At 39.0% G+C, this 144,179-nt stretch overlaps 1 protein-coding gene across 2 annotated transcripts; it reads right to left on the minus strand.

Annotated features, from left to right (window-relative positions):
• Positions 1-29,621: 29,621 nt before the first annotated feature.
• On the minus strand, positions 29,622-108,422 carry LOC135708437 (uncharacterized). 2 transcript variants are annotated; one of them, XM_065230549.1, is made up of 4 exons: positions 107,551-108,422; positions 107,322-107,490; positions 30,778-31,250; positions 29,622-30,714 (listed from the first exon to the last, which is right to left on the minus strand). In XM_065230549.1, the coding sequence occupies exons 1-4, from the start codon at positions 107,618-107,620 to the stop codon at positions 30,401-30,403; spliced, it is 1,026 nt and encodes a 341-aa protein (XP_065086621.1). In that variant the 5' UTR covers positions 107,621-108,422; the 3' UTR covers positions 29,622-30,400. The 2 variants fall into 2 exon arrangements, with proteins under 2 accessions (XP_065086621.1, XP_065086620.1); XM_065230548.1 differs by having other exon boundaries at positions 107,322-108,422.
• Positions 108,423-144,179: the final 35,757 nt, after the last annotated feature.

Raw genomic sequence — 144,179 nt, forward strand, 5'->3', positions numbered from 1 at the left:
TTCGGGAAATTTCTATAACTTCCTCCGAAAGATTCTTTTAATTTATTCCCTTGGAAGTGTCTTCACTAGCGTGCACAGAAATCTTGTGAAGGAGGGGCAATTGTTTTTGCTATGATGCATTTAATCTGAGGATGGAGAGTGCTCCAAAGTGCGTGGGAGATGGTGATGTCCACCCACCACTGATACCCTACTGTTCAATTTAGCTAATTTTATTTATTTTTTAGGTTCATCTTCTTCAATGGAAACTGCTAGGCCAATGGAATTGGCAATTTATTCCCATCGACAATGTCGATGATGATGAGTCAAATGGTTGCAATAGTAGGGCTTTAACCGAAATGATACATTTCCTGCAATGTTTTTGCCTTGGTGGTCGGATTCAGCTGAAGTCAGTTCAGATGGTGGTGATAGCACCGACAAACCGACATGAATGACCAATAAGAATCGCATCTTCCTTTCGCATGCACACTGCGTTGACAAGTACAAGGTTCAAACAGTTCGCATAGCAGTGAAAAAACAGTATATTGCTCTTGATCAATCCAATCTTGATCAGTGGTGTTGAGTACTTGGCACTGATGAAGTCTGCAAATAGTAGACGAAATACGCGTATCTGTAAAAAGAAAATAAACCAACACACTCAAAGCTCTTCATAAAAGTATATTGCTGTTTTCGTCCTTGCACTTGGCTTGTACTGCAGCAGTGCTGCCAGCCATTGGGCTGGCACCATCGAAATATACTGCCAACACCTGCTCCCAAGAAATCTGCATCGGTGTCAGGACCTCAGCAATAGCATCGAAGATGGTCGTCGCGTCTGTTTTCAACACCCGTCTCACACCCACAAATGTTTCCGTCGGCCGATCATTATCAATACACCTGATGACAATCGCCAACTGCTCTTGGTGCCCACAATCGCTCGTCTCATCTGCAATGATTACCACTGGTTTTCCTCGCAAGGATTTCGCAATGTTCCGCAACATTACATTGTGGAACGATGTAATCATGTCATTTTGAATACGGTTACTTGTGTACTGGCAATTTTTGGCACCTCCCACCAAGTGTTTTCCAGCACAGGATCTTAGTTAGCCACCAACTGGGTGGCACACTTTCCGCTCCTTCCGAATGTTCACGAAGAAGTCGGCCACCTTTGTAAAGTATGCGCTTAATATCGATGAAACGTTCCATTATATAGCGATTTTGTAGCCGCTTTGCCTAGTAAGGCAGCAATCATACTTCTTTTTTTGGTGGTCCAGTTCTTCGTCGATACCCTTCCTGATTTTGAAATTTTTCCGCGCGTCCATACTACCAACATGGGTATCACTGCAATTGTGTTTGCCCAGCATCTCGGTCGCTTTCTTCCAATTTCTGAACCCTGTAGGAATCGTTGTAATAATGTTTTGCGGCATGATTTTCCCAGTTTTGACCTTAATACCAAGGCTAATACGATCATTAAAGAGGTTTAACAAATATTTAACTACTGGAACAAAGGCGCTCAAAACTATTTTGACAAGCGAGTACATGATTATCAACGGAATGACAACATTTAGGGAATCCAAAAGCTGTCTTTAGACTTAGAGTCTATCCTCAGAATTCCTTGAGGTTCTTTTCGAAATTTTTAGAACTCTATGAGCTTTTTTGAAATTCTTCTCAGAAGTCCTCTGGAATTATTTTTAGAACTCTTCTTGACTTTTACTCAGAACACCTTGGAACTAAAATTTCCTTGGAGTTTCAGAAGAATTTCCTCAGTATTATCCGAAGATTATTCTCGGAATAAGCTAGAAATTATCGGTACTCTATTGAAATTTTCCTCAAAATCTCCTAAGATTTTCACCCAAAGTTCAATTTTCGCGGTATTCTTTTCGGAATTATGTTGGAACTATCTGCAGGATTCACTAGAAATTATTCGCAGAGTTTTCTTGGAATACTCCCCAGAAATCCTTTGAAACTGTCCTCAGAATTCAATATCCTTGAGGTTCTTCGCGGATTTTTTTAGAACTCTCCTAAGAGCTCTTTTGATATTCTTCTCAGAAGTCCACTGGAATTAGCTTGAAATTTTCACTCAATATTTGATTTTCTCGGTATTCTTTTCGAAATTAGCTTGGAACTATCTGCAGGGTTCACTAGAAATTATCCGTAGATTTTCTCTTGGAATTCTCCCAGACATATTTTGGAACTGTCCTAAGAATTCAATATATTTGAGGTTCTTCTCGGAATATTTTAGAACTTTTTTTTCTCAGAACACTTTGGAACTGAAATTCTTCTAAAGTTTCAAAAGAATTTCCTCTGCATTCTCCACAAATTCTTCCCAGATTATTAGCTTGAAATTATCCTCGGAATTCCCTTGAAATTTTCCTCAACATCCCTTTGGAATTTCATTCAAAATTTGATTCTCTCGGTATTCTTTTCGAAATTTTCTTGGAACTATCTGCAGGATTAACTAAAAATTATTTGGAGAATTGTAATGAAATCAGCCCCAGAATTTTTTTTTCTTTTGGAACTGTCCTCAGAATTCAATACCCTTTAGGTTCTTCTCGGAAATCAAGTTTAATTTGTCCATCCATTCACCAAAACGTTGTAGTTTTTCTACCAGAAATGCTCAATAAAGCTTGTCTAGTCCCAAGCATCGTCTATTGGTTCTCTGTGTAATTACAGCTGATCTGGCAATAACAGAGTAGCAACCGTGGGCGGTCAATCATGCTCATGCTCATGCTCAGAAATGCTCAATAAAGCTTGCCCCTCCATTTACCAGAACTGTCCATTTTTTAGATCAGGAATTTTAAATTCAGCTTGCCCCTCCATGCAGCAGAATGTTGCAAATCATACACCAGAAATGTTCAATACAAACTTGCCCCCATAAAATTTTACACCAGAAAATTTGAATTGACCGGAACGTTGCAAATTTTCCACCGTTAATGTGCAATTAAAATTGCTTCTCTTATCTTTTGATTGGTGCCGATTTCCTTTTTTCCATTTTCCACCAGACATTTTCAAATAAAGCTTGCCCCTATTTCCATATTTTTCATAATAAATTTTCAGTAAAGCAGCTTCCCTCCAATCATCAGAATGGTGCAAATTTTACACCAGAAATTATTATTAAAATTTGTTTCTCTATTCATCAAATTTAAGACCAAAAATTTTCCGAAAAGCTTGCCCATCCGTTTATCAGACCAGTGCAGATTTTCCCCCATACATTTTAAATTTAGTTTAATTTTAAATAAAGCTTGTGCCTTCATTTACCAGACTAGTGCAAGTTTTCCACTAGATATTTTCTATTCATTTCATTTATCAGAGCGATGCAAATTTTGCACCAGAAATTTTCAATAGAACATGCTCCTCCATCCACCAGAATGGTGCACCAAAAATTGTCAGTGAAGTTTGTTTCACCATGCAATTTTCAGGCTTCATGCAAAATGGTGCAAATTTTCCACCATAAATTTTCAATGAAGCTTGCATTCAACAGAACGATGCAAATTATGCACCAGAAAAATCAATAAACCTTGCTTTTACATTCACCACAGTGTTGCGAACTTTCCATCATAAATTTTCAGTTAAATGTGCATCTCCAAATTTTTAGCGCGATTCAATTTTAGGACCAGAGTTATTCATTTTGATTAGTCCCTCCATGCACCACCTTGATGATATTGTTACACCAGAAATATTCAATAAAAAGCTTTTTTCTTCGATTTACCACCACGAAGGTGAATTTTTTTTAACCTTTAATTTACCCTTTTCTTTTAACCCTCCATGATCAACCTTGAAAAAAAATACACCAGAATTTTTTTGTATTCACCAACGTGGTGCAATTTTTGACCAAAAAATGTCATTGAAGTTTGTCCCTTCATGCACCTTTGTGTTGCAAGTTTCAAGCACCATCTCAAAAGAATTGATGCAATAAAAGGGTTTCAATTTTACCTTCAAATCAAATTATCAAGAAATTTAGATATTTTTTATCATAACTTTGTAAATGTGGTAATAACAATCTTATTTATAAAAGGTCCCATCTTGCCCCACCCTGTGCACGCCAATGAGTGTCTTCAGACTTTGCCGGGGAAATGTTCTGACTTTTCTTGGAATTACGCCGAAGCTTGTTCCAGTTGTATGAGGACGTTTTTTATTACTTCGTATGGGTGACTCTTCTAATTTCCCCTGGTAGTTTCTTTTGGCTTCTACCGGAAGATTCCTGTAAATTCTTCTGGAAGTGTATTCCGCTTTCCCCCAAACGTGTTTCTGACTTCTTCCTGAAGTTTCTATCGACATCACCTAGGAGTTTTTTTTAAGACTTGCTCTGATAGTTTCTTCTGACTGACATCTGCACACAATTCAATACTAGTCAATGTTTATACACTTAGCTGTTAACTTGAATTCTGTTGCCCGTTAAATCTCTTCGAACGCTGTCAACTTGGCGTGCTTTAAGATGATGTACGCACCAAATACATAGACCTTCAAATTCGTGAATACAGTACCACTTCAGGATCTCGAAAATAAATTCCCAAGCAGCCCACAGCACCCAAACCAAATTCGCCCCGGGGTTCAAGGATGATGGGTAGCGATAAATTTGACTTGCCAACAAACCTTCCCTCTTCGCTGAAGTGATTTTTGATTCCCACAAGCCTCGAAATGCGACGAACCATCACCACCGACCGTAAGGATCCGATTGCCAGCGACACCTGTCGGCGTCCGTCATGAATGCCATGTTCTCGCATTGCTCGCTCTGTTGTTCGCTCGGAGTGCTTCGAGAAAATAAAATGGAAATAAATCGGAAGAAACTGGGACGGAGCCCCGTTGGAGGTAGAGTATGAAACCGCACCGAAGAAAGAAGAATAAAATTATGCTAATGATGGTAAACGACTTTTGCGTGTGGGTGGCTGCTGAAATCGATCAGGACACAGCGCGTGGGGATAGAATTCGATGCTCTGGTGGAAATTTGTGACGTTCCTTCGTGACGTCACTGAAACAGTCCCACGAAAAACCCCAAATGAGCTATACCGGTGGAGGAGGTGATGAAAACGAGAAAAGTTAGAGCTTTTTAAGTGAGTGATGGGAAGCTTCGAACTGATAATGATGATGAGCAGAAGGGTCTTGTTGAACTAATTACATTTTATTTATCGAAGGAACCATTGTGTTTGATGAAACCCGAGTTGAAATTTATTTAAAAAATTTACAGTGTGGGAATAGATTTCCACGTGATGGCTCAACGCTGTTGCCCTATATTTGTAACAAGTTCATTTACAAGCGAAACAAGGCCGTTCCACGGGTTGTTTGCAGCATGAACTCACAACAAGCTCGAAACATAGAAGGTGTCCCAAGTGTAATACCCGTTTCGCTCATCCCTCTACAGCCCATGGTGGGTCGAAAAGCATAGACAATCGAATTAGTGCTTACATAACTCATTAGTGCTTACACAGCAAGTTGAAACACTTGTCGTCCTGCTGCAATCTGGGTCCTACCGTTGCCAGCGGTGTGTGTAGGATTTTGAATTTCAATTACCAGCTGACGATAGTTTCATCAACTTGCGATACCTGTGGTATATAATTCGTTTGCTTGTAAGGTTGTTACTCTATGCGTGAAGTTGACGGTTACAAAATTGTAGGAAATGCCTTCTTTAATTTGACAACATCAACGTGTTTCTCTTGCGCTGCGTCTAATGCCCAGTTCTCACTACGCTCTATATCAAGTGATGTAGAGTGATTCGTGATATAGCAGCTATATCACGTTCTATATTACGTGATATCCCATACAAACGATCTGTCAATCTATATCATGGATAGTTCTTGATTTAGCTCATATCATGTTGTGTACTTGATAAAATCCTGAAAAGCAGTGAGTGGCAACCACGCGACGATACAGCTGGTCGCTATTTTTTGCATCAAATGTCACCTATCCTTTGAGTCAAGCAAAACATTTATTAAAACCGAACTGGCAACTAATAGAAGGTTTCACGGTGGTGATCGCCTCCGGAGGATTCCGTGGTGAAATTTGGAGTCGGTGTTGACTCGTTCGTGAGCCCGTCGAACAAATAAATGTAGCAAATCAAAGATTTTCTCGGGTACCCAACCAAAACGTCCCGTCACCAGAACGGATGCCATTTTGAGTCGACTGCCCAGGTACCGTAGGAGGAAATTAAGAAGCTCTCCCAATGGGAAGTCAACAACGTCAAGGCGAGATTTCTCGCGAGCGTGATCCAACTGTAATCAATGATGCTGAGCGCTACGCATGTTGTTTCGCCTCAGACGTTCGAGGATACTAAAAAGATCCCCGTTTAAAGAATGTCCATGTGGGCTTTCTTTACCTTGCTCTGGTTGTCCTGTGTAGCCTTCCAGATCCAGGAAGCCATTGTTTTGAACGTGAAAATGTTGCGTTGAACAACTTTCCATTTGTAAACTGGTCAGGCTGCAGCAAATATTCAGACACTCATTGGTCAAAAGTATCCGGATCTCCTCGACTGCCGTCAGGATAAGTTTCCACAGCAAGCTCAAATCCCTGATGCTGCACATGCAAACAATAACAAAGTTGTTCTTTTTTCTCACTGTCATAAATGTCAAACTATATCAAGTCACCGTAATGAGAACACTTCAACTTGATATCGATATCATCTCGTTACATCACGTGATATAGAGCGTAATGAGAACGAGGTATAAATAGAAATGGGTAAGGCTGACAGCTACCATATCTGAGAATGAATTGTTTGTTTTTCATTTTACAATCATGGAAAAAAATATCTCGTCGTTGACTAACAAAAATGATATATAATGTTGAAATTTATTATTAGTATTATTATTAATTTACATTAACTTGAAAACGGCTGGACTTAGGAAAAAAGTTCGTAGGTGAAAATTTATCGAAAATTAAGCGTAAACTCCAAGTAAATTATTAATCGATTAAAAAATATGTAATTTCATCAACTTTTAAAAATTAACAAAAATATCAAAAATCAAAGATAATTTTTGACGGAATTTGTCATGTTGCCTCTCTTCATCAAATTTTAGAGCATTGCTTCAGTTTTCTTAATGTAAAAAATATGAAGATCTAAGGGGTAATAATAAACGTTTTACGTTGTTTTAAATAATAAATTACGAAGCAATAATCAGTTTCGGCTTGGCAGTCTGGAAATCACTCAATCAGAACAAATTAATTTTGTAATTTGTCCCTACGTTTCAGCTCTGATTAGGGCCTTTTTCAGGGGGATGTATTCATAGAAGTTACCTTGTATATCGGCCATTTTGAGTGATTGCCAGACTGCCAAGCCGAAATTGATTATTGTAAAACCTCACAGTCGAACACTCCAACACAATATAACTCAAAATGGCCGATATACAAGGTAACTTCTATGAATACATCCCCCTGAAGAAGGCCCTAATCAGAGCCGAAACGTAGGGACAAATTACAAAATTAATTTGTTCTGATTGAGTGATTGCCAGACTGCCAAACCGAAACTGATTATTGTAAAACCTCACAGTCGAACACTCCAACACAATATAAATTACGAAGTTTTTTCTTTCAGTGTATTTTTTCCTCAAAGATAATTTAACTACCTATAACTTCTTTTCTGATGTCATTTTGATCAGATAATTAGTTTTCATGTTATTATTTTTTTGAAAAATAGAAACAGAAACACTAAGGCCGTTCGCAATGCTGAGTTTCAAAATTGTTTTAAACTCCTCGACAATTCTATAATTTGAAACTGTCAAAAATAAAACTGCAACACGATCAGCGCAACGCACAGTTCTAAAAGATGTTTGTAATCATCAAGTTCCATAAACTTTACTGTTTTCTATGAAGTTCATAGAGTTGTTTGTGAAGCTCTTCGAAACATCTTTAAATACATACAAAGAAATTTGAAACAGAGTTCCATTCGTGTTTCAAACTCGCTCAGAAATAAAACAGAATAGTCGAGCAGTTGCAAATCTGGTGCAAAATAGTGCTCGAATAATGAAACTGCAACTCAGCATTGCGAGAGGTGCGTTTCTGTTCTAGTTTCAAATTGAAACAATCCTTATAAAATACAACAGCATTGCGAACGGCCTAATGTCCAACCGGTTTGCGTTTTGGGCTGGAAATGCTCAGTAGGCCTTGGTTGTCAGGATAAGTTCATTTGTTTACATCGTGGCTTCACTGCAGCAAGCACGTCGCAATTCGATCTTGCACGCTCGTGACGTTCTGAAACGGTTCGGGGAAAGTCTGACTATCGCCCGAAAATCTGGAGATCCTAAAACACACGTGAAAGTGGTGGGTCTTTTCAGGCGGAACCCGAGGCTGTCATCGAGGGACTTCTGGGACCATGAACCAGCAAAGGGTACAGTGAAAATGGCGTCACATTGGTTCCCAAGGAGATGAATCCGGCCAATTCTCCGGAACTAAGACCAATTGAGGAATACTGGTCAATTGTGAAACATATTCTGAAGAAAAAGGGTGAAACTGCAATTGATCTGAAAGATTTCAAGCGGAACTGGAATTTGATAGCCAAACAAGTGGGAACAGGGCTCGTGCAAAAGATAATGCGCCGTATACGAAGAAAAGTAAGAAGGAAGATTGAAACAATGGTCTTACAATAAGCATAATATCTACTCATGTACAGCTGTTACATTGAACTATGAAAAATAAAACGCATTTGTAAACCCCAACAAGATTTACTTGTCCGGATTTTTATTCAAGTTCAACCGTCATAAGCGGTTGGTCTTGCCTTCTCGATGATGTCGACTTTGGGATCACCTACTTCATTATCGATCATGCGACGTTTTCCTCTTTTGCTCAAGTCTGAGAAAAGTTTTGAAGGTCGTCCCCCTACTGTTGCCGATGCCGAGGTTAAAGCAACGTTCTGATCCTGTTCCATGAATTCTTCGATACCAAAGTCTCCATCAAGCCAATTCCGAAAATATGACTCACATTGCTCTTTCATGCGATCAGCTGCCTGTCACTTTTTCTTGAATTTAGTGACGATTTTATGAATCTTGTCATCGAGGCGTATTTGTCTTTCCACCGGGTTGTTACAATTTTCACAAACGAATTTAGTGGCCCTTTAATCATTTTCACTATGTGTTAATTTCACGCCAAACATTTTTTTTTCTGAATAAATTATGACATCTTTCATGACAAAATTTAGGACTTTTTCAAAAGTTGGTCATGAAATATTGAAAAATGCTCTTTAACAACATATTTTGATTACTACATAAAACTCCTAAAGTCGAAAAACAATCGTTGAAAAATTGTGTCCAGCTGCGCCTGCTTGAATTACTTGAAATGTCCAATAGTGATCGAACATTTCAAGATCTACAATTGAAAATGTCCCAACTCCATTTTTGTAAACAAACCTTTAGGTCATTTTCTCGCGAACCGAAACCTACATTCGCAAACCTTAAACACAATCGGGTAGAGAATTTCCCCTACCTGTTGTTTGCGTTGGCGGACTTCGGTTGGCGACAAAATGACCTTACAAGGTTTGTTTACAAAATTGAGTTGAGGCGTTTTCAATTGTTGGTCTGGATTTTCAAATCGCGTTATTTCCAAATGGGACAAGCTGTGGCAGGATTTTCCTTCAGTACTTGTTAGAATACACTCAAAACTTGACCCAGAGCTAAACATCAGCCTGGGAATGTGCGAGAATCAAAAGTTTATGACCAACAAAATGTATTTTTTTTTTAAATTTTATGTTTTTTTATTTGTTTAATATTTTTGATGTAGGATTACGTCTTTTGGCAACATATTGGGGGTGCAATTTAAAAAAAACCAAAATCAACCGCGTCACGAAAAGTGGTTAGGTTTTGACCACTTATAACTCTGTCAATCGCGGATGGATTTAATTCTAAACAAGCCAATCGGTTGGTAATTTTTCTACAAAGCTGCTAAAATGAATACTTTATCAATTTTCAATAGGTCACTATTGAAAATTACACAAATGTCCAACTGTTGCAATGGCGATGAAAATTATCACCGATTGCCTGCAAATAGTGGTTTCCCTAACATAGTCGCCAAATATTGATACCGAGCACGTAATCCTACGTCAAATCTACGATCGAGTCTTGGAGTCTCGAGTATTACCTTTCTAACGATGTTTAACTGACATAACCCCAAGCCATCGAAACTTCCTCAAAATACCAAGGCTGCAACATGCGTGTCGATTCATGGTTGTTATGGCTGATTATCAACAATGCAATAATCAATCGTTATGATTCAGCCACCACTCGAAACGTATGGCTATCTACTTTCATTTAGAATAGATAGAAATCCGATTGGACCTGTAGTTGGCCATCCAGAACCGAAAAAACCGGAAAAGTCCCGTGAAAAAAGGCGTGTCGATTCATTGACTGGTTCTCGGCAATTTGGTTAACAAATGTTAATATTGAACTACTACTTGAAATGTATGGCTATCTTCTTGAACGGAACAGGAAAGGAGCTGATTGGACTTGTGGTTGGCCAATCGGAACGAGAAAAACCATGAAATGTGGCTCTGCGGAAATTCGGATTCACCGGGCATATGGTCAATTCCTGAAAGTAGACCTAGAGATCCACATTTTTTTTCTGAATTGCGTAAAATTATGAACATAGAGGAACTATGCCATCTCTATATAGATTCTGCAACCACATGGCCGGAAAACGGACCACTGGATATCCGGAATCACCGGGAAAATAGTAAATTCCTGAAAGTAGACCTAAAGATCTGCGATTGCATATAATCATTAGCATAGAGGAAATATGCCATCAACATATCGCTTCTGCTACCGGGTGGCCAGAAAACGGTCGTCTGGATATCCGGAATCACCGCAAGAGCCGTCTACGCGGATAACGTCCTCATTGTAACGGTGGGTCCCACCCTGCATAGGACGAAACTGGGAGCGCAAGCGGCAGTCTCCTCGGTGGTCAGATGGGCTGACTCTGTTGGTTTTCAGATTTCCGCCGGCAAGAGCGTGCGCTGCCATATATGTACCACAAGGCATCGCAACAACGGACAGCCCATCATGATTAAACAACAAGAAATACCGACCAAAAACACCATGAGGGTCTCCTCGATCGGAATTTATCCTTTGAGCCGCACTTCCAACAAGTAAAGAAGGACTGTCGCAGTCGGTCCAACCTGATTAAGACCATCTCCCGCCCCCACCGATCCAACAATCGTGAAATCCGCTTCCGCGTAGCTCGAGCCATCATCGACAGTCGCCTACTGTACACGGTGTAGAGATAACATGCCGTGCCGTCGAGAAAACAATTCAGATTCTGGAACCGGTGTACAACGGCTACGTTCGAACAGTCTCCGGTCTCCTGCCCTCTTCCCCGGCCGACGCTGCATGCGTTGAAGCAGGTATACGACCTTTTCGGCTCGTTTTCACCGCAGCTACTGCTACCAAAGCCGCTGCCTTTCTCGCTAAATCGTCGGGAAACAACAGGATCGTTCTCCTCGACGAGGCGAATCGACTCCTCCGCACGGCCGCCGACGTAGATCTCCCTTCAGTGGCCAGGGTCCACTGGCACGGAGACAAAAGTTGGCAATCGCACAAGAACAAAATTGACAGCCGAATCAAGGACCGTTTGAGGGCAGGAGACAACTCGCTGGCTTTACGCCGGACAGTTGTCGAAACTCTCGGGGCGCACTACCAAGGTTATGAAGTAAGGTACGCCGACGGCTCTCTCTCCAGGAGCGGAGTGGGATTCTCCACGCGGTTAAGTTACCGGCCAACCGGCCGATATTAGTCATAACTGACTCACACAGCGTGATATTGGTCCTAACAACAGAAACACCGAAGCATCTGTGGATCCAAGGGACGGTGAAGTACGCGTCGCCCAACACTGTATTCATGTGGGTACCCGGTCACTGCGGGATCCAAGGGAATGTAATAGCCGACCACTTCGCCGGCTCAGGCTACACTGGACCCAGGTCCACCGGCAGTGTACCGCTCCAAGATGTCAAAAAGTGGATCAAGTGGACGGTTCGGAGAGCCTGGGACACCGAGTGGAGGATCAACAATACACACCGACTTCGGAAGATCAAGGCGACCACGGGAACCTGGAAGGATCGACCAAGCCTAAGAGAACAACGGGTGATGTCAAGGCTGCGCACCGGGCACAGCAGAGTCTCCCACAACTTTGGAGGAACAACGTTCCGGAGGAACACCGTTCCGGAGGAACTGCGCAATCTGCGGAGTGCCAGCCACCGTGGAGCACATCCTCGTGAACTGCGCGGAGCTGGAGGACCTCCGGGTTGCCAAATCAGCATTCGGAACCTGTTGGGCGACGAGTCCCCGGCAGCAGCCGCACTCATCGCTTTCCTAAAGAAGGCGAACCTTTACCACAATATCTGAATGTTCCTTATTTGTATTTCCAGTTTGTTGGCCCTTTTGGCAGTCTTCTACACCTTTTCATTCTAGCAAGATAAATTTACCACAGCCAAGATTGGGAATCTTCTTCTGAGAACCCCTATTTTTTTCTCCTTTTTTACACTATCTTAAGAGATGAACTAGCCATATGGCTAAAAATCCTAGATCCCTGATTTTTTTCTAAATTACATACAATCATGAGCATAGAGGAAATATGCCATCACTATATCGATTTTGATACCGGCAATCCATAAAACGCCCTTCCGGATATCGGGATTCACCGGTTAATTGGTCAATTCCCAAAAGTGGTCCTAGAGCTCCGTGATTTTTTCTTAAATTGCATACAATCTTGAGCACAGAGGAAATTTGCGATCACCATATGTATGCTGCTTCTTGGTGTGTGTGTGTGTGTACAATCTAACCCCCACTGTCCGGCAGTGTTATTATGAAGAAAACTGCTTTTTATTACCCTTAAATTAAAGCAGGTTTAGTCCGGGAGTTAGAAGGTGTTAGCTCTATTGCAGCTCCAGTGACCCATTTCAGAATGCCTGGTAATTCACGACCACTCCGAGGTCACTTTTACTTACAATAAGCCCCGCATGTTCACTCTACCTTTATCAAATGGATAATGGTATCATAAACACACTTCCAGATTCAAAAAATATTATTTCCAAATCTAGCATGTATATAGTTTTGAAATTTGTTCAACTCTATTAAATCGATTTGAATGGACATTTCTTTTCAATTTTGTTTCGAATACCTCTTGATTCATCTGCTGGCAGAACTTACTGGCCCTTACCGGCGACCAACTCATCTGCCCGTAAATGCAACAACGACTAAATCTCAAAGCTCTCCGAACGTCCCCTCGAAAATGCAATCGAGATATGTATAAGAACAATCTTCAACTGGAACGTACTCACCAAATTAATACATTCGGGAGCAAATTCCCGATGCTTATTTTTCTCTCGCAAACCCGTCGTCGTCGAACGGCAAAAAAAAGGAAACTCAGTGAACAATTTTGTGACACGGAATTTTCACTGAACATAAACCGCGAATTCACGAATTTCACCACCCCCAACTGCGAAACACGTTCAGAAGCACTTTTGGTACAATTTCGATCAATTTCTTTGGAAAACACAACCAAAAAAGTTAGCCAACATCAACACCGAATGTGCCGAGCTCTTTCACGCACCTTGCAGCGCGTAAATAAACTGAAATTAAAAATTATCACTCGCGATGCCACTAATTTCTGGTCCGGGAGAAAATCAAACAACGCAGATCGCGACATCTCTACTGATGCTTGCAAACATGTTGAATCACGTTTTCTTTCTCTATTCTAAAACTTCCCGGAAAGCGAGAAAACTACCAATCACACACGTATAAACGTCCGGGAGGTAGAGCGCCAGCGATAATCCAGCAATTGCAGCCGAAAACTATGAGAGCGAACGCACGCACAAAACAGAGAACAAACTGTCCTGTCGCCAAAAATCCATGCAGGAGACGGATTCTTCATCGCCTTTAACTGGTTTAGCGCACAAGCGAAAGTCATGCTGACTCAGTTTCCAAAAGTGATTTAGAAACAGCGGTGGAGATGCTCTAATACGCAAAGAGGAATTGGAATCTCAAGATCGCCCAATGCTAGACAATATGTCTGATTGGATCACTTTTTCACTGTTTTCACAACACAAAATATGCTCTAATTAGATGATTATCGCAACGAACTGCACTTTCCACTAACAACCAGTACACTATTACAGGTATACCGAACGGAAAAAAACCAATAACGATAGCCCGTGTGATAAAAAATCGACAATTTTAGCAGCGCACAATCACGACGATGTGAATAACAACAACTCCATATGTATGCTGCTTCTTGGTGACCAGAAAACGGCCCTCTTGATTTCCGGAATCACAGGGATTAAGGTCAATTCCTGAAAGAAGACCTAGAGATCCACGATTTTTTAGAAAATGTAAGTTGTGGCTTACCTGCCAGCCTATAGCTGGCACGATTTACCCCGGCGGGGTGGCTACGATCAGAGTACTTCCTCCAAAGACGTTTGGATTTGGATGGATTTATAAGAAAAAGAGAAAGAAATATGAAATTTACAACGTCTATTCTACTCTGACCTTTCTCTTTTCGGTGTCACTCGGTGGGGCCCTTCGACGATAGCGGCGGCGGTTGCTGCTTGTTCACGTCACATCGGCACAGACCGAGCGTCTCCTTCTACACTTCTTGCTGCTTAGCAGCGGTCCTTGGCGTTTAGCGGGGGGATGAGCGAGGCTCCTTTATCGGAACCCCCGGCGACGATGGTGACGAATCACCGAACCAACTACTCGCCGTAGATGGCCCCAGTAGTCACCGCAGTGGACTACCCAGGCGAACACTCCTTCGGTTCGGCCTGCTTCGTCTCTCCTTGGCTCTTAACTGCGGTGGCGAGACTGGGTCTACTGGCGGAGCCACCGCAGTGAGGACGGTGGGTGTTCGGGGATCCTTGGTGGTTAACCGGGAAGCGAAAGAATCCTTTACGCTTAGCTTCCCTTGGCGGCGATCCGACACCCTTCACTTATGCAGCTCACGAACCACGGCACTTTTCGGGGAAACGACGTAACTTCCACGCGACGATGCTGGAAATTATCCCTCCAGCGGACACACGCCACGAAAACGGCACTCCATCTTCTCGTTTTCACTTTGACGGACGGGGCAAAATCTACGCGTCGTATTCCAACCGTGGTTCGTAACTTTCTCGTCCTTCGTACTAGCTGACAATCACGGACAATACAACAACCGCCATCGTTCTCCTGCAACCGCGCTCGAATGTTATGCTGCTAATGTTTTTCGCCTTCTTTTGCAACGGGAAGAGAAACGGGACCTATCTTTATTCTATACGCGAGACAATTCAAAACGATAATTTTTACGCTACATTCTAATCCTAAAAACAAGCCTACACGAATAAAATCTACTATGCAAACAACAATTTAAAATATTTAAAAATAAAGGAGTGGTGAGTATGTTGCCGAGCGTGCGACCAAAACAAAAACAAATCATAACAGACAAGGTACACGCTCATGGCAAACACGTTAAAAAGGGTGGGTTAATAATTGTCACCCTAGACGAGGGTTACACAAATGTGAACAACCCTCAGTAAGGAAGAGATATCTTAGTGCCATATTGATGATTCGCTTCCCCGGTGGTCATACAATGCCTTTCTGGTTAATTCATAAAAAGTAGTCCCAGAGATCCGCGTTTTACCTAAATTGCATACAATCTTGATTTTACCTAAATTGCATACAATCTTTGGTCATTTTTGGGAAGTGGATCTAGAGCTCTGTGAATTTTTAGAAAATATATCGATCCTTGAGTTAAGTGGAGATATTTCAGTGAAATATTGATTCGACCACCCAGTGGTCAAGAACGCCCATCTGGATATCTGGTATCACCGGGAAAAATGTCTATTCCTAAAAGTGGTCCTAGAGATCCGCGATTTTTTTTTTCTAAATTGCATTCTATCATGAGCATAGAGAAAATATGCCATCACCATATCGATTCTGCTTCAAGTGATCAGAAAACGACCCTCTGGACATCCGGAATTGACGAGATCAAGGTCAATTCCTGAAAGTAGACCTGCGATGTTTGAAAAAATGTGAAGACAAACAATTGAGAGCTCTTATAAAACACCTGAGTTGATCAAACGTTGAATAATAGCTTCCAGAGTTGAACAAGAATGTAGTTGTATTGCCATTTGATTAAAAGTTTTAAAAGCTGTTGGAGCACTCTTAAATGATTGTTTACGTTTGGTTTACCTATATGCTTTATAAGACCTACGATAACTTTTATAGCACCTTAGTTAAACTGATTCACAAGAGCTATTCAGAACGTGGAATAAACGCATCAAAACAAACCATTGGGAGCTCTTATAAAACACCTGAGTTGATCAAACGTTGAATAATAGCTTCCAGAGTTGTACAAGAATGTAGTTGTATTGCCTTTTTGGTTAAACGCTTCAAAAGCTGCTTGGAGCACTCTTAAATGATTGTTTACGTTCGACCAACCACCAACCACAATTTTGTTGCTAAAAATAGCACAAGTGATAGGCACGTTTATATGACCATAAGGCAAAGATTATTCGACGTCACTCAAGATGAGCTTCATATACTTCTCTCATATGATCAAAATATGTATTCAAGAATAGAGCAGATGGAAACAGAAGCGGCTGGCAATCCGGGATCATGAGTTCGAATATTGCTTCGAGAAACCCTCGGTGGAGTAGAGGTAAATTATATATAGGTGTTATTAATAAATGCAAACATTAATTTAAGACATATATCATATAATCAACGATAACATTTCTAGATAAATTCTCTCAATTAATGATTAGAGAGATTGATTGAAAGAATATCAATCAAAGATTAAACAGATGCTTGTTACTACTTCCTCCATGATCACAGAATGTGAATTATGGCATAATTACATATTTTTTCAATGTGCACAAATAAATTAAATTAATAAAAACTGTACAAGCAATTATTTTGGCGTACCACGACAATTGTTAAACTAATTTTAATCTGTGAATATTGTGAGTACTTACACAACGGTTATTAAGGAGTAATTAAAAAGTGCTATAAACGCTTTTCACCGCTTGCTGTACAATGATTATTTAGGAGTCATAAAAGAGTGCAACAAACGCCTCTCAGGTTTACTCTCTACTAAATTTCAAAGCAGCTGTCAAGAAGTGTCTACAAACGTTGTATAAGAGCTTTCACCAAAATGATAAAGCTTGAGTTTAAATATGTATCTATAAACGTTGTATAAAAGTTGCGTTTACTCCTATACCGCGTATACATATAATGCTGTAGTTGAACAGGTTCTCCAAACCAGTGTAAACAAGAGTTTTACAGAAGTTGTAATAAACAAATTGTACAGTTATTATTCAGCATGCAGTTGAATAAAATCACAATGGAAGCGTTTCTTCAACAAGAAATTGATTTTGGGTAAACGTTTTACTGAATACGTTAGACAACACCTTTGTGTTGCAGTTGTATAGGTTATCCAAACCAGTGTAAACAAGGGTTTTATAAAAGTTGTGGTGAACACACTGTGCAATTATTATTCAACATTCAGCTGAACAAAATCAAAACGAAAGCGTTTCTTCAACTGGAAATTGTTACTTGGGAATCCTTAGTTGAGAAGAGATATCTCAGTGCCATATTGATTTGATCCCTCGGATGCCCTTCTGGATATCCGGATACAAGGGAAAAATGGTTACTAGCTAGCTGATCGTCTTTCCACTTGTGTTACAGTACCGACAGCAACCAGGTGCCATTCTCTCGACCAGTGTTAGGAAAATATCAAAAAACTAAAATCTCACCAATGCCCAAGATCACGCTTGAGTTTTCTAGACAAAAATCAAAAAGCAAACAACTGTGGTTGATTTTACAAGCTGTTATTATTATTATCTCTATTTAGGAGATTTTCAGCCGCAGGCTGGTTCATCTCCGGAACTTTACAAGCTGTTATATCGCAGCCCGGAATATCAAGTTAACAAAACTTACCAGCTGCAAATCTCAACAAACTGTGGTGAGATTGAGTTTTATGATTTTTGCTTTGCAACCGAACGCAACCGAAACTTCCATAACGGCTGGCAGCAGTCACTTCGTGTCTACCATCTGTGAAGAGTAAAAAGAGATAGCAAGCTAAACTTTCTCTTTCTAAGAAAACGATGTGCAACGGAATCATGTTTGTGACGAAACAACTGTCAGCTTGATTTTTGCACGTTGTGAATAGTCTCGCAATATCAAAGGGGCTTGTAAAATCAATATCAAGCATGAAATTTTGTTCCAATATCACGCGTGATATTGAAACCGTATGAGAGCGGAAAAATATCATTTGATGTATGATTTTGTAATCACTGCTCTCGACACATTTCCTCCACGACATTAATGAACTTGTAGTTATTTTGGTAATAGTGGTCCAAAATTTATTTGAGTTGAAGCGTGTTTTGAGGCAGAATGCGCCCTTTTTTACCCTGTTTTTTCCGTGTTTATTTTAAAGTTCATTTTACCGGCATGCTCAAAATCCAGCCTTTTATTAGTAGTTGGTGAAAATACAGGAATTAAATTGAAAAATATTGTTTTTGATACAATGCTGTTGTTTACTGTTTAGAATATGGAAGGCAGCTGTAGTTTAGGCGATACGTCCAACATTTGATTGGTTTAAAAAAGTGAAAATGGGGAAATTTCTTAGGGTGCTAATTTTACCCCCAGTTCCCCTATAGCTATTTTCTAACAAGCCCAAGTAATTTGGGCTTGGGTAAAGACAACTCATTATGTAAATCCTGCTAAGGTAAAATTTTATTAAATTCAGGTGACCTTGGGAGCCACTTGGTTGAATAGGGAAAAGGCTCTTTGTTGACATTTCATTAACGCAATCTAATGAGAATCATGTGTGTCCTCCTGAACACACCACAGTGCTTAGTTCAGATTCGCCGTTGGGGAGTCATGTGTGGCGGGGGCATTTGTTCTACAGCCAGCTGCCTTGACCTTTTTTCGGTGCACACTGTACGTACGTTCGCTAATACTTCAGTGCAGTTGCTGCTATGGCCAGTATACCTACTATGTAGCATGCAAGTTAGACTGATGCAAATTTTGACATTTTCGCTCCACAGTGCTCAAACGCTTCCAAATCGGGTCCTGATAAGTCTCCCAAAATTTGAACTCATTTGATAAGAAACTGACTTCGCACAAACCATTTGAAGTTTATATGGAAATTACTATAGGAAAACCAAATGTTTTGTTCATATCCATTTAACAATTTACCATATCGCTCTGCTTTAAAAAATGATAACTGAGCTCGTAGAAAATTTTCTCAGCTACAACTTTGTCCTGAACCACTTTTCAATATAATGTAAGCATCAAAAGTTATCAATAATTCAAGCCACTAATGTCTTACGATTATGCTCAATCAACTGTTCAGCAGGCAACATTGGTGTTACTGGCGCTTGGAATAGAGCACACAAATCATGGCTACTATGTCACACTGCAAGATACAGTGTTGCTCACAAAACAGCTGCTTGATCATGCCATAAGATTATCAATCTCTTAAACAATTAATAACTATTTTATTTGACGTTTGGCTCAACAACTATCTTCCGCTAAGTTGAAGCTGAGAAAATTTTCCATAAGCATAGCTTTTGAATTTTTGAACAGTGCCATATGGAAAAAGGTAAGAAGACAATGAACAAAAAGTTTGGATTTCCCATAGTAATTTCCATATAAACTTCAAATGGTTTGTGCCAAGTCAGTTTCTTTTCAAATGAGTTCAAATTTTGGGAGACTAATCAGGACCCGATTTGAAACCGTTTGAGCACTGTGGAGCGAAAATGTCAAAATTTGCATCAGTCTAATGCAAGTGCATGTGTATAAAGAGCGTCTAAGGGTGCAAACGGGTTAGCTTTATTTAGGAGAAGTTGCAGTGCCCATCACCCTTATCCTCTTTGTCTAGCTCTTCATTTTCTACAGCTGTATTTGTTGTAAAAAAATTAAACTTGGTCTTAAACCTGAGCCCGGTTCGACATTACCCAAGCATGTATTTCGGGACGACCCGGCGGGAGTTGGTGATTTCAAATGCTAACTCATACCGACGACCTTTGCCGCGAATAAACACTCCACTTTTCTAACTACTGACTCGACACTAGGGCAGTAGGACAAATATTGGTTGCGAAACTAATACCCTACGTACAGCGGAATTGTGTTGCCATAATTTCATTGCAAGGAGCAAGTTTTAATTCAAACACGCAATTCAATTTGAACGAAATGTTTTCACTCTGCCGAGTGCGGGAATTTTGTTTGTCGAATTTAATCCTTTCATTCTGGGAAATTTTGGACGGGCATACAAATCCAACTTGATCCGTTTGCCATCCGCCACCGTGTACCTAGACTATATGGTCTCTGGAGGTTCTGCCAGCGTTGTTTTTCGCAATAATAATAATTTAATTGCCTGTACTGCACAGATGGGTCTGTTTTCACATTCCCCTCCACGAGTTGAAATTGTTGTGCCGGAACAACAATAACAAGCTGGAGCCGCTGAACAACCCTGCTGACTGGGAATGCAAAATATTGAATTACCAATTAAAATTAACGCCTTTGTTGTGCTCCACTTGCGTACATTCGGACTTCGGCGAATGAAAGGGATGCATCTGATGATGATTACACATGTTATTTTACAATTCTTACGATTCAGAATTTATTCGTAATGAATGACATTCACCCGCTTCGTAAAATTTTAAGTGTGTTATTAAAATGATGCGAATACATTGAAATCAAGAATACTTACGTCGAACTGTCTTCGCCACCGCATGGAGCATAATTCGGCCAATGAATTAACCCCCATTACGAGTCATCGAAAGCCACGTGGCACCCGAAATGACCCCGGTGCCATCTGCTCCGTCTGACTTAAGAATCCGTAAGAAAATAATTTATGCAAATGAGTCCCGAAAATGCCCCACCAGTCGTACTGCTTAACCTCTTTCTCCATTTCTGCGTGGAAAACCAACAGTGGAAATCACCAAGATTTTTATTTTTAGACCCCGCTCGGCATTTTCATTTTTTTTTGTGGCCAAGGAATAATTCTCACCTTCTGCGGTGAAAGCTTTTTTATGACCCGTTACCGTAATTATTCGGACCAAAAGGTGAACACTCCCTAGGAAGACGCATGACGCTCAGAAATTAACTTGTTCGCGATGATACAAATCTTAAGATCCTATATAAACTGAAACAACCGTGTAGCATAACAATCCTTAAATTAACATTCGCTCATTTAGCGCGCCCGCTTACTGTGTGCTTGTTTACTGTTGGCTTTCCTACAAATTACTCTATTAAGTTTATAAACTGGTCTACTGACTTTCACATTTCTTCTTACACTCTATAAATATAAAAAAAAATCGTTAGTTCGTTCGACTGAATCCTTATCAAGTCCTTTTCTCTGATCACGGTAACTAGAGTAGAGAGAGTGTGTGTGTGTGTGTGTTATAAATTCTTCCACCTTTCTTCGACTTGAAACATTTACATTGCATGGGGAGGAGAGTTTGAAAACGGTGTCCAATTGCTTTCTCATTGAGGGGGTTGAAGGGGGGGGGGGGCTCGTTTGCCGAACGAACGTTCCCCATTCGTACCTAGTGTTTTGGGTATGATAATAGATGACTTAACTAACCTATGAGTGTGTATGTGTGGGTGTGTGTCGGTATGCACAACGTCGCTATCATGTGAGTATTTGTGAGTCAACTGATCGATTGAGTGAGAATGGCGGGGAATCGATGCCGAACTCTTTTACGTTTTTTTCTTTTGGTATTGATTTAGTTACCCATTTGCCTAAATTTTTATTTTTTGTTTTGTTTCATTTTCGTAGAAAACTGTATCATTAGTCTTAAAATTTGTCTAAAATTTGGATTGTATTTTTTTACACACCGACTTTCGTATTTCGTTTGTTGGAGTTCGTTTTCTTGCTTTGCTCAGTTCCGTAGGAGATGGCACTTTCGATGAATACCGGCTGAAATGTGAAAGGTTCTCGAATATTGGAAGCTTTCTGTTCAAGATTGGGAGGGTGAAATCAGTAACGATATACATTTTCAGAATTATAAATTATTTGTGAGTTTGAGTGTTTCAAGGTGGTTACAAATTTGTCAAGGCACAGAAATCAAGAAATTTACACAGCCGAGATTGCTCTTTGAGTTACGGAATCATGAAAAAATATTGAAACCATAGACGACTTTCAGACCAACTTGACACAAACTAATGTAAAATCATGTAAATTAACAGGAGGAATCGCGTGATTCTATATCGTTTAACATGGAAGTTTACATGACATGCATGTAAAATTTCATGATAAGCTTTTTGTTGTAGTAAGCTTTGAATTTTATATTAAATAAAACTTTTATTCTGTCTGTACTACTAGTCATACGAGCACCCGCACCAATGCGTTGCTATTCGGGCTGCTAGTTCGACAACTTTTGCCATTGCTATTTTAGTTAGCAACTTGTTTACGCACCGGGTGTTGCTATCACGATTTTGAATTTACGTTTTCGTCTTTTGCACCGATAGTTGCTAAACTTATCGTCAATCTTCGAACTGAAATTGATCACAGAGTTTCGTGATTGATTTTTTTTATCGATAATATTGATATACCTAACCACGAACACTGAAGATTGAAGGTTAAGATCCAACTACAGACCCAGGTACTGAAGAAACGGTCCTCCAGAAGATCCGAATAGACCAGCGATTTTTTTTTAAATCACTTGTTGTGATGCTAAGGCTTGTACTCGAAAAAAAAGGCACCATTTTTATCCGTGTGTAAATTTTTTTATCCGTGGGTAAAAATTGATGAAAATCTGGATACAACTAGTTTGGAGTGAATTGTTTACATGTACAAAATTTCATAACAATCGGTTCAGTGGCTATTGAGATGTCTTCGAAACAAGAAGAAAATCGCCGGAGAATTTAGCGCGCCGCCATGGAAAATCCGACTGCGACCATAAGATGGATCGGAAGACAACTGGGAATCACCCACACAACTGTGTCTCGGGTGGTAAAATCGTTTAAAGAGTCCCAGACGACCGAGCGGCGGGCTGGAAGTGGAAGAAAATCGAAGACAGCTGACCCTGTGAAGGCCCGGAAGGTGTTGGATTATTTCAAGCGTAATCCGAACCTTTCGATTCGCGACGCGGCTCTGAAGGCAAAGTGTTCCGCCTGGTTTGTTCAGCAAACCATGAAACGAGCTGGGTTTCGTGTGTTCAAGGTCCGGAAGGCACCAAACCGGCGTGATCAACAAAACACGGTGGCCAAATCCCGCGCAAGGAAGCTGTATCGAGAGTGGTTAACGAAACCGATGTGTGTGGCTATGGATGACGAAACCTACATCAAGGCAGACGCAAAACAGATACCGGGGCAGGAGTTCTACGTTGCCAAATCACGGTTTGATATTCCGGAAGACATAAGGAAGAAGAAAGTGGACAAATTCGCCAAAAAATACTTGCTCTGGCAGGCCATATGCCAATGCGGTAAACTGAGTAAACCGTACATCACGATGGGTACCATCAACAGCGAAATTTACCGCACCGAGTGCCTCCAGAAGCGTCTGTTGCCTTTCCTGCGGTCCCACGGAGGCGAGACATTATTTTGGCCGGACCTGGCATCATGCCATTACGCGCGATCGACGTTGGATTGGTACAGAGACAATAACGTTGTTTTGTACCAAAAACCGCCAACCCCCCAAATTCACCAGAGATTCGTCCGGTGGCAAGATTTTGGGCCATAATGAAGGTAAAATTCGAAAATCGTCCAAGGTGTTTAAGAACGAGCTGGAGTTGAAGAAAGAATGGATGAAAGTGACCAAAAAGGTCGGCTCCACCATGGCACAAAATGTAATGAGGGGTCTTAAGGGAAAGGTGCGGGATTTCAACGATGAAAAGGAAATTAAATAAAGTAATTATGCCGAAACATAATCCATATGTATCAGTTCATTCCATTAGTTTTAAGAAAATCCAACTTAAAATAAATTTTTTGCGAACACTTTTGTCTGGTGCATTTTTTACAGGCCTTACAGGAATGAATTTTAATCTGGGACCAGTATGCGCACACTGGTGGTCACGAAACTGTCCTCTGGGTGATCCGGAACATCCATAAAAGTGGTCAATTCGTAAAAATGATCGAAATATCGATCTCCGTATGCTCCTCTTATAAAAGTTGCGCACCAAAATGCATAAAGCCATTTTCGGATGCCCATCTGGATTACTAGATTACATATTTTAGCTTGTGAATGCATCAAGCTCGGTTGGTTGAATTTAAAACGGTAGATCTATTAACATCAGAAAAAAATTAAACCTTTAAGAAGTTCTGATTGATAGAAATGTGGGGAAGTTAAAAGAGCTTTAAGAGTAAGTTTCGATAGCTCCAGGGCAATTTAATAGATTTCAGGAAAATTAACTTCAGCGAAGATCAAGAGCTTCTGGGCAGTTCCATTAATTTCTGAACAATTCCAGGAAAACATAAGGGAAGTTCTGTAAACTTCAGGAAACAAGAGAGATCTTCAGCAGAGTCTGAGGGATGAAAAGAAGTACTGGAAGTTAGTTAGGCAAACTTGTTCTTGTTCCCGCAAAAGGGAAGTTCCGAAAACTTCTGGAAATTTTTGGGAACTTCAGGAAAACTTCAGGATTTGTAAAGTGGTTCCAAAAGCTTCAGGAAATTGTAAGAAAATTGGTGAAATTCAGGGATATCCAGAGAACTTTAGGGAATTCAAAATAATTTCAGAGATGTGGAGATAACTTGAGGAAAATAGGGAATTTCAGTGATATTAACGGCACTTCCAATAACTTCATAACTTGGAGAAATTCCAGACTTTCATGGAAGGTCGAAGATTTGTATGTGTAAGCTCCGATAAATTCCGGCCAATTCAGTAAAATTCAGAAAAACTTAGAATTTTTTGACAGTTCTATTTAGTTCAGGGTAGTAACAAGAACTTCAATAGAATTGAGAGTACTTCAGGAATGAAAAAATAAATAAATAAATAAATACATAAATAAATAAATAAATAAATAAATAAATAAATAAATAAATAAATAAATAAATAAATTAATAAATAAATAAATAAATAAATAAATAAATAAATAAATAAATAATAAAATAAACAAATGAATAAATAAATAAATAAAGAACTAAAAATAAATAAATAAAAATAACAAAAATACACATATATATATATATATATATATATAAATATATAAAAATATAAAAATATAAAAATTGAAGAACGTTAAAAAAGTTCCAAGAAACTCCGGAAATTTCCGAAACTTCATCAAAGTACCAAGACCTTAATTTAAATTTCAGAAACATAAGAGATCTTACATGAGCATCAGGAAAATGTGAGATCATTTTAAGGAAGTTCCATGGTATTCAATGCAGTTTAAAGAACTGCAAAAATGCAGGAACCTCAGGGACGATCAGATAATGTTCAAGAACATTGCGAGATCTTTTAAAATGTTCAGAAATCTTCAAGAGCGTCTAGAGGCCTTCAGAGAAGTATATAGATTGTTTTGGAAGGTTCATTATTTTTTGGGAAGTTCCCGGAAGATGATTAGAGATCTTCATATCAGTTTCATTTATTTAAGGAAAAATGCAGGATATTTCAAGGAATTCAAAGGAATTATGGAATATTTCAATAATTTCATGGATTTCGCGATGCTTCAGAAACAATGCGAGGTCTACAGAAAATTTTATAAATATGATAAAATTTAAAAAAATAATTTCCGGAACAATAGAAAAATTCATGAACTTCAGGAAAGATTCAAAACCTTAGGGAAGTCCAAATAAAACTAGGATTTTACTCGAATTGACTACTTTTGTTGGTCCGGACCTCCAAAAAGACCGGGTGGTGGCCAACAGAGTTCGAGTGCTGGTTCCAGATCCAAATTCATAATAAGTGATTTAAAAAAATACGGAGCTCTAGGATCTTTTCTACGAATTGGCCCCCTCTACGGGTGTTTCGGATCTTTCGAAGGACCGTTCCATGACCATCAGAGCGCACATACTGGTTTCAAATCCAAATTCATTCATGCAGCATAACAACAAGTTGGTGGGTTGGTTGTCTTTATTAAGGAGCTTTTCAGCCAGACGCTGGTTCATCTCCGATTATAACAACAAGTTGATTAAAAGAATCTAGATCCTATTTTACTAATTTTCCACATTTGCGGATGTTCCGGGTCTTCCAGAGGAATGCTTTGCTGTCCCTTGGGTCCACATTTTGTCCCAAATCAAAATTTATACATAGATCACAATTTTCAAATGAAAAACAAAACAAACATTTCATAGATAGCAACGCTTGGGCCGGTTGCTATCGCGCTGCTATATTTGTCAACCCGCTGTTCACCGAGAGGCAGATGGTTATTTCCCGCACTTCTTCGTGGGCATTCGCTATCAAAATGATGCTAATCCATTAGGGAACGTGAAACGCAGTGAATGCACCGGAAGAAGGTGATCCGGAGAACGCGCAATCACTGAAGGCATAAGCCACAATTTGCCTGAGCATCAAATCGATCAACTATAGCTTGGTGCAATCAGCAAATACAGCGAAACAAGCATGGAACATCCTCAAGAACGCTTTCTAGAAGATCACGGCGGATGCGGGTAAGGCCAAGATTCTTCAAGATGGCTAGGTTTCCAGCAGTTCAAGCTCAAGCGGACATGATGGTGCGTTCTTTTCCCAGCAGCAGTAAAGGGTCGAAATAATTCAACAAGGCTGGCGTAAAATGCTACAAGTGCAAGCGTTTGGGGCACTACGCTGCGGAGTGTCCAATGAAGGATGAGAAGCATTTACGGTAACCCATTCCTCAACCAGGCGCGCGGCTAGGCACGAGGTGAGTTGGATATTCGACTTAGATGCCACTTCGCACATGTCGACATCATGGCAGGGAACTTTGAGACGATGGCTGAAACGTACATCAGACTGAAGGCTGAAACTAGGCGGATTGGACTTGCGCATCAAAGACAAAATACATGAAAGGAAGAGGTTCTAGGGAAGACAATGTTAGCCTCCCACCCCGAGTTCAGATTGACGGTGACGAAATCAAGGTGGTCGATGAGTTCATGTATTTGGGCTCACTGGTGACCGCCAAAAATGATACCAGCAGAGAAATTCAAAGACGCATTATGGCAGGGAATCATGCCTACTTTGGACGCCGGAGTACGCTCCGGTCGAATAAAATTCGCCGCTGAAGGTGTACAGTGGAGTGCAGATGGAACGTGGAGGAGGCGAATGAACCACGAATTGCACAAGCTACTGGGAGAACCATCTACATTGCAAAAATTGGGTGACTACGGAGGGCTGGGACGTCGTAAGAATGCCGCACGACGACCCAGTGAAAATGGTTCTAGAAAGCGACCCAACACGAACAGGAAGAAGAGGCGCGCAACGGGCAAGGTGGATCGACCAAGTAGAAGGCGACCTGCGGACCTTTCGCAGGCTACGAGGCTGGCGAAGTGTGGCCATGGTTCGAGTAGAGTGGAGACGACTTCTTCGGACAGCAGAGAACAATAAGGCCTTAACCTGATTGGTAAGGTATAAGGTATGAACATCTACATTGAACAGAAAATTAACTTGCTGGCAGAGATGTTTAAATGCTGTTAAATCAGCTAAGATTATAGTAGAATTTTGCAAGAAGTTTAAACCAAGCTGGGAATTAGGTAAATTAATGTATAAAACAGTGATATCACCTGCCATACAATACGGCACTAAAGTAGCAGTTTTGACAAAGAAAGGTATAATTAAAATAGCTAACTATGAGAATCTTATTTTGAGGAGTGGATATACCAGTACTGTGTAAAACCTAAAGGTATTAAGTTTAATGCAAGGAAGCTACTAGACGTTATTATTTGGATAATTAGGGTGTGGAGTATTAGTTACGTTGGGCATGTTTTACGTAGGGATAAAAACCACCCTTTGAAGTTAGCCTATAATTTAAATTTTGAAAAGAAGGAAGAGGGTTGACCTAGTAAAACTTGGAACAAATCGCTAGAACAAGACTTCCAAAAATTCCAGAACATGGACAAAATAAGTTTTGAGGGGCTTGACAGAGAGTGAAATTTCCAATGTTGAGCCATCAGACGAGAACAATAAGCGAAAGATGTACAAACATTGGAAGAAGAAAATAAGAAGTGGAATGTTATGGGAGAGCAGCGACTTAGTAAAGTGGGGTATGGGAAGAAAAGCAAACCGTTTCCGCAAACCCGTGAATCCGCCAAATGCTTGTCAAGGATCGTATTGATTAACATCGCCGATGACATCAGAACAGCCTGACATTGTTGATCAGGATTTACCGGCATAATTCTCCTGATCCCGCGGATTGCGCGTAAGTGTTTCTGTTTATGGGTTCACCCTTCCGTGTTAGGTCCTTCAAACAGTGTTATCTTGAATACAGGCAGATGTAGAACTTGATCAAGTCATACTTGGACGACGATCCATTGTCTAATGGCTGTGCCTTGCAACAATGAGTGGTATCCTTTACATACATATATACATAATAATGTGAATGATTGACCATTGCAAAAATGCTTCATGCAAATCTAAGAAGATCGCATTAGATCCGTGGCGTGAAAGTAAAAGGGAATCTAAATATTTTCTATCACCCCTAGAACATATTTAGATTCTCTTTTCGCCTAGGAACATAGGACCTTAGTTTTTTTTTCTGATAAATGTCAAAAGATCTAAATCATTAACTAAAAATTGATTATTAAATTTCATGGTTCACTCCGCTGTCGACAAAAGCAGACCACTCTCGATGTGTGCCACGCGATCGTCTGTTTTCTCGGCAGCAAGCATTGTGTGGTCCTCCTCAGAAAGCAACCGTTTCGTGATGAGTGTGTGAGTGTTGACCACGTTTTGCGTCCATTGCTGCAATGGAAACGCTTTGCCCCCCGATGGCGTAACTGCCATACAATGAAACCACTGAAAGCGACTCCAGTTCTGATGGAGGAGGCTTTTTGGATAGCGGAAGATAAAGTGTTTATTGTGTTGTACCTTTGACTATAGTTTTAAGATGTATTGTATAGTGACCAAGAAGCCTCGGCTCTGTAAAGTTAATTCGTTTGAGTCTTATCAAATAAATTAATAAACAACAATATTAAATTCCATCTAGTTGCATCGATTTGGCAGGTGGTCAAGAATATTTTTCTTAGGAAAAATTATAAATACTGTACTTATGTCTCAAAAGCAACGATTTTACACAACAGACGAACTGAACAAAAACTAAGTGATCGTTCCAGTGGTTAATGAAATAAATCTCAAATTAACAGTGGCAATTAAAATTACTAACTTTTTCTGATAAACTTATCCTAATAACATGATAATAACAGAATTATGAATAATAAATTGAGTTGTTTATTGTGTACAAGACGCCCACTAGCTGAAGGACTTAAAACGTCTTTCCACTGAAAGTCTGCTGCTTGTTTCAGAGCTTCAGTTGAAGGAAATTTCAATACAGAGCTGGAAAAGGGCCCAACAGCTTTTGTAACCAATGCCTTCTCTACACCCGACCGGGCAGTGTAAGATTCAATTACAGATTTGCATGAACAGTATGCAGAATTTGCAATGTTTCGCGACATGAACGGATTCTGCAACGTGTAATTTTTCTGTTAGCTTATTTATCGAACAAAGTTTGTTTCACCAAAAACTTACTTTAGTGGAAAGTAAACATGATTCAGTTAGCGAACGTCTATTGTATCTTTATTTTTTTTTTCAAGAACCAATCACTAACCAGCCTTCTTCACTTTTTTTTTGTCCATTGCGTATGTAGTCAACGAGTGCTTGGACCTATCAGATCCACCTCGCCCAACCTTCATCACTTACACATCTTCTTTCAATTTAGTTGCCATCTCCCACCTTTCACACTACAAGCACCTCTTCAGTTCTCAGGTTACGATCCTTTGTAGCTAGATTGTCCAAAACTATGTACCTTAAATCCAGATTTATCCTTATTCCTCAACATCAACTTACTTCGATTCACATTCCCTAACAACGATCACAACTCGGCAAAGCAGTCTAATGAGTTTTATAGCGGTTATTTTCTACCAATAATGCCTTCCTGTATGCTGCTATCTTTAACTTTGAGCACTTAAAAAAAAGCTGAAAGATGAACGGTCCAAAACGGAGAAAGACGCATTTAGTTGTGTGTGTGTGCGGGCAGCCTAACGCGAGGTTTGTCGTAATAAATCACTTTGTTACAGAGTAGAGTTATGCTACGGTTGGCGCAAGCCATTATCAATGTTTCACTATTTGGCCTGTTTGGTAGTTTTTGTTTTTGTTGTATTTATAGAGTCAGTAATGCATTGCTAACGGTTATGTTTCAAGCTCATGGTTGCATTTGGTTTTGTCACACTAACGATCTAAGCGAGCGAACGGAAAGGCGCGGAAACGAATCGTGTGCAACGTTGCTTCGTTGCTATAACGGCTGCTGTACACGTGACTGGGCTAGTTTCTTTAAAAACGATGAAATCCATGCGGTTAGTTGGTGGCTTAGGAAGTATCTTATATGTTACATAATGGAACACCGTTTCTTATTTACTCAGTGGGAAGCACTCAGATTTTCCAGATCCTTGCTCGAGGGTGGTCGCGACAGGTGGGGATCGTCGGTGGCCACTATCGGCGGCAGGACGTTCTGGTGGAACTCGCCCATCACGTTGCCGGACGGGTAGTAGTATGCCACCACGAACAGTTTGCCCGTTTTGGAGATGGACTTACTGACGCCGAAGTACTTGCTCGCTCGCCACACCATCTGGCTAAAGTGACCGGTGTTGACGTTGGTGTGCAGCAGGTGGCTCTCTTTGAAGTAGTCGTACCTCCGGCTGGTGCTGTACCAGTACGTGGCCACCTCTTGACCTAATTGAATTATCAACCCGTTTCAGAATAAGTACCAAACATCACAATTACAACAACACTTACCCGACAGATCCGTGAGCAGCGAATTGGCGGGACAGCAGAAAATGTTCTGCCCGTAGTTGGTACGAATTTGGTAGTACAGCTCATTGGTGCTGGCCAAATGGTTCGCCCACGCCGTGGCATACTCGCACAACTCCGATGAGATGCTCAATGCTGGGGCACCGTGTCGCATCCGGTACTCGTTATGCCAACACAAACACTCAAAGATAAAATCCTTATCCATCACCACCTTCACTTTGGGGGATTCCTCTCCCCCTTCGTTGGCCCCATTCTTCGATCGGTCTTTGCGATCCGGAGTGGAATTTCCCAGGGACTTCGGAAGCAGTGGGCGATTGTCCAGCTGGTCCTGGGTCTGGCCGGTGTCGTTGAAGCTAATGTCGTCCAAGTTGGTGGCGGTATTGTTTCTGCGAGGGGCCTTGTTCAGATCTACGGCAGCGACCCGCTTCCGGAGGTTGGCCATCACGATGGCTTCTTCCCTGGAGGATGGAGAAAGGTGATAAGCGGATTTTAGTACCGAATTACAGATTTTTGAATTTCGATCTTGAAATATGAAAATTAATAGTTAATTTCAAAATATTTAAGAATTGCTAGACAATTGCACTTTCTGGATCAGAAACTCACATTAACTCAACACTAGTGTTTTTAGATCTCATATTCATATTCTATCGCGGCTATGGAAATGTTTATAATTTGTATCTGTCTCGTATGTTAGCATATTTTAAGTTTTGTTATTTTGTGGTGAAATAGCCCTGGGTTAAGAATAACTTGAAGTAAATAGAAAAGATCTTGTTTTAGGAAAATGCAAGTGCTCCAATCTAAAAACTCAACATTAGAAAAATCGTTATCTCGTCCCTTACACCGGACAAACTATGTCTATTACAAATTACAACCCCCTGTGTGTTTGTATTCGTGTTTTCAACAATGTTTGTGACCCGTTCGAGTTCAACATTTCAAGAAAAAAAAACTACTAGGGACAGTCCTATGGGGTTGTACGCAATGGTGACATAGGACTACGTGGTCTTTTATAAAAAATGTTATTTGTTAACTGCAGCAGGAGCTTGTTTTTTGTGTAGGAATAGGAGTTTGAGCGGAGTTCTTTCTGCTGAACGCCACGCACCGAAAGCACTGCTGCTGATGCCGACGACCGGACACCGCCACACACGGTGATTGGAACTGAATCCAATCTGCGGTTATGGGCAGCCTTGATAGCTAGCTGCTTGTGGGGAGCCATTCGTTGTGTGCTGGAGAACACCACCACTCACCACGCGATGATTGAATAAACACCGTTTGATAAAACCGTTTGGAATTCAACTTTGAAATCAGTGTTAGGGAAATTGCTTTTCGCAGGCAATCGGTGATAATTTTAATTAGCATAGCAACAGTTGCACATTCGTGCAATTTTCAATAGTGACATGTTGAAAAATGATAAAGTCTCAAATTTAACAGATGTGTAGAAATATTTCTGATCTATTGGTGGTAAAGTTATTGAAATTGGTCCAGGGACAGCTGAGTTATTAACGTTCAAAATCTTTCATAATTTAGTTACATGTTCCATTTTTGGTTTTCACAAAGTATACCCCCACATAGAAATCACAGACGTAGTCCTACGTCAAAAAAATTAAATCTAGGATAAGTGTGTGTTGATGTAAGTGTGTTTGTAAGTTCGTTGTAAGTTTATATGTAGTTTATTTAAAGATGAATCAAATACAGGGTGAGTGGTAATTCCTGTCAGTGTTTTTCAAACGTTTGTAGTTTTGGATGGTTTAATCAGATACATATTTGCATATTTTTCTTTTAGAGTGTTTTCAAATGTCAACACGGCTTGCAAGTTCGTTTTGAATTTTCATTCGATTACGACTCGAGGTAATCATGAACACGAAAAGGGAACTCGTGATAAGCCTATTTTTGTCACGGTGATTGTGAAATTTTGTTTTCGGACGAGAAAATGTTCCTGCTACAGGATCTTCCCAACCAGAAAAATGATCGGGTATATGCAGCATATCATTCTGATATTCTTCGTGACATACTGGCTGTTCAAAGGATCCAGAATGTTTCAAGAGTGATGGTTTGGGTCTGTTTCTCCAAAACTCTGAGGGTTCTATTGCTGTTCATTGAACCTGAATTTTGATTATGTTTTCAAGAACCATTTGCTTTCCTTCGTCAAGAAATACTACAAGAATGCACCGTACTGCTTCCAACAAGACTCTGCACCATCCCACCCGGCAAAAGCTAGACAGGTTTGGTATGAGTTCAACTTTCCGGATTTTATTTCGCCGAAAGAGTGGCCTGCCCCTTCATCCGATTTGAATCCTCTCGACTTCTATGCATGGGGCTACATGCTAGGCAAACTAGGGAATACCAAGGGACTAACCGTGGAAACTTTTGGCAACGTTTGATGAAAATATGGTACGAAATGCTTCAGGATATGACAACGCTTATACCAAAGAGGAAATGAACTGAAAATTAAACTTCATACTAGCTTCTCATTTTCATGACCATATACTTTGCTGACAAGAATAACCAACCACCATGTAAATATATAACGATCGTAGACTTAAAAAATTATGATCCTGGATTAGAAGTGCAGAGCCTTGATACACATTTTAAATTTGTTTTATTTATTTTTTTTTCATATAATGTGAGTCAACTATTACGCCTTTTCATATGTAATTTGAGCTATTTTTGCTATGCGCCACTTTGTTTATGATGATGATGATTTGGAATCACCACTGTAGCAAGACAACTGTCGGTTTACTGTGGAATATCCTCACTGTTCAACTTGATCAAGTTTAATAAGCTCTAATTTTACTCAACCTGCCATTGTATGAAGGGCTAAAAACGGTTTGGGTGAATCTGTGGGCAACATCGTACACGTGCATCCACGGGATAAATGAGAATCTCCTTCCAACAACAGGATCATACAACCGGTCAAAAAACAAGCCATCATCAGGGATGGAAAATCATTTACATTAATTTCGTGCATTCATTTACATTCATTTGTCTCTAACTTTTTTCATCAACAGAATACCGTAAAATAGTGTTTGAAGCTTTCGTAACTTTTGATATTAATCACAACTTTTGTTAATAGCTAAAATCTGAATCTTTTATGCATGACGAACTAGAGCTGGCAGAACATGTTATTGTTTTTCAGTGAATGCAATTTACATTCACTGAAAAACAATGGTGGGTTCTTATCGCTCTGATTAATCATGCATAAGAGATACTTTTTTTTTTTTCCTTTGGTTTGTTTTTTCCGTTGATCTTGTTTTCCGTGCTGAGCACCAATGCTACCGACGTGCCAGGAAGGCAGCTCCCACACCTGGACCCTACCTATCGACCCATCAACTCATGAACCGGGGACCAACGGCTTTACTTCCCATCCGAAGGAAGGCGTGATCAGAGATGTTATGCCTCAGAACATTCCGGCGGCGCCGACTGGGATTGAACCCAGGCCTGCTGGGGTGAGAGGTAATCACGCTTACCACTACACCACCGGCGCCGTTATCATAAGAGATACTGATTTGAGTTGTTTGCAAAAGATGTAGTTAATATCAAAGCCTACAAAAGCTTCAAACACTATTTTAAGGAATTATGTTGATGGAAAAAGTTAGAAGCAAATGAATGTACATGAATGCACGAAATTAATGTAAATCCCTTGTCATCATACAGGAGTACGTCCCAACAAGTGAGGAGAAGAGCCCGCCCTCTATTCACGAAATGTTAAAGACAGGGAGTTGGCATTTCTACTCTCTCCATCCATTTCGCTTCAATCGGGTGTACCTCCATTACCCAGCATTTAATGTTTCATATAATAATGAAATGAAAGATAAGAGAAAAATAAAGGAAAGGTTCTACATTTTTGATATGCGCCACATTCCCTCGAAACATTCTTCAATCTTCTCGCGGAAGCTTGTTCTAGTTTTTTAGGATATTTCTTACGACTTCCTCCAGAAAGCTCTTCTGACTTTTCATGGAAGCATTTTTAACGACCACCGGAAGATTCTTGCAACTTCTTCTGGAACTCTATTCTGGTTTTCCCCAAAAGTACTCCTGGCTTTCTTCTGACATCATCTGGTTTTCGCTCCAAGCTTGCTCCGAAACTTTTTTCTGACTGACACAGAAATATTCATACGATTTTCCCTGGAAGCTCCTTCTGACCAGAAGTCCTGCCAAAACCAGGAATTTCAAAATAAAAATTCACTGGCCACCCTGCTGAGGACATTGTACAATTCATTCAAGACATCGATATTTCGCATGATGATCTGTGGCTCCCCGAAGCTGTAAGGGTTCAAACATCTAGTCGAATACTTTGTTGAGTTTATAGAACAGCAAGATCTGATCTGATTTGGAGAATCCATCATATTTTGTTAACACACGCATATCATTTTAATTTTTGATTGGCTGGTACTTTCATCACCAGTCCCGGTCATGTACTCCGATCAGCCAAAGGCTGCGCTCAAAAACTGTGCGATTGAACGTTTTTCGGTATCTATTTCTTTACACCAGACTGCGTGAAAAGGCGTGGCTCATCGCAGCAACCGAACAATAGTTCAGTGCGGTCGAGGTCATGCCGGGTAACCAAGGGAAATGCGAGAGCACACCAAGCACCATTGCATCAGCAACACGGGAAAAAATTCGATAATAATGGCACATGAACAGCTGTAACTTTTAAACTATTATACCAAATAACTTAAGGGGGTAGTCCACTCTGGCGGCATGAAAAATAGGTCATTTTCACGAATTTTATTTTGAGGGTAAATAACGATCAATTCAAAAAAAGGAATGCATGGTTTTGTCAATTGAAATGTCCTTTTTAATTGAGATTTTTTTTGGTGCGGTTGGATGTTTCCTGTAGCCGCTGCACCAGGTTCCCCAGGAGACCTCCCGTCTGAGTCATCGCGGGGCGGGACGTCTGGCGGTCACACCATTGGAGCTGGAACAACGATTTTTTTGTGGTTATTCTCTGATAGATGACCCAGTCTTGTACGTAGCCGTTTTTGATTTGGTTGAAAAATAAAAAATTGGTGACGTTTTGAAAAAAAAAAACAGTCCGTTTGGTACCCTAAAATTGGAGATAAAAGCTTCCACCAAAAATCCATTTTTGATTCTTTTGAAAATCGGCTACGTACAAGACTAGAAAAAAAGTTACTTAACTCGAAAATTCAATCGCCGTTTAAATCGAATGAGCCGTTTCTTAAATACAGCGCCCGCCAATTTTGAAAACATCGTTTAGAGATAACCGCGGCAGCAGTTGGAACTACTAAGACACGCCGTTTCGCCGGTAACGGGCGGGTACTCTGAGCGCTCACCTGAGCACGCTTGGAGCATCTGGACACGAGTCCACTTATCGGCCTATAAATTTGGAACGATGTCACTTGCGGGCTTGCGGTCAAGTCTATGTCAAAGTAGACATTCCAAAGTATTTTTAAGCAAAAAAAAAGATTTTTTGAAATTTCCAGAGTGGACTACCCCCTTAAATTTACAGTAAAGATTGTTTAGTCCATAACGTAGGCATGTAATATTTATGAAAATATGAGAAGTGCTTTATTTCGAGTTATAGTAATGAGTCGTTCACATTTAACCGATCTCATTTTAGAGAAATTGTTCACAACTGAATCACGGTGTACCTGATAAATGTAGTATTTTAGCTCTAAATCTTGTGTTTCAAATTTATCGTGAAAGTCGTCTTCTAGTTAGTTTTAGAACGTATTAAAATGCACATTTTTACTGAACACTGGCAAAGCGAAGACGAGGGAGAATTAGGGATCAAACCCCCCGCCACCTTGCGACAAATATTAAATTGTCTGATAAGCTAAATGTGAGTCAACTTTTGCACTTTTCATTTAGTCAAATTTTCCTCATTCGTTTTGCCCCTAACTCGATATTCTCAAGAACTCGACGGAAATCCAGGCTACTTTGAACAGTTTAGTTAAGATTCCCCGTTGATTTTTGTTTTAAAAGCAGTCTCAAAATCCCATAGTTCCTTCTGACTTCCTTCCTTTAAAAAAGCAGAAGGGTCTGTGCCTAGGGGCACGAACGGAAGCTTGACGTAGGACCGCTAGTGCACGGAACAACTGTGAAGAGCATTTACGGGAATTTCTGCCTAAATGTCCCTAATTTGGGCCCATGCACAAATTCAGCAATCGACTAAATTTTCAATAGCGACTAAAAAGATCCATTAGTACCGTCCCAATGACGCGTTCATCTAGATAAAATTGATAAATAGCAGGTTTTTAGCGATGGGCCCAATCTTAGAACCATAGGCCAACATTAGAGTCATTTCCCCTAGTTCTTTTAATTGATCGATCATCTATTATCTTAACTCTTTCCGTTTTTGAATTGTAGGCGTTCCAAATTTGTAGTAATTTTTTTCAAAGAGAAAGTTGATGAAGAGAATCGATCAAAATCAATTGCACCCCTGCTTCCAAGTTTGGTTACAAGATTACAACTCTGGAAAGCATTTTGTGTGGTCGTTGGGGGCGTGTGGTTCTGAGTATAGGATACCGTGATATGGCGAACAAAGTAGTGTTTTTGTTGAGTTGTGCTGTGGAAATAAATACATAATTTCGTGTGAAATAGTGCCGTGTGCCGCGAAAGGATCATCCCAACGCGTGCCCGTTGTGTTGTTTTTAACAGGATAAGTAGAGAACGGTTGCCTAGCAACTCGTTTTGGATTTAATTTTGATTTTCCCCCCAGCGCGCTATTGATTTTGTATAGTGAGCTGCGGCGGTAAAATTTTATTTTGTGTTCTCTTCCCCTGTATATGTCTACTGCTAACAGTGTGCGCGTTTAATTTGGCGTGGTAATATGGATGTGTGTAATGTCTGCAAGGAGTCTATTACTATTAGTGGGCTCCCAGTCACATGTGTAGGTCCGTGCAATGGAATGTTCCACTTCAATTGTGCGGCACTCACTAAGACTGCGGCGCGCCTAATAGCAGATAATGCAAATGTTGTTTTCAAATGTGGTAACTGTCTATCAGGTCAGTGTTGTGGCGAGCAGAATGATCTGATCTCGCGCGTCAATAGGATAGAAGAAGAGATGAAGAAAGTTTTTCAACTCTCGGACTCTATCACTGGCATACGAGATCACATTGCTGCTCAGATAGACATCGCGGTTAAAAGCGGGATGGCAGATATAAGCCGAAATGTAAATGGTTTTGAAAATTTAATTTGTGAGAAATTGGATAATATGAAAAGTTCATTTTTTAAAATTGATGCGGAAAACAAATTAGCGGTAATGAATGATCAGTGCAGTATATCTAGGACGATTCAGTCGGAATCGGACCAAAATACCAGACGCAAAAAACGTAAATTAGTAATCAGTAATAGTGATAATGATGATGTTTTTCAAGAAAATGCGAGTTTTGCGGATGTTTTAAAAAGAGACAGTCGTGCTAGTAAAAGTAAACATGTTAGTAACAGTAACAGTAAAAATAACAGTAACAGTAACAAACAAGATAATCGTAAGACTCGTCCGGTCATTGTGATTAAACCGAAAGAGTCCAAACAAGCTTGCGAAGACACTCGTAAGTTTTTGAAAACTCAGTTGGATCCAAAAACACACAAAATCAGTAATTTTAGAAATGGTAAAGATGGCTCCATTATTGTTGAGTGTGCAACAGGAGCAAATGTAAGTGATGTCAAAAATGGTATTGAAAGCAATCTGGGTGAAAACTATAGTGCTGTTGTTCCCACTTCGGTGCCGAGATTGAAAATAGTGGGCATGAGCGATCAGTATTCCTCCGATGTCTTCATTGACTATTTAAAAAGTCAAAATGAAGACATCGCTATAAATGATGTAAAAGTAGTTAACATGTTTGAAAATCCACGCTTCACGTACAACAAGTTCAGTGTTGTGATTGAAGTCGATTTCGATACGTATAAATATTTGTTATGCGCGAAAAAAGTAAATGTAGGGTTTGATCGGTGCTCTATAGTTCCCGCGATTAATGTATTGAGGTGTTTCAAATGTGGAGAATTTGGGCACAAGAGCATGGATTGCAAAAATTGTGAGAGATGCTCTAGGTGCAGCCAACAACACAAAACATCGGAGTGTACGTCAACTGTATTGAAATGTGTTAATTGTTTGAAAATGAATAAAGAACGTAAAATGAACTTGGACGTCAACCATGCCGCATTTAGTCCTGAATGTTTGCTCTATAAAAGACTTTTTGAACAGAAGAAAAGCAGCTTGCGTTTCAATAAATAGCAGCCAAGTTCCAGGAATGTGAATCAATTTGATTTTTTATATTTGAATATTGCGGGGTTGTCAACAAACTACGTAGCATTACGTCAGATTGTTGAGGAAAAACGTCCTCTTTTAGTTTTATTATCTGAAACTCATATTGTAGAAACTGAAGCTTTTGATCAGTATAGTATTCCGGGATATATTGTTGCTGCTTGTTTATCACATTCTAGACACACTGGCGGTGTTGCTATTTATGTCAGTTGTGCGTGGCATGAAGATGGGTAATTATGGTGTTTTGTATCATTCTCCCAGTTCTAGTGACCAGCGTTTTGTTGATGTTTTAGAGAACTGGCTAGAGACATTCCTTGATTCAAGTAAATTAAATATATTAGCTGGTGATTTTAATATTAATTGGCGTGACAACCATAATTCGAATCATTTGAAGCGTTTAGCTGATTTTTTCAATTTAAAACAAACGGTAGATGAGTATACGCGTATTTCCAGGCACAGTAGAACTTTAATTGACCACGTTTATTCCAATTTTGATTCCATTTGTTCAGTTCCGGATGCTGATTTGAAAATAACCGATCATGAGACCTTAGTGATTAATGTATTAGATAATATCAATAATAACGATGACTTAGTCAAATTGAAGTGCTGGGGGAAATATTCGAAACAGGCTGTTTCAAATCTTGTTGAGAGAAGCGTGGATTTTCCATTCGCGGCCGGTAATTTAGATGAATCTGCAGCTGTTCTAACTAACACTTTGAAAACGTGTACCAATCAATTAGTTGAGCAAAAGTTTGTTTCTTTGAAAAACTCGAACAGCTGGTACAATTTGGAACTTTTGCGTCTTAAACGTAAGAGGGACAAATGGTACAAAAAGTTTTGCAGATCAAATAATGATAATCATTGGAATAGGTACACAATCGCGCGTAATAAATATTCACAATCGATAAAACAAACTCGTTGTGAATATGTCCAGAGGAAGATTGATCAGCATCAAAACAACAGCAAAAAGTTATGGAAAATTTTGAAATCTTTATTAAAACCTATGTAGTAATTGCAAACCGCGGTCCATAACTTTTAATGGCACATTAGAACAGTCAGAACCAGTAATTGCATCTATGTTTAATGATTATTTTGTCGAAAGTGTTTCATTGATTAATCAATCCATTGAATTGGTCGATGAACCTGACGAAATAAAACAGCCAGTTAATAGTAGTTGTAGATTTGAAGGTTTTCACCAAATTACTTTAGATGAACTTAGAGTTATTTGCTTTTCATTAGGAAAATCGGCTGGAGTAGATAATGTTAATTCTAGAGTTATTTAAGATTGCTTTCATGTCATTGGCCACATCTTGCTGGACCTTATTAATGAATCTTTGCAGACTGGACATGTGCCACAAATTTGGAAGGAATCCTTAGTGGTTCCTATTCAAAAAGTTGCTGGAACGATTAAAGCCGAAGAGTTTCGTCCCATCAACATGTTGCACACATTAGAGAAAATTTTAGAACTTGTTGTTAAAGGCCAGCTGTTGGAGTATTTGAATAGCAACACTTTGTTGATACCAGAACAATCAGGATATCGGGAAGGTCATTCCTGTGAAACTGCGTTGAATTTGGTGTTAGCAAAGTGGAAAGACAACTTGGAGCGTAAAGATACGACTGTTGCTGTTTTTTTGGATCTGAAACGCGCTTTTGAAACAATTTCTAGGCCCTTACTGTTAAGTACAATCAAGCGCTTTGGAATTACGAGTACTGCTTATAAATGGTTTGAAAGCTATTTATCTGACAGAACTCAACGGACTGTTTTTAATGATTCTGTTTCCAGTCCCGTGGGGAATAACCTTGGAGTGCCCCAGGGAAGTGTATTAGGGCCTCTTTTATTTATTATGTATATCAATGATTTGCGACGCGTTTTACGATTTTGCGACATTAATCTTTTTGCAGATGATACTGTGTTATTCATTGCAGCTAAGGATTTAGAAGTTGCCGTCTCACATTTGAATGAAGATTTGCGTTCTCTAAGTAGATGGTTGAAGTGTAAGCAGTTGAAATTAAATACAAGTAAAACTAAATTCATGGTAATTTCGCGGAACCGAGTAAATGATAATGTCTCCGTGGTAATTGATGATGAGGCTATTGATCGCGTTCGGGAGATTAAATATCTTGGCGTGATTATTGATGACAAACTTAAGTTCAACTCTCACATTGACAATGTCATCAAGAAAATTGCCAAGAAGTATGGAATTCTATGTCGACTGAAAAACGATTTAACTATTGCCAGTAAAATACAGCTATACAAATCAATCATCTCTCCTCATCTAGACTTTTGCCCATCCATTTTATTTCTAGCCAATGAAACACAAATATCGAGATTACAGCGTTTGCAGAATAAAATAATGCGTTTGATTTTGCGATGTAATAGATTCACTTCCTCAACTTTGATGCTGGACGCTTTAAAATGGCTGTCAGTGAAGCAAAGAATAGTTTATTTGACTATGGTGTTCATTTTTAAAGTAGTTAATGGTTTGCTGCCTCGATATTTGTGTGATCGAATTGAAAGAGGAAGTGATTTTCATAGATATAATACTAGAAACGCGGATGAAATAAGAACACCACATTTCTTGACTTGCGCTTCACAGAATTCATTGTATTTTAAAGGAGTAAATGTTTTCAATTCGATGCCTAGACATATTAAACGTGCAACAACATTAGCAGAATTCAAGAGACATTGTATTTCACACGTTAAAACTGTCTTTTGAACAGTTATCCAGTGATTTTTATTTTTTTTTTTTTATGAATGGACGAAGTATGTATCTTGACGAAGTTATTTATAACGGATTATTTTGTATGGATAGCTGTCATAACGACTTTTTAATAATTATTGTAGCACTGCAAAAACTATTTTGTTCGCCACGATGGTGATGATGGATTTTTTTTATATTTGAATTAAAGTAGTAGTTAAAAAAAAAAGTAGTAGTCTACAAAGGTTTGAGCCTCGCGCGCGTATTACGGATATAGAGGACTGAATTTAACATTTGATAAAAAAAAATGCAACTTTGAAGCTTATTTGGAAGATACTTTGAGTTAGTATTAAGTTTTCTGGCTGAATGTCGGGGGTTCGTGAGCATTCCTGACATTGCTGAAAATTATAATAGCATCATTGCGGGGTTGCTAGTGTATAGGATGCTTTGTTGATTGTTCATTAACTCTTGATTGCTTGTAATACTTATGAATATTCTAGGTAGACAAAAAGGCGAACTAAGAGGTGGACGCCTAAGCTTTTTCACATTTATGTATATTGCTGTGAAGCAACTGTAAAGTCTAGAGGGAATTTATATCTGTAACTGTAACCAGCTCGTTTTTGTTTGCTAACCTGGTTAAAATGTTTATATTTAATTATCTTAAAGATAAATCGTCCAGCTCAAACCTTTGTAGGGGTAAGAGGTGGGACCATCATCATCAAGTATGGACAAACAGTCACAGATAAATTCTATTCCAACTATTTACTGTAATAATTTTGCTGGCCCTGAAAAGGGCCGTTTTGTGGCCAAAGTTGGCCGGACAGAGTGCGTCTGTCGCTTCAAATCGTAGACGACATCCATGGCCTCTTACGCTTGGCGTGTTCAGAGTAGGGGACCGCATCACGGATCACATTTTCCAGGAACACCTTCAGCACACCACGTGTTTTCTCGTAGATCAGACCTGAGATACGTTTGAAACCACCACGGCGAGGCAGACGACAGATGGTGGTTATCACGAAGAACCTTGCGATGACGCTTGGCGCCTCCTTTACCAAGACCTTTTTCTCCTTTGCTAGGGCGAGTCATTGATGCTTGTTGGGTAGAAGAGTGGATTACCTAACTTGCCACCACCTTCCTACTGCTGCTATTGCTGCTTCTGCTGCCTGCTGCCGTCCGAAGTAAAAATGAGTTGAGGGTAGACAGCAGTGCTCTTTTATATCAATTCAGGTTAAAGCAGAATGATGTGCAATCAAGTGGTACTCGATTATGACGACTGGGTTTGGGATGAAAGTTTATTTCATAAAAGCAGTGATAAAATTATCACTTTTTATTAGTACATTGGAAATTGCTTGAAATTAGCACTTTTTCAATAGTTTCTTGTTGAAAATCATTAGTCAAAATCATTACTATTGATGCGTAAAAATATATCTGATCGATTGGTGATTAAATTATTGAAATTGGTCCAGGTGCAGCTGAGTTATTAATATTCAAAAAATTTCATAATTTTGTTACTTGTTTCCTTTTTCGGTTTTTACAAAGTATACCCCCATATAGAATTCACAGGCGTAGACATGCACCGAAAGTTTCTTATGACTTCTCTTGGAAGTGTCTTCTGACTTCCCCTGTTAGTGTCTTCTGACTGCTACAGGAATTCTTTTCTGACTTTTACCAGCAAGGCTCATCCAATTTCCACTGGCAGTTTCTTTCGTCGTTCCGTGTAAGCTTGTTTCAGTTTTATTACGATATTTCTTAGAACTTCCACCGGAAGATTCTCCCATCTTCTCCTGGAGATTTATACCGAATTGCCCGAGAAGGGCTTTTGACTTTCTCCAGGAGCTTTTTCTGACATCCTTCTGATTTCCCCCTGAAGTTCTGCTGACTAACCCTGAAGAGTCTTCTGACTTTCTCTGGAAGATTCTCCAAACTTTCCCCGGTATTTTCTTCCGACTAGCTGCGAAAGCTTTTCGTTGTTTATCTGCTGACACATTCTGTCAGATTTTCCAGGAAGTTTGTTCCAACTTCACCCGAATTTTTTCCAACTTCTGAACTTTCACATTCCGACATCTCAAAAAGTTTCAATAAACTTCCACTGGAAATCCATTGCATCCCAATAACGCGCAAGTCTTTGAACACAGGTTTCCGAAGAATCAATCAATATTCAATAGAATAAGTCAATGTTTTGCTATTTGTCAACCTTCGTCATTTTCATCGATTCCTGGAAGGGAGACAGCATGGAAAATGGATCAAGCACAAATAAATAAACATAACCATATTATATTTCCAAGTTCATCCCCATGTCACTGCCTTTCCCAACCTCCATCGCTGTAGAATTTTCTCTCAATCGATTTCAAACATGTACAAACAAACAAAAAAATTCCACCGAGAAAACGAATCACTCCCTTTTCTGAAAAGCAATTCACGTTTCACATGCTCTCCTCCACTCACTCCTGGAGTCAGGATCTCTCAATCTTGTCCCATTTGTTCCCCCCATTCCTGAGGATGGAGCAAATCGTATGGAAACATAATTTTCCAGCTTTTCGATTCTCTTTGACTGCAATAATAAATGAAGCTCTCAATGTGCAATATTTCTTCTTCATTGCACTCTATCCAGCTGATGGGTTCACTCCGTCTTCCTATGGCAATTGGAATCTCGTTACATTCCCAACATTGACACCACAGAACGACGGTTAGAAGAAGCAAAAAAAAAATAAAAATACTCAGCATAAGTGCATTCCCTGGTGAGTATAAATCTTGAATTTGCTCTGGTCATGGCAGCAAACAAAAATGCATTTTCGATGGAAAGCGAAATGCACACGTCTCGTTCGAGCGAAGGCACAACAGGAACACACAGGCCACACAAACAGTGCCATTTTGCTCCACTTTGGAGCAGCTAGTTAAAAACAAAAAACTATTTATCGCTTTGTTCCATTCACCGCTCTGACTGTGAAGGTTTTCCGAGTCGCCTGCCCGTTCTGGTAGGGAAAATTGTTTGAAATCTGTTATGCTTAGTGGTGTTCCTAGCAGGGTCCTCTTAGGCGGGCTCAAGCGAGGGGAAAATTTCAATTAAAAACTTTGCTTGCTCTCTATGCACTTGAAATTGTTAATTGTTTTTCTTTTCATCATCCTTGGTAGCATTTCAAGGCGTAATCGACTAAGTGTTTCTGGAGCAGTTGCATTCACCTTTTGCTTTTATGCTGCTTGATTTTTTTTATAATGATAATAAGAAATTTGCATAAACAATGTAAAACAAAATAGAACAAGTTTTGACACACCCTAATCGCACATACCTTGCTCAGCAGCATGCATTTGGTGTGACAAAAGACGCTTGCCTGTTTGCTTCAGCTTCCAATTAAATAACCCAAAGTATCAATTATCCCCACAAACCTCTGCCTGCATTCATGCACAAATCATGTCACCGAACAAAATTCATTAAATTGCCATCTCGGGTGCTCCTGTTGTAAGAAAATTGCACACTTGAGATATGCTTTTGTTGCATAGGTACCCTGTACGGAAACGTTGATTTTAATCACTCTCATAAATTTTGCACCTCTGTTCTCATAACTCAGCAGGTTGTAGCTTACTGCACGTATGTAGGTAGGTACATGCCTCTACCTTCAATGCAGAGCAGAAGGAGCTGAAGCTCAAGCTAACCTTCAATATTGAGTCTTCTGCCCATGTGTACTGGAAAATATAATCAGAGGCGTAGTACGGGGTTTGATGTACCCTTAGTAATGTTATGAAATGATGCCCCTTTCCAAAATCAAGTGCCAGGTTTTTACGGCACGGGTGGTTGAGTGGTAAGCGTGACTGCTTTCCCACTCCAGTGGTTCTAGGTTCAATCCTAGCTGTGGTCGTTGAGATATTCTGAAGCAAAAAATCTCTGGTGAAGGGAAGTAAAACCGTTAAGGTCCAAACGCAATGTGGGCGGAAGGTGAACGGAAACGGAAAGTTTGACAGTTGTCATTAATGACATCAAGATGCCTAACCGAAGTCGATTTGGATCTAACTAGTTTTCAATCCGACAAGTAGGCTTACTCAGATCGGGCTTTTCCGCTGCCGTTGCCGTTCCGCTTCCGCCGTCATTGCGCTTGGGCCTTTAGTCCCATCTCATCAACACATAGGTTCGAAGTATAGAGTCCAGGTGGAGTCGCCTCCCTGCTGTCGGTGATTGGCATTTACGTGGTGGAACAACATTTCTTCACATCTTGAATTCTGAAGCTTTCTGAGCAAATCCACGACAAATTAGCATTAGCATCGAACAAGTTGCACAATATCGTAGGTGGTACGAATTCAAAACTAATAAGAGCAAGACGGATATATATTACTGGACAGATAGTAAGTAGGAAATAATTACTATCTCCCAGATAAAGACATATCCCGCTCCAACAATTGAGGATTGTCCTGTCCAAGTCCTTGCAACTGGTAGGGATAGGAAAGGTATGTTAGTCCAACATTTTCTTAAGAGATATGTAGAGAACTCTACAACCCCTCATATATGTCGCGCGAATTTAGCAATTATGTTAGTAGGCAAGGTAAGTCATAGGATACACCCAGTCAGTGTTGCTGGCAAATGTAGATTTTTTTTTAATAAATGGTGAAATTGCTGTCCAAAGCGTCTGTTGAATGAAAATGAAGATATAACATAGTGAACTCACCATCGTTGTCACATCCGTAGCTGATTAATAGGAAGGAATTATGTTGTGTTTTATCATATTTTTTTTATTGATAGAGGGGGAAACCCGCGGGAGTGAAAATAATTTAACTACCTCTTCTACCGTAGGCACAAAACCTCTATGTCTTTTCAACTTAAATCATAATCAATTACAAATTTCAACAATAAATCATTATTCAAATGGAAGCAATAAAGTTAACAGATTCAAGATGATAGATGACATGTACGATAGATGGCATCGCAGAACTCCCGCTGAGGCGTCGTCAAGGCTCCTTCGCGGTCGACAGTAATCTTTACTACAAGTAGATATATAGACTTGATGGGTTGAGACCTAGATCGCTTCCCTAAAATAAGGGTGTTAATTAAACTGCAATGTTCTGTTAAAATAACAAAATAGTCAACCGATTTCAAATTCAATTTGGTCGATGTAGTGTTGAAAAGTAGATGATATTGAGGAGACATTATTTAGTTATACTGCATAAAAATTAATAATAAAAATAATTCCAAAAGATAGCATTAGCATTAGCATTGATCAATATTATAATAAAAATAATTAAAAAAGTGTGCAAAACTAAAATTCAGTGTAACCATGATTGATGTTTTGTTTAGGTAGTGTCAATGTGAGAGTGAATGATGGTGATTATTTCAAAATGCTATTTATCAACTTATTTTAACGATGCCGTTGGATTTGACATTAGGTCTTAATTAAGATTTAATGTGATGTGAGACAGATTGAGTGCTAAGTAATCACGTGAAGAGAAAAATTTTACCAAGAAAAGAAGGTGATACTTAAACATAAATTTTGCTAATATTAATATGTAAGTTCCTATAGAAAATGATCCAATACGAGATGTAACTGTAGTGCATTACATTCGAGGCTTGTTATTGAAAAGATTGAAAACCCAACATACAAACATATGATTAAAGGCCGTCCTATCAAAAGTCTATCGAATCCAATTTGTATCACTTGTGATTTCTGGTAATTATTATTAACTATTCTTATTTATGCTTATGATTCACACTTAAAACACATTACAAACTAGTATAGTATTTTAAAAGTGAGTTTTGGGTTATGTTAGATAAAGTTTAGAATCGATTTACACTCATTTCTAATAATGAGCTTATTATACAACTAATTGACATTGACATCGACAGGATCGTTGTTTGGCAGACGAGCATTAATATTGACATTGACCTGAATAGAAGTAATTTCGGTAATCTTCCCAGCAGCCCTAACGACTGAAACCAACGTTTAAATTTTGTCCACAAAATATTAAACGTCTGCTCGAATCATCAAAGGCCGCTCAGCCGACTAACGCAACATCAATACACAATACCTGGCGTATGCCAGATGATCCTGAATATACCTACTCTCTCAGTGACCATTAGACTGATGCAAAATCCAACACTTCCGCTCCACAGCGCTCAAGCGGCCCCAAATCAGGCCCCGACTAGCCCCCCAATTCCCGAACCCATCCGGTAAGAAAATGACACGGCACAAACCGTTCAAAGCCTATATGGAAATTACTATGGGAAAACCAAACATTCTGCTCATATTCATCCAACAATTCACCGTATCGCTCCGCTTCAAAAACGATAACTGAGCTTGATGCAAACTTTCTCAGCTACGACTCTGTGTAAGACCACTTTTCGATAGAATATAAGCATCAAAAGTTATCAATGATCCAAGCAACTAACGTCCCATGATTATGCTCAATCAACTGTCCAGCAGGCAACACTGGTGTTTCAGGCGCGTGGAGTAGAGCACAAAAATCATGGCTACTATGTCACACTGCAGAACACAATGTCACCCACAAAACAGCCGCCCGATCATGCCACAAGACTATCAATCCCTTAAACAATCAACAGCTTTGTTAATTGACGTTTGGCTTAAAAACTATGTTCTGCAAAGTTGTAGCTGAGAAAATTCTGAACGGTGCAACACGGAAAAGGCCAGAGGGCAATGAACAGAAAGTCCGGATACCCCACAGCAACCCCCATACAAACCTCCAACGGCCACCAAACGAGTCCAAACCCCGGGAGGCCAATCAGAACCCGAAAGATAGTGAATACGCTGTTGTGTTTTATATGCTGGTGGTTAGATAGAGATGTATCCTCATTCGTCATCTGTTTCAGATTCGGGCAAAATGTACATTTCTTTGAGTTTCGTATCGAGTTTTTCTTTGTCGTCTGCCAATTCTTATCATTCCTCAACTGGTATGTTCTCAAATCTCCAATCATATCCCACCAAGTAAAAGCAGGTCTACCTCTTTTTTGTGTGGTAATCTATACTCCGCAGCCAGCTTAAGGAAATGATTCTCAGGTCTTCTTATAATGTGTGCATAATACCTTAACTGAAGAATCCGGATCCACTTTGTTATCGATCTGGAACCATCCTTTGAAGACGAGTTATCCTCCACCTGACACAGTGATCTAATTTGACCGTAGATTCTTTCTGAGCAAATCCACGACAATTAGCGAAAAAATTAACGAATTTCACATTTGACCTCTCAGAATTCCATTAAACTTCGCATAATTGTCACTAGGGACAATGAACCAGGTTTGTGCTGGAATTCAACCATTTTGACTCTTGCCTAATTTTTGAAAATGACGTCTTCTATATTTTTCAATAAAATCAAAACACTAAAACGGCTCATCTATGATTTGTAGAGTCCATGATGTCGTGATTGGACCGAGGTTTCCAGCCTCGGTCACGACTACACGGCCGCGATGTTCTCGGCTGCTCTCTCCTTGACTGCTGTACCGCAGTTCCTGCTGCTACTGCTGCTGCTGCTACTGCTGCTGCTGCTACTGCTGCTGCTGCTACTGCTGCTGCTGCTACTGCTACTGCTGCTGCTGCTACTGCTGCTGCTGCTACTGCTGCTGCTACAGCTGCTGCTGCTTCTCCATCAAAATTCGTCACAAGAATGTCTTCAACGAGTATAGTAGTAAAATTTACGTTTATTTTCTGAGTTTTTATGTTTCAACATTTGATTTAACATTTCAATTGGTTAGCCTTTGGCTCTGCATGTTATAGTTAATTAGTTATTCTAATGTGATGATTGCGTTTAGCGCATATTTACAGGATACCCTTTGTGAGATTGTTTTGGTTTGAATTTAAAAATTTGATAACCTACCTACTTGAGCACCTAACTACTTAAACTAGGTTGCCAAATCACGAATGATCTGGTGGTTTGATCGCAGACAGGTGACTCTGAACCTTTCCAGCGTGGAAGTCTTTCGCTCCTCGAGTGTTTGAAGACCGGCCAAGTGGTGAATTTCAGAATTACGAGTTCGCGGTGGACTGGTAAGGATCATTCTGAGGATCTTGTTTTGGATCCTCTGAAGCTTTAAGTGATGGCACTTAGCACAACTCTACCAGATTGGCATACCGGCAGAATGATTTGCTTGTGGACAGCAAGCTTGTTTTTGAGGGACACGGTGGACTTCCTGTTTATCAGAGGGAAGAGCGACTTGATCAAGATGTTACACTTGATGGTTGTCTTGTCCACATGGGATCGGAATAGCAATTTGCTATCGAGGGTGAGACCAAGGTAGACTACTTCACTCGACCATTCAATGGGAGTGCTATCAAGATGGATCTTGACGTTACCAGGTGGAACAAGCCGAGGTGAATACGAGTGTGGAAACAGAATGGTTTGTGTTTTAGCTGCATTGATACAAATCTTCCAGCTCTTAAAATAGTCGGACAAAACATCCAGGCCTGATTGTAGTTTACTCGCCAGAGCACGGATCACTCGACCCTTGTAGATGATGGAGGTGTCATCTGCGAACATAGACAGGATACCACCACCCGGCAGGGGAGGAACGTCTGACGTGAAAATGTTGAATAGGATAGGCCCAAACAGGCTACCCTGAGGGACCCCTGCATCAACGTTGAACGTATCAGAGGGGACATTGTTCAAGTAGACCTGGAATGATCTGCCCGACAAGTAGTTTTTGATGATCTTCACGAGGTAGATCGGAAGGTTGTATCGATGCAGCTTGTACACTAGGCCATCATGCCAGACATTGTCGAACGCCTTATTGACGTCCAACAACGCCATGGTAGATGTATTGGAAACGGACTTGCTCCGCTTGATGATGTTAGTAACCTGTGCGAGTTGGTGGATGCTAGAGTGGCCTTTCCTAAACCCGAATTGCTCTTTGAGAAGGATGTTATTATTATTTGAAAACACCAGCAGACGGCTGAGTATCAATTTTTCGAATAGCTTCGAGATGGAGGACAAGAGGCTGATGGGGCGATAGCTTTTGGCACTGGTAGGATCTTTGCCAGGCTTGTGTATTGGAATCACTTTGGCTAACTTCCAGCATGCAGGGAAAGCTCGAAACATTTGTTGAAGATAACGGTAAGATGGTTGAAGAAGTCATTACTCAAGTTTTTCAACTAGAGGTTGACTACACCATCCATACCCGCAGCCTTCATGTTTTTAGTACTTCTAATAGGTGCTATCACCTCATCAGCCGATATTCTACCATGATCATGCACTACTACGGGGGTGTCAGCGACTCTAGTCATTGCCTCCAGTACGGCAGGCCCATGGGGGCTCACCATGGTTTGACCAAGATTATGTGAAATCACAAAATGTTGGCCAAGAGCATTGGCCTTTTCAACTTCTTCGTACGACTCCGGTAGGACGTCGTAATCGATTGCTGTGTCCACACAGCGCTGATACTGCTTCCAGTTGACACGTTGGTAATTTCGCCGGGAAACTTGAAACCTATTGGCCGAGGAACCTACTTCGGCCACCACCGGATAGTGGACCGAGCTCAGTTCCTGATAGGCGATAGGTTGGGAGATGTTATCGCCAATGTTGCTGTTGAAGATTTCGATGGTGGCATGAGCTCCGGATCGACTCAACCGGGTGGGAGTGTCCGGACACAGAATGTTGTAGTGGGTTTGCTGCAGATCGTTGTGCCTCATGCTTGGTGCTTGGCGTTCAGATCGCCAGCGATGACGAAATTTTGCCGCCGTCGTGTTAGCTTGATGATGTCACTTCGGAGGTCTGCGGCCGAGCCGTCCCTAATGTTGGTTTGCTTGGGGCAGTAGACCGCGATGATGGTGATTGGACCAAGCGATGTGCTCACCTCAACTCCGATGGCTTCGATAATTTTCAGCTGGAAGCTTGGTAGTAGCCGGCAGCTGATGTTCCGCCTCGCAGCGATGGCCACTCCCCCTCCCCCGGAGCTGGAGCGTTCAAGCCTTACGAGCTCGGGCTTCAAGTGAGTCTCGGTGATGACGGCTATGTCGATGTGCCGTTCGTTGAGAAAGTCAACAAACTCGATGTTTTTGCTCTTCAAGGAGCAAGCATTCCAATTTACGATCTTGATGGCTTCACGGTCCATACTTAGTGACAAGGGACAGGGCAGCAAGTAGCTGTTCAGATCGAGTCTTGCAGGTGCGCATGATGATGATGACCTCGGCCACGAGCGTCACAAGTTCCTCCGAGGTGAACGGAGAATCGTCGACAGGTTCACCTGAGACATCCGCGATTGGATGCTTGATGGTTTCCACCGCAGTTGACACACGTTGGCTCTATGTCATCAACTTGCTCACAGGACGCAGTTGAGTGAGTTCCAGCACACTTGCCGCAGTTTGTCTTCATATGGCAGTTCTTGGTGCGATGGCCATAGGAGAGGCAGTTCGTACACTGCGTAACATCACGATGTTGGGGTTTGTAATGCTCCCAACTGACCTCAACTGACACGGCCTCAAGAGCTCAGGAGCCCAAGCCGCTCCAGCTTGGACTTCACCGCAGCCACCTCGAACGACGGTAATCCACGCAAAACCGCCTTCAGTGGCTTGCTCGATGGCAGATCATGCGTGAAGAAGTCCACGTTGTTTTCCTTCAGGAAACATCCTAGCTATCACATCTTTAAATCTCACATAATAATTGGATTACTCTATGGATTCGTTATTCAATCGGGACAGCGTGTAAAATTTTATTGAGCAGGTTGAACGTCAAGATTCATTCTTCAGCACTATTTCGAGATCTTATTATGCTTTGTATTTCATACAACGTATTTAAGGTCTATGAGCATTTCTGAATAACGAGTAGGTTCATGTTGTGTGAGTTCAATATAGGGGAAATGGCTCTAATTTTGGCCTATGGATCAAAGATAGGGCCCATCGCTAAAAATCTGCTATTTATCAATTTTATCTAGATGAACGCGTCATTGCGACGGTACTAATTAATAGTTTTGGTCACTATTGAAAATTTAGTCTATTGCTGAATTTATGTATGGGCCCAAATTAGGGGCATTTAGGCCGACATTACATCCATTTCCCCTATTTCAGTCTGAAATGGCAAAGCTGGGTGATAAATTAAATTAGTATGACTTTTTTCAAAACTACCCACAACATAAAACTCCGTGCTCTACATATTCTGAAATCTTTATAGAATAATCTCACTTTCGCTTATTTTACCACCATCTAAATTATCACCACAAGATGTGCCTCGGACGCTTTGGTCACAGTATTTCTACCGGCTGTGATTCATGGCATTCTCGTTGATGCCGTTTCATTTGACCCAAAGCAGCTTTTAGAGCCATTTCTCCTATTAGATATATTTCTATTTGTTGATCTCCAATGCCGTAAATATTTAAATAAAATAGACCGAAGAAGCTGTGAACCGTTGTCACGCTTAGTTTTGAAAAAAAAAGCTCTTTCCAAAAGACGAGCAGCGCGATAAAAATATCGAATGTATCGTCAAATGAGTCGACTCACAATCAGTGATGCCACATGTACAGATTTATCTGTAATCATATAGATTTTTGTCAAAATTTTGATACAGATATCTGTATATATAGATTACAGATTAAAAAAAAAAAAAAAAAAAAATCGAGTTTTTTTAGATTTTTCAAATAACGGAAAATATGTTATTACTATTTTTTATACTTATTAATTCCGAATAATAATCTTTTCTTTCTTTTGAACAGCTTGAATTTAAACCCAAATCGTCTTTTTCACTAAATAAATTATTATTGTTTTAGCTTCGAATGGACTTGGAATCTTTTGAATGGACTTCTGATGTTCAGATGCTCTGATTTCTCGTTGGAAGAAATAGTAGTTTCCCTTTCAATTTTTCGAAGAGTCAACTGGGTATATTGATATTTGATTAACAAAATTTCAGAAATAAAGAATATTGCAAGGGGCAATCAACTCTGCACACTGTGCCGAAACACAGCATGACATACTGTTCAGCACATTAAGGCACACTTTGACAAGTAGGACACAAACAATATAATACAAAACGGCATCACTGTTGAGTGTTGCCAATCGTTTCAAATGTTTACTACTCGGATCAATACTTTGTTTCCTCACAAATGAAACTAGTGAGAGAATGTCATACATAAAACTGGTGATACAAGGATTCAATCAAGAAGTTGTAAACGACAAACGGATACCCACCGGTGTTGGGGATCATTCGAAAAATTCTGCAAGTATTGTCTGAATCGTGAATCTCTTCAAACCTAGCAAAACTACGTTCGTTTCTTCCGAATCACAGCGGATCGTGTTTTCATCTAAAACAGCTTCTATCAGGGCCTCACTTCAGTCCAGTTCGTCTATGTACACCATGGCCGGCCCAGAGCGTCTTGTCGATACGGCAGTTAAGACGGCTGAACGGGTTTCTTCTAGAGACGAATCGTTTTCGATTGAGGATGAAATCATTGTGAAAAATGACCGATGGCTGCCTTTGAGATAAATTCGAACGGACACACCAACAATTTTATCAAAATCAAGCAAATGGATTCCAACTATACAACGGGGATGGCAGAACACCTACGCTATGCTGTTATTCGTACGAAAAGAAGAGTACCATGCATCCTGCGAAGATCGGATTTAATTGTGGAACGATGAGCATCGAGCATCTTTAGCTTGATGAATCTTTATATTCAGTATTGGAAAAGTTCACCAAAACGCACTAGGACTCACTTTTTCCTGCTCACATTCTAGCCCACATGCTGTCCCACTGGAGGCTTTATTCCAGAACACACTTCTTATTTTTGAACATAACATTTGATACTGTCGCGTGTATCCAATCTCGAAGCGTACAACGAAGGATCAGAGCAGGATCTTCTGCAAGAGATTTTGTTATGCATAATAAACAATAAAAAAGAAAACAAGCTTATCATAGGGGACGGCCAAATTTGGCTCCCGGTCTTGCCGAGCATTTTCGGGACGGAAATTTCCACATTTTCTCCAGCGTTTTTCCTCGGATATTCTTGTCAGTCATTAGTCTTAATTGGTGTGGACTTTGACAGAACAACCACAGGACTTTATGGCGATGTCCATAGAATATTGAAAAGTGTGTCTGTAATGCTAAAGGGTGTCCACGATGAAATTGCCACACACAAAATTGATTCGCAAAATTCGAGTTTTCATCCGATTGCCATCAAATTTTCAGGGATTGAGAAATAACTATTAAACTTCATTTTACCATTTTACTCGTATTTTATTTACAGTCCATACGCAAATGCCCGCACCTTGGCCTTAACCCCGGCCATAAGATTCTGCACAACCTGTGAATCAACCGTTTTTTGCATGTAAACCCATACTTTCTTCAGTTCCTCGACTGTCTTCACTACCTTAGGTCGTTTAAGAAGGTGCTGCTTCATAATCGCCCAGTACTTCTCGATGGGGCGGAGCTCCGGAGTGTTGGGAGGGTTGAACATTTTCGGCACGAAATTGACCTTATTGTCCGTATACCACTTCAGCACGTCCTTGGAGTAGTGGCATGAGGCCAAATCCGGCCAGAAGATTGTTGGGACGTTGTGGGCCTTCAGGAGAGGAAGCAGCCGCTTCTGGAGGCACTCTTTTATGTACGCCTGTCCGTTCATCGTGTCCTGGGTCATGAAAGGTGCACTCCGCTTCCCGCACGTGCAGATGGCTTGCCAAACCAGGAATTTCTTCGCAAATTTGGACATCTTCTGAGTGCGGACATGCTCCGGAACGCTGAACTTATCCTTGGCCGTGAAAAACAGGTTGCCGGGGATCTGTTTGAAGTCGGCCTTCACATATGTTTCGTCGTCCATGATGCAGCATTCAACTTTCGTCAGCATGTTGAGGTACAACTTCCTGTCACGGGTTTTGGCGGACTTGTTCTGCTTCTCGTCGCGATTAGGGGCCTTTTGTACCTTGAACGTTCGAAGCCCAGCCTTAGTTTTGGCCTTCTGGACAAAACTTCGGCTTAGGTGCAGCTTCTTAGCCACTTCCCTAACGGAGGCGTTCGGATTTCGGTTGAAGGCCCCAACTACGCGGTTGTGATTTTTGGTGTTGTACGGAATACTTTTTCCTTCACTTCTGGGCTTCCGATCGGTGGTCAACCGTTCCTCGAACCGCTTAATCACTCGCGACACCGTGGAATTCGCAATTCCCAACGTTTTAGCGATGGAACGATGCGAGAGATCCTTGTTCTCGTGATGAATGCGCAAGATTTTATCACGCACGAGATGTTCTTTCGACTCCATTTCCGCGAGTTTTGATCACAGGACTTTAAAACTTGCAGGATGTAAATAATGCACTATGAACTAAATCCACCCAAATTTTCATTAAATTCTACCCAACGGTTAAAAAGTTAGAGCAATTTCATAGTGTGGCAATTTCATCGTGGACACCCTTTATATGCTCTTGAATCACGAATTGCCCACGTTTGTCATCTGTGTGGAGCTGACTGGATTGGGCGGAATCTTCTCGAGTTCTATGCAGATCTACAGGCGCCTGATAGAGCGCTTCCACTGAAGTCTGCGGTGGCTGAGAATCCTATTTTCAAAGAATGACAGTTCTTCAGGGGAAGGCATCATAATCAGCGATACGATAGACTTGGGTTATATCTTTGAGGACACGCACTGAGTCGATCAGATGATTTAAAACTGGTTCGACGATGTTGCTCCAAGCGTGGGGTTGAACTATGCTTGAACACCGTATTGGTTTGATGGGTTGCAGTTCTTTTTTCACCTCCCGACCCACTAACGCTCTAATGAGAATGGAGGTGAATGTCTGCATGATCCATCAGAGAAATTGAGAATGTAGGCAAAATTACAAAAATCATAACTTTCAGGGTTGCCAAACACCTTGATAAGCATACTTTAATTGTCCTTGGTAGGTACGGTCGGCAGAGCACTTGGTACAGCTTTTGGCACAACTAATAACTCGGCATGAATTAAGGTGTGCAAAGTTGAACACCCCTTCGAATATTGAATGCAATTCGACTAAACTTTCAGTAAGAGTTTTGTGTTAAAACTTATTGAAAAATTACGGAGTTGAAAAAAAAAACAAATATCCAGATAAAGGTTTTCGTAATTACAGACATACAAAAAATAAAATTTTAGAAAATTGTGATAGTTAATTCATTAAGAAAATCTTCTTTCAATGTGTATAAAAGATACACATCACTTAAAAAAAATTGTAAGATTTCGAGATTTTTCAAATCGAAAAATTCTTTGGAAAGCAAAAATTAATAATTTTTCAACATTCTAAACTTTTAACAAAGCCCTTCTGAACTATGCATTAACTCCATGGTGAGTTACGTAAAGCTGCACCTAAGATAATAAAGAAATTTTACAGATTTGCTTACATATTTTTGTCAGTCAGGTACACATTAAAAAGATTTTTTGTGATAAAAATACCGATTGAAAATCGAAAAAATGTGGCATCACTGCTCACAATCCCACAAGTCAGATAGGAGTTGTGCTGATAGGGTCTTCGCTAGCGTGGCTAGCGCAGGGAATCAGGTGGCTGCTCGAACATTGCTACAGCGGAGATAACTATCTACTAATCGACGCGTATGAAGTGAGAAAAACCCGAAGGCGCGTAAATCACGTGCTGATGATCACGTATGATGATAATTGGTTACCTAAATTGAAAACGGACGCTTCTATATAAGGATCCTCGATCCTTGATATGGCTTTCTTGTATCCTGGGAAGCGAAGAAGATTGGTGCATCTAGAAAAGTTCAGCAAGTGAGATTCAAACCCGTTATTTTACCGGAGTTAGAGAAGTTGAAGGACAGACAGTGCTCTTTAATCCGGTTGATTCTCAATATTAACGTTAAAGGAGCATAGCTCCAAGTGCAACCTAACTCGTCAAGAACAATAAACTGTAGTGCGCGCTTAAGTGACCACGGGGTGGTCAACTGAACTTCCTTATCGCTAACGTTGAGATTAGTAAGGGTTCCTAGAGGTCGTCTTCCGGTTTGAATAGTTTAAGTTGGCACCCTGAAGATGCGCTGAACCGGTCGTACGTTAACACACGACCTAGCACCACGTTTCGAATCGGAACGGTATCAGCATCGGCTCTGGTAAGGGTGAAGCGATCCAGCGACGAGGGAACACGTGGCATCGAACGGCGGCGGTGGTGTCGTCAGTATCAGCGAGGCAAGCATCAGCAGACATCAAGCAGTGAGTCAAAACCATAGACCATTTTCTTTTTCTATAAAATACAAAAGGATTCCAAAGTTTGCTTCTTGTGTTAGTTTTGAATTTTCCCTGAATATATTTTCTGGCTTGGTGCTCTTAACGTAACGCTTGTGTTCTAAGTTTGCACTAAAAGAAAAGTTTTAATTTGGAATTTCGTCGTTGGTTGGATTCAGGGGTATCCGGATATTTGGTCGAAAGCCGCTTGGCCGAATACTTGAAAAGCGATTTTCAATTTTTGAACAGTACTTGAACCTAAATGGCAGCCCTGTGGACTTTTTTTTTACTGATGAATGTGGGCTGGAGACAATCCTGAAGGAGAAAGGACTATTACCAAACCGTTGGTGGAGGTTTGTTGACGATATCTTCCAAAAGGCCAAAAAGCAAGAGGAAAAAGGTCTAACATATGATTTCAAATCAAAGGTTGCAGAACACATCTTTACATAGAACCACCAACTATCGACGGAGGACATCACGATTTTATGGACCGTATCTACACCATGGAAATTGGACGTTGCAGAGAGCCTCGAGATCAACAAACAACGTAATTCAACTTTACTCAACAGGGATCAAGGAAACGGATACATATGGCTTTTCAAGTTACTACCTAGGACACATCAACGAGTAAGCAGCGGAGTACCTGTTCCTACAGGAAATTAAATTTAACTTTATCTAGTTTATAAGTGAAAATGTACCTGTGTAAATATATTTTCGGTAAATGCGATGTTTTTCTTCAGTCGAGTATTAGTACAAGACACTGAAGAAGTCTGCACATTGTAGACGAAATACGCGTATCTGTCAAGAATTAAAATAAGGTAGTGGAATTAAATGGAAATTACTAATCCTTCTCTCTCTCATTATGTGGGATTGTTGGTTAAATTGTGTATTATATAAAACTGAAATTTTATACAGTCGATTAATGCATTATTCTTATAAAGATGAGGTTTTAGTTATGTAATTATTATTTTTAAGCCACCCTTTTCAACATGAGCAGTTCTTTGGAGTTTTGTTGTTCAGCAGTTTCTTCTAACTCGGGACGGGTGATCATCATTAGTTACAATTTGAAGGAACATTTTGCAACTTTGAAGTCAAATTTCTCAAAATTTTGCGAATTTCACACATATTTTTTATGCTGAAATGATCCTTATTGGAATACAAAACTTTTGTCGGAATTCTCGATCATTTTTTTTTCAACAACTCAAAACACTTCTGCCATATTCAAGATAATTGGGTAGTTTTTCAATGAGCCAACAAAAATAGCGGGAACGTTACCTTAAGAATACTTTCCAGAATTCACTCTGCAGAATGCCCGGAGGAATTATTCCCAATAGTTTGGCTAAGAAAACCTCTTTGAATTCGTCGCCCTTCGTTTTCACCTCCCCTCTCGCTACGCCACTGAATCTTATAGGGCTCAAGAAACACCAGTAGCAACTTATTTCACGTACCATCAACGCAAGAGAGAGATAGAGAGAGAGATCATCGAACTATTATCCTTCGGCGCTTGTTCACATTGAACTCAAAGGGGATAACAGCCTACCATGATGACGGCGCTTGCTCGGTCTATTGAATAACCACGCCAACATCATCGTCTTTTGTTTTGACTTCTCGCCGTCGTCGGTTTCGCCCGAGAACAGAAGAACAAACGCCTTTTAGGATTCAAATTGAATGATACAATAATGCTTAGCCAAGGAACCCCATCGTGGAGCCACGGATCTTTGTTGAAACTTGAAACACCAATTGTTAATTTTCGAGTTATCGATCGCAGTCGTAGTACTGCTCGATGATCCACCATAAAGCCTTAAGACTTTTTAATTAAAGCTTATTCCTTCGGTCCCATTCACAGCTCATAATGGGTCTTTCCGCAGCATGGCGAAGCTCGTTTTGTTCGGAGGGATTATTGTTGGGAATCACCGTGTTTCCAACTTTTTAGGTACCTACACAATGCAACCGAGGCGAATCGATTTAGAAACGAATATTGCGTCCCGTCAGGTACACATTCCGATTCTCCCGGGGGCGATAAATCCACCCAATCAAAATGGTTTATTCATTTGCTTCGGGAGCCGCTACGAGTCTACTCGTATTACGTTCTTTCTTGTTTGCTACCAAATTCCGAAATCTCTACGCCCACCCGAATCAATTTGATCCGAAAGAAAACACATCCATGCGAGTAGATTGGGAAACGAAACGTCAGCAACAAAGATATCAAAATGTAATTCTCTTCCACTTGAGACGAATCTAATGCCGGCTGGACATTCGACGGGGTGAGATTTCGAACAATTTCGCCCACCCACTTGGTAGCTTTTCAAATGTCAAGAAGTTCAGTTTCATACTTTCAACTACATATAGGTAGTGGGATGCTACCGAAGATGACAACCGCGAGTGCAGAAATTAGGTCAAGACCATCTGTATCCAGCCCCTCTAGTGTGAGAACCACCCACTCGCACAATAAATGTCTCTTTTCCCGGTTGTTATTCCCACATTTTAACGGTGAATGTGTTTGCTGCGGCACAGGGGAAATCCGACCGAAGAAAGTGAGCAGAAAGTTTTTCCTTTTTATGATCAATGTTGGGTTTTACGGTTTTCGTAGCCTTTCGACCGTGTTCGTGTTGTCGCCGTTGCCGTCGTCGTCAGCGTCGGTATCGTCAATGAACCGTGCACCAGCCGATGATGGGACACAAAATGATCCCGGAAAAGCAGACACACGCGTTTTTATCGAACCTTTCGGTGCCGGTTAGAGGACAATGTGACGTAAATCCAGTTGATGAAAAAAAGATAAATTTTCCAGCGGACGTCGCTATGGTGGACATCATTTATGTGTAGAACCAGCAGTACATTTTCACTGTTTGCCTGCATGGTTCAAACATGTGTTTTGGGTGTCATTAAGGATGCAGAACTGCAGAAAAACGAAAATTGATCATGGTGGCGTTTACGTCACTTTGTCAACTCACAGCAGGAAAAAAAGATGAATGGAAATGGGGAAACATGCGGCTTCCTATCGCGGGAAAGGTTCTGGTGACCCATAAAATTTAGCTCCCGCTCTATTGCTTTAAGGCTTGACTTTTATTTTCCTGGCACGTCACCTAGCAAAGGAAACCAGTTTTTGCGTTGTTGGCAATTTTCCTTAAACTGTCAGGACCTTGTTTCTCGGTTCGTGATTTTGTTAAATTGAGACAATTTGAGAGAAAGCTACGTTAATATCTTGAGTGACTGTGTTTTACCGTGGCACTGTCAGTTTTAGGTAACACCAAAAAAAGTCTGGAAAATTTGGGCGTCCAATGTCCAGTGATGTTCTATGATGTGATGCCTAGGAAACTTTCAAGAAGAATTCAGCGAACTTTATGGACAGTTCCAAGAGGCTTCAGCGTGGATTTATAGGCGAGAATGAGCTTACTGGGAACATCTCCTCGTGGATTGGTAATTTTTTCTTTTATTTTTGCGCTTTTTGATCACGTTGGAGTTTGTAACAATTTGTGCAAGATTTATTTTCGTATTCCCTCGTAGGGTTAAGATCTGATTTCCGTACAACCCGAACATTACCTCTCTCTCTTACGCTCGGGTTTGAACAAATTTTGGAATGATTCTATCAAAGATGACTTCTAATTTTATTCACCTTGCCATACGTATCGTAGGATTTCGTAAAGAGTAACAAATTGTTCAGATATTGATAAAAATCTTACATCGCTTCTTGACTCAAATTTCGTCATACGAGTTTCAATTCCGTAACAACCGGGGCGTTACAATATCAGCTTCAATAGACAAAACCGATGCGACGAATAGACTGCTAGCTTTATTTTTTCTGTTGAATTCGAGAAGCATCGCAGCATTCTAGCACCTCAGTCGGAGCCCACAAACAAATTTTCAATCATTTGTCTTTCCCCAACAAACAATTGAGAGCACTAATAGCTTCCAGAGTTAAACAAGCTTTAAAAACTGCATGGAGCGCTTTTGAATGACTTAAACGGTTAAACTATATGCTTCATAAGACTTACGATATCTTTTATAGCACCTCAGTCAAACCGATTGACAAGAGCTGTATAGAACGTGGAATAAAAACTCCAAAAAGACTTCTATTGTGCTAACTAAACTCTTTGACAGGCAGGTTAACAGCTTCCCAACGAGCAGTGCTTCCAGATATATTTGTTAAGCATTTATTATATTATTGTAAAAACGTTTTACAATGCCTAATAAATTTTGATGAGGTTGTTTTTTAATGTCTTATAAAACTTTGTTTCAGCACTTGCGCGACTTGGGTTATAAATACCAACCACAGTTTTGTTGCTAAAAATAGTCCAAGTAATAGGTACGTTTATATGACCGTATAGCCATGATTATTTGACTGCAAGAGAAGTCACTCAAGGTGAGCTTTATATACTTCTCTCATATGATTAATTTATGTAATCAAGAATAGAGCAGATGTAAACAGAAGCGGCCGGTAATCCAGGATCATGAGTTCGAAACATGCTTCAAGAAACACTCGGTGGAGTAGAGGTAAATTATTTATATAGGTGTTATTAATAAATGCAAACATTGATTTAAGACCTATATTGTTTCGGATCTCAAACAATTCTTTTGATGCAGCTTTTTGTTGTTGCAGCTCAAAACTGAAATATAATGATTATTTTAATTTCATCGTTACCTTTTGTTTCACATTACATACATGAATAGTTTTCACTCCTAGCTATCACTACTCAAGCTCTTTCTCTCCCTCAACTATCTGCAAACTAAATGCAATTTATATTAATATTCTTTCTATTTGATATTCAATTTATATTTCACCTTCACTATTTTCTTCAACCCGAATTCAACTGTTGATCACTAATTCTAATTCTATTTTCAGTTTCACCAAGAGCAATTATTTACCACGTAACCACTATTTTTCGAAGCAATGGCCGTAATAAAGTCTTTCTCACACTAATGTTTTCGTCCATTATTTTTCTCCATCCTTCGTTTGACGTTAGCGCGATCAAAGTGGTCCGCACAAGGTGATCCGTACAAGGTGATCCGCACAAGGTGATCCGCACAAGATGGGTGGATCTTACGCACGCTAAATTAACATTACAATTACAATTAACAACACTTATGAACGATATGAACCTTTAAAGCAAAAGATTCAATATAAAGTTAATGGCCAATCCCATGATATTAGACTAGCTGCAAAAACCTGGAAAACGCGGGAATCCTCAAGAAATTTGATTTTTCTTTCAAATACCTGGAAGTCTCAGAGAATTTAATAATTTTCTTACTAAGGATATTTTAAGAAGAGAATGAATTTTAAAATAAAAGCATTAAATTTGTCTCGTTATTTTCATTTATACTTTGAACTTTATAGATCCGCAGTGGATTAATCTTCAGTAACAAATAAATTAAAAAATAAACTTAATTATGTTGTTGTTGCACGTTGCAATATTTCCTAGACATTTTAAATTTGAACTAGTTCTGTACTTAAAAGCTATAATACTTTAAGAAATTTCCATGAATCTGGAGTCAATTTCCATGCACAGTTTTAAAGGCTCGTGGAATTTTATTATAATTTCTAAGGATGAGGTCCTTCCAAGGGAGTTCAGAGAAAACAAAATTTTTCAGAAAAACATTAAATGCAATCTACTTTCAAGGTAATTCTGAGGAGTTTTAGATTTCATGTGAAGCCTGATAGTTTTGAGTAAAATTTCAAGAAACCCTGAATTGAATTAAAAGTAAATTTTAAAGAAAACTCTCAGGAAGAAGCACAACTCCTGTGAACTTTAGCGAAAAATTCCAAGGGCATTCTGAGGATAATTACATAAAGTTTGTGGGAGAAAACGAATCCGGAACATAAGTTCTCGGAATTTTTTTGAAAATACTAAAATGAGGATAACATTTAAACCTGATAATAATTCCAGGACATCTTCAAAGGAATTCAGAAAATAAATTCAGGAGAGTTTGCCAAACAAATTATGAGAAGAAATCTAAGGAATTTATGAGGAGAAACGCCAATGAATTCTTAGGAGACTTTCAATGTGAGTAGAATTCCAAGGGAAGGGCTGAGATTTAAAACGAAATCTGAAATGAATTCAATGAATATTCGGAGAATCGTTCGAAAAGGTTTCTTATAGTAGAGAATTTCAAGTTAATTCTGAGGAAAACTAAAAGAAAATTGAATTCGGAGGATAGCCTCCCAAAAATTGTGAGCACTATTTCAATGGAAATCTCCGTTGAATATAGAATGGACTATTCTGAGGTCTTCAGAACTACTTGAAAGTTTTCCCGAAGCTAATGAAACTGCCTTGAAGTTCTTTTGTAGTTTGGGAAACTAGCCTGATGCTCACAATACTTCTCATAAAATTCTTAAACTTCCCTGAACTTTATAGAACTTCCTAAAGCTTCCTCATTTTTTTCTAACGATCATGGATCTCCTCTAAAGGTTGAACAATTCGCTGAATTTCTCTAAACTTCTTTAAAATTTTGCCCGGAGATGAACCAGCCCAGGGCTAAAGTCTCCTCAATAAAAAAAAATCTTTAAAATTTATGTGACTTCTCTAATGTTAACGGAACTGCTATGAGGTTCTTTGTTCTTTTCTGAAATCCTCAAAACTTCTCTAAATTGAACCGTCCTAAAAATGTTTAAGCTTCAGTGAACTTCCGAACTTATGCATTTTAACGTCTCTGAAGTCATCTGAAAATCTGGAAACTGGTTTAAATTTCCCACTAATTTTCTGAAACTAATGAAGCTGACCTCCCCCTGTTTCTAAATTTCAGGAACTTTTATGCTCCCGCAATTTTTATGAAATAAGTATAGTTCTATGATTTTCTCTGAAGTTCTGAAGATTTTTCTGAAGTTCATGAAACTTCCTTTAAATTATAGACACTAATTTAAAACTTCGTTAATAGTCTACACTTTTCTGGTGTTATTAAAACTGCCTTAACGATTACTGAATTTCATTGAAGTTCTATAGGCTACCCTGAAATTAATAAGTAATAGCTAACAAGTAAGTGTTATAATCATTAAAAACGCTCACTAATTTTCCCTGAACTTATCTATGCTTACCTGAAGTTCTCTATTTTTTGTTAAATAATCCGGCAAATTTTATGTTATAGATTCATAATTCCCTAACGCTTCTGACGTTTTCAGATCAATCATAGAATTCTTGGAATACCCCATAATTACACGGAACTCCGTGTAAGTTACTGAAAATTTTCTTAAGCTAATAGGATTATTCTAAAGCTATCGAATTGTCCTCGAAGTACTCAGAACTTTGTTGAATATCATGAAATTATCTAAAATAATATTAATTTATCAAAAAATCTCGGGAATTTCTCGAAGATATCGCTGCTTGTTAAAAGTTCTCACATTTTTTTTAATACCAAAAGAACTTCGTTGATTTTCTCTAATTAACTTAGCTAAATTTTCGCACTTTTTTATGTTCTAGAAATCTCTATGATATAACACCCTTAAAATACTCTCAAGTTTTCGGGATGTTCATATAATTTTTATCACGTTCCAAAAATTCTTTCGGAGCTTTGCTGAAGTTTCCGGAAACATCTTTAAGGTTTCTACATTTTCCTTGAAATTATTTGAACTACCTTTTGATTATCTGATCTGTCTTGATGTTCTCGAACCTTCTCTAAAGTTCTCAATTCTATTGAAGATCTCAGTTCTGCTCGAAAATAAATGGAATTCCCGTAAACATTATTCAATGTGTTTGAAATTCTCTTGACTTCTGTGAAGTTAAGTGTTATATAAATTTGTTTTAAATTTATTAAAGTGAGAAATTAGCAGCTGTCAGGAAGTGTTAACAAACGTTATATAAGCAGGCATGGCAAATCATTTACATTCATTTACATTTATTTGCCTCTAACATTTTCCATCAACAGAATCCTGTAAAATTATGTTTGTAGCTTTTGTAAATAGTTGAACCTTTTGTGAAGAATTCAAATCTGTAACTCGTATACATGACGAACAACAGCGGGCATAACTTGTTATTATTTTTCAGTGAATGTATTTTACATTTACTGAAAAACAATGGTGGGTCCTGTTCACTCTGTTTATTAAAAGCTTCATACATAGTTTCTCGGAATTCTATTGATAACAAAGTTAGAGGCAAATGAATGTAAATGAATGCAGGAAATGAATCTAAATAATATACCATACCTGAATATAAGAGCTTGGTTATAATAAAGCTTGAGTTTTAATATGTATCTATAAAGGTTGTATAAAAGATGCTTCTACTCCTATACCGTATACATATAATAAAATGGCAGCGGATGTAAATTTTCCACTATTACTCATCGAGCCCATCCTGTGGATACCCATATTGCATGGGTTTAGATACATATTCACTGTCCGGAGGCCGCCATATTGGATTTTGGTCCACCATCTTGAACTCCAAAATGGCGGCGAAAGTCAATTTTCCACGTCTACTCATCGAGGCTATTCCGCAGATACCCATATTGCATTGGTTTAGATGCATATACGCTGCTTAGAGACCACCATATTGGATTTTGGCCTGCCATCTTGAATTCCAAAATGTTGGCGGATGTCGATTTTCCACTTCTACTCATCATAGATACCCTGTTTAGAGGCCATCATATTGGATTTTGGTCCACCATCTTGAATTAAAAAATGGCGGTGGATGTCGATTTTCCACTTCTACTCATCTAGCCCATTCCGTAGATCCCCATATTGCATGCGTTTAGATACATATACGCTGTTTAGAGAAGGCCATATTGGATTTTGGTCCACCATATTGAATTCCAAAATGGCGGCGGATGTCAATTTTCCACTTCTACTAATGAAGCTCATTCCGTAGATACCCATATTGCATGGTTTTTTTTTTTTATATATTAATTTATTTGTACAGGCTCAATCGAATAAACTTTACAGAGCCGAGTTATCATTTGCATTATACATGAATAATGTCTTAAATCTAGAGTTAAAGGAATTGAACCGATTGCTCACGGTCGTCTCGAGGTTAGTGGAGATTTACAATTTTTTGGATGGGGAAAGGGAGAAGGAGGTTTGAAATATGATTTATCATACAAATATTTAATTAATCCTAAAACATGAACTTATTTCTATTCATCTTGAAAACAAACATTAAAAAAAAAACTACACGCACAATACACAAACTAAACACAAGGTTAATCAAACTTACAATCTAAGGTTAGTATTCTTAAAGTAAACATATATGAGTTTCATAAACTCCAGATCACGTCTAGCCAAAATATCCCGAACTGGAACATTAGGTTGTCTACCTCGAGCCCGAAGGGAATCGCACAGCTCAGATCTGACTCCCCGATGCTCAGCACAAGACCAAAGGATGTGATCGGCGTCTTGGTAACCTTGTCCACATTCACAGAGATTGCTGTCTCCCAGCCCAACACGAAACAAGTGAGCGTTTAACGAATAGTGATTGGACATGAGGCGAGACATCAGACGAATGAAGTCTCGACCCACATCCAACCCCTTGAACTAAGGACTCTTCGACACCTTAGGGATGATCGAGAATAGCCATCGTCCCAAACTTCCTTCACTCCATTTATTTTGCCAGCTGGCGAGCGACTGTTGACGATAAATGAAGAAAAATTCATTGTAGGCGATTTGTCGATCGTAAATATCGCCTTGCATAGCGCCCACCTTAGCAAGTGAGTCCGCCTTCTCATTGCCCGGAATCGAGCAATGAGATGGGACCCATGCAAAGGTGATGACAAAAGTTCTTAAAGATAAAGCACTCAGAAGCTCTCGTATTTTCATGAGAAAATACGAGGAGTGCTTTACCGGCCTCATGGATCGAATAGCCTCGACAGAACTGAGACTATCCGTAAAAATAATATAGTGATCTGGTGCAAGTGAGGCGATCGTTTCTAGCGTATAGTATATTGCCGCCAGTTCAGCAACATATACGGAACAAGGAGCTTGAAGCATTCGAGAGGCGCTATGAAATTCGTTAAAAATACCAGAACCAGCGGATGACTCTATTAGTGATCCATCTGTGAAGAACGATCTTGCGGAATCAACTTGGCCAAACTTTGCAGCGTAAATTGACGGAACAATCATGGAACGATGATGTTCTGGGATCCCACGAATCTCCCGCGTCATAGATAAATCAAAACTAACTGAATTGCCGAAGTCGGAGAAGCATACACGATGGGGATTATGCTGCGAAGGGCTGACATCCTGTGTTATGTACACGTAGTACAATGACATAAAACGAGTTTGAGGGTTTAGCTCAAGAAGCTTCTCAAAGTTTTCGATTACCAGTGGGTTCATAACTTCACAACGGGTGAGGAGCCTAAGGGACAATTCCGAAAACCGATCCGATAGTGGCAACATGCCCGCCAACACTTCGAGACTCATCGTATGAGTGGAGTGCATGCATCCTAACGCGATACGAAGACAACGATACTGGATACGTTCCAGTTTGATGATGTGAGTTTTAGCCGCCGACTGGAAGCAAAAACTACCGTACTCTAAAACCGATAAAATCGTTGTCCGGTACAACGTTAGAAGATCTTGCGGATGAGCTCCCCACCACGTTCCGGTAATTGTTCGGAGAAAATTGATCCTTTGTTGGCATTTCCGCTTCAGATACTCAATGTGGGATCTCCAGGTGCATTTTGAATCGAACCAGACCCCAAGATATTTGAAAGACATGGAATGAGTGATCGGCTTACCCAAAAGTTGAAGCTTTGGTTGTGCTGGGCTATGCTTCCTAGAAAAAACGACCAACTCAGTTTTCTCCGTGGAGAATTCGATACCTAGCTGGATAGCCCAAGTAGACAAATTGTCTAAGGTATCCTGTAAGGGTCCTTGCAGGTCGGCCTCTCTGGGCCCTGTCATAGACACTACTCCGTCATCTGCAAGTTGTCTCAACGTGCAGTTGTCACTTAGACAATTGTCAATTTCTCTGACGTAGAAATTATACAGAAGGGGGCTTAAACATGAGCCCTGGGGGAGACCCATGTAGCTAAATCGTGAAGCTGTAGAGTTTCCATGAGAAAAGCTCATATGTTTCTCTGACAGCAAATTGTACAAAAAGTTATTAATTAATGGAGAAAGGCCACAAGCGTGGAGTTTGTCTGAAAGGACTTCAACCGATACTGAATCAAAAGCCCCCTTAATATCCAAGAACACAGAAGCCATTTGCTCTTTTTTAGCAAAAGCCAACTGGATTTCTGTGGAAAGCAACGCGAGACAGTCGTTCGTTCCCTTGCCCCTACGGAATCCAAATTGAGTATCTGAGAGTAGGTGGTTCGTCTCAACCCATTTGTCCAAGCGAAAAAGGATCATTTTCTCCAACAATTTTCGAATGCACGATAACATCGCGATGGGACGATACGAGTTATGATCTGAAGCGGGTTTTCCAGGCTTTTTAATGGCTATAACTCTCACTCGCCTCCAATCATCTGGAACAATATTGAACTCCAGGAACTGACAAAACAAGTTCAACATGCGCCTCTTAGCGACGTCTGGGAGGTTCTTCAACAAGTCGAACTTGATCCTATCAGCCCCCGGAGCCGAATTGCGACACGAAAGGAGCGCGAGTGAGAGCCTTGCATGGGTTTTGATGCATATTCGCTGTCTGGAGGTTGCCACACTGGATTTTGGTCCGCCATCTTGAATTTAATAAATGGCGGAGTATGTTGATTTTACGCTTCTACTCATCATATATACCCATATTGTATGGATTTAGATGCATATTAACTGTCCGGAGGCCGCCATAATGGATTTTGGTTCGACATATTGAATTCCAAAATGGTGGCTAATGTCGATTTTCTGACTTGAATTTCGAAATGTCACAGACTTTAGAATTTAATATATCCTATGATTTTAGATGATTTTGATCTTGGTTGATATTGATGCTGGTTGATTTTGGGCAGGCTTGCTTCCACTCACTTGCTATAAAAACATGATTTTCTGAATTTTAAGCTCATCAGATGTTATACTCATATTATGTACATGTTACCTACAAGAAAAGATTGAAAGGCAAGTGTTTGACACATGCAACCTGTCAAATTCGCTTTCAGATAGTCACAATTAGCGATTTTACGACTCGCGAGTGCTCACTCTGAGTGAACGCTCACGAATCATAAGATTGCTGATTGTAACACTCTGGTAGCGAAATGGACAGGTTTTATGAGTCGAACACTTGCCTTTTAACATCTTTTTGTATCTAACAAGTACAAAATATCATTATAACAACCAATGATTTCAAAATTCAGGAAATCATTTTTTTATAGCAAGTGAGTGAAAGCAACCCTGATTTTGGGATTCGAAAATCACATCTGATATGTGTGCGTGTATTTATTATAACCCCCCTGGCCGGCAGTGGTATTATGGAAGAAATTTGTTTATAACAATCCTTGATGTAATAAAGCAAGTTAGACAGCGATAGCTCTACTGCAGATTCAGCAACCCATTTCAGAATGCTTGGTAATTCACGTCCATTCTGACATTGCTTTCACATACAATAAGCCCCGCATGTAAACACTACCGTTATCATATGAATAATGTTATTGCAAACACACTTCCAGATTTCGAAATGTGATGTTTCGAAATCTGGTGCGTATTTAGTAATATATGGACATATGTATTTATGATTGATTTATAACCAGATGGATCTCACCAAATTCTGCCTCCGAAATCACATGCAAAGTTTTTCATTTGCACCTCATTTGCGTGCATCCTCTGGAAAGCAGATCGCCAGCACCAAGAAAAAAAAAAATCCCGGTAAAACTCTTCTTGGGAGGGAGGCAAAGCACCAAAAACAAGCGAAAAGAAATACCGACCAACGCGACACCGCAACAACACAGCTACTCGAAAAAAATTTAGTCCCAGAGTTTTCACGTTAATTCCAATTCACTAAAAAGCTTCTTAAAACGTGATAGATCTTAATGTACACTTATCGACACGCGAAAACTAATATTTTTTTTGATTTGGTACAATTAAAAAAAAAATGCGGAAAACAGATGAAATCAGCGCCAGCGAAAACAAAACCAACCGTTCGCGGGGAGAGCCTACTGCGTTCCATCAAAAATAACATCTGATATTGGTTGAAAATCACGGCTGATTTTCGTGGTGATGATGGCTTGTGATATTGGTGCCTGTGATTTTATGTGATGATGATCTGCTGATTTTGATTTTCCGATCTTGATTTTTGCCAACACTGGTAGGGTTTTCGATCTAATTTCCATCCTACTAAGCACAACCCGCACTTAACCTCTCTTTTCTGAACGAGTTTAAACAAAAAATGGAATATTTCTACTTTGACTATATGTTTTAGTATTACTTCTACGTGAAGTCAACGATTTACATAGTTGAAGATGCTAATTTCAAATAACAGACTGTAGTGGTAATTTTTATACGATAGATGGAGTAGATGAAAGCATAGAGTTGATAGTTCCGTTAGAGTACGGCAGTGTGAAGATTGCATATAGATATTAGAATAGCGAGCTAGAACAACTTTTAAGGAAGGTACAAATCGGTTTTGCCAGTGGTGGCGGGGGGGGGGGACACCCCTCACCATCCCTTCCCAAAGGGGGAGTTTGGTAAAGAGAGATGAAAAAACCGATTTGTACCTTCCTTAAAAGTTGTTCTAGCTCGCTATTCTAATATCTATATGCAATCTTCACACTGCCGTACTCTAACGGAACTATCAACTCTATGCTTTCATCTACTCCATCTATCGTATAAAAATTACCACTACAGTCTGTTATTTGAAATTAGCATCTTCAACTAGGAATATTTCTGTCAAAAATGACTTCTAAATTAATTCACCTTTCCATACGTACCGTTAGATTTGATAAAGATTCACAAATTGTTGAGATGTTGTTTAAAATCTAATACTACTTCTTGATTCTAAATTCGTTCTACGAGTTTCAATTCCGTCCAAACGCATTGAAACGCCATTAGATTTCCTTCGTCCTACGGATAAACGTAGAAAAAGGGGATTCGCTAGGAGCGCTTCTTTTGTTTTGAGAACAATGAGCGTAAATATTCATACAATGCGCTCTAACAGGATTTATGTTGTAGCTAATGAACTAACGCATCGTTTGTTCCTATGATTGATTTGTGGACGGTGAAATCATTGATATTATTGATCTTTTCTGATCGATAGAACGGAAATGGGCGATTACGACCGCATATAGTAATTATTGATAGTTTTAATTAAAAGTGAATTTCGCCATACACTCTCAGGTCGGTTTTCCATCAGCCCATACGATACAGGGCACTCTTGTGGCAATTACCATAGTGAAGACACACAAAAACAAACTGGTAAGCGAAAAAAATGTCGTGACATTTCTGAGCTGTTTTATGCCAGTGCCAGGACATTTTCACACAAAGAAGCTGATAAGACCAGCGCGGCGCGCGGGGCATACATTTATGTCATGTTGAATTTCGCTGATTGCTGGCACATTACTGAATTACTGAATTTCATGGAATTTAAAGATAATAATGAATACTAACCACTCATAAGTAGAGAGGGTCTAGTACAAGAGAGGAGCGGACTGTCAAGTTTTGAGCCAAATGAACTGTCAATCAAAGCCAGAGCCAATCGAGCAGCGCCTATCTTGATTGCATTGGCAGTTTTTCTAGAAATCACCTAGGCATAGGTTGCCAAGGCAGTTTATTTTGAATCCGCTCCTTTCTTATACTGGATTATCTGTACTCATAAGCATAAAATTTAAAATTATGCGTAAATAAGGTTTTTGATAATGTACTAGGGGAATTTACGTATTCTCGGCAACGTAAGCAGCGACCTTCTTTCTATAGCCTTTTTCTCTATAGAACGCACACATATGCAGTATTGGTTTGTTTACAATCTTTTGCTGCCAGCTGCTCTAACAATTTCAGTCGAAAGAATTGTCAAAAACTGTTTTGAAACGCTTTTACAAAGCTCCAATCTTCTCTAGTGAGAGCGAGTATTGTCGGCAACCAGTTTTTCTTCGGCAACCGTTCTATTTGAACTGCATGTAAATCTGCTGTTCTATTATCGGCGACTCGAAATCAGCTACAATTTGTAGAGCGTGTGTTTCATTTCAAGAAAACCCTGCTAGATTTCTTTTTCTCAGTGGAAAAAATATAGTCAAATTGAAGCTGAAAGCATAAAGAATCGTTTGCATGCATTCAGCGAAGTGTTTTCGTAAGAAAATCCAGTGAAAATAGGGTTTCAATTTGGGTTGCCGAAAATAGTCTGTCATGCCGAAGCCGTCATTTCCCCTATCACAAGCAAGCTTGCAGCTAAAATTTAATTACAAAAGGCTGTTTGAAACATAATTGGCTGCGGTATTTTTCCTATTCTCTATGTCCGTTCTTCGCTTGAAATTCACATATAGGGTAGGTGTACTAGTTATGGCCTTACGTTCTTATTATGGTGTGTTCCAATTATGGCCAGTGGAATTCCCATAAGCCTTAATTGGAACACACCATAATAGGAACGTATAGTCATAACTGGTATATCTATCCCACACGAACGCCCGTGTGCTGGCTATTTTGTTTCGCTATGGACGATGGTTTTACCAAACAATGTACATTTGCCACCTCTGCGCCTATCATTTTACATATGATGCTGCTGACAGGTTTCTTGCAATCTGAATTGAGGCATCGAAAAAACTGGAATTGATTTTTTTTAAATGCATCTAAGTAATTGCTCCTTAACTACAGAGCAGTTCCATGCCAAATGATGAATCGTAAAAACCTTACGTTCTCCGATTTGCATGCAACTTTGCATAATTGTTTGTTATGGGCAATGATTCACATTTTTGCTAAAACTAGGCCAGTTTGCGTGCTAGTCATTCGTGACTTGTCCGGGAAATTTGGGATGAGGTTTGAAGTCGTGACTTCGACGTGAGAGGTATGGATGTTGACCACTACGCCGGGGCCATTCCTACAAAGACTTTTGAATTTAATTTAATATTCACGGTTTTAAATTCAAATCAATTGCCGAAGGTTTCATCTAGGGATCTGTAAATCGTTGGAAATAAATCAATTCCATTAATCTACAGAGTTTTCCGTAGACATAGGGTAGAGCGCTACTTCGTCGTAATCGCCCATTTCCGTTCTATCGATTAGAAAGGATCAATAATATCAATGATTTCACCGTGCACAAATCAATAATAGGTTTGTTCCGATGGGTTAGTTCATTAGCTACAACATACATCCTATTTGAGCACATTTTATAAATATTTACGCTCATTGTTCTCAAAACAAAAGAAGCACTCCTAGCGAATCCCCCTTTTCTACGTTTATCCGTAGGACGAACAAAATCTAATGGCGTTTCAATGCATTAGGACGGAATTGAAACTCGTAGAACGAATTTAGAATCAAGAAGCAGTATTAGATTTTAAACAATATCTCAACTTTAATTGGCAATGCACCCGTGTACTGAATGGGAATTGTGGGTTCGAATCCCACCGGTGCCCTTAGATTTTTTCGCAAATTTTCTCACACACACGTCTCTTACCGATGATATGTGCTTACCTCTCAGTATGTTCAAACTTTCCTATAAACAATTAAATTGACTGCAAAGTCGCTAAACCGTAAATCAAAAAAAAAAAAAAAAAATATCTCAACTCTTTATGGAATCCAACGGTACGTAAGGAAAGGTGAATAAATTTAGAAGTCATCTTTCACAGAAAAATTCCATTTGTTGTTCAAACTCGTTCAGAAAAGAAAGGTAAAGCGCAGGTTGTGCTTAGTAGGACTTAGATCAAAACCCCTGCCATCATTGCATAATTTCGAAAAGAAATGCCTCGAGAAAGGGCTAACCATGTGAAAAACACCACAACAAGCATTCAGCTACGTGGAGAAAATGTCCTTTTGTTTGTATGAGTACTATCCCCCATCATCAGACAAAATTAGGTGGTATTTAGATTACACTTTTTTCCCCAATGGGGGCGCCTTCTGTGCCTCTCTACGGCGGAAAAAATAATGAGATTACTGCCGGAATTAAATTTACCTGCATTTTTTTTCTCTTGGCTCGACAAACGACATTATTGTTTGGTGGAAAAGTTTGTTTTGTTTGTGCTGTTGCTGGATGATGCTGTTCCTTCAAACGACCAAGTAGTGTGATAAAATTATGGTCTCTAAAGGAGGGACTTTCCTCTTGCAATTTTCAGCGGATGAAATTCAAGGAGCAGGTGCCAACGATAATTGAATTAAGTATACTACCTTGCTTGCGGAGTTTTTCGGTAATAATTTACTTTTATGGCTCTTGGAAAGTTATATGAACCGCAGTTGATCAGATTTGCACGTGGCCCAGCTCGGATGGTTGTTGCGGATTGTGTGTGTGCGAAGATCGAAGCGTTTACGATTTATGGCATCTGCAGTAAGAACAATAAAAACCTAAGGAACATGCCAATTTTTGTTGCTTCGGTGATTTTGATAGAATCAATAATCCATGAGTAAACTCCAATTTCCGAGAGCAGGAGAGAGGAGACGCTGGGTTTCGCAAGTCATATCCATCCTGCCATACATTCTGCCGAGTTGTTGTCATCATGGAAGCAACGATGGATGATGATGAGAAGCCAGGCAACGGAATGTACACATGACATGTAGACAACCCATTAATCGATGTCCACTTTGTGTTGTATCCCACCTTATGGGAGCAGTAAGGATGATTTCCAGTTACCCAGAAAGTCCAAACTATGAGAAGCCATTCGTCTACGTTTCTATCGGACATGTTGACTGACGGTAGCTAGTCCTGGCGCTGGCAAACGAATGCACAAGTTGACACTCTGTTTCATTAGTTGAGGAATGGCGTAAGCGTCTACCATGTATGGCTTGCGTGCTCAGGGTCCATTTGTGATGAGATGCTATTTTTCGAAAGCTTATCAGTAGTGGCACACCCCGATACAGTGCGCTGCCTTCCGATCGCTGCCAGTCAATGATGCTCGTACATATGCGGTAAAGGATACCGGATTGCGGCCAATTTATAACGACTAATTAGTTTCAAATTACTGAATGATATATGATCAAGCACTGGTTCAGACGAACGGCTGACGGCTAAATATCGTCGTTCGAATGTTTCAAACTTGAGTTAATCAATCTAAAAATATAATTTTGCTATCACAAGGGACACCGAATAAAAAATTGACTCTTCCAAAGAACTGGACAACCTAAGATCAAACTCGAAATTCCGTCCCAAAGTCCCAAAGCTGGGGAAAATAGGGGTAAAGCTAATTTCGACAATGTTCTCATTATTTTGTCAACCAGAGCAGGAAACCCTGTTACAGTGAGTGGAAGGCTACATAAAATCTGTCAGCAATATACCGTTAGTATGTTTGTGGTGATACGAAATGGAAAGTACAGGAGCAGCAAAAATAATAATGTTGAATTTTCCGGATGGACTGCAGGAGGATTTTTTTAAACTAGGTTCAGTGAAGCCTTTTGCTGTAAGGTAAAAAAAGATAAAAAAAAATACTCATTCCGCATCGTGCTCTTTTGCCGTGCGGATCTATATGATTTTTGTTGAAGGTTGTGTTACTGCTACCTAAAGTCACAACAAATTTAAAGAGCACTTCTGAGTGCTAAATATTATCTGCAAATGTTCTACCTTGTTCGATTCTTATTCCTCTTCGAATTTTGTTTGAATCCTACCCGAGGTACTCCTGTTTGGATATTTATTTCGATAGAAATCAGCTTGGAACTCGATTTGGAAAAAAAATCTTCTGCCGTCATGGCACCTAAACGTAAAAGTAAAGGGCAATCTCTTGATTTTATTTGAACAATCAATTTAATATGCTCACCGGTAATGAGGATTATGCATCATCCAAGCAAAAGTTCACTAAACATTCCCATCATAATGCTTAGAACAAAAAGGTCGCTCCTATTGTGATAGCCACTTCCTTTAAATTTAAGTTTTCACCTCAAATTGGCCGTGTATTGGCTGAAACCTTTTTTTTATACAGGGGGAATCTGCTCACAGACACCTGAGAAGGAACTCAGGGTGTGCACAGAAAAAAAAAACGGAATTTTAACTATCGCGTAAAACCTCCCTTCGTATAATTTTGAGCTATACTTGGCATAAACAGCGATATCGTTTACAAGCTTGCATAAAATATTGCTAATTTATGCGATATTGCACTTAAATTTAAACGAAACGTTAATTTTATGTGTGCTATATTTCGCAGAAATTTACATGAATTTTTCAAACGGTGTGGGGATGGGAGAATTTCACTCCCGACCCACTAAATCTTACTCTGTGCGCTTCGCCCTTGACCTCCCCGGAACCACCCGAAGGCATTACTTCGTGGGAGGGGCTGCTGTAGCGCTATGGCGCCTCTCTAGCAATACTCTATCGATCTAGTCGGGCAGTAGGCAACTGCTGCTCGGCACGCCACTGTCGATGTAATTCCGAAACTATGTGGGTGACCGCAGTCACCACCGCGCTCCAGTTCTCAGTGGTACCACACATCCTAGGAACGATGTTATCCGGACTGGTATGCGCTCCGCATATTGGCTCGAAGCGTGGACAGGCGAACACAACGTGTTCGGCCGTCTCTTCGACGCCAGCACACGCGGGGCAGGTGGGAGTACTTGCATGTCCAAACCTATGCAAGTAACTCCTAAAGCAGCCATGGCCTGACAGGAACTGTGTCAGGTGGAAGTTTACTTCCCCGTGGCGCCTGTTGACCCAGCTTGATACGGAAGGTATCAAGGGTAGGTCCACCTCTTTGTGAAGTTTTCCCACCTCGGCTGCCATCTCGCAGTCGACACCGCTCGCGCGTTGTTGCGCACCCCTCGAACGGTCCTCGCGTCATAGCACACCACGTCCTCCTTAATGATGAGGCCGATTGGCATCATCCCTGCTATGACACAGACGGCCTCCCTCGAGATGGTGCGGTATGCACTGGCCACCCTCAAGCACATTAGCCTGTGTGTGCTCTCTAATTTCCGCCTGTGGCAGTCAAGATCCAGTACCGCAGCGCACGCAGGGCCGCCGTATCTGAGGATAGATACTACGACCCCAGCGAGGAGCCTGCGCTTACTGGCATTCGCTGCCGAGCTGTTTGACATCATACGGGATAATGCCCCCACAGCCATAGACGCTCTCTTGCAGGCGTACTCGACGTGGCAGCCGAAGCTGAGCTTATCATCGAGCATAACCCCAAGAGTTTCAGAGAGCGCACAGACCTAATTGTGCTTCCGCCGACTGTCAACGTCGTATGCTGTACTGAGATGCGATTGTTGACTACGACCACTTCCGTCTTGTGATGGGCAAGCTCCAGTTTCCTGGATCTCATCCATTCCTGCACAAGCTTGACGCAGTGGGCCGCTGTCAGCTCTACCTCCTCGAGGGATTCCCCGTAGACTGCCAGCGTGACATCGTCGGCAAAACCTACAATTTTCACGCCTACCGGGAATCTTATCCTCAACAATCCATCGTACATGACGTTCCATAACACCGGGCCCAGGATGGAACCTTGTGGCACTCCTGCGGTGACTCTTACGCTTTTTTCGCCATCTTCTGTGTCGTACGTCAACACACGATTCTGGAAGTAGCTTTCCAGAATCTTGTACAGCCCTCCGGGAATTTGGAGCTGGTGTAGCGAGCGGGCTATCGCCCCCAGCACGCGTTGTTGAACGCGTTCTTCACGTCTAGGGTTACCACCGCGCTGTAGCGAATACCCCTTCGTTTCCGGTGGACCACCTCTGCCGTCTGGATGACGTCGTGGATGGCTTCCACCGTGGATCTGCCCTTACGGAACCCGTACTGGCTGCTTGACAGGTCGTCTACACCTTCGGTGTAAGCCGACAACCTGTTGAGGATGACCCTCTTAAGCAGTTTACCAGTGGTGTCCAGCAAACAAATGGGCCTGTATGCTGACGGGTCCCCAGGGGGTTTTCCTGGCTTCGGGAGCAGCACCAGCCTCTGCCGCTTCCACGCATCTGGGAAGATGCCTACGTCCAGACAGGTCTGAAAAACAAAACGGAACATGTCTGGATTTTCCACAACGGCCGCCCTCAGAGCCACAACCGGGATCCCATCTGGGCCCGGGGCCTTGCCCACCACTAGCGACTTGGCAATATCGCTAAGTTCACTGTTCGTCACTCTAGACACTTCTCCCTGATCCGCACCTGGGATCCGCGGCCAGGAGTCTACGTCCCTACGCGGGAACAAGAACCCAACGATCGAAGCCAGTACCGCTGGTGATCTCTCCGGGGGTGCCGTCACGTCGGTCTTTGCCATGCCCACTTTGTAGGCATCCCCCCATGGGTTCGTGTTGGCGCTTTGGCATAAGCTGTCCCGAGATGCAGTCGTACGAGCTCGTTGCATGCTCCTTCTCGCTTGGAGGCAAGACGCCCTGAGGATAGCAATCGACTCGCTCCACCAGTACACCGGTCTATGGCCATACCTGGGATAGGCTCCCCTAGGCGCGGTTGTATCGCACGCCCTTGTCAGTGCTGCTACCAGTTCTTCCCCCGTTAGATCCGGGGTTATTCGTTCCCGCCTCAGTGCTTCGCCGAAGACCTCTTCCTCGAAGAACGACGTCCGCCAGCCTCGAGCGCAGGAAGGAAGGATTCCCTCCTGTCACTCGCCTCTCACCTGGCCCCACACTGTACCGAATCGCCTGATGGTCACTATGGGTGTAACCCTGATCGACCCTCCAGTGTAGGTTGCCCTCCAAACACGGGCTGCAGTACGTCACATCGATGACGGATTCTGCACCATTCCTTATGTAGGTACTGACCGAACCGGTGTTGGCAAGTACAACGTCCAGTTTAACCATTGCCTCCAGTAGGATGCATCCTCTCTGGTTGGTGTGGTGGCTGCCCCACTCCACCGCCCATGCGTTAAAGTCGCCCGCAATGACCACCGGTCTTAGGCCGACAAGTACCGCAGTGAGTCTGTCCACCATCTGCGAGAACTGCTCGATAGACCACCTGGGCGGAGCATAACAGCTACTGATATATTCCATTAAACCTGGCGATCACGAATCCCTCGGTCGAGTCGCAAGGCTGAAACCTTGGACAGATTCAAACGCTTCTCAAGTATCTTACTGGAAGCAACCAAAATTTTGCATTTACGACACCAAAACTGAACGTCTGTTCAAGGTTGCCTTGGCCCAGTGGTGAATCCCTGGATCAGATCAAAGATGAATTGACTAAATTATTTGGAGTTGAGCCTGTCCAAGCAATCAAAATGAAATCCCATCCAAGTAATCAAAATGAAAATGGAATCCCATCCTGACAATTCACGCAACGGGATTTACAATGAGTCTAGTGAACTAAAAAACCTTAAGGCCTTAGAAAAAGCTAGCCTTATGCTCCATGTCCGAGTGAAGTGGGAACACTTCAGGAAGACTAGAGGAAATGTCCAAAACCTCACCCAATGGCGCAAATGCCAGAGATGGGGTCACAGAACAAAAAATTACTGCATGCATGAACTGTGGTGATTCCTCTCATGCAAAGGATGACTGTGAAGAAAGATTCTAAAAAATTTAAATGTTCAAATTGTGGTGAAAACCACAAATCAAATTTTTGGGAATTTAAGACTCGCAAAGCGATTCTACAATCTCGACCACGTATAGACTCCTCTGCTGTTAACAACGGTCAGCGAGGAACAAATTCTACATTCGTACCCATAGGTACAAATATCACCCCTGCTTCAAATTCTTCATCTATACCTGGTAACAATGTTCAGCGAGTAAATGGAGCTACCTATGCTGCTATTGCACTGGGTAGAAATCAAAATACTAGCCAACATGATTCTAACAGAAATTTTTGATAATTTTGACTTAGGAAGCATTACTGCTCCTTAAATGGATTTTTTACAGAAATAATTAATTGACATGATTACTGACATGCTTAAATCTAAATCCATGTTTGATGCTATTCAAACTGGAGTAAAATTTGCAAACAATATCGTCATGACTTTGAAATTTATTAATGGATTTTAAATCATTAAATATTTGGAATTGGAATGCTCGATCTCTTAAAGATAATGAAGACGAGCTATTTAACTTTTTGAGAGTTCATAACGTGCATATTGCCGTTATAACTGAAACGTTCCTTAAACCTGATCATAAGGTTAAAAGGGACGCATATTATTTCATCTATCAAAATGATCGTCTGGTTGGACCTTGTAGTGGCGTTGCCATCATAGTTCATAGACGAATCAAACATAAAACTCTTTCTTCATTTGAAACCAAAGTTTTTGAAACTTTAGGAGTTGCCATTCCAATACGTAGGCCAGCAAAAGAATTTTATCAAGGGTGACAAAATTCTTCATTATTGGTGATTTTAATGCAAAACACCGCTCTTGGAATAATGCCCAAACCAATTCCAATGGTAATATTCTGTTGAATGATTGTTCTGCAGGTTATTACACTATTCAATATCCAAACAGCCCAACATGCTTTTCTTCAGCAAGAAATCCCAGAACTATTGATTTAGTTTTAATTGATTCATGTCATATTTGTAAAAAATTTGTTACCCATGCTGACTTCAGTTCTGATCACCTTCCAGTAGCTTTTGAAATATCCCAAGAAATAATTTCTAATCCCAACAGCTCTACTTTTAATTACCATAGAGCTGATTGGGAGCAATATCGAACATTTATAGAATATAGATTTGATTCAAACATTCTTTTGCAAACTAAAGATCGAATTAATTTTGATCTTGAATCTCTGAATACTTTTATAGCTGAAGCAAGTACCAAAATGCAAAGTTAAATTTGATTCAATTATAATAGACGGTGATCTTCAGCTCTTGATCCGTCTGAAAAATGTCCGTAGGAGGCAATATCAAAGAACACGGGATCCTGTCATGAAAGCTATCTGGCGGGATTTGCAAAAACAAATTCAAAGGCGATTCTCTACCCTGAGAAACAAAACTTTTGAAAATAATGTTTCGAAATTAGACCCGACCTCCAAACTCTTTAGAAGCACACAAAAAAATTTAGAAATCTTTAAAAATCTCTAAAGCCTATTCCAGCGCTTAAAGAAGGTGGTAAAACTTTGATCATAAATTCGGGAAAAGCTCAGAAACTTGCCAAGCAATTCGAGAGCTCACATAATTTCAGTTTGGGTCAGAATTAGGTTGCTCGGGAGTTTCTCTCCGGAAAATATTTTTGAGAAGTCGTGGGGTACTGATTTGGATTAAGATCTATAACTAAAAATTTTCAAATTATGAAAGCTCCATGTGATGATGGAATTTTCTATATTCTCATAAAAAAACTCCCAGAGAGTACCTTGTCTTTCTTGGTAAAATTATTTAACAGATGTGTTCATTTGGCATACTTTCCTGATAAATGGAAAAATGCAAAAGTTGTTCCAATTTTGAAGCCGGATAAAAATCCAGCTGAAGCTTCTAGCTACCGTCAAATAAGTTTGCTTTCTTAAGTAAGTAAACTTTTAAAAAAAATAATTTTTAATAGAATGATGCTTCACATCAAAACGAACTAAATTTTTGCAGATGTGTTCGTTCAAACAAATCTGAAGGCTGCTCAACTGGAGTTGCTCATATAGACAAAGAAAAAGCATTCGACATTGTTTGGCATGTAGGTTTGATTGTAAATTGAAAAAGTTTAATTTTCCAGTCCAAAATATGAAATTAGTTCAAAATTATTTAACTGACAGATATCTGCAGGTAAATTCTCAAAATTCCAAATCTGAACGACAACCTGTTAGAACAGGAATTCCTGAACGTAACATTCTTGGGCCTATATTGTATAACATTTTCACTTCGGACCTCCCTGATTTGCCTCAGGGTTTCCATAAATCTTATTATTATTATTATTTAACTTTATTAGGGAGGCTTTCAGCCTTGGGCTGGTTCGCCTCCAACACATTCCATAAATCTTTGTTCGCAGATGACACAGGCATTTCTGCTAAAGGAAAAGTTTAGATGTTTTCTCTTCTTATTTACAAAAATGGAAGATTCCTCCCAACGCTTCCAAAACTCAACTTATAATATTTCCACATAAGCCTAGAGCTTTCTTTTTGAAACCTAGTAGTAGTCACATAGTCACTATGAACGGAGTTCCAATTTCCTGATCAAACCAAGTGAAATATCTTGGATTAGTACTTGACCAATACTGAATTGTCAAGGCAGGAACAATGTGAAAACACTTGGATATAAATCATAACAATTAAGGCTGATAAGCTACTGTAGTAAGTAGCTAGAGCACCAAGTTTAAATGAAATGAAATTTATTTTGAATTTGGAAAAAAAAAATAAAGAGATTAGTAGATTATTTACATAAAACATCCAAACGTTAAACTTATCTAGGTGGGTCGGTTCATGTGCTATAACCTTGCTGTAATCATTCATTGTCTTCTTTACTGTTCCGATTACTACAAATGCTTTCCATGACCAATGCAATCAGATCTATCACGCCTGAAATATTAGCGCCACTAATAACTGTGGGATGGGCAATCCGTTCGCGAATGATTCAAAAGAACTAGTTCTTTATGCGTAATTTACTCCAAATGAAACCAATAATCATACCCCGCCAACCCAACAACGGAACACCCTTTGGAAATCAACTCTAGCAGATTTAGTTTGATCTTTTTATTCATCCTCGTACCGCATTCGAAATCAGCTGATTTTCGCACAAAATTAGCATCCAAATTCGTCGAAAGCTTTGGCCATGGCGATGGTGGGAACCGCAGCATACCTACCTACTGGTTTTCAAAATATTTCAATATTTCTTGCGCAATTTTTCCCACCTGATTTAACTATCTCTATTCGTTCCCCTATGGGCTTATGATCCTTGAACGTTAGCATATAAAATCGAACGGTTTTTGGCAAAAGTGTATCACTTGATTGGTAGCTATCCACAGTCGAAAATCTCGTAGTGAAAACATAAACAAGAATCAAAATGAAATTGCTGATTTTGGTAAGTTCTTAAGCGTCCTAAGAAGCGTCAAGTGATCGTTATTCAACGTTCAAACTCTTCTCCTTGCAGACCGCCTTTGTGATCGTTCTGTTCTGCGCCATCACCGTCCAAGCAGGCCCGGCCAACAACGATGAGAGCATTGTCGCCCAGCAACAGAACAACGCGGCAGAGGATGGTGCCCAACCTGAGAACAGCTTCCATCACTTCTTCAAGAAGCACTGGCTGTGGCTGCTGGGCTAAGTAGCTTTCTCCCAACAGTAAGAATAAGAAGGATCTCTAGTCAACGGTTCCTTGCCCGTCAGTCAAGCAGTGGTAAAAATAGCCCTATCGTAAGCAGCGTGATCAACAGTGGTGCAATTTTTGAATGCGCCAGGTTCTAAAGGTCAACCCCTTCCTCTACTTCAATAGATCATAGTTAATCCTATAGGCAATCTTCTATACAAATTAAATCAATAAAGCGCATGGATAAGTAAAACAAACTATTGGTGATGCAATGCTTAACATTCCGGATTGGATCGTAAAGATGGGAGTGTGTGAGCTCGCTAATATGAAGAAAGAAAACTACCATAAACCAGTTTTGTTACCTGTAGGGCGTAGCAATACGTCATCATGTGGCACCCATTTCCATCATACATCTTAAAAATCTTCTTTTTCTTGGCTTGTTATGCTTCCTTGCGAGTGATTAGCCAGCTCTCAACTTAGACTATGTTTCACTTATTTTTTTACAATTCGAGAATAAATTAAACTGTTCGAAAATCCCTCGTTGTTGATCGGCCGATTTTCGAGAAGGTGTTTGTCAAAATTGATTCCTTCCCGAGCGAAGTTCAGCATCAAAATGACACCAATTCGAAATCAAGCATTGATATCAACAAAAAAATTGAATTAATAATTTGATTTCAATTTATGCGATTAACAAATTTTATAGTAACATTTTGTTTTAATTTTGCTGTACATTTGCTCTTTTAAAATATGTCGCTGCAGTTTTGTTTTCATTACCTTAGCAGCTCATAAAATTGAATACTCGATTTTACTGAGATATTTTGTGGAATTAAAGTGTATTTGGTGTACATTTAGAATAAATGATGGCATTTTGCGTTCACTTGCCTTTTTTTTCTTAGAAAATTCATTCAGAAGATCATCTATTTTTTTCCAAATTTCATGTGATATGTATTTTTAGTACCGTAAAATTGGGTAACTTTGATAGTGTTTTGAAGTATATTCTAAATGTCTTTTACAACAATGATTTTTTTTTCAAATTTTTACTTTTTAAAACAAGTACTGGAGATCCTAGAGTCAATTCGTTGGTAACATGTTTACCAGGTATTATTGCATTTGCACTATTTTTATTGTCTTTTGACTGAACATCAGATTTTTGTTTTGGGGATACTTTGATAATGCTAGATGAATGTAGAAAACCATGCGAGAATCGCAAACAATTTTGATCAAGAAATAAGAAACTTTGAAGGAGTATATAATCAGAAACATCATAGGCAATAAAAAAATATTGAATTTGTCATGACTATATAAGAAATATATTAAATAAGTGTTAAATAAGGCACTCAAACACCTTTTCAATCATGCAAAATACAAGAAAAAGTTGTTTTGCAGGTATTTGAAAAATATGTAAAACATACTGAAAAAAACTCAATATGATATCAAAGGAAATACCCTAAGCTAAAAAAAGAAACCAATATTTCCAATTCTGAAATAGTGCAGAGTGTAAATTTAAACATTATATTCTACTATCAAAGTTACCCGCATTATCAAACGGGGTATTACGGTACTCTAAAAATAATAACACTACCTTGGAAAAGATTTAGTTGATCAGTGCCGATCGAGAAAAAAAGTTAAAAGTATTCTTTTGAACTATTGTTTAAAATATAATACTAAAATCGTGAATTTCAGGCAAATTTTATAAAACTTCGTATACCTCAGTTGTTTGAAGATGTACAGCTTTAATGTCTTCAACAGCTTTTCATACAATTCTACGTTCTGCAACTTAACGCAAGACTGCAAACCTATATCTTGCGAAACAAAAAGGTTTGTATCGCTGCGCCATCTTTGCTGCCAAAACTTGAACTATCGTTATCCACCAAACTGTAGTCCCAATTAATCAAAGACACTTCATTGGAGACGTCAACTCTATTGAATGCAATTCCAGAGCGTTATTATTTTTTGACGTAGGACTACGTCTTTCGGGAAGGGTGCCAATCCAGGGAAATGCAACGAAAATTGGTCAGACTTTAAATGCTAATAACATGACCAATAATCAATGGATTTTGATGATTTGTATGTCGATGGATCAGGCAGTTTTATAAGATTTGTGTGGTATGTCCCACACTTTAAATGTTAAATATTAAAACAGATAAAACTTAAGAAATATGGAAACATTTAAATTTCTCATACATTTTCTTCGACCGCAAGGTGATCACCCCTAACACAGCCATCAGAAAGTTGGTGCCTAACAACATAAGCCGAAGCCGAACTTGTTCACTGCAGCGTAGACATCGTAGCGTTTCTTCTATTCATTCGCCTACATCAACTAAATACAGAAATTAAAGGAGGGGCATATAATGATAATCAAAATGCTTGAGTAAGCGAATCGTAGAAATTTTGACTGCAGTCATCGTTTGGCTGCCGAGTGATAAACACAGGGTGTTAGTTGCGTTGCACACTGACAATGAAACCAACTCAGAGATTGAGTTTTTTGGAGTGACATTGCACATTCTCATACAAGTTTAGAATTAAATGTTGCTCATTTCAAAGCATTTAGTGCTGCTTGGCTATCAGACATAATGCAGATATTCGAATGTCTATAATTTCTACGCAAGCAAATTTTAGAACATTCAAGAATTGCTTGGACTTCTGCTTGGAACATGGTAGGCCAGTAGCCCATAGATATTGAGATATTTATACCAGAACCTGTTACCCCTGATCCTACACGATTATCCAACCTAGAGCCGTCTGTATAAAAGACAATTGATCCTGGACGAATGTTTGGTCCCCATTGTCCCACAAATCGCGATTCGCATATCTGCTACATTGTAAAAACGATCGAAGTGATATTTTTTCTTCATCTAATCTTCATTTTGTAACACAATATAATCAATATTGAACATTTTTAGGATGCTCATATGTCCTCTAAGATCACCTTCAAGGAAGTGCTGTGACCGTCGGATCCTTAATGCACTCCTTTCGGCTTCTAATTGAATAAATTGATGCAACGGAAGCAGATAAAGTAGAGCATCTAGTGCCATACTGGGTGTGCAGCTCATTGCACCAGTTATCTTCAGCATAATGGAAGATAGTCTAATCGGCCTGAAGGATTTAGGAAACGTTTTATCCTTTTTGCTAGCCTTCGGAATAAATATAACCTTAACTTGACGCCAGTTTATTGGAATATAGCTTAATGTTAAGCTTGCTCTAAACATGTCTGTAAGAATAGGTGTCAATGTTTCTTTCCCTTTCTGGAGTAGTACTGAAAATTTTGGCATTTTGGCCAGATTTTGAGCATCTTTCCTGGCTCTCTCTGATCCATTGTTTCCTGAACATACGTCCTGGTTTTTTCAGAGACAGTTTTTTCTGCACAAATATTCTGGTCTTCTCTTCATTTATGTTAGAAGTTGAACATGGAAAGTGTGTTTTCATCATTATCTCTAACGTTTCCTGTACTGATCCAGTAAACGTGCCGTTCTCTTTTTTAAGAGTTCCTAGGCCATTTGAATGATCTTTTGAAAGAACTTTTTGCAATCTAGCAGCAATTGGAGTATTTTCAATGTTTTCACATGTATGCCTCCAATCCTTTCTTTTTGATCTTCTAATTTCCCTATTATAAGCTGTTAGGGCTTCTCTATATTGATCCCATTGCTTTGTTATTTTTGCCCGGTTAAATAGTTTCCGGGCTTTCTTTCGAAGTTTCTGTAAGGTTTTATTCCACCAAGGTACATCTCTATTGGTAGAACGTTCCTTTGCAGGACAGCTATCGTAATAAACCTGTTGTATTAAGCCAAAGAGCTGTTGAGAATTGTTCTCAAGTTCAATGTATGTTTTTGAACATCCTCTTAAGCTGTTCACTCCAACTATAAGTTTTGATTTATACTGCTCCCAGTTAGTTTTCCTGGGATCTCTTATTTTTTCAATGAGCTGTTGATTTACTTCATAATCAAATACGATTTGCTTGTGATCGGACAACGATTCTTCGCCCGATACATGCCAATTCTTGATTTTATCAGAAATAGAAAGGCTGCACAATGTTATGTCAAGAACTTCTTGCCTAATTGCATTTATACAAGTTAGATCCATCCCCTTATTACATATATCTATTTCATGCTTTGTTGATGTCTGTACTGGCCCACAACGTATGGTGGGCATTCGCGTCGCATCCAATTATGAATGGTTTGTTATGTTTCTTACAGTACGAAACAAACCTTGCAACCTCTGGGGGAGGTACATCTTCCACGTCGCTAGGGAAGTACGTCGAGGCAACGTAGACTTCTGTTTTACCATGGGTCGTTGGAACCTCTAACATGATAGCTGCAATGTCTCTTTTGATAAATTCTGTAATCGGAATTTTTTGAGCTTTTTCGTTTACCAGAATGGCAGCTCTAGGAGTTAGCTGTCCTTCATCATAAATTAACTTACATGATTTTGTAGGAATTCCTAGTATCCTACTTTTATTAACCCATGGCTCCTGAATCAGAGCTATATCCAGTATGCTTTCTGTGAATCGTTCGCAAAGTACAGCAGTTGCTCCCTTTGCGTGATGCAGATTCACATGGATGAATTTGATTTTTTTTGTGTTTAATGTTGATTTGATTTGCCGCGCTTGCTGGGTCTTGTTTTATACCCTACATCGGTTTTGTAGATGGATGGATGGATGGTAACCCTACATCGGTTACCAGTAGATGGATGTTTATTAGCCTGGGGATTTATGTATCTATATCCCGGAGCTGATCCTTTAGTTTTCGTTTGATCATCATTTTTTTCTTCACTAACTACATTTGTAGTATGACCGGAATTTAGTTTCTGTTCCATGTTCCCGGCACCACTTGATCCTGGGATTTGGGAATCAGAATGATCTACGATCATTCTATTATCTCCAGTTTCCTCGTGAGTCTTTTCAGATCCATGGTCGCTCCTAATTTCTGGCCTCCCATAATGATCTTTGTTTTGATAGTTTGACTCAGTTTTTTCCGCTTGATTTTTTCTTTGGAACTTCTTCCTTATTTGGGCATTTCCAAATTTAAAATCCAGCACAAACTCACAATCTTTGATAGCGTTCATGGAAACCCCATCTACAGTGAACACGAGTTCAAAATGCTGCTGGTTAATAATGTTACGCTGGAGTATTCTCCATGCGTCAACTACTAGCCCATCATTTTGGCTCTCCAAGAGTGCTAGAATTTGTTCATTCATTCAGCACTCCATAGAAAAAACCCAATGAGTATATCTGGTCGAGGGATGTCTTTTTCATCGACCACAGTAAATTTTGCCCCAGTCCATGGGTTTAACTTCGGAATTATGCTTCTTAACCAGTTCGCTGTTTCCTGGTTTTTACAAACGATGACTAAGTAGCCGGGCTTAAAGGCACAATGCCCAAATTTTGGTTTAAGTGCTTCTTTTCTTTGCCCCGCAACTTTAGTAATGATTGCTTTTTGAATAGCAATCAGTTGTGGTGTGGTAAGTTCAATATTAGGATAGCCTTTCGGAAGGATACCCAACTTTACACCACTCACTACTTCCTTGTAGGAAGGGTTGATCTTACCCTCAGTCCTTTTTTGCCCTGAGTGTCCGGATCTATGTGCATCCATTCTTTGCTGTACAGAGCTTTTCGATGTTGAAGGCTTACTTGTGCCATAGCTCTGACATGGGATTTTGGAAGGACGAGGATTACCACTAGTATTTGAACCGTTGCGGTCTGAATTCCTAGGGCGTTTTGACACATCTGTAGGTTGCTGTGGTGTTTGAGCCAAGCAGAATGCTTCTTCTCGGCTGTGCGCACTATCCGAAAGACGTTTGAAGCGTTTTTGACCCGCTCCACTTAGTTTTTTCCCCTTTTTCTCCTTTTCTTCCTTCGGTGGGGCTTTCGGTTGTTCCGACAGGTTTCCTGAGAACTGTTCTAAATTTACTAGTGGTGATGGTGGAGATGATATTAACGTTACATTAATGCCGTCTTCGTAATCATCATCGTCATCGTAGTCGTCATCATCACCGTCACCATTCCTATCCGGAGAGTTTAAGATGGATGAGGAACAGGAAGGTACACCTTGGACAGATTTGCTTTGCAGCAGTAGATTCTCTTCGTACCTTTCGTAGGTTACTCATGCGCTGAGTGACCAACGCTTTTAGAAAGGTATCCTTACTTCGTCCTCTCTTTCGAAAATAATAATCTTCTCAACTACTAGCTTTTCCGAATACAATCACTTTGAAGATCTTATTCGATAATTTTGATGAAAATTCCAAATTAATTTAGAGGAAATTTTAGAATGAATTCTAGAGATAATAAGATATGTAAGATACAAATTCCAATGGAGATTTTGCAAGTATCACACCAAGTCAATGGTTTAAAGACGAGGCTCGGTAGCTCAGTGGTTACCGTTTCTGCTTACTGAGCAGAAGGTCGGGAGTTCAATCCCAAGCCCGTCCCCTTCCTTGCAATTTTTCACTTTGCCTTATTCTATACCCACTAGATTTTAATGAAAACAAATTCTTCTTTAACACCGATCGCATCACTTACCACAGTGTTGGTCCTGATCTAAAAATAGAAATTGGATGAGTGCGCGCGCGCGCGCGTGTGTGTGTGTGTGTGTGTTTGTGTATTATAATCGCTCTACCAAAAACGATCCCTGCGTGTGCGTGCAACCTTTCCCCACATCCAACATCCCAGTGATTTCTCGTGGAAGCGCAGAGGATTTCTCGGTTTCCTTCACAACGAGTACCACGTCAACACATTCCTTTCCATTCCCTAGTTGACCTGCATTCGGACACGGCCGGCGCTGGTATTGCTAAATATTAGATCTCCAGTTCTTACACATTGAAGATGAATGTTAGTCCTAAACATCATCTGTTGGTTCTCTGTGTAATTGCAGCTGATCTCTGGTAATAACAGAGCAGCAACCGTGGGCGGTCAATCATGCATGCTCATGCTATCACACCAAGTCAATGGTTTACATTCAAAGTAGAATTATTAGGTTGTTCTGTAAGCAATTACATGATTACAATTTTCCAGAAAAAAAACATGGCATTTTGTTCCCTTGGGTTAGAATCACCAACTCTAGGTGAGCAACACGTATTTGTCGTGTATGAGCTTTAAGCTGTAATTAAGTGTTTATTTAAGATAATTTTATAGCGATCCTGATATTAACTACTTACAAATTTGGTGTACTGTCTCTGGAAGTGGTGCGGTTAGATTCCCACTGTCCACTGCATTAGTTTTAACTGTATCTATAAATTCAACACTAGTATTAAGTTCAATTTACGTTTCATCAATCCGTACTTACAATAATTAGAATATAGGTTTAGATTTTAACACTGAACGGTAAATCGTGTAGAAAACTAGCTTTAGGAACTGTAAATAGTTAGCTTTAGATAGATTTAATTAGTAATTAACAATTGTGATAAATTCACCTTACATACAATTAAAACCGCATTGATTTGAACAATAAATTGTGCACTATAGGCGAACCAGCCAATGGCTGAAAGCCTTGTAAATAAAGGAAAAAAAAAAAAAAAAAATTGTGCACTATAAATTACTCTACTGTTCTTTCCTTTCTTCCTTTTTGTTGACGTTCCGACAGTCCGTGACGTTCCTCGAGATCGATGTCACTATGTTGACAGCTGACGCAGCGCCGTCGTGTAAAGCGTCGCCGCGATGAGGGGTCTCGGAATTTCGGAATTTTTCGGAAGAAATGGTATTATCTTAGATTTTGTTTCCTTCATTGCCCTTTCATAGGGGAAATTACTCTAATGTTGGCCTGTTTATCTAAAGATTCATCGACAAAATTTTTCTGATTTTCAATTTTTCTTAGGACAGTTAGGCCCACATTAGACACATATGGTATTGGGATTCTTCAAGCAATTGTGTGTTTATTCTTACTTATGGGGACAAGTTTGTGCCGTTGGTTCATGGAATCCTATGAAATTTCACCCACAGGTGAGTAGGGTGGAAAATTTTCCAGAAAATGTTTTTGGATTTTCCCGGACATCACATACTTTGAAAATTCATAACTCATGAACCAAGCGTTTTAGAATTTTAGTGAAATCGTAAGGAAATTTTCTCAGAAATTCATTTTTAAATAAAATCTGAAAAATCACTGAATTTTTTACTATGGAGGACAATCACAAAAAAGATTGAAGATTGAAGATTGAGAACTTATGATCGGGAGTGAATTCCACTAAGACGCCCACATTCATCAGGATTTTCAGTTTGTTGATTTAACGATAGTTCCTCGGCTACCCTTGGTGCTGCCTGCTTCGTTGTATGCAATATTCCTCCCTTCTTATTTCCTGAATACCAGGTGCGACTCTAGTCTGGATGGCATCATCGTTTTGGTTGACTTGTAGCGGGTTCATCTGGAAGGCAAGCTGCGTCCGGCAATTTTTGCATAGGATCCGTTCGACTGGTACCTGCTGGTAATTCTGGATCTTGAGGTTCGGATTGGAATTCTTCTTCAAGCTTGATCTCAACTATAGAGGAATCTTTAAAGTCAGAGCTTCATGGTCAGGTTCTGGAACTGGATTCATATTCGGTTCGAGTTTGGATCGCAACCCAAACTCATCCACGAGTATGCTGAATGGTTAAATTTATCGTTCTGTCCTTGATTAATTTCAGGAATATTTGGCTTCTGTTGTTGTAGGTGGCCTCAAACTGTTCGCATGTTTCGTCCATGCATCAATTGCTGTTGTTGGTGAACGAACAATGCGAATTTCAGGCCATTTCGAAAAAGCGTCGACTACCACCAGAAAGTGTTGACCGTTGACAGAACCAGCAAAATCGTTATGGATCCGTTCCTATGGACATTTTGCAAGTGGCCACGACTGAAGTGGTGCCTTCAGTGGAGACTTTGAATGGTAGAAATGGTGAAAAAAAAAAAAAACATATGTGTAATAGCCAAGTCTTGGAATCTTGATATTTTTTTTTGTCTCTGAATCTTGAAGATTTTGACCGCCATATTTTTTTCCTATGCCGGTATAGCTTATCCTTGAAATCATTTATTGAAATTCAATTTTTATTATCTTAAAACCAATTCTTAGTTTGCAATATTTGAGTCTAATGCCCATGCAGCCCATTGCATGTTCGATATAATGGCCTTCGAAAAATATCATGTTTCTCCATTTAATTCAACTACCTTATTTGCTTATCCTTGACAGATACGTTTATTTCGTCTACAGTGTGCAGACTTCTTCAGTGTCTTGTACAAATATTCGAGTATTAGAACAAGACACTGAAGAAGTCTGCACATTGTAGGCGAAATACGCGTATCTGTCAAGGATAAGCAAATTAGGTAGTGGAATTAAATGGAAATTACTAATCCTTCTCTTTCTCTTGATACAGGTATTCCACTAAGACGCCCACATTCATCAAGATTCATCATGTTTCTGCAACTCAAGCAAATTTCGAGGCGCGAAGACCTCTCATAAAAAAAAAATAGTTATGAGACTTTGAAAATTTTGAGATGAACCTCGCAATGTTGAACTTTAAAAAATATAGTGCTGAGCTAGGGGATTTAGTCAAACTCCTGTTATAGCCACAGACACAGCTGCAGCCGCACCACCAGTTCTATCCTCAAGTATTTAGAGAGATAAAACTGACATATGCTTCAATAGCTTAGTCTGGAATCCCAAGATCGCATGAAGCTGGGGAACAGAAATAAATAATTCGGGACAGATACCAGCTTAAATTAATACGTTGATTAGGATCCAATAGTATTTGCTAGCCATTCATTTTCTTAAAGCTCTTTCCTTTGATTTATTTTTTGTCGATCTGTTTTTATACTGCTACCAATCAATGTTACCAACTCCAGGGAGGCAGCCCTACCTTTTGACCCATTAACTCATGCACCGGAGACTAACAGCTGTACTTCGTCATGATCAGAGATTTTATGCCTCAGATAATCCCGACAGTGCCGACTGAGGTTGAACCCAGCCCTTTTGGGGTGCGAGGCAGTCACGCTTGCGACTACACCATCGGTGCTGCTTAAGATATATATCTCTTAAAACACCACTTTATACCGTTTTCAGCTTCTGTAAGCGTCCGAGTTGGGTCTTGACATTTGGGAACGATCCAATTAATTAATTTCACACTTTCCAGCATCCTCAATCTTCAGGCATCTCTCAACGAACCAACTACGAAAATCCTACAGCACAAAACATCGCTTCTTGCCTAAGCCAAAAGAACCCTGCATAACCAGAATCCCCGTTCAGCAAACAAATAGAAAACTGCTAGCCCATTAATCTTCTCCTATCAGCTTTTTTCAACAGTTTTCACATCCAGTTTTCCATCCATCTGTAGACGTCAGATGGCCCATCTGACTTTTTATAGCTCGGAATATAACGCCAACATGCCACAAATACTTCGGTATCTGCATTCCAAACCGACAAATTAACCTTTGCTCGAAGCATTCTGAACATTTCCAAGACCCCCACCCACCCCCACTAAGATAAATTCTTCCATTCGGAAAATGATATGCCCTGTTAGAAGAAGCCTCGAAAATCACATGGTTGGATCAGATTTCCATTCACCGAAGATATTTCTGCCGCAACTCTGCCAAACAATGACGTCAAAGCAGGAGCGAGAAAGAGAATCATCAAATGAGGATAGGCACACGTGTGAGCACTGACTCAAAGTTTTGGCATCGACCGAATGAATCTTCCTAGTAGGTTCGAAAAAAGATAGAGAAACCCACGGAGCCAATCCCACAGCCACAGATGTTCGATCGGTTGGAAGTGCCGTCATTTGTATTCATGAGGCAGATTGTTTACATTGGATCAGATACAGATACGAGTGGGTCCTTTGGAGTGAGAGCATTGGGTAACTTTTGCAGCGTAGACCTTCATTCATGCTTTCCGAGGATTAAAAATCAGTAAGGAGGGGATGGAGCTAGGTGGAAAATCGATTATAAGGTGTACAATTGAATGTCAGTCAAACAAGGTTCACTGTGGGATTCACAAATTTTACAAAATTTGAATTGTTAAATTTTAAGTTTAGGATTTCAATTATCGTCTAGAGTAATTATTGATTGTCGCCAACGCCGTTTAATCTCTCTCAAATTGGAGCTTCATTTGCTCAAATTCACAAAAAGCACGGTCTCTCATAGACTGAGTAAATATTCCTCGATTTTCTTTGTATAGATATTTGAGGAAACTCATGGAAAGTTTGACTAGGTATTTGAGTGACCATGGATTTTTCTAAATTACAAAACTTTAATTCATTTGACATATAATATAAATGCACCAGTTGTGGGATGAATTCTGATCAAATCAATTCCAAATTACTCGAAACAAAGAACAATTCAATCAGGCAATAGATAATGTGGCCAATTGCCCATGTGAACCGAATCATCCAACAATCGACCGCTTGCATTCCACTCCTTGACGAAGAATTAATAAATATTCGCCCAAGAACTTCAAATTACAAGTTTTCCATCCAGGGAACGTGAAGCAAAATTTATAGTTGTTCTTTCTCCAGTTTTCGCTGGAACCAAGTTTTTCCACTCCCCTGCCGGGCAATAATGAAACTGAAAAGGGGCAAACTTTCGTCACCATCACTGTTTCCCTATAAATCACGGAGCGCACCCCGCTCCTACGGATGTGAAAAATCACCACCAAATTATGCCCGTCGACCGTCGAATTTCCGTCGAAAGGCACCCATGCTGACAGAGCAAAACGGAAAAGTCACCCAAGTGATGCCGGCTCAGATAGATGGGGGCAAGTTTTCCACTTTCTTCTTTCCGTTCTCTTGTCGTCTGAAAGTCGGCGAAAAGGAAAACAAAGTTTTGGAGGTCACATTCCGGGAAACTCGTAGTAGAACTAATTTTCTTCGGCGCAATGATCATTACGATGCTTTTTATATTTTATTCCTTGTTCGGAGGCTTGATGCATGAATTTCTCTTTCTTCCGGCATCAAGTTTGGTACGGGTTTAGAGGGATGACAGTTATTTTCAGGCAATTTACATTGAAATGGAAATAATATGCAGAATCGTGAGAAACCACTTACAACGAGTGCAAATTGGGAATGATTTTATTTGAATTTTGAGATACTTTTTTTGAAGTATTTACCAGCAAATCTCAACGAGCAGTAAACACCTTCGACAGAAGTGTTTTTTTCTGGATTTGTTTTCCGTCGATCTTGTTTTTCGTGCTGAGCACCAATGCTACCGACGCTAGGGAGGCAGCTCCCTCACCTGGATCCTATCATCGACCCATCAGCTCATGAACCGGGGACCAACGGCTTTACTTCCTTTTTTTTGTTTATTAATTTATTTGATAAGGCTCAAACGAATTAACTTTACAGAGCCGAGGATTCTTGGTCACTATACAATAAATCTTAAAACTATAGTCAAAAGGTACAACACAATAAACACTTTATCTTCCGCTATCCAAAAAGCCTCCTCCATCAGAACTGGAGCCGCTTCCAGTAGTTTCCTTGTATGGCAGTTACGCCAACGAGGGTCAGAGCGCGTCCATTGCAGCAATGGACGTAAAACGTGGTCAGCACTCACACACGCATCACGAAACGGTTGCTTTCCAAAGTCGTCGACGCATTAACCGAAAGAACTGCTGATGAAGAACAATGAGGAGGACCACACAATGCAACCATTGCAATGGTTGCTGCCGAGAAAACAGACGATCACGTGGCACACATCGAGAGTGGCCTACTTTTGTCGACAGCCGAGTAAACACTGTGTGATCAGAGATGTTATGCCTCAGAACATCCCGGCGGCGCCGATTGGGATTGAACCCCGGCCTGCTGGGGTGAGAGGCAATCACGCCTACCACTACACCGCGCCGCTGACAGAAATGTTGAAATGTAAACAAAGGCATATAAAATTTAATGTCCCGCCATCAAAAAATGAGCTTACAGGTTAATTTTAAGAAATTCTGATTCAGTTAAAATGTGAAATTTGAAATAATCTGGAATGCTCCGAAATTCAAACTTCAATTTACTGATTAGGATTTAAGTGATCTCGATTTTCGTAGGCGTGTTTCGATATCCTTTGATATTATCTCGGCGAGAAAATTTAAATTCAAACCATGCTATTGAAATCAAATGGCACACAAACTATTATTAATCAATAAAAATAACTCTTATTTTCATTCATTCTTAAATGAAAGATACGATTTCAAAACTTGAAACTTATTGTTCCCATAAATTTCAAGATGTGGAAAGGACTGAAAATAGTAGAATGAAACGGAAAGGGAAAGTGAGCGAATGAGAAGTGATATAAGCATATTAATGAGAATATGGGTTTTAAAGCATTCAAACGAAGCAGTGGTCCTTACATCTTGGAAAAATTCTCCTTAACTGCGTAGCTACTCATATTTACTGTGTTGCCCGTGCTGTTTTTTAGTCACAAGAGCGAAGTGACGAACCTGCGTCTAGGATATGCTTCTAAAAGACGATTCTAAAGCACAAGCTTCTGAGCAATTCTAATGAAGATTTTAAAATAAGATTATTTTGGAACCTCTTTCTAGACGCTTGCCCGTCACACTGCACAGTGGTCCAGAATGCAGATTTAGGTGGAATGATATATTTTGAGCCGGAAATTGAAACTTAAGACTAAAAGTCTCTTCTACAAAGTTGTTTCTTATAGTTATGCCCTCATTTTTATGACAATGAATTCTAGGGTGGTTCCTATTATCATTAAAATCAAAAATCTAACTTATTTGTTTGAATAAATTAAGGTATACATTTTTCGGCAAAGTTATAGCTGAGCTAATTTCAAGCAACTTTGTTCAAAATAACTTTTTTGTATCTCTTACATTGGCCGATTTAGAGCTATTTTCTTGAATTGAGTTAGGGTGGCTCTAAAAAAACAGTTGTTTTGCCTTAGTTTTCTTATTTCAAATTTCTCAGCAAAGGTGTCTTGAAATGACTTTTAGATATATAGAAGGCGCAAATTTTTGCCGCACAAAGCTTGTCAATATCTTTCGACGATCAAGAGTTATTGACGTTTTTTTACTAAAAACATGCACTTTTCAAATGTTAATATCTCTGGTTGGGGCAAACAAAAAAAAAGTTTTTCTACGGCATTTGAAAGGGCGTATGTTATTCTCAATAATATGAAAAAAATGGAGGTATATTATTTTTAAAACTCGTATGAAATCAATTTCAATTTATTCATATTTTTTACTATATTCGGGTATATCTTTTTTATTAGAAGAGATACAGGCTACAAATTTCTCTATTAAACATTTGTCGTAAAGAGTTATAAAAGTCTCTACAAGATGACTTTCATGAGAAATTTCAAATAAAAAAGTTAGTGCAAAAAAAACTATTTTTTCCAGGATCACCCTAGGTCAACTCCGAAAAATTACTCTAAAATGAGAACGTTAAGAGATAGAAAAAAATTTGTTCGACAAAGTTGCTTGCAATAAACTATAAGCTACAACACATGTTTTTATTTTGTGAAACAAAAAAAAATTAAAAATTCCCTAATTTGAGGACCACCCTGACGTTTGTAAACACCAAAAGGAAGGAATTTTTAAGAACAAAAACTTCTTCAAAGACACTAAATGTCCAACTATTGAAACAAATGTACTAGCACATTTTATTTAAATTTGTCATTAGAGTGGTCCTATGAAATCCGTCTTTTGCCAATAACTTATTTATTTGAAATTTCTGATGAAAGTCATCTTTTAGAGACATTTAAAACTCTTTAAGACAAATGTTTTTAGCGAAATTTGTTGTCTGTAACTCTTCTAATAAATATGAACAAATTCAAATTGATTTCATACGAGTTTTAAAAATAACATACCTCCATTTTTTTCATATTATTGAGAATAACATACGCCCTTTCAAATGCCGTAGAAAAACTTTTTTTGTTTGCTCCAACCAGGGATATTAACATTTGAAAAGTGCATATTTTTAGTATAAAAACGTCAATATCTCTTGATCGGCGAAAGATATTGACAAACTTTGTGCGGTAAAAATTTGCGCCTTCTTAAGATCTAAAAGTTATTTCAAGACACCTTTGCTGAGAAATTCGAAATAAGAAAACAAGAGGAAAACAACTGTTTTTTTAAAGCCACCCTAACTCAATTCAAGAAAATAGCTCTAAATCGGCCAATTTAAGAGATAAAAAAAAAGTTGTTTTTTACAAAGTTGCTTGAAATTAGCTCAGCTATAACTCTGCTGAAAAATGTATACCTTAATTTATTCAAACAAATAAGTTAGATTTTTGATTTTAATGATAATAGGAACCACCCTAGAATTCATTGTCATAAAAATGAGGGCCTAACTATAAGGAACAACTTTGTAGAAGAGACTTTTAGTCTAAAGTTTCAATTTCCGGCTCAAAACATATCATTCCACCTAAATCTGCATTCTGGACCACTGTGCACTGCTACACTGACTAAAAACACACGGGCTGGATAGTAAATCTGAGTACCTACACAGTAAGGGAACGTTTTTCCAAAGTTTATGGAGCATTTCATCGTTTTAATAAAACGCGCTGAACCGAAAATGATCGAATTGCCCCATCTTATATACTCATTATATAACGCTATCAACAGGTCCTGCTCATATGGATGCTTTAAGCAAAGTTGTTCAGATCGATAAGACCAACCTAAGAAAATGGTTTAGTTCAGAATTCACTCACCAGGTGGCGCTAGTGTGACAACAATTTTGAACTGTTTGCCCTAACTTAACATATTGACTAGATAGAATGTTCCCGTCTTCGGTTAAGCTATTTAGATAGACAAGACCTCCCAAGTAACAAACAGCCTCCCAAGTTTGGGGATTGAATTCTATACTATGATGATTACCATAAAATTGTTTAAGTTCATCTTGAATACTTTGTCGAAAACAGAAACCTTCTATCCAGGCAAGCTGTTAAATGAAACCTATAAACTTGAAACAACGTGAAACAACAGTGCAAACTCATGAGTAAATTATGATATACACTGTTTACCATAGAATACGTCTAGTCTATTTAAACAGCTTTGCCCTAGACGGGAGCCTTCTATCTGGTAAGTTGGTGAGTGAATTATGTGCTGAACTTTTTACCACAAAATAGGTCTAGTCCATCTGAACAACTTTGTTGAAAACGGAAACTTTCTATACAGTCCATCTGATTCAAAATGAATGTCACACTAGCGCTGTCTGGTGAGTGAATTCTGAGCTAAACTGTTTACCTTAGGATAGCTCTTATCTAAGTTAGAGCAAACAATGAAAAAAGAATATCCCAAAGTGGCACATGGAGAGTGAATTACGAGCTGAACTCTTTATAATAATATAGGGCTTGTGATCGTGGTCGACGTTGCCGTGAATCATCGAGTTTACGGCTTGCAATAGTGCTCGCTTGCTGGAGATTGTGAGCAAGCTGAAGGATGCCTCGCCGGATACGCCCAAGACTGGACGGGTGGTAGCTGGTGGCCGTGAACGGTTCCTGGGGAAAGCACTAGACGCGAACCTCCTCCCAGATGACCATGGCAATGTAAGAAAATTTGTTTCGTTGAAGGAAGTATTACAACAAAAGTAATTGCTATTAGATATTTTTGCAAACAGTGACAGATAGCAAACATGAAGCTCAAGCGGAGGTGCCGGGCAAAGGTGTTATATCCTAGACAAATGGTAAGTTACAAATTCACTGTTGTCGTCGTCGTAAGCGCCATCGTATTCGCCGTCTTAGTTGCCTTAGGCAGTATCGTTAGTATATTTAAAATTAACCATTTGCCGCTGAAACTATATGAATTATCGCGTATTTCTGTTGTGCATTACATACCAAGTGAAATTAGAGAACGTAATTTCATTTAAATAGTTTGTTTAACCAGGGCTTAAACAATCGTCACGTCGGTCTTAGCTTGTTATGATTGCCTGAACAATGCGTAAAGAGCAAATCGAAACATTGAACGTCGCGTGAAAGTGGAACTTAATGAAGGCCTCTTTCCTAGCTTTTAGTTTTCGGATTTGAAAGATAGTCGGTTGCAGTGGCTTGCTTTCTGAGCAGAAAAACGCGGTCCCAGGTCCTTTCATATTAAAAATGTATGGTAAGATCGCTTGTTTATATTGTATTTTGTAAAACTTTTCGTTATCGTCGGTGCTAGGTTTTATTAGTTATAACAAGTTGAGTAACGGTATAATGTGATAAGAGGGGCTCGGTAGCCTTAGAGCAATCGTTTTTGCTTACTGAGAAGAACATCATGAGTCTAATCTCAAGCCCATCCACATTCAAGATTCATCAATCGTTTTATTTGTTAACATGACTACATGGTAATAACAGCAACTCGATGATTAGAAAGGAGCTCGTCTGCCTAGTGGCAAACGTTCAATTAAAAAACCGGTTCAATCACATGTTCCTTCGCGTTATCTGATCGTTAGGACATTAATTCAGCTTATCGTTTATCAAAACGAACCCTGCAGCAAACCCAACCCTCTTACCCAATATTCAGTGATTCCTCGTGGAATTGTAGAGGTGTTCTCGGCTTCCATCAAAGCGAGTTCCACGTCAACACATTCCTACCCCTTTCTTTTTTGACCTACATACTTAAAAAAACTTACACGAGACGTAATCCATCTTTGACGTAAATAATGGAACGTAAACAAACATGTCATGTAAAATTAAGTGTTCCCAAACCAAAACATAAGCAACTCGACGAAGAGTACGTTTGATTGAATTGATTTTCTCGTTTCTTTCAACTGATTCTTATGTCAAAAGGGCCGTTTATATGTGTCGGTCTCAGGGAACCGAAATTTACATGACTTTTTGGTAGTGTGTATGTTCGGGCGCGGCCGGCGCTGGTATTGCCTAGTTTGAGATCACCAGTTTTTATACATTGAGGATGATTGCTAGTCCCAAGCATCAATCATGCTCATGCTCATGCTCATGCTATGGGGCTTGTCAATGTAAACAACTTTGCCCTAGACGAGAATCTTCTATCTAGTTCATATGTTAAGTTAGGGGGAACAGTGAAAAAATATTGTTACACTAGCACCACCTGGTGAGTTAATTCTGAGATAGACTCTTCTCCATAAAATAGATCTCGAAGACGGGAACCTTCTATCTAGTCAAGATGTTAAGTTATGGCCATCTGGTGAATGAATTATGAATTAAGCTCATTACCATCAAATAGGTCTGCTCCATCGGAACAATTTTCCCAATACGGGAACCAATTCAAATTAATGTCATAACGCCGCCTGGTGATTGAATTTTGATCTAAACACTGTTCCTTAAGATAGGTCTTGTCCATCTGAACAACTTTGATGAAGACGGGAACCATTCTAATGAGTAAGATCTGTAGATAGCGTTAGATTATGTGTATTTACTCGAACATGTTTGTTTTCGTGCCATCTAGTGATCATTGATAAACTTCATATAAGTTTCAGAATAGAATCATCTATGCAGTTGGTCAGAACTAACCTATTTTTACCTGGAATAAACAGATAAATAAAAGACCGCATTCAACAATGTTCCATTTGTGCTAAATATAGATCATCATAACAACACCAGACGATGAAAATTCAACCCGTTCCTGTTCACTCTTTTTCAACTCGTGTCCAATGATGTCTTTTTTGGAGTATCAGGGGAAACAACGGACGTCTCTGGAGAGAGTTGACCCTACATAACTCTGAATTTCTGTATATCCGTTATGAATGCTTGTAAATAAAATTTTCCTAATCACGGTACATCGTAATAATTAATAATTATTATTGATGATGAGTTTCCTCATTTCAGGCATGTACTGCAACAAGATGAGAAACCTCTTTGACTGATTTTGTGAGATTGAGTACTAATTTTCATGAGTTAAAATAATCTTCTGAAAACATTCGACCAAATGCCCACTTCCTTGATCTTGAAATCACACCACTTAGTGTTTCCTACCCGGGAAATTTACCAGAATGATAATTTCCCGATTCCCGGGAATCTTGTTTGAGTTCCCGGGAAGAAGTTTTTTTTTTAACAAAAACCATGCAAAACATATTTTTTATATTAAAAATGACAGCACAACCCATGATTTTCTTGGGGAAAATATAAGAGCCTATCCAGAAGAGCCAGTAAACACTTCTAGGAAACGTTGGAGGAAACTGCCGGGAAAAGTTGAGAGTAATTTGCAGGGTAATTCTGAAAATACTTCCCGTGTAAATTGGAAGACGCTTCCAGGGGCAGACAAAAGGACTTTTGGGGAGGTATGAAAAAACTTTGAGGTGAAGTCGAAAGTGTCTTCTGGAGGGTGTCAGAAGAATTTTCGGAGTGAAATAAGTAAAAAATCCAACAATAGTTGCAATTTCCAAACCTACGACTGGATGCTTTCCTTCAAATAACAACTGAAGTGCGGTAAAAATCGGTAGAACTGTTTCAAACACACAGTTGGTACTTGAGCGGGTCGGTTTTCATCTCTTTTTGCCAGTGGTGGTGGGGGGGGGGACACACACCCCTCACCATCCCTCTTCAAAGGGGGAGTTTGGTAAAGAGAGATGAAAAAACCGATTTGTACATTCCTTAAAAGTTGTCCTAGCTCGCTTTTCTAATATCTATATACAATCTTCACACTGCCGTACTCTAACGGAACTATCAACTCTATGCTTTCATCTACTACATCTATCGTATAAAATTACCACTACAGTCTGTTATTTGAAATTAGCATCTTCAACTATAAAAAAAATCCGGCGAAGTAGAAATACACCACCGTAAGGAAAGTTGGCAGAAACTTCCGGAGAAAGTTGGAAAAACTTTTGGGGAAAATTGTAGCCAGAAATGGCTGGGAAGTGGAAACACTAACATCACCACGAGTGTACCCCATTAGGCATAAATACGTTAGGCATACGGACGTTAGGCATAATATAACATAATTTGGAATCCATTATTTATCATATCATAAGTGACGTATCTACATATTTGCTTAGATCCATGATTAGTAGCGATAGTGGTTAAGTAATCTTACAATGAAAACTCAGCTTAGTTTTGAACTATATCTTGAAATCAATCGCATCTAGATATAAAAAAATCACACATTTGTTGTAATATATTCTTACACACATATTGCAAAAGTCAAGGAAGAAAAGGTTTTCTTCAAAGAACAGCTTATGAAATAAAGAATGGTGAATTCTGTGATTTTTCATTCAATAACAAAAAAAAAGCCAAGGTTGAATAAAATATGATGCCAAAGAACAGCCCATGAAATCAAAAATGGTTAATTCTGTGGTTTTTCATTCAATAACAAAAAAACATACCTGCTGCTTCCAGGATTTCCTGCCATACTTTTCGATACAACGATTCTGATTTTGTTGTCATCAGAATGAAAACTAGCGGAACCGTCTGCTGATCTGAGGGAGCGATACTTCCATGAACAGTGACGAGTTGCCGAAACAAACAAGGAACTGTGGCAAACGTACCATCTGTAACCCAATACTTTGCCTGTCCAAGACGTCGTTCATGAGTTCCAAAAATTAAGGCTCTTTCATTATTGTCACCGAAGTCAGCAATCAATAGACGGTCTCCATTATCATCCTTCTGGAATTCATCCGGTAGATTATGCCTAACGTCCATTATGCCTAACGTCCTTTATGCCCAACGTCCATTATGCCTATCGTACATTATGCCTAACGTCCGTATGCCTAACGTCCGTATGCCTAACGTCCGTATGCCTAACGTCGTCACCACATCACTAAAAACTTCAAAGATATTACACTTTAGCCATCAATTCCTTGAAAGCAAATAGACATAAGCAGACCCTAGCCTGGACAAGAGGACTTGAATCTTTTAATGAATGGAAACTAAGTCTTGAAATCAAAACGTTCTGTCAGACGGCGATATTAGACTACTTTGTTAATTTTTTGAGTAAATATGAGTAACTCAAATTTACTCACTGCAAATACATTAACTCTGAGTACAGTTGTCTTACTCCTTGGATCAATCAGGATTTTCACGATGTTCTCAGTACCGATATGCATAATTTACGATCGATGTTTATGTGTATAAAACTACCTACAGAACTACCTAAAAATAAGTTCAGACATGAAAAAGTTTTTGTTAGAAATTTTTTTTTCCTTAAAAGTGCCCATCTCGCGATGTATGGACAGTTGGTAGTAAACATAATTACCTATCTTGGGAAAAAGTTTCATCCAAATTGAACATGGCTAATTTTTTTTTAAATTGATTTTTTCAATGTAGGTCTTTATTGAAATTTTTCGCGGTTTTTTTCTCGATAATTTGGACAGTTTCCTAAAAGTCATCCACACAACGCATTTTTGTAGGAGTTGTCATTTTTCCATAATACTTTTTTTGAAAAAAAAAACAAAAAAAAGTTTGGACCTTCTCAAAGGTTAGTCTCGATAAATTTTGGAAAAACTAAGTCTATGCAAAGTGGCGTGACCTTGACTAAAGTCCACACATCCAGAAAGTTTCATTGAAATCTGAGAGGGTGCTGCCAGCTCCCAATACGATTTGGCGCGAAATGCGTCAATATGTACCATTGAAATCTGGATGGATCTGATTAAAGATCGCCAATTGAAAGTTTAACTCGACATTTTAACAATTTCTGTACGTCATAATGAAGGGATGGTTCTTTAAATTGGTTCTTGAAATTGAAACTTTAAGAGATTGTTTCAGTTAGATTACTAAACCACGGCCTATTATTTTATTATAATTTGCTACTGCCCTTGCTTAAAACCCTATTAGGGATCTGTTTCTGAGATGCAAATGTAAAGCCTGTTTGTTTATTTCATGACAAACTACCATGCCTTGCAATTCTTTGAGACCACAAATCACATTTGAGAAACGTTAGATTGGATCTCGGATTGACGGTTAGGGTTTGGTATGCCTTCAAATTATATCAATTTTAATTATTTTTCGTTTTATTTATTTTCTTTGGTTCATCAAATATATTCTGAAGGACGGAATCATTGATCCAATGTTCCTTGGATATCTAAAATACACCCTTATCTTTACTGCTTGTAAATTTATGAAATAATCAGTAATCTAGCACAGGATGTCGCAAATAGTATAATTGTTTTAACATAAAATATTTATCAATTTTCTCTATATTTTTTGTAGATTGCTCTCAAACTCAACTGCTCAAAAAATATGGGGCGTTCAATATATGTTTAGATATCTTAACACTTCAAACGACCTGGAATGATTTTTAGTAATTTAAAAGTTTTACGTCAATTAATGAACATTTTATACGTCTTCAGGATACAATTAAACTTTTAATGCTGTTTTATGTAAACTTATAAATACTTCGACAGACCTCTAATGACTTATAAAGATGATTATTATTCTTGCAAAGCACAGGTTGCTTTAATCTTGAGAACAACCAGAAAAATTCCTAGACTAGACCGGGAATCGAACCCAGCCACTTTCAGCATGGTCTAGCTTTATAGCTGCGCATTTACCGACTGAGATAAGGCTCATGAATATTTTTTTTTTTACATTTGACAGCTTTACACACTATGTGTTTTGAAATGAATTACCTGCACACTTAGAAATACTTAATTTTACACGTGACGGAATCTATCTTTGACATAAAGGATGAGACGTAAACAAACATGTCATGTAAAATTAAGTGCTCTGAGACTGAAAGATTCGTTACTCGACTAAAAGTACGTTTAATTGAGCTGAATTTCGCGTTTATTATAACTCAATTTTATGTCAAAATTGACGCGCGTATATGTCAGTCTCAGAGCACCTAAATTTACATGAATTTTTCTAAGTGTGTGTCTTATATTAAAAGTGGATATGACAGGAAATCAATAGCTTAGCCACCATACATTCAACTGTCCGACATATCCACAGTTCCCCTAATGGTGAAAAGTTTGCATACTTAATTATATGACGACCATATATATCCGGCATAAAATCTCAAACTGAAAGGGTTCTTATTATAAGACTATGATTTAAAAAGAATAAGACTGGAGTGATTCGAGATTTGGGCAAAACTGGTTATGTAAACAATGACTTCAATCACCGATTTCTCCGCAAAAAAAGCTCATTTTCGAAATCTAACTATACAATCAAGCAGGGGAGTGATTCGTCTTCTTCTTTTACTTTATTATATAGACATTCAGCCTTAGCTAGTTATTTAAAATTTTATTTAGGCCCTAGGGCCTATAACTGGAGCACTAGTTCCATAACTGGCACACTTACCCTACTCTACTTTGAACAACGTTTCAAAGTTGTTCAGCAAACATTGAGAAATCAATCTTAAAAGGAGTATCGGTCATTCTTCGGTTTAGACTTGTACATAGCATTTGTTCTCAAAATAGGGCTAATGCTTCGTTTCAGTTTTGTTATCTATTCCCAGCAAAGAATTTACTCAATTAATTTGAGTGGAATTTTATCCAAGAGATATCCTGAAACGTGTACCCCTGTTAAAGATAAGCATTTGGGGTAAAATATCATTAATGGACGGACGAGAATTGGTACAAAACTGACCAAATACAAAGGCAAACGTAACCAGCTATTGAATGAAAGGAAATTCCCATTGGCGCTTCTACGCATTAATTTTGAATGTAATTCTTACCTTCTTCGACTCAGCGGTGGCCGTGCCGTGCTTCCGGGCAGCGTCTCAATGGGAGTAATGCTAAACTCCGGGGTGCTGAACTGAATCTTCTTCGGCTGCATCTTGATGCTACTGTTGTTATTGTTATTATTGCTGCCAGTAGCGCCACTTGCACCGTTGGTGATGATACCTGTAATTCCGTTTCCGTTAGGATCGTTGGTGTTGCTGTTGGCGATGGTACTACCGTTACCGTTGTTGCTCATTTTGTTAATCGAGGTTAACTCGAATTCGTTGTTCGACAACTTTTTCTGTAAGGCCATTTTTCAAAACAAGAAAATTACGTCACTCTTCGTTTAATTCCCACTTATCACAACAATATTCGCCAAAGCTTATGCTTGTTTTCGATTTATAGTTGATTACATCACTTATTTTTAGCTAGCAACTCTTAAGTTTGCAACACTAACACTATCGTATGCCACAGATGGTTGTTTGGGATTGTCTTTTAGTATATAGTGGAGATGCACAGTAGGAGGGAAACTTATATTTGTGTCTCACAGATAAGGATCTTCGGCGCGGAGCAACAGCTAGTAGTGGGAAATGGAACCATCCATTTCCCAAAGCACATACCAGCTTCTCGTGTTTGGAGAGTGTCACATATTCACACACCACTCGGAATGTCAGAGGCCGTGCGAGCTCCCTCGCGAGAGGATGCTGCTAACACTTTTAGCGGATGATGAAACAGGACTGCCATCGGCTCAAGTATGTTGAAGATTGTTTCACTTGGAGGAGCTTCTGCCTTGTGAACCGTATCCTTTGCTAGCACAATCATCACTGTTCCGAACGTCGTTGCCCAGACTGGGTTCTAATTAAATTCTTGCCGTCGTCGTCACTCTCTCAGGAAAACAAACACGCACTCACATCCCTTCCGTTTGCTCCAATTTGTCATGCCCGACCCAGCCTTCCTTCCTGCCGAATTCCGATATATCCTCTTGAGAATGTAAGAATATTCTAGGCGACAGCCCTAACACACACTCCTGATCCCATTGGATCCGTCAAAAACGCACCCATCACAAAACCCTGCATCTGTTTAAGTAGCACCTTAACTCTCAATATTCTGGGTGTGAAATGGTGGACGAACACTTTTATATTTCTTGCTCGAGCGAAGGAAATGCACAACCGTCTTTGGGAATGTCCTGTTCAATACTCAGAGTTGCTTGTATTTCGCAAAGACACAGGATCCGAGGCAAGTGGCAGGCCTTCCAGTGAGTGGTCCCAGCCTCCCCGCAGGGAAGTCAGCCGGTCAGGGCGCATGTACAAACAAACCGTGAGTGTCCCACTGCTTGCACGAAAGAGTACGATGGGTGGACCACGGGGTGGATTGAGTGTCTGGTGTTTACATCCCTGGTCCTGCCTGGGAGTCGGTGCTCACAGGAACTGCATGCTCTGTTCGTAACGGACGACGACGATGCGATGGTGGCACACGACTCTCTCGTCGTCATATGACAGCAATTATCATGTAAAGTGTTGTTATTCTTTTCCCGGATGGTCATGAAATATTTTGTCGGGTTTTTGTGCTTAGATGTGGGTGGGTATGGATGTGGGGTAGGTGGACATGGTTGCACAGGAAGTAATCATTTATTAATGGTGATTGTGGTTTATTGATAGGGGGACAGCATGGGGTGGGGTTGGTAAATTTTGAATGATGTTGGGGGATTGATTTTGAAATTGAATCAGATTGGTTGGAGATTATCAATCCGTTTATTACGTTTTTAGGGGGTTTTGTTTTCCTGTGTTTATTGTTTATTCAATTTACTTTATCTTTCAGGTCATTTGTGTTTATCGAGAGGTGGAATTTCGATGTTATGAAAGGCAAACTCAACTAAAAATTCTTGCGTTGAATTATGTTTACAGTTGATTTGTTTTAAATCCTTCATAAAAGGGGAAATTGCTCAAATACTGGCCTTAGGATCTAAAGATTTGGCCCATTGATAAAAATCTGCTGTCCTTAAATTTTTCGTAGAACAATACAAATGGATATTTTTTGATGCAAGTGAAACATTGTCAAAAATGCTCTCGTTCAAAATTTATGTATGGGCCCAATATTAGGGTCAATTAGGTCGACGTTAGGGACATTATCCCTGCATTGAATTACTTCAAAAATTACTTCAATTACTGAAATTCAAATTTTCAGCTTACCAATCTATATCGTGAAGAGAACTGGACCGGGTACAATAAGGCTTTGTTGATGGATGAAAATCTTATCAAAATAGTGGAAGTACGCCTCCCCTAATTGGCCATACAGCCTAACTCATGTTCAAAATTAGTTATTCCATAGTTTTCAACGTAGGCATACAGAACAGCATTGAGACTAAGTTCCTATGGAAGAAGTTTTGATTTTGGTGAAAAATTCAAGGTTTTTAGCAAACCACTAGGGCCGTAGCTGAAGTGTACCCTATACAATTTTGCACGTTTGATTCGATGATGTCTCTTCTTGACAACCCAAAATTGTCCTAGCGTTATAGAAGCTTTGATATAATTTCCGTCCTACTAAGAACAAACCCACGCATCACCTCCTTTTTCGAACGGATATGAACCCAAAAATGGAGTGATGACTTCCAAATTTGTTTAAATTTCTATACGTACCGTTGGATTTGATAAAGTGTGCTTCTTGCCCCTTTCATCTCTGTGATTCCCAATCTTCTATTCGTTGTTCTCTAGTTTGAAGTAGTTAAGACTAGGGTTCTGATGCATGGTCATTATCGGTGCCATTGCTTAATTTTATTGCTAAGGAATCAAATTTGGATTGTCAAAGGGGCGCAGCATTGGAGGATGCTCTAAATAGCTTACGATGAAGGCAAGAATGTCAACTGTATCAAAACCAAATACTTTGTTTTGTAATTTAAAAAAACTCTGCCAGCCTTCGGCTAAAAGTCTCTTAAATAAAGAAAACCAACCCAACCGAATACTTCGTCATTTTTCAATAGTAATGGAATAGTACGACATGCACTAAGCTAAGACCACGGGATATACTACAATAGATCAAATGACTGGTCGCAGGCGTTTAACTACCGAACAGAGAAAAAAACACTGCTTCTTAATTCCAAATTCGTTCTACGAGTTTCAATTCCAACCTAACACATAAAAACGCCATTGGGTTTTTTAGGTTTTGTTTGGGTTTTCTAAGTGCGCTTCTTTTAATTTGAGAACAATGAGTGTAAATATTCATACGCTTCGTTTAGTAGCCTATGAGGTTTGTGCACGGGAAAATCATTGATGTAATTTTTTTTTGATAGAACGGAAGTGGGCGATTACGATGAAGTAGTGCTATACCCTACTAAAACTTCATACTGACTCAACCACTCAAATCATAAAATTTAGCGATTAACCTTGAATGTTTTTGACGTAAATATGACTATATTTTTGTGGAATATACTGGGGTGCAAATCAAAAAATTGTGTGATGAAACAGTGTTAGGTTTTAAATGTTTATAACTTGGCCGTTCATTGATGGATTTCAATTATTTTTACACCATTCAATTCAAATTTGATATAAGATTTGTTTGGTATATATTGTAGTAATTTATCATTAGTAAACTATTGAAAATTTGTAACACTTCTTGGCCGCAATCACGTGCTTGTCTGTTATGACTATCCAGAGAACAGATAGAGAGCAGCCAATCGAGAAGTTATATAAGAGCTTACCTGTAAAAAAGTTTTGTTACAGTTCGTCTGTAGATGCGGCGGTTGTTATACACGGTAACAGCCAAATACCCAATAATGACTATAAAAGACTCAATATTAACAACAAAGTATGCATTTTCGAGGGAAACTGGGACTACACAATAAACGAGTCAATTGTTTACCCATTTATGAGTATTTCTTACTCAAAAATGAATACATACTACTAATTTTTGTAGTTGTATTTATTCACAAATGAGTTAAATTTAACTCATTTAATGGGTAGTCCCAGTTTCCCTTGAAAATGCTTACTTTGTAGTCATTATTGGGTATTTTGCGGTTACCGTGTATCGTTCGCCGTCGTACACGGCTGATGAGACTAACTCTGCAGAGGATTTCTCTCAAAACAGTAGAAGGTGGGTTAAAGGGTGATAGGTCAAAATTTGGTCAAGGGAAAACGCGTGTAAATCGGTGAAATCGTTTATTTAAAAAATCAAATTAAATTTCTTTTTCAAGTTCAATTAGTATAAAATTCAGGAAAAATATTCAGTTAGGCTTCCGCTTTTCCAAATCCGAATTGCCGGGCCTTACGCTTGACCCCTGCCATCAGATTTTGTACAGCCACCTTGTCCACCTTCTTCGCCGCAGAAAGCCAGTTTGCCTTGAACTGCTGCTCGCCCTTAGCAGTTTTTTTGGTCTTCTTTAGGTTCCGCTTGACAATAGCCCAGTATTTCTCAATTGGGCGGAGCTCTGGCGTGTTGGGAGGGTTCTTGTCCTTGGGAACCACCTGCACGTTGTTGGCGGCGTACCACTCCATGGCCTTTTTACCGTAATGGCAAGATGCCAAATCCGGCCAAAACAGTACGGAACAACCGTGTTTCTTCAGGAAAGGCAGCAGACGTTTATTCAAACACTCTTTCACGTAAATTTCTTGGTTGACAGTCCCGGAAGCTATGAAAATGCTGCTTTTCAAGCCACAGGTACAGATGGCTTGCCAAACCAGATATTTCTTTGCGAACTTTGACAGTTTCATGTGCTTGAAAACATCTGCTGCCTTTCCCCTTCCTTTTGCCGTATAAAACTCCTGTCCCGGAAGCTGCTTGTAGTCGGCTTTGACGTAGGTTTCGTCGTCCATTACCACGCAGTCAAACTTCGTCAGCATCGTCGTGTACAGCCTCCGGGATCGCGCTTTGGCCGTCGTATTTTGTTTATCATCGCGATTTGGAGTCACTACCTTCTTGTAAGTCGATAGTCCGGCTCGTTTTTTGCCTCGATGCACGGTTGTAGACGATACACCCAGCTTATTTGCGGCATCTCGGAGAGAGAGGTTAGGGTTTCGCTTGAAACTACCGGCAACTCTCTTTGTCGTCTCAGCGGCTTCCGGTTTTCGATTTCCCCCCGATCCAGACTTCCTGGCTGTCGACAAACGTTCCCCAAACACTTTAATTACATTTGTAACGGTTGATTTGGCAACTTTTAGCGATTTTGCGAACTTTGCGTGCGAGTAGCTCGGATTTTCGCAATGCGCGAGCAAAATTTTGATACGCTGCTCTTCTTGCTTGGACGGCATTTTGACAACTGAAGAGTGAATTCCAAAATCAAAATAGGAGCAACATTCTACACACACACACCTTCAAAATGAGGGGTGTTCAGGTTTTTTAAATGCAAAATTGAAAGAAATACGTCAAGTTGATATTGACCAAATTTTGACCGTATCACCCTTTACTCACTGAGTGATTAAAATTTTTCTCGATTTTCCTCTAAAATATGCATGAGTGTAAGGAAAATTTTATTTTTTTTTTAGTCTATGGGGGTTACTGCGCGAGGAGTCGAAGTGATTTTTTTCACTAGTGAAGTCTCCATTTGATTTGCACGAAGACTCACGTCACCCCGACGTTACTTTTCTCACACCACTAGTGACAAAAATCACTTCGACTCTCGGAATTACCCCCTATTAGTCTACTACACGGCCAATGAGAGTAGCTCAAAATTGAGTCGAATTTGACTAGAAATGGCAAAAACTGGGGTTACTCAGTGAATGAGTAAATCTTTCCTCGACTTTACAGGAAAAACATCTTGTGTACCGTAGAAGCCTGGATAGCTAAAATTGCATTTAAATGACGCTTACTTTGAATTTGTTTAACGGGTACCCCTACAGTTTCCAATGGCACTACGCAATGCAATGCAAATATGAGTTGAATAAAGCTTAGGTAAGATTTTCGTCGCTTTCGAGCTGATTTTTTGAGGAAAATTTTACTCAGTGGGTAACCTCACTTTTAACGATTTCAAGTGAAATGTTCAGTGATGTCATCGTGGTTAGAACTGGTCACCCTCCAGGGTAACCCAAATGAGTAACCAGCTCTAAATTTACCATGACATCACTTGTGGTATATATCAAAGCTGTTCAGATGGATAAGGCCTATTGGAAGATGAACAGTTCAGTTCAGAATTCTCCTTCCAGGTGGCACTAATATGCTTCTTTCTTCTTCTTCTTCTTCTTCTTCTTCTTCTTCTTCGCATTTCAAAGCTTATTGCTTATCGCATATTAGCTTGTGTAAGAAGCACTCAACTTCCACAGTTTTTAAGTGAGAGCTTTCGATGACTGTACCATTTATGCATTAGTATTATTCCCAAGCAACATTTTAAGTTTTATGAAATACTTCAAAGTAACTATAAAACAACATTCATAAAACCCTGGTCAAGGCTATTTTGTCATTAATGCATCCACCAAAACCTCATTAAAACTAGAATATGTCTAGTTGGCCCACCCTGGAGAAGGTTCTGAAGGGTGTATTCTCGAAGCTCTTCAAGATTGATTTACTGTAAAAGGTTGTATGACGAACGCATTGAGAACCATTTGACAGATACAACAAAAGCTATTTAGCAACAATAAAAACCATTCCCGAGCCATTTAACCTAGCCGCTTGCTAAATCCACTAGGAAAGCATCAATCAAGATTGAAAAGGATTTATGAATCCGATCTTATCAAATTAATTAAAATAGAAACTGATGGTATCAAAATCTTGTTGAATATCCAAATTTATTACAATAGTTCTCATTGAGTGGCCTAGTTTTAAGTGATTTATTAAATATTATGTGAAATGTATGTGAAAACATCGAAAAAAATACGTCCGCCCACGTAAAATGTCGAATTGACTAATTATTTTACACTGAAAAAAAAAAATCTTCAAATCGAGCTAGGCCGAGATTTTTTTAAATGATTTTCGCATTTAAATATTTGCTCATTGCTAAATTTACCAAAATATAGTTATATTCAAGGAAATATAGATTGAAAATCGAATGTTGCGAAAAACACGCAAACTAATTGTAACATGGCGGTGGCAAAAAAGTTGATTTTTATGGGTCATTTCTGAAAAGTTGTTTGACTTTCAAGAAGTACTTAAAATTGCAGGCTAATTTGTTTTTATCTAAAGCCATTTTGCTTGATCCTAACCCGTTCAGATTTATGGCAGCATTTATGGAGGCAAAGTAGCCTGCAAAAAGTTAAACGTCAAAGTTTGGTTTATCTTTCGATAGTTGCACTATGGGATCCAGGATTTTTCCAGGCGGTTTTCTCCCGATGGATTGGAAGCAGTTACTCAGATAGTTTGCGATTCTGTTTAACAACTTTTCGCATTTCGAACAGCTGGAAGCGCAATCGTTCCCGAAAAAGATCCCCTTCTTCCGGATGGTTACAGAAGTGCACCATCCAACGATGCAGGGATGTACGCTTTAATGAAATTTTCGAAGAGTTGATTCTTTCGCTGAATTAAATCGCTGCTATGGATCGGAAACCAGCTAGTCTCCACTAACTAATAGTTTCAGTGGTTTGCTGTCGGTTGTTATTTCGATTGCCATCTATTCGCAATATCTAGAGAAGGCTGGTATGTTTTTAAACTTTCGACAATGTTTCATGAATTTGAGGGCCACGTTCACTTTACTCTTCTCCACCAGATGGTCAGTCGTTGATGGTGTGCTGGTTCTTCTAAAGAAGTGAATTTTGCTGAAATCGACTTGAATTTTTCATCCTAGACGAATCCTTCGAGACTTCCTTGTCATAAATTTTGCTTTTATTAACTATGAGGAACCATCTTTTAAGCTCAATTTGTTAACAGAGTAAGTGGGGAGTTTATGATGCACTTTAAAAAGCCTAAAAGCAACAATAATTAGCTTAAATAGCTTTAATGAAAAACCTAATAGTTTTATGGTTGCTTTTACGTACGTGTATAAAGTATTTTATCAAGACATTAATAAACAATTGCTAATGAGGTTTATGATTGAATTTCAGAACAGTTTTAAGGAGGGATTGAAAACTGTTTTAAATTAATTTTTAAAACATGAAAGAGTTTGATTTTCTCGATATACTATAAAAGGTTTTTAAATTGCAATAAGCTGAATTATTAACTAGAGATATTTTTTACACTTTGAAACAATGGATTGTTCATTGCCGTTATAAAACCATCATAAATCAGAGTAGATGCCAAATGGTTACTGAATTGTTACTTGGGTTGTGTGGCAAGAACCTACAATCATACTCTATGCCATGGGAAGTCAAAAAATTTTCCAACCCGAAAAATTCCTAGACCGGACCGGAAATCGAACCCAGCCACCTCCAGCTTGGTCTTGCATTGTAGCTGCACATTTATCGCCGGATCTAAGGGAGGCTCTAATATGCCTTTTGTTTTCACATTATTTGCTTAACTTGACATCTTGACTAGATAGAAGGTTGCTGTCAACACGATCAATTTTATAGTGGATAGCTCAGTTCTGAATGCTCACTAGAGTGATGCAAAATTTGAAATTTTCGCTCCACAATGCTTAAACGATTCCAAATCAGATCCTGACTAACCTCTCAAAATTTTATCCCATTTGGTGAGAAACTGAGATCGCACAAACCATTTGAAGTTTGTATGGGAATTACTATGGTAAAACCAAGATTTTTGTTCATGTCTATCTAATAATTCACCATATCGGTTTGCTTCAAAAACTTTCAACTGTACTTGTAGGAAATTTTCCCAGCTACAACTTTGCTGGAGGTCATTTTTTGATTAAGTGCAAGGATCGAAAGTTATCAATGGTTCAATGCGCTGATGTCTTATGATCATGCTCAATCAACTGATCAGCAGGCAACATTGGTGTTTCTGGGGCGTTGAATAGGACACCAAAATCATGGCTACTATGTCACACTGCAAAATACAGTGTTGCCTACAGAGCAGCTGCTTGATCATGTCATAAGTTTATCAATCTCTTAAATAATTAATAACTTTTTCCTGTCTCGTTTTACATAGAAATGATCTGCAGCAAAGTTGTAGCTGAGAAAATTTTCTATAAGAATGGCTATAGAACTGTTTCGCAGCTCAATATGGAAAAAGACTAGAGGGCAATGAACAAAAAGTTGAGATTTCCCATAGTAATTTACATGTAAACTTGGTTTGTGCGAAGTCTGTTTCTAACCAAATGTGTTGTAACTTTTGGAGGCTAATCAGGACTCGATTTGAAACCATTTGAGCACTGTGGAGCGAAAAAGTCAAATTTTGCATCAGTCTAATGCTTACTGCAACTTTGCTTTTGTCTTCCATGTTCATTTCATCTGCTGTTTTGGTACTGCCGCCGTTACTTGTGAAATGGAAGAAAACCGGACAACATTTAGCAAAATGGTGAAAATTTTAATACAGCCCTATGAATTGTATAATCGTGGATAGATCAGTTCAAACTCACAAAAACATGTTAAACAATTAAATTTACTTTCAAATTCTTGAACTACAGCGTTCGTTATTTGATAGATTTTTGTTTGAAGTTTTTGGAAAAGTTATTGAGCAGGTAGTAAAATTTAGCTTCCGGCAAGTCACAAAGCTTGTCTTCCAGAGAACCCGCAACATTCCATTAGCCACTTTAGGAACACGTTGCGTTTACCTCTCCTATAGTGTCTAAAATTTACTACCAAGACAATTCGGGTGGCACGGTCGGTGATTTTTGGACACTGTATCGTATCACCTTAATTTCCAAAGACCTGTAGGAACATTCATAGATGGCTTTCAGCTCATCTGTCAAACTTCGAATGGGTTGATTTGAAGCTGCACCGGTTCTGTCACGCTCCTCCGGCTTCAACAACTGCGTTCGTGTTAGCCGATGATGCAGATTCTAAGTAAATATGAATGAAAACATTCACATCCTTGTTGAAGAGTTTTTGAATTTTTTCAGGCCTTTCAAGTAATTTGATTAGCTTGTATTTTCTTTTGGAAGAAAAGTGATAAATTTTTCCATGTCTCTTTGATCTGGTGCATGTTTTTCATGCTAACGACGGGTTTAAAAAACGGCTTCTCTGCGAACGTAACTCTCACAATAATTCCAAACAGTACACATCACATCTTCGGAGCTCAGTTCATAAAAAAAAACTTTTCAATGGATGGCCCAGTATTACGGCCTTTGATGTTCCGTATGTAGACTGTCGCTGGGAAGCAAAATATTCATCGATCTTCCTTCGGGTATTGAAGTTTGCCCTCCCATCCAGCGTACCGAACAGTATGTCAACTTTGTGCTGCTCCGGTCTCCCCTCTGGTTTACAACTGGTTTGTTCTTCTCCAAACGCTCCACATCTTTATCGTATGAATTTTCAATAAACTCGAAAAAACCTTCTTTTATTTCTTGTAAATAATAAGAAATCTACACACTTAGGAAAAATCATGCAAATGTAGGTGCTCCCAGAGTGACATTTCAACTTCTATTCAATTTTCATACTGGCATACTCTAACGGAATTTTCTACCTACCCTCTCTTAGACCATTCTCTAGCAAATAAATTATCACACTAAAGCTTCATGTTCGATAGCATTTCCAACCAACTATGATTTCACAATTGTTATTTTTGTGCGTGTATCCTCCCCTCGTCATTTGTTGATGTGATCTGTGATGCAATTTTTTTTTATGAACATAGTAGGGTAAGTGAGCCAGTCATTTTTTTCCTAGTAATTTGAAAAAAAATTCTTGGTTTCATTCGCATAGACATATGACAAAATGTATGTTCAAACCATATATATAAATAAATATGGTAAAGAATAAACCCAACGTTCGACCGTTTGGTTGCGCCTTTCACAAGGGTTGCTAAAAACGATGTATTGCACATATAACACATAATTTAAACATAGTTACACACATTTTAACTAGCCGCTCCGGTTGTGTAGTGGTAAGCGTGATTACCTCTATCCCCAGTAGGTCTGAGTTCAATCCCAGTCCACGCCGCCGGGATGCTCTGAGGCATAACATCCTTGATCACGCCTTCTTTCGGAAGGGAAGTAAAGCCGTTGGTCCCCGGTTCATGAGTTGATGGGTCGATAGGTAGGGTCCAGGAGTGGGAGCTGCCTCCCTGGCGTCGGTAGCATTGATGCTCCCCACGGAAAATAAGATCGACGGAAAAAAATAAAGGAAAAAAAAAACATTTTAAGTATTTTCTCTAATTCCTCAACATTCCTAGCAATTCTTAAAAGTTCGTCAGCAAATGCTAAGAGACAATTTACATCTAACAATTTGAGCTCTGGAATTGCATTTTCAACTTTGTTTAAAACATGTTGATATATATTTTTTTAATTGTTTAATTTGATAACGCTCAATCTAATTAACTTTACAGAGTCGAGGATTCTTGTTGACTTTACAGAGCATCGTAAAACTATAGATAAAAGGCACAACAACAATAAACACTTTATCTTCCACAATAAGCCTTCTCGATCAGAATAGGATCCGCTTCCAGTGGTTTCATTGTATGGCACTTAGTACTACAACAGCAGCAATAGAAAGCTTTCCAACACACAAAATTCAACACATCACCGCCATCAGCAACAGGAGCAACAAAAATGTGAACAGGCACCTTAGAAGATGGGTCCGTACCAAAATCAGTTCCTGTATTGTACTAATAAGGCGTAATATTAGCTATTTTCCAGATGGCAGGCAATACGAATGTTTCGTACAATTTACGAAAAATATATTTTATATGCGAATCCCATTTTTTTTTTCGAAACGAGCGTAAGATAATTAACGAACAAACATTTTCAGTGAGGACAAAGACGCAACTCTTCATTACAATCACTTCATTCATATACCCTTATTCCCGGAAGACACTCATTTCCGCATCCCTCACGCTTCCAGCACCGGCCCGTGAGAATGAGTATCGAGTGAGCCGTGCAGTATCTCTCATTTTCCCCTCGATGTGATTCACGCTTACATAACTAATTATTGTAATACAAAAATGCACAATTCACACCTTCGCTCTCTGTTGCTGTTACGTTTTTTTTCTCTCTCTTTGAAAAATTCCTCGTCCATTTTTTGTTTCTTTCTACTGCTAGCATACCTATCGTGAAAAAAAGGAAAATGTTTCACGCAAACTGAACGACAGCAGCACGGCGCGAGGATCTCTAGTAAAACGTAAACTTTTTTTTTCTACAGCCAGAACGCTGCCTTTCTTCAAGCAGAATTAGTGTCGTGCGAGTTATTTTATTTAATTTATCACACGAATCGTGCAGGTGAGGAACATATAGTAAAACGGATCGTGTTTTCGGAGGATTTTGGAGGAAAAACTTGGGCGGAATACTGCGCCCAATGGAATTCAATGGGAAGGGAAGCGTGCTAACGATGTTCTTGCAGAAAGGTCGTGCGTCTCTGCTGGGATTGCATGTTGGAAGGAAACTGAAAGGGGTTTTCGGTATACGTGTTTCGTATTTTATGGGAAAAGTGCCACGGGTATGTTTCGAAAGTTGGGGCCCAATTGGAGTTTGAAAGTTATAAATTTGTATCCGAGAGTTTATATGGACGGGGTTTGCACTAGGGTAAGTGAAAATATTCATTCTAGCTCATTAACGAGATGAGCGCGTGAAGGTGACGTGCTTCGAGAAGCTATTGAGATTGTGTATGACTGAAAGTAGGGTATTCCCATAATACTAAGTACAATAACCTGCGCTTCACCTAAAATTCATGAACAGATTTGGATAAACAAATTTAACGTTTCTACCACGGATGAGTTATACATCACTTATCTTACCATGTAGGGGAAATGGCTCTAATGTTGGCCTATGGATCTAAGATTGGACCCATCGCTAAAAATCTGCTATTTATCAATTTTATCTAGATGAACACGTCATTGGGACGGTACTAATGTATATTTTTGGCCACTTTTGAAAATTTAGTCGATTGCTGAATTTATGAATGGGCCCAAATTACACAGAAAAAAATTCTGAATTTTAATTACCGCGTAAAATCTTCCTTCGTTTAATTTTGAGCTACACTTGGCATAAACAATGAAAACGTTTACAAGTTTCCATACAATATTGCTAATTTATGCGATATTGCGCTTAAATTTACACGAGATATCGCGTAAATTTATTCCAAATCTAGCGTTAATTTTTATGTGCGCTATATCTCGCAGAAATTTACATGAATTTTTCGAACGATGTAGGGGCATTCCCTTCACCGTATGCATGCGGCCGTTGAGCCTGACTCATATTTGCAGGGCTGGTAGTGGGTATACGATATAATAGTACTGACTTTAGTGACTTAAATAACGAAAACAGTGACCAAATAGAGGCTTTAAAGCAATAAAAAAGAAATCATATTTTCCAAAAAATCAACGAATTTCAATAATATCACCATAGTTTTTTGTTTATTAATTTATTTGATAAGGCTCAACCGAATTAACTTTACAGAGCCGAGGATTCTTGTTCACTTTACAATACATCTTAAAACTATAGACAAAAGGTACAACACAACAAACATTTTTTTCTTCCGCTATCCAAAAAGCCTCCCCCACCAGAACGGGAGCCGATTCCAGCGGTTTCATTGTATGGCAGATCCAACGAGGGTCAGAGCACTTCCATTACAGCAATGGATGCAAAACGTGGTCATCACTCACACACTCATCACAAAACGGTTGCTTTCCAAAGTCGACGACGCATCGACTGAAAGAATTGCTGATGAAGAACAATGACGAGGACCACACAATGGTTGCTGCCGAGTAAACAAACGATCGCGTGACACACATTGAGAGTGGTCTGCTTCTGTCGACAGCCGAGTGAACTAGGTATCACCATAAATGCGTAGATATTTCAAAAACTCTGACTTTTTGCTTTCCAAAACCGTTTAAAAATCAAGAATCAATTGAAAAATTATTGGGCTTCTCATGATAGTATGCGGTTACTTACCCAAAATCAGAGTTTTAACAATTGCTTTATATCACTGGGATGTTGGTAAGAGGGTAAGGTTTGCAGCAGGGTTCATTTTGGTGAACGATAAGCTGAATTGATGTCTTAACGATAGGGAGGGGTTACTGTATAAATAAATAAATAAATAAAAAGGAATGATCGCACCCAAATAAACATTTGGAGCTGCCCCAACAGCAACCGGCCTCCTCGTAGACTTTCTTCGACCCATCGCAGGTATCTCCTTCAAACTCAGACGTCAAAATTCCGGATCCATCTCGTCGATATATAATTAATAATATATAACAAAATACAAACAACCTCGATTTTAGTCACTCAATTTCGTTAAACTCATATAGCTATGAATATTTTAATTGCATGGTATGATTGAACTAAACTTTACCTATTTAATGAATCCACAATTTAAGTAAAGAATCAATTTCCTAAATAATCGAGGTTATTTGACCATACAAGAGATTTAAAAACAAGTATCCATGAATAATTTTTGAAATAGCAAAACTCTGCAAAGGTAAAACAATTTAAGAACATTGACCTAATGTATGATGATATCCAATTGATTCTCTGGGTAATCCAAATTCTGAAAACCATAGATCATATTATATTATAATAAAATACCAATGATATGCTATTTTATACACCTTCTGCGGGTAAAAGATGAACTAGCCATATGGGTAAAAGTCTCTATATAGGCCGGAACAAATCACAAGTTTTTCTTTTGTCACTCGATGCACGCACCAGTCGAGGGGGGGGGGGGGATAAAAAATAAACAAAAAAAAAATAAAACATTTAAAATTCGTTTTACATTATATCTAAACCGTATATTTAAAAGGCTAACATTTTTTCTTAGCCTCCGCTTTAGCCTTATACTTCTTTGAAGCCGTGATTTTTGACACTAATGCCACAAATGTTGACTTTATTAAGTTTTTGTATCCTTTCAAGGAAGAACATTGGTAATAATGTAGATGAATAGCATCAAAGCAATTGATTTTTGGGTATTGATAAATTCCGGAGAAACCATCAAGCGGAATACCACAAACGTAACAGTTGTTATGAAAAAAAAAACGTTCTGTTTTCGATACTTCTTCCTTATCCAAATATAACTCAGTTTTCTCAACAATTCTTCGTGCTTCAAAAAATCTAACTAGACGTATGGATTCAGGAAGGTCTATTCAACAAAATCCAAGCGTAATATTCAAAGAAAGGAGCCAACATCCATCTTGGCTGAACATAAAAACCAAATTTTAACAAAAATACGTAGTTTTGTCAATTTAAACCTGGATTTGGGTGTGCTTAAATAAATAATCATCACATATGAATTCAGCATGGTCAGTTCTATAAAATCTAAGCATAACTTTCAAAGGACTGTATCAAAATCCAACTTAGCAGAAAAGGAAAACAAAAAAAAAAACCTTTTCGAATTACAAACCCGGTTCAACCTTCACGTATGGATTCAGCAAGGTCCATTTAAAAAAAATACAAGCCTATTTTTAAAAGATATGAGCCAAAATACAATTTGGCAGAACCGAAAAACCAAATTTCTATGAAAATACGGATGGATTCAGCAATTCGGTAAAATCCATTCCTATTTTTCAAAGGAAGAAGCCTAAATTCAACTTGGCTGAACAAGAAACCCTAATTTCTATAAAAATACGTACTTTTGAGAAACTCGGTATTCTCAAAAATTGAAGAAATTCAACCCTCACGTATGGATTCAGCAACTTCTTTTAAAATACAAGCATATTTTTCAAAGATAGAAGCCAAAATTCAGTTCGGAAAACTGAAAAATTAATTTACTATAAAAATACCTTCTTTTGTGAATATTAACCAGGTTCGTCCTTCCGGTATTCAGCAAGTTCCATTCTATAAAATTCAAGCACAAATTTCAAAAGATTGAACTGAAATCCAACCTAGCTTTAAAAAAATCTACCATCACGTATGAACTCACAAAGATCTATTCCATAACATCCAAGGTTATTTTTCAAAGGTTGAAGCCAAAATCCAACGTGGCTGATCAAGAAACCCAAATTTCTATTAAAATGCGTACTTTTTGTGGATGTAAACCCAGTATTCTCAACAATTGTGCTTGCTTTAAAAAAAATCTACCATCAGGTATGAACACACGAAGGTCCATTCTTTAAAATCTCAGCCTAATTTTCAAAGGATGTGAATCTCACAAAAACGAGGAAGGGATCTAAGGGAGCGGAATCTACGTTAAAAGCTAGTTAAATCACTACAGGAAAGCTCAGACTAACATTCAATAGAATTCAATCACTCAACAGAACATTTTGGACTCCCTAAGGAATGTTTTGAACCACTTCAGAAAAGGTTGGAGACCATTTGGAAAATTTAAGCTAAAAAAATTGACGATTCACTTCGGAAAAGATTGCAAGATTGTGTCCTTGCCAAACGCCAAAGCAGTTAACAAAAATTTGGAGCTCAATTAGGAAAATATCAAACCCGTTCTGAATAGTTTGGTTTCAGTTCGGAAAAAGTTGAATCAAAGGAAAAGGATTAATCAGCTAATGTTGCCTCACTTCAGAAAATGCGAAACCAATTCTTTAAAGATTGGATTTGGAATATGTTGAATCACTTCAGGAATGTTTTGAAAACTTTAAAAAGGATTGAATAACATAACAGAAAAGTTTAGACTCAGTTAGAAAAAAATATTGATGACTTATTCGAAAGTTTGAACTCACTTCAAAAAAGTTCAGACTCAGTTTTGAATCTGCTTTGAAAAGTGTCTCCTCAGTTAGGAATTTCCTGAATCGTTTCTGATTTGGTCTCACTTCTAAAAATTTTAAACCAATTTTGGAAAGATTGGATTTAGCTCGGAAACTGTTGAATCACTGTAGAAAAGTGTAGTGAATCATTAAGTATCATTGCAGAAGGTTTGTAAGTTAAGAAATGTAGATCGAATGCAAAAATCTGGGCACATCGTAATAATTTCGGATAACGAACCACTGAAAATGGTTCTTTGTAGTGATCCGACTGGGAAAAGACGAAGATGTGCGCAACGAATAAGAGGGATCGATCAGATTGAAGGTGGCTTACGTAGTGAGTTGCCAAACAAGATTAGGAATGATGTTCTATAAAATCCGTTTTCAACAACTGAAACCGGCTGATCCGATTTCAAGGACCTGTCATGCCGTACTGGTCAAGTACCAATTTATGTGAAAATTCTTTAAAAGAACAAGGTGATACAACAACAACAACAACAGCATAATAAAATCTAGCAAAGCGAGTATCCATACCCAAATGAATTTGGGGGGGTGACAAAAGAAAAACTTGATATTTGTTCCGGCCTAATAAAGAAAAAAAAAAACTTCTGCAGGATAACTATTTTCTTTAAATGAAAATTTTAGTTATAATGATATAATGAGATTTTAGATATGTGAAATAAAAATAATTTACAAGTCATGCAATATGTAAACTATACACACTTAAAAATTATCGCCAACCTCGGTAATTCTTACCAAAATCTTAACAGCTGAACTGTTCGGTAAAACTTATGCAATTCAATTCAATTGCTTTTCAGCTACTTTGAAACTAAATCTCCACTAAAATGACAAGATTTGATCATTTAAACAAGGTTGAACAATTGAACATGTTTTGAAATTATTTTCAAATTCAATAGTCTTTAAAATGATGGTCAAAGTTTTACCGAACGTTCAGCTCTTCTGACATCGGCAAAATTCACCGAACACGAAAACAAAATCTTAGTGTGTAAGTAATGTAAAATAAACAAGTATTACAAAATACAAATAAGCTCTATTTTAGTTAACCTCAATACATTCAACTGATATCAACTTCTGATATTTTATTGGAATTGAAACAAACACTTTATTATGCACCATGGAATGACTTAACTCAATATGGAATGCTTTTAAAAATATTGTTAAACTTTAATAATGAATCAATAGTCACAAAAATCGAGGTTATTTGGACAGTATCCTGGAGCGCATTTCCGATGCTTATTTTTCTCTACTCATTTTTAAACAATTCCAGCTCCAACTCCAGCGATGCCAACCGTACTCCTTAAAAAAGGTCTTTAAATTTATTGATGAGCGTTTTAGTATAATAATTGTTAACATTTTACGGTGTCTTTCTTTTTATTTCTACTACTTTACACTTTGAATTGGTACTATTTAAAGACTGGACTCGGAAAAAATGCGACACTTTGTTGTGAGTGTAACTTTTTATGGCGTGGGTAAAAATTAATTAAATACTAGTTTAGAGTGTTATGTATATGTGTGCAAAATTTTATCGCGATCTGTCAAGTAGTTTTCAAGATGCATTCGAAACAAGAAGAGCTACGCCAGCAAATCTTGGGCGCGGTGATCGATAATCCTGTTCAGTCGTACAGATGGAGGGGCAAAAGGCTTGGAATCCACCATTCCACCGTGTCCCGCGTTGTGAAGATGTTCCAGGAGACGAAGACCATCGAGCGGCGCGCTGGAAGCGGCCGAAAACCGAAAACGGAATACCCAGAGAAGGCGCGGAATATAAGGCAGTACTTTAAGAATAACCCGAACCTTTCCACCCGAGACGTGGCCAAAAAGGTCAATTCGTCGAAGTGGTTCGTCCAGCAGACCATGAAGCGGGCTGGGCTACGTGTTTTTAAGGTCAGGAAGTCGCCAAACCGGACTGACAAGCAAAACACGGTGGCCAAATTGCGTGCGCGGAAGCTGTACCGTGAGTGGCTGGTCAAGCCAGGCTGTCTCGTCATGGACGACGAGACATACATCAAGGCGGACACCAAACAAATCCCCGGCCTCGAGTTTTTTGTCGGTACGTCCCTTATGGAGGTTCCGGAAAAGTTCCGGAAGAGAAAGATGAACAAATTCGCGAAGAAGTACCTGTTGTGGCAGGCGATCTGCGAGTGCGGACGGTACAGCAAGCCGTTCGTTACAACCGGCACCATAAACGGGCAGATTTATCGAGAGGAATGCGTGCAGAAGCGCTTGCTGCCCTTCCTCTGCTCTCACCGTGGTCCCACGCTGTTCTGGCCGGATCTCGCTTCGTGCCATTACGCCAAGCCTGTAATTGATTGGTACGAAGCGAAGGGCGTTAATGTGGTCCCGAAGGAGGCGAACCCGTCAAATACACCAGAACTTCGTCCGATCGAAAAGTTTTGGGCGATAATGAAGAAGAAGTTGAAGAAAAGCGGAAAGACATTCAAAACCGATGTTGCTTTTCAAGCCACAGGTACAGATGGCTTGCCAAACCAGATATTTCTTTGCAAACTTTGACAGTTTCATGTGCTTGAAAACATCTGCTACCTTTCCCCTTCCTTTTGCCGTATAAAACTCCTGTCCCGGAAGCTGCTTGTAGTCGGCTTTGACGTAGGTTTCGTCGTCCATTACCACGCAGTCAAACTTCGTCAGCATCGTCGTGTACAGCCTCCGGGATCGCGCTTTGGCCGTCGTATTTTGTTTATCATCGCGATTTGGAGTCACTACCTTCTTGTAAGTCGATAGTCCGGCTCGTTTTTTGGCTCGATGCACGGTTGTAGACGATACACCCAGCTTATTTGCGGCATCTCGGAGAGAGAGGTTAGGGTTTCGCTTGAAACTACCGGCAACTCTCTTTGTCGTCTCAGCGGCTTCCGGTTTTCGATTTCCCCCCGATCCAGACTTCCTGGCTGTCGACAAACGTTCCCCAAACACTTTAATTACATTTGTAACGGTTGATTTGGCAACTTTTAGCGATTTTGCCAACTTTGCGTGCGAGTAGCTCGGATTTTCGCGATGCGCGAGCAAAATTTTGATACGCTGCTCTTCTTGCTTGGACGGCATTTTGACAACTGAAGAGTGAATTACAAAATCAAAATAGGAGAAACATTCTACACACACACACCTTCAAAATGAGGGGTGTTCAGGTTTTTTAAATGCAAAATTGAAAGAAATACGTCAAGTTGATATTGACCAAATTTTGACCGTATCACCCTTTATATGCAATTAAATACTCCAGGTCAATCAAATGACTTACAAATAAATCCTATCATAAGAAAATAACAATGCAACACAATTTTATGAACCATTTACAATACAGCCTACACATATAAATATGAAGCGTGGACAATTTCGCCTGCGTTTTGAAAGGCCTTTTGATTCGCCTGCTCACTCACTGAAAGAGATGATTCGCAAACAATACAAATCACAACATGGGGCGTTCCTTAGCTCAGCCGGTAAAGGCGCAGCTACAAAGCAAGACCATGCTGGAGGTGGCTGGGTTCGATTCCCGGTCCGGTCTAGGAATTTTTCGGGTTGGAAAATTTCTCGACTTCCCTGGGCATAGAAGTATGATTGGACTTGCCACACAATTATACTAATGCAAAAATGATACAGGCATCGAAAGCTCTCAATTAATAACTGTGGAAGTGCATCTAGAACACTAAGTTAAGAGGACGCAATAAGCTAATATGCGATATGCAATAAGCTTGAAATGCGAAGAAGAAGAAGAAGAAGAATAAGACAAATCACAACATGCCGGCTAGGGTGCTTCATTCTGAAAAAAGTGATGAATTTCTGATGGGCCACCCTCCAGTTCGATTCATAGCCCCAAAATATGAACCTGTGCATAAATTGGTAAAGATTGATGAAGGTTTAGAGGTCGCGCCAATGATTTGAAATTTGTATGGGAATTACTATGGAAGAATTTAAAAAATCGCTTATATCGCTATAACTTTGCTTCTACTTGTCCAAATGTCGAAAAAATTTAGTATGTTATTGCTATGGCAATAAACAAAAAGCCTACAGTTCCTACGCTCAGTTTTGCAGCGTATCAAGAATTATAAAAATGTGAAAAAATGGCAAAATAGGGTAAATTGACAGATGAATATGTACAAGGCAACAACGCCAATTTCATCGCAACAACAACAGGCTTGTTGATCATTGTCATGACAACCACATATTTTTTTTTTCAACGTTTGGACAACTACAACCAAAGTTAGAGCAATGTAAACGAAAATCAATAATTTCCCATACTAATTCACCAAAATCTCCATACAAAATCCAAATCATTGGCGCGACCTCTAAACCTTCATCAATCTTTACCATTTTTTGCAGAGGTTCATATTTTGGGGCTATGAATCGAACTGGAGGGTGGCCTATCAAAAATTCATCACTTTTTTCAAAATGAAACACCCTAATGCCGGCCCACTAAAACACATGTTTTTATTTAACTATCTAAAATAATGCAGCTGAAGCTATATATAGAAGTAAATTTTTAGCGTTTTTACGAAATTATTGCATCTTCCAGTTTAGCTGATCTTGGGTGTGCGTTGATTCAGTGATGATAATGAAAATTAAATTATCGATCGCATGGTCCGATGTTGATTTTCGACGAAGCTGCTATCAGATCCGATTGAATAGAAGGATGCTACGATCGTGCGGTAGGACATTTTCATTTGATGATAGTTCGACGGATGGACGCACGGGTCCGGCAGTTGGACTCTTGTGTGTGGCAAGTACACGCATCGATCAAACGATATTATAATTCGGTCCAATATGAGGACGCAGGAGTCCAGTTGGTGAACTGTTTGGTCCGAACAATGAACGCTGTAGTCCGGCAGGAACACTAGGGTCCGGCAGGAACGCTGGGGTCCGACGGGGACGCCGAGTTCCAACAAAATACAGCTGTCCGGCAGAGACGCAGAGGTCTGACGGGAATGGGGTGATCAAACAAGAATGGTTTGCATCCGGCAGGGACATTTGATAGTCCGGCGGAGGAAATTGCTTTCTTCCGATGATATTGGAATCTGATAGGGACCCTACTTGTCTGTTCGATGGTAACGATGTGCATCCGTCAGGGATGATTAATATTCCGGCAGGGATTCTGGGAGTGGGGTCCGACAGGGATGATAGGCAATCCGACAGGGACCAACACATACGTAAGTTCGTTACGTTCCACTGACAGAAAGAGATGATTAGCAAACAATTGAGATTTTCACGTCCGGTTGTATTGGTGCGATATATGAGAGCGTGTTAGTGAAAATCCGAGGAAAATACATAACAAATCGCTGTCAAACTCATTTTGACAGATCTAATTTCATACATTTTACCCAGAGGAAAATAGTAAAAAAAAACTTTACACGGCGATGCACCCGCTAGTGTGCGTGCGATAAACGTCACTAATCTCTATACAAATCACAACAGGGGGATAATAGAAAATGTTAGGTAACAGATTAACTAAAATAATAAAAAAGACGAAAAACACTACAAGGGTCAGCCCTATGGGGTTGTACGCAATGGTGACGCAGGACTACGTGGTCTTATATAATAAATCTTATTTGTTAACTGCAGCAGGAGCTTGTGTTGTGTGTAGGAATAGGAATTTGAAGGGGGGTCTCTCTGTTTATACTCTTTAGTATAACGCGCATAGCATAGATGGCCCACAGCGACTCACTTGTGTACTGGAGAACACCACCACTCATCACGCGGTGATTGAATAAACACCGTTTGGTGAGACCGGATGGAATTCAACTTTGAAATCTGTGTTAGCGATTTTCGCAGTCAATCGGTGATAATTTTAATTATCATAGCAACAATTGCACATTCGTGCTATTTTCAGTAGTGACATTTTGAAAAATGATAAAGTCTTTGATTTAACAGATGCGTAGAATTATTTCTGATCCATTTTTGATAAAATTATTGAAATTGGTCCAGAGGCAGCTGAGTTATTGACGTTCAAAATCTTTCATAAATTTGTTACATGTTCCATTTTCGGTTTTCATAAAATGTACCCCAATATAGAAATCACAGACGTAGCCCTACGTCAAAATAAATTTGGCTGAATAAATCCACACGGCCCTTTAGAGCTGTTCCACGCCGAATGACGAATCGAAAAATCTCGACCATCTCCAATGATTCTCATTTTTGCTAACATTCTACCATTTTGGATCTTGTAAAATTTTCAAAATGGCATCTTTGAAGTTGTTCAAAAATTGTAACACGGCAATGACACTTTGGTTCGATATGAAGCAATTCCAGACGAATTCGCAAATCCATTATTTTTTCTTTTGTTTTTATTTGGCTGAAACGTTCCTTATGACCAAAAATGTCTTTTTATAGAAAATTGTTAAGCTTATCTTCAGAAAACTGTTCCCCGAAAAATGTTTCTCCAATCGGTTTGGTACCATTGGCTATGTTGTAGGGAACATCTGGAACTGTTTGAAAAAAAATTGCACTCCAAAAAAAGAAATCACCACTTTTTTAAATTTAAAATACAAACTTGAAAATCGGTTTTTCTCAAAAACGATTGTTTTGTATTTTTTGACATGTTTTAATGAGACGAAGAATGCCACCTATAGGTCAAGATGGAGAAATGAAGAACATAAGAGAAATACATTCAAAAATGACCAGAATCTACTAAATGTTAAAATAATCTTCGTACCATGCCATCACCATATTTGATGCGTTCCTAATGATGACGCACTGGTCTACTTTTTTTATCGCATCTCGATTTTGACAAGATCATTTGAAAAACTTTGTTACACCATCAGCCTTACAACACTGAAACTTATATTTTCAGAAGAAACTTTTCAAAAATAATGATTAAAAATAGTTGAACAGCATTGAGTGCGTCGATTTAGGAACCGGATATTTTTCCAAAGTTAAAAAAAAATCAAAACTTTTTTGTTCATCATTTGTTTCCTAAAACATATAAACACATTAAAAAAAATACAAAAAATCCTTTTTTGAGAAAAAATGTTATTACAAATTTTGCTTGAAATAAAAAAAAAAGTTGGGTAATTTGTTTTTAGAGTACATATTTTTTTTCAAATATTCTCATCTATTACCTGCAATATTTCCCAAGACACTCAACCGATCGGACAAACAGTTTTCGAGTGAAAACTTTCTGAAGATAAGTTTGATATTTGTCTATGTGCTCTTTTCAAAAATATGGCTGAATTCAAAATGGCGATATGAAGATGCAAAATGGCATTGTCGGTCATAAGGAACGTTTCCGCAAATTTTCAACAAAATCAAAAAATACAAAAATAAACCGATTTGCGAATTTGTAGGGAATTGCTCGTAAACAGAACTCAATTATGAGTCAGATTCAAAGACCGTGTGGATTCAGTCTGATTCTTACCGAGCATTGGAATTTCAGGGTGGCTGAATTATCATGCAACAATGACCGTATGTAGCATCTCTTCTGAAGTGGAGTCATCCTCAGAGTGACAGTCCGACACATTATTGTCTTCCAGCCCAACGCTTTGCCGTCGGTCGTCTAAATTTCACCACGGGCTCGTGCGTGCGTGACTTGCAGATTACCACCGCCCATCTTAGTCGTCGCCGTCGTTATCTCGTGTTCGTTGTCATTGTCCACCCCATCGCATGGACAGCTGCAATGCGATATCCCGCTCTAGTGCTGAAGCCATGCGAAACAAATAAGCCGGAACAGAGCGGAACGTGACAATCTCGAGCTTTCCAATTTAGATGACTTTATGCCTCCTAGCAACTGGTCATTATCCCACACCCCACCATTGTATTGGTAGTAGAACTTTGGGATGGGATCCCTAGCTGCTGCCGTCGCCGTTATGTTGCTCGAGTCTTCGTGTTAGTGACCTTGGCGACAGGTTGGCTCGATCCATTCATCATCTGTTTTTCTTTTCTCTTCTAAATAAATCCTTCGATCTCATAAAGTGCCGACTTGGACAAAAATACTCATGTTTGTCATTCTTTCTTTTTTTTTGGAAGGCCGTCTAAACACTTCGGGAACTTTCTTTTTGGATCGTTTTTGCTAAATGGTTAGTGCGCCAATATTAGCCGGTTTCGTTTTCCGAGAAAATTTATTGCTTGCTCCTTCCGTTTTTGCTGTGTTGATTTTCCGGAATTGACTCATGCATTTATGCTAGGCTCGTGCGAAGGACAATTTAGGATATTGATTTCCACCGCTTTCTCCGTCCATATTTAGTGGGCTGAGCAGACCGGCATGGAAGGTCCATATACTAGGCGTTTGCTTTACGAATACTGGATCTTAATCGACTCTGCTCCCACCGGGAGCCACAAATTCATTTTTACGATTATCGTCCCATTGTCTCAGGGTTGCGTTATCTTGTCCAGCCGCTCGGGTTCAATGTTTATGGTATCATGGCGAGAGATTTTTTTCCCAGATATTAGCGCCAGCGAGGAGTCCTTCGCTTTTTGAACGACGCAGTCAGTAACACTATCGGAGAGCTATAAAATGTCATCATCGTTGGTGATGGTTTTTCTCCTTGCTGTGGAAAACGAAAAGAAGCTGTGAGTCGGGCATTGGTGAAGGTGGGGGGATGTATCATGACAAATTTATACTGGCATGATGTCGAACGGACGACCGATGTCTCCCAAGGACGCAGTGGGTGGAAGGCGAGCTGTCGTTTCTTGCCGGGGTCCCTTCCTGTCTGGGTCTGGTTTTTCTCCGGGGGTTAATCAGGAAATGAGAGCAATTAACTGGATTATTTTATTATCGCCAATGGGGGCAGAGTTGAAGGGAATATCATTGTGGTAGATATTTGCAAAAAGAGTTAAATTTAATAGTTTATGCAGGGAAAACAGTCCAAAATGCATCACGAGGCAAATCGCCCGACGCGATTTTTCAAGGCAATCCCGATTTTAATTCATAAATTTGACAAGCCACTAAAGTACAGCATAAAAAATCCCAGAATTAGGAGTGGAATAGCTATGAAAAACCACATCGGGCGTTCTGTTCTGCCCTACTTCAGTGATTACATTTTCAAAAACTTACCGCTAGCTAGAATGTAGCTTTTAAAAGGACTGCGATGCTAGAAAACATGAATCAAGCTTAATCTATCGTAAGGGTTTATGTTTTATCACAGGCAGTGTTGGCAAAATCAGAAATCAATTGATATTTTCCCGCTCTCATGCGCTCGCAATATCACGCGTGATATTGGAACAAAATATCATGCTTGATTTTGATTTTACAAGCTCCTTTGATATTGTGAGACTATTCACAACGTGAAAAATTCAAGCTGAGAGTTGACTCGACACAAAAATGATTCCGTTGCACATCGTTTTCTTAGAAAGGGAAGGTATAATTTGCTTTTTTTTTAATCTTCACCGATGGCAGACGCGAAGGGACTACTGCAAGCCGTTATGGAAGTTTCGGTTGCATTAGGGTGTAGAGCAAAAATCAATAAACTCAATCTCACCACAGTTTGGTGAGATTTGCAGTTGGTTAGTTTTGTTAGCTTGATATTCTGAGCTGCGATATCACAGCTTGCAAAATCAACCGCAGTTGTTTGCTTGTTGATTTTTGTCTTTGAAAATCCAGTGTGATTTTGGGCTTTGATGAGATTTGATTTTTTGATATTTTCCCAACACTGATCATAGGCAATTTTTTTTTCCAAATATTTGTTGCTTTTAAATCATTGATGGTATTTACATGGCATCTGAGGGTGAATTGTAGATACTTAACTAAGAGATAAATATACAATGAATTATTGACTTATGTTTTTTTAATAAAATTCTTAAAACAATATAGAAGAATATTAAATCGCCACCACTGACTTCGGAAGTCTAGCTTCAAAAACTTCAAAACTGGCCTTAGACACACCAAAGTGACATCCAAATTGTAAAATTGTTTCACTAAAGCTCTGCCAATTTAGAGTCAGTACGTTTTCAATCGAATGTATTTCAGAAAGTGTTTGGTTTAGAATAAAACGTTATTAGAAGACAATATTATGTATTTATTGTTGTTTAAAGATACAATATGGGTTTTGCGATTTTCATTTCTCTCGAATGAAAATTTAAACTTTGGGCTGGATACGTGCTATAAACTACTACACAAGCTGCTGGTTATCCTCACCGGCTGCTTTTTCTAGTATCTGACCATCCTTAGTCATTTTTCCAGCCAGATATAGTAGTCGAAATACGTATCTGTCATTGATACATAATTAATAAAGTGGAATTAAAATGAAGATAATCTTTTTGCTGTTTTATGTACGCATTCCGCTAACAACCCAATTTTATTACTTCATATCATGGCTACCCGGCATTTGAGGTTTTTCCTTATTAGAAAATTGTATTGATTTTTCTCCTTAAGTTTACTTAAATCTTTGGCTTTTATTAGTTAGGTAGGTTCCGATCCTACACGTTGTAGTTTCATTTTTATACCTGTGTTCTTGACATTTTGATGTTGGACTACGTTTGTGATTTCTATATGTGAAAACAGAAAATGGAACATGTAACAAAATTATGAAAGATTTCGAACGTTAATAACTCAGCTGCCCCTGGACCAATTTCAATAATGTTATCACCATTCGATCATAAATATTTCTACGCATCTGTTAAATTTATGACTTTATCATTCTTCAAAATGTCACTGTTGAAAACTGCACGTATGTGCAACTGTTGCTATGATAATTAAAATTATCACCGATTGCCTGCGAAAAGCGATTTCCCTAACACTGATTTCAAAGTTGAATTCCATCCGGTCTCACAAAACGGTGTTTATTCAATCACCGCGTGGTGAGTGGTGATGTTCTCCGGTACATAACGAAAGGTTCACCGCAAGCAGCTAGCTATCAAGGCTGGCCTCAACTGCTGATCGGATTCAGTTCCAATCACCGTGTGTTGTGGTGTCCGATCGTCGGCATCATCAGCAGCAGCAGCAGCAGTGCTTTCGGCGCGTGGCGTTGAACATTGTTCTCCAGTACACAACGAAAGACTGCCTGCAAGTAGCGAGCTGCAGCCAACATGAGCATCCATAGAAGGAGGGAAAAGCCGCACCGCTATTGATCCGAATCAGTAGCTCTTCGTGAGTCGCTGTGGGCCATCTATGCCAAGCGCGTCATTCTAAAGAGTATAAACAGAGAGAACCCCGCTCAAATCCCTATTCCTACACAAAACACAAGCTTCTGCTGCATTTAACAAATAAGATTTATTATATAAGACCACGTAGTCCTACGTCACCATTGCGTACAACCACATAGGGCTGTCCCTTGTAGTCTTTTCCTAGAGGATGAATACTTAAGGGGATTAGATTTTGATAAATCTTTAGCAGGATGTCCATGCAAATCCAATTTTTCATTTCCCGGTTTTCTCCCGGTTATTTAATAATAAACCCAACTCAAGCATCACTCTTGCCTTAAACAAAAAAGGCGTCCAAAAATAACCGTTAAGAGATAAAGATATATATTTTTTCGGTAGTATTGCCCTACGATATGTCTACTTTGAAGAAAAAATATGAGATGAAATTTGCAATAATATGTTGATGATCTAGATCTCCAAAATCTCATGGAATCATGAATTCGCATAAAATCAAAGAGTATCACTGCAAAAGTGATCCCAAATCTTGTTTTGGTGTGTCGGAAAAAGCAAGATCTGAGCAGGAGAAACGCAGTATAAAAAGTACGTCAAATCTTCCTGGAGTTACGATCTTAAAGTTCATTTTATAACATTTTGTGCAATAGAAAGATGTGTTACAAAAATATTTATCATTCTCCAAATTATCCTGGTGATATTTTACAGGTTAATCGAAATCTTGATCGATGTCCACTCAGAATATTTGAGCATTTTACGCTTCACGGAGACTCATAACATCATTTAAAATTATTAATTGTGTTAAAAATAACATTATTGGATTATACAAATCATTCCGGACAAGGCATTGACTCAACGAAGAAAACTAAATTCTTTGCTATTCAGGTAAAAATTAAAGCAGTAACCGGGGTGTTATTGTGATTGATAATGATGTATGAAGGAAACTGCAATCATTTTCAAACCAATCAGCTAGCTATTTTTCAATCTACAATAAATTAATTGATCGTCAGAACGTGTTGAACAAGTTCATGATCCCCTTATTTCCTCAATTTACTCCATTTCCTCTCCTTGACATATCAATTTACTCACCCTTATTAGTTATTTTTTTGACTGTTTTTGGACTTTCCGTTAAGAATATTTCTCCGCATATGAAACACTTGTCTTTAATCCCTCGTTATAAAATATATTCCACGTGCACAATTCAATGCTCATCTCATCTCCATTGCACATTTGTTATGGATAACACGTTTAACCAAACGCTTGATTGCAGCGGGATACCTCCGGTGGGAAATCGTTCACAAGCACGTATTGCACATGGGCTGGGCTGTAACAGTAACATTGCAAATTTTTTTGAGGTTTTAAAACACTCTACAAGTCAAATCATGGTTTACAGAATCCTCATAAAACCCAAATTATTACTTTGGAGGTAACCAATAAGCCCGCTAATTTGGATTGATTTTACTATAGAAAGCTAACATCCGACTAATAAAGGGCTTTGGCAAATTATTAGTCGGATTATTACTTACCACGCCTGTTAATTATTTGGCATTGCCCCAAACTTTCTTTCCATCAACATAATCGAAAATTTGATATTCAGAGTTGTGCTTTCACAAAATTATAAATTTTGGTCCATGTGACCCTTAGTTCAATATTTAATCCTAATCTGCTACTTCAAGCAATCAAAAAATCCGTCCTTCCAAGCAGGATCATAATTCTAAAATTTCATTGGATAGCTTAGTGTCTGAATTTATCCGGCTCTTACACACACAATGAGGAACTAGAACTACAAGTATTCAGAAATATATCTCTTATCTTTTTTCCATTCTTGCATTTACAAAAAGAGGCTCCAAACCATTTTCGTGGTTTAATTTTTGTTGGATCGAACCAAACAGCGCCACCCAGAATCGCGCTAATCCACTTGGAGCAAGAATTTTGTCACAAACAATAATGTATAGGTCTACTCAAAGATGTAAATAGATTTTTACCGATCCTCTGAATCCCACTTCAACTCAGGGACGGCCCAAAATCTTCAGTTCACCAAGCAGAATTTCACGAACACTAGCGTGTAAAATCATAGTTCTTACAGTAATGCATCTGTAATTTTGATAGTATACATGTGCAGCTGGAGAAGACTATGTTCCTTATTCAACCAATTAAAATAATTCATTTGAAAACCCACAAGCTCACGATTCTATGGATTTTATTAATTTACAAGCATCCTAAAACTACACCGAGTAATTAAATTGTTTCAGACTAGCGAGATTTGTAATATGTACTGTTCAAAGAGGATTAAGAAATATTTCCCTGATTTCTAAAGAAATTCTCTGTGATTTCCTGATTTTCCAGGACTGAAATGAAATTCCCTTGAAATTCCAGGTTTTTTTTCAGGTAGTCGACACCTTGTCGGATATCTGATCTTGAAGTGCAAGGTATACGATGATTCGACTAAATGATAGAATGGTTAAACCTTCGTTAAACTCCTTAATATCATTGATTTTGTTTATTAGGTTATCCAAAATGCCTGGAGTTCAGATCTTTATTTTTTATTATGGTCACACCAAACGAAATTTAAAAAAAAACATGAATGCTATCTTGGTAGGAATAACGGCAAAATCACCAATTACCCCGTGCACGAACATATTGCGAGTGAGACCAAAAGGTGCAATAAATTTGCCGATTTTTTAATACTTTTCCACAGTGAAAGACATAATATGAAAATTGTGAACAGATGTGTAAACATGAGAATATAACGGTATATGTGATTTAAAATTGATTGATTCCAAGTAACATTGCAAGTTTGTTTTATAAATGATTCTTCAAGACAAAATTTCGGCCTACCAAAATTGTTACTTGGGATGATTATTTATGATCTTTTCCGGTGCAATTTGGGTTTTCCCGCATTTCTCCCGGTTTTTTCCCGGCAAATCCGAATTCCCGGTTTTTTCCCGGATTTCCCGGATTTCTCGGTTGGATGGACACCCTGCACATTCCAGTCTGACTAGCAGACACGTTCGGACGTGTCTTTTTGCTTTCCTCAGGTTATTCACATTCGCTCGTTATCGTAACTTTCGTTCTCACGTTGACGCCACTGTTAGCTACCACCAAAATGGTACGCCATCGTGAGCAGTGTTGCCAGGTCATTTTCATAAAAATCTGGACCAGTTATAATATAAAATTTGGAAGGCTCCAAAAAATCCTGTTTTTAACATAATGCTATTGAAATCAAAGTGATGTGCCGATCTCCCGTAAAAATCGGTCAGTATGATCATCTGAAATTTATTCAAAGTACCAGAATTTTTATTAATTACTTGTTTAAATAAATTATGTAAAACATATAACTTGTTAGAATTGCTTAAATCGTCCAAAAGTTAAGAAAAGTATTGACACAGTGTGTCCAAAAGTGTTTGGTAAAATACTGCAGATAATATTTTTAGAATTGTTTTTTAATCTGTAACTTAAAAAAAAGGATGAAAAGCAAAGTTTCAAGCAACTCTGATGCGATGGATTTTTTAAACTAATATTCGATGTAGTCCTTACTTTTTGATGCAGTACCATATTATGTCTCAAAGATTTTAATAGTTCTAAATAATTCTAATATTACCCTGAGGTTGATCAGACTTACAATGCAATTCTTGACATCATAGTAGCATAGAGGTAACTCTAAGACCACTGGGTCCCGAAGAAAATCATTATTATTTTTGGCTCACTCAGTACCAGAACAACGGTCCCAAGCAGTCCCAAGCTATTTCACTCACCCCTGCGTGTTCTGCATGAATCCACACACCCCTGATGTTATCTGTCAAACTTTCATAGCGAATCAAAACAAACATAGTGTAGTAATAGAATTTCAACTAGAATAGGGTACGTTAATCGTTTGCTTGGGACCAATAGGCTACTAAAGTGGTGAGCCAATTTAAAATCGTTAGTTTCGTATTGATTGTTGATAGTAGGCAGTAGGCAATTTTATTTTAAAGTTAAATTCACCAGGCTGAAGTGGAAATCAAAGCCTAACATCGTGGTATTCACACACAGTTTACCTACACTACAGGTAACTCAACTGTTTGCATTACACTAGTTTACAGCATTTTTGAACTCGGTAAGGTGATGATCATTTCCAATGCAAAATCCTACGCTGAATTCAATGCCGTGGTCAGAAAAAATTAAAGTAGAGCCATTTTTGAGATATTCAAAAATTTTGATTTTTTGGATTTTGGACAAAAGTACGATTGCTAAAATGTCAATATCTTTGGAACTAGTGCACCAATTTTAATTTTTTTTTATGAAAATGAAGCGAAATAAATTTGCTATCGTTTACTAGAATATTATGTCTTAATTAAAAATTTAATTTTGAAGTCATTTAAAAATTTACAGCATTTTTTTAATTTTTCCTGCGAATTTTCCATAAAAATCTTGTTTTAATCAACATTTTTAATGGGATGAAAAGATTCAAAAAATCATTCCATAATTTATTCTTAAAATCCATTCAAAACCGGAGAAAATGAGCCTTTAATGGATGAAATCGGTTGGAAATTGTCGAAGTTATGAGCATTTTTGTAAAACACTTAAAAATGTTGCTAAAATACAACAGCTTTAGAGTTACTTTTCTAGGTGTCGTTGTAAGCATCCAAATCGCATGTAAAGTTTTCATGGGAGATTCTTTTCTCTACATATCAATTTGATTAAGGCATATCAGGATTTAAAACCGAGTTGATACAAAAGAAATTTATTTAGGTCTTATTAAAAATGATTGAGAATCGAATGACTTTGTCTTTGATGTTTTGAACTCGTTTCTCGAATCAGAAACCAACAATAGTCACTCATCATTGCTTCATCCCAAAACCCTTGGTAACGACGTTCCATCATCGTCATTTGTTGGTGAAAACGTTCGCCGTGCTCATCACTCTCGTCACCAAGATTTTCCGGGAAAAAATCCATGTGAGAATGTAGGAAATGTATCTTCAAAGACATATTCACACCTGTGTTCAGTGAAATAAAAGGATTTGAAATTAATTATATGTAACAAACACAATATTTTTGATTTATACATATTTTCTCATAATTTTTGAGCAATTCATCGACGGCTTCCTCATAATCTGGGCTTCTGAAATTTCCTAAAAAGGTTGTGACAACACGCTGGAACGATTTCCACGCTTCTTCCTCATCTGGTGTCAAAACTGTATTGAATGCGGAATCATTGAGCAGTTTTTTGATCTGTGGGCCAACAAATACACCTTCCTTTAACTTTGCGTCAGATAAATTTTGAATTACTGATTTCAAGTACTGGAATGCCGGCCCTTCTTTTTGCAACGCTTTGACGAAATTTTTGAATAGCCCAAGTTTTATATGTGGAAGTATTATGCGTTCTTTTACCACAAGAGGATCATTTTTAAAGTTGTCTTTATCAATTGTGAAATTATCCCGTTTTGGCCAATCTTTTCGGACGTAGTGTTCCTTACGAGCTCGACTGTCCCATTTACACAAAAAAACACATATATTTTGTGTATCCCTGTTGCAATCCAGTCAACATGGCAACCACTTTAAGATCGGAACAAATTTTCCAATTGTGTTGATTGTAATTTATCAAATTGAGCAATAGAGCCATTGATTCATACGTTTCCTTCATATTAACGGCATGAGCTAATGGAATAGAAGGTTTCTCATTCCCTTGATGCAGTAAAACGGCTTTCAAGCTCAACTTGCTGCTATCGATGAATAAACGCCATTCAGCTGGATCATATGGCTCACCAAACTCTTCAAACAAGCCGTTTACGTCATGGCAAAAACATGCCTTGTCCTTTGTAGAATAATATTTGTCAAATTTCTTGTGACGATTCCTGTGACAAGAAATTTTGACCTCCTTGCTCAGCATGTTGTGTTCTTTCAAGCGTGATGCCAGCAATTTGGATTTCTCCTTCGATAAGTCGAGATCTCGCACCAAATCATTAAATTCGGATTGTGTAAACAGTTTTGGGTTTCTTTCCAATTCCACCTCGAAGTCTTCCTCGCATTCCTCCCTGAATTCCTCCTCACTTTTTGTAACGGTCGATTCAACAGAGGGCGCTCGTTTCCGCTTTGGATAAACAGGATACGGGACCGAACTTGAATGTGGAACAGGTTTTGTCATAGAAGCCACTTGTGGATACTCAACTGTTTTGTGACGTCCTTGTTGCTTAACTTTTGTCAAGCAGAAATAACAATCCGTTGCATGACAAAACGGTCGACGCCATATGGTGGGCATGTCAAAGGACAAATAGCGACTGACAGATAACAAATAAGTGAGTTAGTAAGTAAGACATTAACACTTATCAAAAATAGATGAAGTAAGATAATGTCGATCAGGACAGAACAAAGCACTACCATGCTGTACATAAATTGTTTATATGAAAGTTATTCAAAAAATCAATTTACCTTGCGCCTGACATCCACCTAGTCAAGCACGTTTTGCACGAACTACGTAATACTTTTGGAATCCACGGTTTGTCAAAGTCTCCAGGATCAATTTTATAATAAAGCCTGTATGCAGTTTGCAACAAAGCAGTGAAATTGACCGATTTTGTAAATATATAGTTGCCACACGCGTAACAAAACTTTTGAGGATCATTTTAACACTTGAATTCACGTTTTGTCGTATACATCGTTAAGCAATGTTAAAGAAAGAAAGCTGTCAAATTGAGTTGGTTGCGTTAGGTTCTCGCCGAGCGGTCTCACAAACACTAGCGTAAATTATATTGTTGAAAATATCCCATTTAATTTTGCGTGACAGCTGGTAGTGTTAGTGAAATGCACCGTATGCGTACACGTCCGCAGAAAGGCTTACTGGAAGTGGTGCATGAACCTACGAGCGGGACAACGGCCAATCTTGGAACATTCAATTTCCATGATTTTACAAAAAAATTCATAACTTCGACAATTTCCAACCGATTTCATCCATTAAAGGCTCATTTTCTCCGGTTTTGAATGGACTTTAAGAATAAATTATGGAATGATTTTTTGAATATTTTTATCCCATTAAAAATGTTGATTAAATCAAGATTTTTATGGAAAATCCGTAGGAAAAATAAAAAAAAATGCTGTGAATTTTTAAGTGACTTCAAAATTAAATTTTTAATCAAGACATAATATTCTAGTGAACGATAGCAAATTTATTTAGCTTCAATTTCATAAAAAAAATTTAAAATTGGTGCACTAGTTCCAAAGATATTGACATTTTAGTAATCGTACTTTTGTCCAAAATTCAAGAAATCAAAATTTTTGTATATCTCAAAAATGGCTCTACTTTAATTTTTTCTGACCACGGCATTGAATTCAGCGTAGGATTTTGCATTAGAAACGTTGGTCAACCACTTAAGTTCACACTTTTTATGTTGTTTTGTAAACTAGTGTTATCATTACGAATAATTTTATTAAATAACTTAAATGAAAGTCTGAAATTAAATATTTCCTGGGTCCCAGATCATGAAACTTTTTGTTAGTCTGAATTTGCATGGAATTCTTTAAAGGATATCTTCGTCTTTTTTACAGAGTTCCATTTGAATCATCCTAGAATTCCATCATACTTCTTTTCTGGATAACCCTAAAATAATTTTGATAATATCCAAACGTTTTCAGTAACATTCGAAGAGTTCTCTTGTTATCTTTTATAAATCACTCTCCGATTCCACAACTCCCTCAAACTAGCAATAATTTCCAAGAATTGGTATAATTTTGTTTTCATCTTTCTCTATTAAATTCCATTAGAATATTCTTAATAACTTCCTTGGAACACTCTTCAGAATGACCGTCACACTATTCTCAGACCTATCCGATAATTCCCTTTGAGCTGCTTTGTAGGTGTAGGTGTTTTTGAAATCCTTTTCAGTATTTGCTAAGTACTCAAATACTTTGCCAAAATGGCATTGAAAGTCTCCCAGAAATTGCCAGATGTTCTTTTGGCATAATTCCGATTAAATTTCTTAAAATTTTATAAAAATGAATCTCTATAGAAAAATTGAACAGAATTCCATTGAAATTATTCTCACGATTCGTATCAGCATACTCCTTAAGTTTCATCATAAGAACTTTCTTTGATTTCTCTTCCGAATTCTATTTCCATTCTTCACAATATCTCCATGCAATTGTCATCAGAGTTTTTAAAAGACAACTGACACTGTCTTCAACCAGAGGTTGCACAGACTGAAAACTTAACACTAGAAAACTAACAACATACCACACCCAGTAGACCAGTAGGGAAATTTTCATGTTGCAAAAAGTTCCACTGGCTGGAGCGGGAATCGAACCCTCACTTCGTGGCACTCACAATACGCTTGAAGGACGGGTGACACCGCACGACCACGAAGCTTACAAAGATGGATGGAACTCTACTCAGAATTAACTTGAAATTTTCCTTTGGTTTCGCAAAGAATTTGCCTCACACTTCACTGTAAACTATTTTCAACATTACATTAAAATTCTGAAATTCTAGGGCAATTCAGAATTCTAAAGAAATTCAGACTGCTGTAACTCAATATTCACAGGTACTTGCTAAAATTTATCAGATGCCTTTCAAATTTTCCTTATGAATTATTCTCAAAAATCTCACAAACATACTTCAAAGTCCTGGTAGTTGCCTAAATTCATAAGCCTTGCTAATTTTTCAAGGCTGAATTTATTGTTTTCAATCTTGAACAGTTTTCAATTTTTTTTAAATTAAAAAAAAAGTATGAAAATTCCTCCATATTTAAAATTTGATTTTTTTTTTAAATATAGAAAATAAATTAAAAATTACAATTAAACAAACATTCAGGCCCACTATTTTTAAAAGTTTGAAGATTTTTTTCAGCGAATGATCTTTAGAAAATGGCTCTATTTACATGATTCTGCAACCCATTAACATGCAAACATGTTGTAACAATTCCATGTACGATGTTGTAATAATTTCCAACGTTGATGGCCTTTAATAATTAAAGAAGCAGTTTTTATTTTTTGATTAGAGTGTAAATCAATTGCAATGATATTTTTAAAGCAACATGTTTAAAAAATCTGGGAGAATATGTAACATATTTTAGAAATATACGTGATCGGTCCATGTATCTAGCCGGATGACCGAAAATCTGGAAAATCCAGATAAATCTGGAATACTGGCAACGCTGATCGTGAGGCCCTTCGAAAAGGGTGCGCACTCAGCAGACGGTCTCCAAAGTGCGGTCGCTAATCGGCTTCTGGCTATCCAGGAGCAAGCATCGGATACTACCGTGGCG

The sequence above is a fragment of the Ochlerotatus camptorhynchus genome, unplaced genomic scaffold (assembly GCF_037179485.1).
Source record: "Ochlerotatus camptorhynchus isolate MF236.1 unplaced genomic scaffold, CSIRO-AGI_Acam_v1.1 ptg000330l, whole genome shotgun sequence".
Lineage (NCBI taxonomy): Eukaryota > Metazoa > Arthropoda > Insecta > Diptera > Culicidae > Ochlerotatus > Ochlerotatus camptorhynchus.

Bases quoted from the DNA above. Each gene is read 5' to 3' on its own strand.
- LOC135708437 (XM_065230548.1), bottom strand. From the start codon at position 107,620: ATGGCCTTACAGAAAAAGTTGTCGAACAACGAATTCGAGTTAACCTCG. The intron at 31,251-107,321 runs GTAAGAATTACA...TCCATCCTCCAG, and splicing joins CCACCGCTGAGTCGAAGAAG to GGAAGAAGCCATCGTGATGG. The intron at 30,715-30,777 runs GTAAGTGTTGTT...TAATTCAATTAG, and splicing joins GCTGCTCACGGATCTGTCGG to GTCAAGAGGTGGCCACGTAC.